General features: G+C 30.1%; 1 protein-coding gene and 2 non-coding genes across 3 annotated transcripts; all 3 read right to left on the reverse strand.

Annotated features, from left to right (window-relative positions):
• Nucleotides 1-16,333: 16,333 nt before the first annotated feature.
• Trnad-guc (transfer RNA aspartic acid (anticodon GUC)) lies at nt 16,334-16,405 on the reverse strand. Its single transcript has one exon. It is a non-coding gene; the product is annotated as a tRNA-Asp (tRNA).
• Nucleotides 16,406-16,414: 9 nt separating this feature from the next.
• On the reverse strand, nt 16,415-16,487 carry Trnaf-gaa (transfer RNA phenylalanine (anticodon GAA)). The gene has a single exon. It is a non-coding gene; the product is annotated as a tRNA-Phe (tRNA).
• Nucleotides 16,488-19,045: 2,558 nt separating this feature from the next.
• Nucleotides 19,046-94,846, reverse strand: LOC129972800 (nose resistant to fluoxetine protein 6-like). The gene is made up of 15 exons (XM_056087072.1): nt 93,940-94,846; nt 62,050-62,276; nt 59,653-59,767; nt 56,049-56,136; nt 55,520-55,611; nt 52,086-52,256; nt 48,228-48,321; nt 45,661-45,753; nt 38,185-38,350; nt 35,673-35,752; nt 33,297-33,419; nt 29,867-29,987; nt 27,942-28,128; nt 23,542-23,684; nt 19,046-21,487 (listed from the first exon to the last, which is right to left on the reverse strand). Exons 1-15 carry the CDS (start codon nt 94,823-94,825, stop codon nt 21,326-21,328), a joined length of 2,748 nt encoding a protein of 915 aa, XP_055943047.1. The 5' UTR covers nt 94,826-94,846; the 3' UTR covers nt 19,046-21,325.
• Between the last annotated feature and the right edge of the window lie 28,765 nt (nt 94,847-123,611).

A 123,611-nucleotide genomic window follows, 5' to 3' on the forward strand; every position in this document is an offset into this window, starting at 1 on the left:
ATAATTATAATTAGGGTTCAGAAAGCTCTGCTGTCCAATGTCACAAACTGCTAGGATATCTGAATTAAAAGAGAATAGTTACATAAGCTGATTTTAAGTTGAACACTAATAGCATAATTGCTTCCCATCGCTTTCAGAAATTGAATGCTTAGATATTTGGTTTAAAAGAAAATAACTTTATGCGCTGAGTTTCAGTTAAATGTTATCATATTTTGTTCATCAGAGATATCAAGAACTGAGATATCTAAATGAAAGGGATTTTTTCTAATTTTAAATGAAATTCATCAAAGAATATACTACAATCTGCTTGTATATTTATATATTCCGAATTCCATAAATATGTAAACGCAAGAAGCTGGTCTAGTGAAGCGCACAATATGGTCTTTCCAACAAAAACTTTAGATTCAACTCATATTTTGAATAGATTTCACAATTGGAAAGAAAAGTTTTTCCGATATGTGCAATTCAAAATGAACAAAATATGCAAAATAGGCAATACGAAACTTCATAGCGAGGTCACATCGATGAAACACGAGGCGAACGACAAAATCTGAGATAAATTTTTCCCAGAATAAATCGAAGAAATCTGAAACCGATAATAATCGAAGTCCATGAAAGCCGAAATACTACTGAATGTTGTTTTGTCTCAATTTAATAAGTAGCTTCAAATACTGCTTCTGCTTTTGATAATAAATATAAATTTTAACGTTAAAAATCATTTAAGATATTTTTACTTTCTCGTGTTCGTAGTTTGGAGAAAGTATAGTAATCGTCAAAAAATTAGAACTCGAGATTTTGACGAATCTTCACGTTTTAGACTTTCCTGAAAACGAAAAACACATCTTTAAAAAATATCCATCTGTCTGTTTTTACAGATATAACTCAAAAATGCCTTGATCTAAAAGAATGAATTTTAATATATTGTATTCATAATAAAATGTGTAGATTTTTGTCAAATTTTGAGTAAAATCCGTTCAGGGAAGCCTGTCGAATATAAGTTAGCAAGATAATTAGAACAATAAGAGAGCTGGGTAGACAAAACTCGATGCACAGAATTAACATTTGTAGTCTAGCCACCTTTAAAATCTTGAATTAAATCCATCAAAGGATATATCGTCCGTCGATCTGCTGTCTCAGAAATCTGGAATTACTTAAAAACGCAATGACTTAATTATATCAAATTTTGTACGGGATTTTGTGACTACAAGTATAGTTATACGTCAAATTTTTATTTCAGTTGGTTGGAAAAAACGTGTTTAAAACACAAATTGCGATTTTCGAATACAATTTACTGCATGCCAGGAATTAATCGCCAAATAACTCGCCAAGGAAGACACGATAGATTCAGTCAAAATGCTAAATTCATGTCAAAGGTTAATATTTCGTAACAATGGCATGGCAATGTTATGCAAATCATTCTCTGGGGCAACACATTTATTAGAGAATATATGAAAAAGTTTTGGGTAACTACATTCGGGTGTTTTTTTTTTTTTTAATGATTACAGTACTAGAAAATAAAAAAGGAAAGATTTTGGTATTTTCAAAGCGAAAGCGGCTCAAGAATTAATGATATTAATTCTTGAGAATTAATGTATTGTTAATGTAATGTTCCCCTACTTCCGTTACATTTTCCCTATTACTGTAACATTTTCACGTGTGTTGAAGTTCTTTGCCTACAAGATAGTAAATACATCAATGACTTTTTTGGGTTTTGTTTTTATTTATTTTTTATTCCAGAGAATTAAAAGAAATTTATTTATTTCTTATTCTAGAGAATTAAAAAAAATTATTTATTTCTTATTCTAGAGAATTAAAAGAAATTTATTTATTTCTTTTCTAGAGAATTAAAAGAAAATATTAATTATCCTTTTTCAAAGCTTGAGGTTTAATGTCTGAGTAGTCAATGGGTAAATTGCTATCAAGGGAAAAGAAAATTGAATTGCGTAAGTCGAAAATCGAATCGCACCACGAAAAGCGTCGCCAATTCACTAAACGTCTAGCGTGAACTCGGCCGTTTTTTCGTTTTCCTCAGCTAGTTGGGTTTGCGGGAAAAAAAGTTTCCTGAGTTTTTGACCTGAATGAACAAAAGTGGGACGTTTCTGGTAGAATAATGCAAAGAAAAGGAAGAAGAAAAGCTGTGGTATTTTCTCTAACCCCAGTCTGTAAAATGAGAACTCCTCAAAAAATGTATGGGTTCTCAAGACCCTCATTCTAATGATTTTATCTATTCCCCGTTTTATTGGAGGATCGTTTCAATAAAATGGGGTCTTTCCCTTTCCATGAGAGTTTTTAGGCCTTATAAGTTAAGCAATCTCGAATTTAAAAAAAGTGGACATTTTTTTAAAGGAAAATAAAAACAGAAGTTTATTGTGTTTAAAAGAAGTTTACCGTTTTATTAAATTAAAACAAGACCTTAAGTTGGCATTATATTCATTCAGACGACTTTTGAAAGAAAATAAGTTTCAAATGAGAGTTATGAGAAGAAGTACCACCTTCATTTTTCGGATTCATTCCCAAAATATGTATGAAATATATCCATCTGTTATAAAATAGCTTTTTGTGTAACATTGCATTTTATTCGCTTTGTGATTGGTAGATAGCAAGTCATCTGACCGATAACATTTGAAGATGATTTTGCCAGTATTGTTCGAAATATTTAATTAAAATTTCTTATTGCGTTGTAGTAAGTATTTATATTGTACTTGACGGCGAAATAGAGAAATAAATAAAATTTTAATTAACACCAAATTAATAACAAAATAATTTAAAACAACATTATTTTTTAATTCTACTTTCAGACATCCGTTTGTGGCAACACTAAATTAATGGCTTTCCTGCTTGTTTACCTTTTTAGAGAAACGAAGATTTTTCGTTTCTGGGCTAGAAATCGTCTGAACACCTAAGCATTTTTTTAAATAGTAATGAGGCATCCAGCGATATCGGATGAATAAAAAAGAAAGACCGAGCGAGAATCTGGCAATTTGAAAAGAAAAGCTGATAGTGCAGTTGCTACCTCGCAACGGATGAAGTGAAGAATTGTGTGCCCCCGAGTTTGTCGCCAATATGGCAACCCATCGGAACGTTTTGTTTACTACTTTTTGTAATGGTTGAGTTGTACATGAACTACAACTATATTATGAAAAATGTTAAATTAAAAATATTAAAAAAAATATCAATAAAGATTTTAATTTTGTTATTTATTATAATTAAAAGTTTATTAAATAAAGAAAGTTAAGCTTATAATTAAAAGTTATTTTCCTCTTACTTTTTTTTATGTGAATACGAACAGAAAATATTTATTCTTTTGCAATTTTTAATTGTCAGTATGGGCTTTAAAAAATCGTCTGAATTCTTAATTTAGGAAATCGTCTGCATTCTCACTTTAAAAGACAGCTGCAATGGAATTCTTCGCAGTTCTCTTAATTCTTTTGGTGTTCTAACGGTTGGTTCCCTTCATAATTTGTTATGTCGGCATTTGTGCAAGAATGGATGTCGGGTAAATGGGATGGAAGACAGTATTTCGAACCTGCAGAATGGATGAAGGGCGAGTGAAATATATATTTACGAGTTGATGAAGTTAGGAAAGGAAGCTTGTTTGAAATTTTGTATGGAAAATGGTTTGATATCGAACCGCAGAATGGATCAAGGGTGAGTGGAATACATTTTTTTACGAGTTGATGAAGTTGGGAAAAGGATGTTTGTTTGAAATGTTGTATGAAGAATGTTCCGATTGCTTCTTTCTTCGTTCTTTTTTTTCGTTTGGTTATGTACTGTTCCTGTTATCCACACAGTCCTTATGTTCAATGTGCTAGCGAAGCTACTAGGTTTCCTCTCCCGCTGCTAGCAAAGCCGTAGGATGTTGTTTTTTTTATGTTAAAAAATTCTGCACCGTAGGCACCAGAAAGTCTGAAAAAAAAAACCAATATTTATCAGTAAAAAGTCCTAATTATATGGCGGGAAATGGTAACCGTAACTGTTCCGCGGAAGTATTTATTTTGTCCGCCATCTTTATTGGCTACTTGGTATTGCTGGCGCAGCAAGGACCACACTAAAATTCTCTTTTACCCCTTTCAAGAAAAAATGAAAAAATGAATCAGTATTTAGATATTTGAAATATGAACAAAGAATGTTCTCATTGTGAGGCTTTGAGTTTTGGTTCGAAAAATGTATGTCGTTATACCTGGAAAGATTAAACTTCTAACATTAAACGAACGGCCACAGAAGTTTAAAAACTTGCTAATTGGAACTAACGAACATCGGGTACAATATCGGACAACATCAGAATTGGCGAACGAAAAGGACCAGAGGGCGAAGCCCTCTAGAATATATTGTTATAATTTCGTAAAATTCAATGATCTATGCATTCTTATGTTAAGGCCTTCTATTTGGTTTGTGATGAAATTTTAAAGATTCTCAAAGAAAATGTTTTAAGTAAAGATTTTAATTTATACTAGTCCTTTTTTCATGGCCAGCTGGTTCACTGGAAACCCTGATTATTTTAATTTTTCATTAAACTTCTTTTGATGTTCCTAATTCCTTCAAAATATTTTTAAACATCAAATTAGCATATATATTTAAGTCTGTTATTTTAATAGCTTTACGTCATCCATTCAAACGTAAATTCCGGGCGATTTATTTTCTAATTGCATGTTCTCTTTAACGGCACTGTAACTTCACGTTTTTTTCCTTACATAAATTGCGCAAATAACAAAGGGAATCTTTTTTCTTTGGCTTTCAGCAATGGAAGAAAATTCGAGATTAAATATTTGACAAAGCGACGAAACCGGTTTGAATTTCATCGTAACAACAAAATACGTTACAAAAATTTTGCAAAAAAAAAAAAAAAAAAAAGCACTATTTAAAAACTTCCAAAATTCAGAAAAAAAAAATACATTACGAATAAATAGGTATCCAATAAAATATAATTTTCTTGGTCTGATCTGAAAATCTGAGCTAATAATAATGACGAATATACGTATGTGTTAGCGATCTACAGGCCAAACTGTTTGCCAAATTTGGCACATACATACTTTGGGGGGAGGGTGTACATGTGCATCTCGAGACGATTAAAAAATATTTTAATTAGAATTTTAATTAAATAAACAAATTATCAAATTTCTGGCGATAGATTACATTGTTGCACAAAAATGCAAACGGTTTTCATTGTTTCATTAAATAATATTCAATCACTTGATTTTCTTACGTTGTTGAAAGTTAAAGATAAAGATTCTGTTTAATATCTGTGTAGTTTACAAAACGAATAAAAAAATTAAAGTTACAATATTGCGAAATTTTGAAAATAAACGAACAGCAAATTCACGTGTTTAATAGCTTTATAAATGTTATAGAACTCCATAATGGAACCGTTAGAAAGACTCATGCATACAATAAATAGAACTGAAATAAAATTTTCAAAATAGCACAACTTTAATGTCTGATATTTTGGTGGACAATGGACTTGAGGTTACATCCGAATGAATTATCTAGAATTAAATTTAATGAATATTTAATTCCAGATGGTCACCATAGGCGCTTAATAATAAATATAAGATATAAAATCTCATTTTCTAGACTTCTAACAGTGGAATAAAATAATAAGATTAAATATTTCATGAAACAATGAAAAAGGTTTCAGGACAGCAACGTAGCCTATTATTAAAATTACGCAAGAAAAATATTTCTAAAAAATTATCAAAACTCGGTTATTATTTAAATTTAATTATTTAAATTCTGTTTTTAAAAATTCAGTTCTTCGATTGTTTTTTAATGAGAAGTTATTTTTGTGCGATTGTATTTTGGAAATTACTGAAAAAAACATCAAGGAATAAGAGCTGTTATAAAACGATAAATAAGAATAGGTAGAGGCTAGTTTTAACATAACTCAATTGCTGTATACTAATTCGAAAGAAAATAATAATTACAGATTATAGGATAAAAGTACAACAGAAATTATTATGAATATCGAATAAGGAAAATTTAAGCAATTCAATCATCGTTGTATAAACAATTGATCACATTCAATCGCTCTTATAACGCGTATGAATTACGCATGCGAGTTTGAAGAGCAACAGAAAAAAAAAAAAGAAAGAAAGAAATTGTTCGGAAACGATTAATAAGATAAGAAGAGGATAAACATAATTCAATCGTCGTCGCATAATTATTCAATCATAACTGTGATGCATATTAATTGCGAATCTGGGGTTTGGCAGCGCAAGAAAAAAAAATTGGCATTCAGAAATTATCTGCTGAATGCCAATTTGTCACTATAATAGCAGTTCGTGCTGTTTAGGGTTAACTGATGTTAAACGTCTAGGAGCAAGGAATACCGTTTCATATTTTAGAATTTAATCTATACTTATAAAACGCTCTCTGCAGGAAGAGTAGAATTTTCTTTCTTTCTTTTTTTTTTGGGAGGGGGATGTGCGCGTTTTCTTATGCTTTAAACTGGTATTTGGCATACTTATATTTTGTACTTGGCCCTGATACTTATGACTCTTTGGGGTTTTTTTTCTACAGTGTTCCGAACAGAGATGCTTAAATTGACCACCCTGCATATAATATCTCATAATAATGTTTGAGCATTTTATATTGTATTTTATATTAATAGCAAATATATACTCATTATTAATTATAAATACATGTTTATGATTTACTATTGATTATAATGATTTGTAGTATTTAATTAAACTATTATTTTTGCTGGTGTTCTGTAGAAGTTTGGAAACGAGATATCAGCTTAAGTATTGACATCATCATTTGATCACAGATCAAAATATTGATGCCAGTTCCAAAAATGTCTATGCCTAAAAATGTTATTTGAAAATGAAAAATTAATCTAGTTAAATTAACTAATTTGAGCAAAACCAAACAAATATTTTTATGTATAAATTAAATTATCATCATAACTCTATCTTAATTCTTTTTACTGCTTATCGATAAAATAAAATTCGTTATAAAATTCCGAAAAGAATTGATATTGAAAAGAGTCAACTTTTTCTGTTCATTGAAAAATAAGACTTGTCGAACTTTTACAGAACGGAATGGAATAGCTTGCTTATGACAACTCGTTTCTCGAGCAAATGAACATTTTATTAGACAGAATTCGATGTTGTTAACTTTCTTGTTGTAAATATATCTTGCAAACAGATTCCTTTTTCTGTCTTCCGCTCGTTTTATAGTGTGTGTTGAGTGACAAGAAAACATAAACAAATAATTTTAGATACAGAATTTGACCTAACAGGTGAACTGAAGAATATAAAAAGAGTGCCAAATCACTATCTCTATCTCTACTACTAATAAAAAAGTGTGTGTGTGTGTGTGTGGGTTGGAGCTCTGAAAGTCAGACCATTTGATCTAAATTTGGTACCTATGAAAGTACTTCGACAGTTTGGATTGTATACATCGGATCAATTTCTTTTTAAAATTTTATTTGAACTTTAATTAATTAAAAATTAATTGGAATTTTGACGCTTTTCTGAGATGACACCTGGAAATATTATCACACACAAAACTAAAATTCATACTACATGAAAATTGCCTTATTAATAATACTAGCCGCCTTTGGCGACCAGCCGGTTCGCCAATCTTAATGTTCGTTAAAATTTTAATAATTAAATATTTTATGCAATTCCAACTTTAATATATTCTTCAGCAAAATATTTTAAAACTTCAAATTTTGATAGTCATATAAATCACTCATAATATTATAAAGGCCTTCAGTCATAACGTGATATGTATCTCTCTAATTTTCTGTTAGCTCCCGTAGAATTTATGCTTTAAATTAAAGTGTAAATGATGAATCTGCAATTAATATAATAATATTTTTTACTGAAACAAAGCATTTTTTTTAATAATATGATTACTGATAATAGAGTCACTGAGCGTTTAAACTTTATGGGCACTAAAGAATATCTTTCTTAATTTATGTAATATCTCAAGAATTTGTCAACAAAATTTTCTCAGATTCATCATGAACAGATCAATTCATTAACAATGTTTCATTTTAAATGCATCAAACACTAAGAAAATAAAATGAATCGTTTAAAATAATCGGTCTAAAACAGGTTTAAAAAAACTACTTAAAAAACGATGTACTTTAAACTATAAGCATATACAAAAAATATATATAACTAACATAAATACAATTTAATTACAAAAGCATGCAACTAACCTAAAAATAATTTAAATCATTGAAAACAGGTTTAAAAAAACGATGTACTTAAAACTATAAGCATATACAAAAAATATATAACTAACATAAATACAATTTACTTACAAAAGCATGCAACTAACCTAAAAATAATTTAAATCATTTCATGTTGTCATGACAACAATCAGAAGAATGCGCATGCGTGAATTTTCTTCGCCAGTTAGGTAACGCAAATGCGTGAATTTTTCTACGCCAGTTGGGGTAACGCTATGCAGATTAGACATTTTTAATTTCCTTTATTCTGTGTTATTTTAATTCAAAAGTACTTCAGAATGAATCTGAAACATGGATTAATTAACAATGTTTCATTTTAAATGCATAAAACATTAAGAAAATAAACAGAATCGTTTGAAATAATCCGCCGAAAAATCTTAACCCTAGCCTCATTACTGTTGGGAGAAAAAAAGAACTAAAGCCTAAATCATTTGGCGTTGGGGAAAATGGAAGATTATTTTGGCGGAAAAGTTGGCGGTGGGGAAAATGGAAGATTTTTTTGGCGGGAAAGTTAGTTTTTAACTAATAATTAAAATTCTAATTAAAATTTCAAAAAAAGGGACCCCAGGTGCACATTCCCGACCTCTAAGGTATACATGTACCAAATTTGGTAGCTGTATGTCAAACGGTCTGGCCTGTAGAGCGCCAACACACACACACACACACACACACACATTGAGCTTTATTATAAGTATAGATTAATCCAATTTCCGTACAAGGTTTTACTGAATGTTGGGAATTTTTTTTCAAAAAAATATTTTATTGCATAATTTTCAATAATAGATTTCATAGTAGCGATGAAATTCAAATAGTTTTCATTGTTTCGTAAAATATTTCATCGCAAAGATTTTCTATCGTTGTTTACAGATAAAGAACCAGCGGGAGTAGTCTCTCCAAAATGTTCGCGCATATACTATAATAAAGATGTTAACCCTAGAGAACGCACTGCATAGCATTGGCTTATAATAATTATGAAAAAATAACGTTTGGCTTGAATTTAGCATTTTTAATGAATCTGTCGTGTCATCCTTGGCGACTTATTTGGCGATTAGTCCCTGGCATGGGCTAAATAGCATCTGAAAATCTAATTTGTCTTTTAGATGCGTTTTCCCCAACCAACTGAAACAAAAATTTGGCATAAAATTAAGCTTGTTGTCACAAAACCACATACCAAATTTGATATCTTTTAAGTCATTTCTTCTTTGAGATACTACTTTTACATTTTTCTGAAAGTATAGATTAAAAGATGGTCAATCCTTTCTTGGATTTTGCTCAAAATTTGATAAGTGTTTTACTATAGATGTTATTATTGTGTAATAAATTTTATCTATTTGTTCTCTTCGTTTTGTAATTATCGTGTTGGCTTACATTCGAATAGTCGGACAGACGGATTTCCTTTGAACTGTTTTTGTTCAAAATTTGATAGAAATCTACAAATTTGGTACAAACACCGCATACCAAATTTCACCCGTCTAGATAAAGGCGTTTTTTAGCTATCTTTGGAGCAAACTGACAGACAGATGGACGTGTTCCAAAAAAATGTGTTTTTCGCATTCAGGGAGGCCTAAAACATGGATATTCATCGAAATTTCGAATTCGAATTTTTGGACGATTATTATACTTTCACTATATAAAAGTAAAACATACCCTGTACCAGTAAATACAACGTGTAATTAGAGGATTTATCCTCTATAGTTGTGTTTTTAATGGCATTATAGTAAAATGGCAATATATAGAACAGGTTTAATGATATTAGAATAACATGGCTTAAATGTCTGTCACAATGTAATGCTTAAAACCTCTTAATTGAAAGAACATTGAACATCAAGTAATGCAAAACTGATTTGATTGAAATTAAATAAAGCCATCACTCTAGGCGAACTAACTGGTCGTCGATGGCGGCTAATATATCCAGAAATGAAAAAACCCGAACTGAAGATTAAGGCATTCGTGAAGCATTCCTAGAGCAGTAAAATCTTTCGCAAGACATGTAAAGCACGCATGTGCCATTGCGTAAATCCAGCGTTTAAAACGGTGTCATTGCTTTTTACTACACGAAGTATAAAGAAAGTATTGTAGTCGTCAAAAAATTAGAATACAAGATTTTGACGAATCTCTGTGGTTCAGGCCTCCCTGAGTTTGAAAAAAAAAAAAAAAAAAAAAAAAAAGATTCTAAATTTTGTCACCGTGGCTATCTATTAACATGAAAACAAAGAAATTACAATAAGGTATTTACACCAAATTTATAGATTTCCAGCAAATTTTGAGCGTAATCTATTTTGAGGAAATCTATCTATATGGTTGATAGAATAAATGTTTGCCTGGTAACTATTAAACGAAAAGAACTAGATGGATAAAAGTTGGTACAAAGATTTTACATCTATAATGAAGACACCCTTCAAATTTTGAGCCTAATACAACAAGGGTATGATCATCTGTTAGTCCGTACTTTCAGAGGTATGTAAACACGATAACTCAAATATGCAATGACTTGTGGCGCTAGTGTCATAAGCCAGTTAACAGCCTCTGGGCAGAAGTGATCACTTTTGTTTAGTGGTTATGTTAAGCGGCTATGGTGCCTAACATCGCAGATTTGATCCTAGGCAATGCAATCCACCACAGACTTAAAATATCAAATTGCTGTGAGATTTTATGATTAGAAGTGTAATTTTGTTTCAATCGGTTGGGAGAAACGCGGATAAAACATAAATTCAATTTCCGGATATCTACTGCTAAATATTAGGGATAAATCAGCAAATAAAATCGTTAACGACCACAAAAATACTAAATTCACACCTAAGATCAATATTTCATAACTATTATTCGGCAATGCCATACGAGGCATTTACTCAAAGTTCACAATTTTGTGCGGGGAAGGGCGTGGATATAATACTTTTATTAGAGAATATGCGAGAAAGTTTCAGAGAAACCCGTTTCCCACTAGTTTTCTCTATTTCTTATCCTATTTTTTAAAGCCAGTATTGGCCTCAAATGGCGTCATGATCATATAAACAGTGTAAAGTTCCAAGAGAATCGAATAATCCACCATATTCAACCAATACTATCTTTTTTACCGGTGACATACAAGTTTTTATCTTATCTCCATCTTTTTTTTTTTTTTTTAGATAGTGTTCGAATGCAAACAGAGTAATTATTCAAAAATGAGTAAGTCACAATGCCAGTTGTTAGTTATTTGAGTATTCAGCCAATGCTACTCATCATTTGGGTGACATACAAAACATTGCGCTCAGATACACCCTGCAGGCAAGGCTCTTATCTTGTTTTGTCTTATTTTTCAGTCCGTTTTTCCCACAAACGGCGCCAGAATTACACAGGTATGATGAAAAAGAATTCCCTAAAGGCAATTGCATACTCGGAAAGTTGATAGTATTTCGTTTTTTTAGTTGAGATACAATATCGTTTTAGTTGTCGGCGTGTTTTTAAGGCGCGGTTTGTGTGCCAACATATAGAAGTCCGTTAAATTTAGAAGATAAAAAGCGGAGATAATGGTTAAAAGCGTCGTCTATTGAAGATATTGTTCTTTTGGTATTTGTAGTACTAAATTTTTCTTACCTAAGAAAAGAAAAAAAAAAAAAAAAAAAAAGGGGTACTTCTTGCAAAAAATGTGTCAAGATAAGTCATTTCGATAAAATGAAGGGTACATAGTTAATTTCGTTCTGTCTTAAGCTGAATAGTGAGAACACCCTATGGAATGAACAGCGCTCTACTCAAAAGATCTACTGTCTTTTGGGAACAAAAGTATCTTTCAATACTTTATCTGTCGATTTTCCTTTAGATCATTAGCCTGGAAGCAAGATAAACTAACGCTTTCCTTAAAAAAACGTTTTTACCTTTCAGTTAAGATAGAATTGAGAATAAATAATAAAGAAAAATCGGCCACTAGATTATTATAAATTTTTACATTTTAGACAACTCTGTGTCTAAAAATTCATTTAAGAATTATGTTGGTCTATTTTTCTTGGTGATCATCATCAATGATTTCTTGATCATTGGTGATTGATTGATTTATCAACAGGCAGTTTCTGCGAATATATCTCAAATAGAAATATGATAAAAATCATAGAACTTATCATTTTTTTTTCGTGTGTTTAAAAAAAGATTTTCTTGTGATTGAATTCAAAGCACTTTTCACATTTAATGAAGATTCATCTATTTGATTTCAGTAAATAATGGTTTTCCCCCCCTCCCTACACATTTTTATTTAACTTAAAATGTTTCATGTTTGCGATGATTGAATTTTGTAATCGATTTTTTCATTTATTTTCTCATGTGTGAGAGTTTTAAAATGCTGTGCACTTATGTGTTGTAGAAGAAAATAAAGTCATGATATTTTCAATTCTTAAATAACAAATTAGTGATTTAATTAAACTATGATTTCTCTAAGTAGTGACATCTGACTGTGAATTTTAGAAAAAAAAATGATTTCAAGATTCTAGACTGTTAAAGATAAAAAAAAAATTATAAGTCAATAATTAAATAGTAGAAAAAAATGAAAGTGAAAATTTTCTATTTATTACAACACTAATAACAACAAAGGCCTCTTTTGTGCTTGTATTCAAAGAACAATTCCTTTTTTTACCATTTTAATATAATGTTTGAGCTGAAATGTAGGCAATGCAGGGAGAATCAATTGATGTAATTAATTAATTAATGGAGGATTTTTCTACTTTTTTTTGTCCTTCCGCTAATGTGGTGTGGTGTGGAGAGGGGGGTGCCAGCTCAGGTATCGTCATCTGATGGCGGTTCAAAATTACGAAGTCCGTCCCAAAATAGCCCTAGTGTTGCTTTACAACGGGACATGAATATAACTAAACTAAACGTCTCCTTTTTTTCTCTCCTTTTTTTTTAAAAAAAAAAAAGAAGTAAGTTTAATTTCTTGCCAAGCCAAAATGAAATTTCTAATTTAAGTATTAAGGATAAAAGTTATAAAATGTAATTGTTCAATCTCCTTATGAGTCATAACAAAAATTTAAATGTTGAACGTGAAAAAAAAAAAAGTTTTTTTCCCCCGTTATTTTTAGTATTTTTAAGGGGGGAAAAAGAGGAAGAAAGAGTGAGTATCCTTCTAAAGTATGGAAATTTATTTTAGTGTTTTAATTTGATAGAATGTTAAAAAAATCTTAACATGTCAAAGTGCAAATTTATTTTATTAATAAATTAACGCAGAATCTGCAAGGTGCACACCGCAGAGGCAGGGCAATGCTTGAACGAGTTTGAAGAGGAATAAGAATATCATATTTGTCATATAATTGTTATATGAGGCATGCATACATTTTGTTGTTGTTTACAATTATAAAAGAACAGGTTGTTATATTATAGCATTATTCTTGCTAATACGATGGTGGTGACAGCTAGTACAAATTCATGTTAGGTACAATATTTAGCAATTTTTGTTCAGTGTGATTTGTTAATTTTTAGAGCTTAGTATATCAATAATTAAGCTGTTTAGTTTAAAGAATACTGCTTCATTATAAAGTGATTATAGAATCGAATAAATAAAGTATTCTTAATAATAAAATTAAATAAATACTTTATTAATCTAAACAAGCAGTTTTCCAATCAATAGAATGTTATACCAAATTTGAATTTATTACGTAAGTACAGTTATTTATAGCTTTGTTTCATGAAAATGATCGTCTTAATCACTAATAAGCATAATGGAAAGACATTTATTACGTTACTGCTTTGAAAAAACGCATTTTATAAAATATTTGATTGATTGAATTAAAACTCGAGATCAAGAGTGATAAAAAATATTCAATGATTATTTATAATTTGTCCAAATATTTGTTTTTATGAAAAACATATATTATTATATTAGATATTCTTTTTATTTATATTTACAGAAAAAAAGAACCTGCCACCCATTTGGAAGGCAATTTTGAATCAACAATTACAAAACCAAAGAAAAATACATCTTCATGAGATGTACCTATCGAAAATATAAGATGGATTTTCTTATTTTACATTGAATAAGCACTAAATGCACCGAATGATACTAGATTTGAACAACTTAACCAGCACATTAACTATTTTCAAGCCTGATATAATACATACGTTTAAGTACCAGGTCTATAGAAACTGTACTAAAACACTGTAAGAATTTGGAATATATGATAATTGATCATAATTCTGTTGATATATATGAGGTAAAATCAGCAGAGAAAATTTCATCAATATCTACGCTTTTGAAACAAAAAAAGAAAGTTTGTTATATATTAAATTTAATAACATAGTTAAATTTTAGCCCAAGGTTTAGAATTCCTTAAGAATTTTTTTAAACTATAGAAATTGGGAAAGGAGTTTCTCTAAGTTAAAAACAGTTAAGAATTATTTTACATTCGACTATTAAACAAAGTCATAATGATTGGCCATACTTGCGCTTGAGCATCAAATAAACTTAACTTGCTAATCAAATAAAATTTAAAAATAAATAAATAAAAGTTTCTGGAACTAAAAGTGAGAAAATTTTATTAATAATAAGTGATTTTAGAGTGGTTGATGTTATATTTTTTCGATTGTGCATTAATATATCTCTTTTACATAGCATTAAAAATATTGCGATTAAGAGTTAATGGTTTAATTTAGATATTTCTTCATCAATTTTCATTGTTTTGCATTTCTTAATTGTTAATTTTATGCTATATTACATATTTACTTTTAATTACATAAGTTACTTAGTATTTAAAACCGATTGATTTTTATTTAAAGTGAAAAAGTATATTTTTAAGAGATGGAAATTTATCTTTTTGTTCGGGCAACATAATAATTAATCTTCAACTGTTGCTTTAAAATTGTATAATAGATGGCGCCACAACAAAGCCGTCTGATTTTTTTCCCTGAAGGAAGTAGAGAATTCTATATTGATTAAGAAATTAATATAAGAAATTCTATATTGATTTGAATTTAATAAAATATTATGAATGTAATTAATAAATAATTAAGTTTTCTAGAAAGAAAGGATGTATTCTAAAGGTAAGCATATTTTCTTTATGATGAAAACCATCTCTTTCTGTTAAAAGTAACCTGGAATCTCTAGAACTCTCAGATGATAGCTTTAAATAATAATAATACATTTATTTGAGCAAAGACAGAAAAACTTTATCTACACGATTGATATTTATAATATCCACATTTGTTTCAGCGTGTCAAACGTGCAGAGAATTATTGTTTCCCAAATTTATAAGCTAAAAATGAATAATTAAAAAAAGGTATAGATGTTTAAAAAAAATTCCATATTAATACTTGATTAATACTCCATATTAATTCCATATTAATACATTAATACTTGAAGTATTCTAAAATTATTACATTGAGTAAGTAGAACAGCAAATTTTCAGAATAGGAAGATATAAAATTAGATAATAGTGTGAAAAAAATTACAGGATTAATTAAATGAAAATGGAAAATTATAGATAGAAAGTATTTTTATGATTAGTATTAATCTTTTTATTTTATGCTTGCATCTTTTTTATAGGTAAGCGAGAAAATTAAATATTCGCTTTGATTCTGTTTTTTTTTAAAGTTGCAATGTATAATAAATAAGTAACATATAAGAGAGAAAAACCTGTACATATAATATAAAATCTTTTAACACATATTTTAATATCATTGCAGCATTTTTTTCAAGGCATACAATTTTTTTCCCCTCTTCTAACATACTTTCTAGGTTTATTCCTTTGGTTTTTGACATTTATAATCATTATTTTTAGTTTTGTTTTTCTAATTGTCAATTTCTTGATGATTTAATTGTTTTAAATCTGTAATGCGATAACAAACACATAAAAATTTTTCTATGATTGTAATTGCTTTAGAATGGTGTTATTGGTGAATTTACAAAATTTTCTAATTCCAAAAGATATTTATAATTATTTCAATCCATATAAAAACATAAGGATATTTGTTTTTTAAATAATTTTTTTTTTCTGCAGACTTAAATACAAAAATAAATTCTGCAACTCTCTATACATCGTTGTATCTGAAAATTGCAAACAGAAAAAAAAAAAAAATATGAAACGGTTCAATTTACTCATACGAATTTTTATGATATGTGGAGACTGTTAAGAAATTTAAAAATTGTTAATTATAAATGAAAAGAAAAAAAAAATCCTCCCCGGCGGGGAATCGAACCCCGGTCTCCCGCGTGACAGGCGGGGATACTGACCACTATACTACCGAGGATAAGATACTTGCCGAAACCCGGGATCGAACCAGGGACCTTTAGATCTTCAGTCTAACGCTCTCCCAACTGAGCTATTTCGGCACGGAAAGAAATGGCTTATCAAACGTCTGGCTGCATGGGAGGCCCATAAGCAATTGAGAGCGGAGTTATGCGCATGCGCATGGGTTTGGCTGAGGACTTCGCTATCTTTGAAAAACCAGTAGTTTTATCGAATAAAATGCAACAACTAACTTTACTTTTTGTAATTTTTCGAGTAGTTTTAAATACACAAATCTAAGGCATCTTTTTTATGAAATTCGAAAATGCATTTAAACTGTTGATATTCGAGATTTGTAATGCTAACTTTGCTATTAGAAAAAAGGGCATTATCGTTTCAGGGTAAATAGCATTTTTTTTTTTTTTCCATTTTGAACGTTTAACTACAACCGAAAATAAAATTTAATTACATTTGAACTAATTGTTAATAAAGTATTATAATATAAATAAATTATAGATCATTGATGCCATTTCATTTTAATTTCTTACTTGTAGAATAATTGCTGAATTAAAAAAAATAATAATAAGTAATAGCAAAAGATCTAAAAGCGGTTATTTCAGTACTTTAATGATAGCTTTATTTAAATTTCATTTATAATCAAGTTTTTTCCGATCGATAATATACTTATTTTTAATCCAGTTATAATCGAATGTTTTGAATGCTTAAATTTAACAAAAAAAAAAAAAAAAAAAAAAAAAAATTCGGAAATTAACACTGGACAAACAAGATTTTTATCCAAATCAAATTCGGATATTTTAAATTTTAATTCGAATTTAATTCGAACAGAATGAAAAGCTTGTATAATAGTTGCTATAATTAATCAAATAAACAGATATAACAAAAGATCAAAAATATTTATTTGTGCGTTTTAATGATTAAAAAAAATAAACAAAGAAAGTTTTATTTAAATTTTCATCGGACAATTTTTTTCCTAGTGTGATGATATTCGAATTAACTTCTTGACATATAAATTTAATTAACTTATTAATTACATAATATGTGCTATTTAGGGCGATTATTTTTAAAAATTCTTATAATAATAAAATTGCATTTGAAATAATGATGCGCTTCTAAGTGACTTTTGCATTTCAAATTATTTAATATTTTTCACTTAATTTCAGATTTAAAATTAAACATTTAGTAATTCGATGTGCGAATCAGATTTGTCATTGTTATGACATATAACAGATGTTTCTGTTGCCATGACAACTGTTAGTCAGTGAAAATTGAATCTCAAATCATACATATTGTACATAATAAACATAAAAATTATAGAATAATTTTTTTTTTAAATTTTACTCCCTAATAATAATAACCGCATAATAAAAATTTTACTCATTATAATAATAAATAAAAAGAAAGTTTTAGTGTAGGTTCCGTATCAATTAATAAGGAACTAATTTTTTATTAATTGAAAACATTGTTTTTATTGTATTGAAAATTCTGTTTTATGGTTGGTTGTGCCATTATTATTGAATTAAAATGCAGTTATTTCAAATTATTTTTTTTATTTGTCCCAAAGTTGCAACTTGCAATGCTCAGTTAAATTTTATATCATTCTTTAAAACGTATTAACTTACTGATAAAATTAATTTTAGGATGATTTTAAAAGTCAATTTAATCAGCTGATAATCTCATTTTGATTCAAAGATGGTTCAAACAATAATAGAGATGTTATGTATAGTAATATTTTATGTGAAAATATTTTTTTTATTTTATAAATATTAGATATTAAAGTATTTTTGTCTGGAGAAATGATGAGTATATCAGGTAATTTAAAAAATAAAAATAAGACTTCGATAGCCTTAAATACTTTAGACGTTCTTCATTTTCATATACGATTTGATACAATTTGTTTATATAGATTTTTTTCATATGTATCTGATTGTAGAATGTTTCATACAATTAAGATATTAAATAAATTCGTACAACGATATATAAAGAATAATTTTATAGACTTATTCGCAATCAAAAAATATTTTTGATTAATTTTTTTTTTTCAAAATATTTCCGAATTTTTTTTTCTTTAGCATTTTGAAAAGTTTTTAAAAAATGACAAAATAAATAATGCAAATGAATATATGCTATATCATTTATTAAAGATTCTATCACATAATAAATAATTAATACAACACTCATTTATTTAGTAAGAACATAACAATTAAAAAACATATATGTACAGTCTAAATTATGAAAGGTCAATCAAAGAAGAAATTAACTTTCAACTTTTAATTCAGAATCAACTATATAAAAATTGCTTTGATGCTGGCAAAGTATAAATATATATAATTTTTTTATATACATTGATAATAAAATCATTTGAAATAAAATATTTTTAATCGTAATTTGAATAATAAGAACAGAGTATCGAAACCTCAAATTCATATTTAATTTTTAACCACATGTAATAAAATGTCGCAAAATATGAACTACCTATAAATATTCGATAATAATTGTATGTATATTGTACTACAAATATTATACAATTAGTAATACAGAATAAAGATTGCATATGAGTACTTTCCAATTAGTTCAATAAAAAAATTTTTTATTGAACTAAAATAAATTTTTTTTTTAAAAATATAAAAAAATGTATCTGAGGTATATCAATAAAAATATATAATAATAATATATAATAATATCTTCAATAAAAAAAATTTCTTACTTCATATATATATAAATATTTGCGATGTCACATACAGATGAAACTTGACATGTCACGAAATTTGAATATTTTACTTATAAAATGTTTAAAAATAATGCTGTTTTTCTTAAAAATATCACTACACAGAAGCATTATTTTGAACATTAGTTGAATTATTCATTTGAAAACTAACAATGAAGAATTTACGTTTCACCAAATCTATTATCAATAGACTGAGAAATCGATTTTTCATCACTCAATTCGTATAAAACTTCCAAGCATCGATAATGTGATTAACAACTTCAAGACCAATTTCTATCTAGGATATTGATGAGTTTTTTATTTTGTATAATTTGTGTGTATAAAACTTTCAATACAATGCTTTACCAATATGAAATTTTAAAAAAATTAACGCTCTGAGCATATTGATGAAGATTTAAAGTATTTTTAATATTATAAAACCATCATAATATTTTTCAACAATTATACTTGGGGTATTCATTTTTATATAAAAGACAAGTCACTTTTATGGAATAATAGCTCGAAAAGTTAGCTTTCTTTATATATTGGAAATTACTATTTCATTACTTTCTCGTAGACGAAGAATAGAGGAAGTATTGCAGTTGTTAAATTTCGAACTAGAGATTTTCATTAGTCTCCACGCTTCGGACTTCATTGCGTTCGAAAAACACGTTTATGGCATTATTCTGTCTGTATGTCTATCTGTACGTCAGTAAGTCTGTTCTGCTTGGAAACGTCATAACTAGAAAAATATTTGAACTAGACAGATGAAATTTGGTATTTGGAATTACGAAAAGTTTGTTGGCCCGATTATTGAAATACAACTGAACTTTATAATTACAAAACGCAAAGAGTTAAGTATTTAAAACTCTATTCAAAGATAATATACAAAAGTGATAAATATAGATACTTATCACATTTTGGACCAAATCCGTCAAACAATTGACCATCTGTCGGTCTGTAGCGTGCGTGCATATGCAATAATTCATAAACGAAATCAATCAAATGAATCAATGAAATTTGATATGTTATCTTGTGAGTACAACTGCAGTGTACTGCCAAATGTTCGTGTCAGTTGACAGGAAAAAATGTGCCCAAGATATATATTCTCGCTATAGATTCAGTAAAAATGCTAGATTCACTTCAAAGATCTATATTTCTTAACTATAGTTCACTAAAGCCATGTAAGATGTTCGTAACCTTACCCTAGCACTCCAATTTTATGCAAAGAAAGAGGGATAAGATTTTTATTGAAAACTATGCGAGAAAGTTTCAAGGATACCATTCCCGCTAATTTATTATTATTAATTATTCGGGAAAAGAGACTAACGAATGAAAAAGGATTTGCAATCAAAAGAAAACACTGAACAAATTTCATGTTGTAGAAAGAAAACTAGTTTGAGCTTGGCGTTCAAAATAGACGCCAAATGAATTTGGCGATTGTTTAAATAGTAGATTTATTTTACGGCGTTGTTGATAAACAAGGCAGAAAACTCGCCATGGAGATATATAAGTACATTAGTTGTAAATCAAAGGTTTTTGAAAGTAAGAGTTAAGAACATAGTGCGGTGTGTCGCCAAGTATGTTAAAATTGCACCAACAGTCCAAAAAAATCTCCAAAAATTCACCATTTTATAAATTTTTTAAATGTCTATCAAAATTACCATATTTGGCGAAAAATAGTAAAATAATTAAGTTTATCGATTTTATCTCATTCTGAAGTCGACTTTTTGTAGATTAGATTGGCTGTAGCAAATTGCTGCATTTTATTTCATCAAATCTGTGACATGTGTGACTACAAATATTTATTTATATATGTGTAATGTATAAGTATAAGTGATCATACTAAGTCATATGATCATATGAGTCATAATGATGTAGCAAATTCCTGCATTTCATTTTATCAAATCTGTGACATGTGTGACTACAAATATTTATATATGTGTAATGTATAAGTGATCATACTAAGTCATATGATCATATGAGTCATAATGATATAAGTCATATGATCAGCTTGTCATAATATTTTGATCTCAGTAATTCAAAAATTTAATTTCAGAAAAATATTTTTAAAAAAATAAAAATTATGAGCTTCTCTAGGACATTTACAGACATCAATATGTAGATCTAACGAATTTCCAGATTATGAACCATATATACAAATATATACACGTGGAAAATCTATAAGATTCCAGAATTGAACTTTTGGCAAGCAAATCATGTGGCATGCGCATCTTCTAATGGCTTCTTCACTTCGTTTGGTTTCGCCCTTTCTGGACACCATATTTGCTCCAGTTTCAGAAAAGGGGCTTCAAATGCAAGGTGAAACACCAGCGACAAAACCAAAGTGATAATCAAAATACCTGAAAATTCCGTAATCTGGAAGAAAAAGAAATAGAAATGAAATAAAATTGAATAATTTTTTTGAGTTTTCTATAAAATATACTATAGTTTTCATAAAATGTTAAAGTTAGAATGCTAAATAAAAGATGGGAAACTAAATAATTTGAAATTACATACTGAAAATTTATTTCAACTCCAATATGATTTGCAGGTCTGATAATGTGAAAAAAAAATCCCTATTTATCATAATGGCAATAATTAACTTTTTTCAAGATTAAAGAATGATTGAGGCATGTAAACTCAATGACATAAATATATCGAGTTTAGGATGTTATTTTGTGACAATAATTGTAATTCTTTTTGAAATTTTGGTCTCATTCGGTTGGGTAAAAAGAGTCTAAAAGACAAATTCGATTTTCGGATACCCATAACTTCATACCAGGGATGTATCGCCAGAAAACTCACTGATACTAAAATTCGAGGATCACACGATAGATTCAGTAAAAATGCTTAATTCAAGCCCAAGATTAATATTTCGCACTATTATTTAGTATTTCGTATTATTAATATTCATATAATAATATTTCGTATTATTAATATTTGTATAATAGTATTTCGTATTATTAATATTCGTATAATAGTATTTCGTATAATTAATATTTCCATGTAAGGCATTTTTTGGGACAAAAGTTTTATTAGTGTGCGTGCGAGAGAACTTTTTGGACGCCACTCCCATTGCTGAAATATATTTTTGGTAGTACACTATTTGATTCAGAGTATTGTCTTACGATGTCTTTTTTTTTTTTTTTTGTGTGTGTGTGTGTGTGTGTTGTAATAAAAAAGTTGAAGATTTTTGTAGATTTTTTTTGTCAATCTTTATATTGGATTCTATTATTATATACAAAGGCTTGGCTTATACTACCTGTAACTTAACTTATACATATAACTAATTGCTCAGTAAGTAATCTTACTACCTTCATCCCATTCGTTTTTATTCCACCTAAACAGTTGCACAAGAATCAAAAGTAAAGTAGACACTATTTTTGGAAAATAATCTGTTTACTTTAATTCTGCAGAGGGCACCTCAGACATGGGAATGAAGAGCTTCTTGTATATTGGTAGGGTTTCGCTTCTTACGCCATTACATTAATGCTGTGGGTTTGAGTTACCATCATTTCCATGACTGAACGTACCTTCTACGGAAAGCAACACAGAATGGCCAGTGTAGGCTATTAGGATTCAACCTTAGTTCCCATTTCCATGTTGTTGCGAAGGCGGTCAGTTAGATAATTCTAAATGTTTAAGCAATGGAGGGGTAACTGTGGTGTGGTAGCCTTGATTTCATATTGAGTTGATATCCGACGTTTACACTTTGTAGCGTTTATCTATCACGATTTACACGTCTCTTATTTATAGTTTAGCTTCTAGATTTTTGTCGCCTTCCGAAAGCTTAAGCTCCCATTGCATAAAAGGGACTACAGAGGAGTGAAAATACATGTTACTCCAGCAAACGGATGGTTATTTATTCAATGGACCTTTGCTCCACATGATAAATATTGCCATTTTATTAATAGATATCGTCTTTTACATGCTGCTCAAAAGATAATACCAATGATTCACCTCTGGGTCTATGGAGCATCATCATTGTAAAGATAATTTGGAGTTATGAAGGATGGTTTGTGTTATGTATCTGGCAACAGCCAGATTAGAGAACCTTCCAGGCTGTGTGACGTGCGCGTGTTTTTCTTACCTTTTGGAGTTCCGTAGTTCTTCGTGTTGTACTTGTTCGGTGTAGTTGTTGTTATGCTCGTTCGTGCCTGTGCATCTTAATACTAATAAATATTCTTTGCGTGTATGTAAAACGAATCGTATCGTCTCTCGGTCTACCTGGCATACATGACAGTTTGCAAGAGTTTCTTTTAGTTCTTTGCCGTAGAAATAATATGACAATAGAGTGGTGAGTTTCACAAAACATTTGTCACCAAGTAATTCCGCTTTGAAACGTATTTTTAACCGTATTTGATACATCTGTTAAAGGTCAATGAAAGGCGGATTTTTTTTTGAAATAATCAAAAAGAAATAACACTTACAAGGTCGTAATGATGGAAAGGGAGTAATGTCCTTCGCCAGCTGATGCGAATCCACAGGATGGGAAAATGGAGGAGGTAGATAAAGTAACAGAGACGGCTCAGAGGTGTGAAAAGTTGCCATGAGAGGAATTTATTTAAATTTCCTGGAAATAATTAAAAATATTGATTAAATATTCATCATTTCATCTAAAATATTGAAAAACAAGGTACTTGAGACCTTATCTTCATGACGAATTTTCTTGTAATGGTTAATTTTAATTATTAGCTAGAACTTCAGTGTTTTGAAATATTAAATAAAAAGGAAGATTCCCTACATATCAGTTAATGATAGCAAAATGGTGAAGGTTCTTTAACACTAAAAAAATCAACAGTAGATTTTAAGGTATCCGACTAGGTTAAAAACATGAATTTGGATGAAAGTTCTTCTTTTTCAGTTTCAAAAAATAGGTACGTTTCTGTTTCCATTGATATCTGTGTTTTGTCTCTATATCAATTAGAAGCCAAGTTACGGCAAACTATTGACATGTAAGTGATGCCTATTTATAAGCATTTAAAAACTTTAAATGCATTTTCTGAAGAACGAGATTTTTCATAAATCTCCTGTAAGAGTATAAAATAGAGAAATAAAATAATATCTCAAAAAATAATTAAGATATCATATTGAAATTTATAATTAGTGCTCATTATGTTATTCAAAATGTAATGAAGTATGCATTTGATGTTGAATGCTGTAGAAGTGGACTTACGATTGTTTCATGTAAATATTGTTGAAAAAAAATTCCGAAATTTCCTAAATTACACATACAAATATTATTTTTGAATATAATTCTTAGATAATAGTTACATTCTAAGATATGTTGCACATGTAATGTTACAAAGAAAAATGAAAAACTGTTACACATTTTTTCTCTAGACCAATCTTAGCTTTTGTAAATAAATGCTAGAACCTTCATCAAAATGTGCCTTTTCTTCAAAAGATATTAAATAATTTCACTTTCATTCATCATTTTATCCTTATATTAATAAAAAAACATCATATAAACATTAAAATATTTTTTTAAAAAAATCCCCTCCGAACCTAGTCGGATACCTTAAATGGTAGGCATAATTGGTTGACAAATTGTCGTGCAATGAAAAATAAATAAAAATAGGAAGAAAAATACACACACACACACAATTTTACTGCTTTAAGTTTTTCGATTGGACATATGAAAACAACCTATGTATTTGCATTTTGATATCAAGCACAATGAGGATTTGAGGGGGGGGGATGAAAAGTTGAAAAAGTTTTTCACGTTTAAATAAATGTATTGATCTAAGAGGAAATATTTAAATAAAAAAATTATAGCTATTAAAAAGATTTATAAAATGATCTTTAAGCTTATAATAACTTAAGTATATATTAGGTGCATATATATATGTAGATGTAATAATATTTTTTAATGTGAACAAAGTTTTAGAAGTTCACTTAAGCACGAGTATACGAAGGAATATTTCATATAAATTTTAAACCGATATCTGCATTATACTCCGAACTATTCAAAGTTATAAAACAAAGGGGAGGAGGGTACAAAATGCCTACCTGTTTGCATTTGTAAATCTAAAAAGAATTCTGTTCTAAAGCACTGTTCTAAAATTTTAGATGGCATTAGAATAATTTAATTCTCAGAAAAAAAGTTGGAAAAATTACATTAACAAAAACTTTGCACCTGCTTATCTCCCACTTAGTGTCAATTAGATCATTATATAGTAACATGGAACATTATATAGTAGTAGTGTTTGTGATTCAGTACATGATTTTTGAAATTTCAAAGTGAGTTGAAGCACAATAATTGGCACAAAAATTTTAACTTTCAATATTTACCAATTTTTTTCAGAAAAGTCACCATTGTAATACCATTTGATCTCAATAAATTTCAGATAGGTACTGAATTTACATGTCAAAGAACTATTTATTCGGTCAGAAGCATAAGAACAATATATATAATGTTGATCCGCTTTCGGAAAGCCTGGATCAAACGAATGGTTGTATGTGTTCAGAATGTGCAAGCAAGAAATGAGGTTCCTAACACCTCTGTTTCTGGAGCTCATGTTTCTCTAATCCGGCTTGGTATAGATGTAGATAGGAGTCATTTAAGCAGGAAAAAATATTATATGGACAGCAAAGATAAGAAAGAAATTTTTACAATATTCTGAGTATAAAAATATAGAAAAATGTTACATTGACAACTAGAAGCAAAAGGAGAGCAATACACTTAATGTCCGTCCAAATAAATGATCGCGCTTTCGGTGTTCTTAGATCTACAAATGATACCGTATTTTAGAGAGCGGGGAAGCTAAGAAAGAAGGAGCATTTTGACATCTAACATTTCAACACCACACCTCCATTTCGAGAGCTACTATTTTGTATACGGTTTGATACAAATGTAGGTAGATTTTTTTAAGCAAGGAAAAAAATATTATACGAACAATAATGATAAAAAAAATTGACAATATTTTGAATATATAATTATTGAAAGAATAAATATGGTAAAAAAAGAAAAAAGAAAGAAATGTTACTCTGGCAACTAGAAATAAAAAGAAAGCAATGTACTCAATGTCCGTCCAAATAAATAGTCATCATTCGGCTTGCTCGGACTAACGAATGATAGTGTGCGTTTAGATACTATGAAAGCAAGAAAGGAAGAAATTTCTTGGAATAATGTTGATTCCATTGTGAGGAGCAATTACTCTGGTGAGAATTTTGATGGCGTTGTTCATCTCTGTTACTCATCTAACCAGCCAGTTCGAGTGAGATAAATTCAATCAAACTATAGCTTGTAATCTCTCTATGTTTTATGAACCACAAGCGTATATGGTACAACAATGACTCCAGTCAGATGATGATTAAATACTTTTGTGGAGGAATCGGTACTATTTACTACTATTTAAAGAAATACATAGCAATCTCATAACTAAGAAAATATTTGAAAGTTGAAAATAATGACGTAAGTACAGTACTGATGGTACCAGGTAATCTTAAAACTCTGAAGGACATGATGTCAAAAATTGTTAATTTTTTACCTACTGTTTGAAAGTGTTCGGATTTCTGTTGTTGTGAAAAGAGAATTTGGAGAAATATTTAGAATTTTGTGGATATTTTCTTTTAGTGATGGCCTGTTCCTTGTTTAATAAAAAGATAAGGAGGAAGACAGTAATTGACCACTTTGTGGCCAATTACCTAGAAGAGAAATCAGTTTAACAAATCGGTCAATGTAAGGATGCACAATGCTAAAGATAGCAATCGGGCACAACAAATCCTGTCGATACTGCCCACGCCCAGTAATGACGGGGTGGTCGGCTGTACACAAGAAGAAGAAGTCAGATGATGATGATGTGACACTTTAATTATTATTCTTAGAAAACATCTAATCTCTTTAATTTCCTCTTGGTATCCTTCAAGGGTAAATATCTCACTTTTAAAAAGAATAAAGCTTTATTGTTAAAGTTCTGTTTGCCCATTTTTATTTTCTCGTGCGTGCAATATAAAGAAAGTATAATAATCGTCAAAAAATTCGAACTCCAGATTTCAACGAATCTCCACGTTTTAGATCTTCCTGATAAAAAAACACATTTTTTAAAAATGTCGGTCTGTCTGTGTCAAAGATAACTTAAAAGTGCTTTAGCTAGACGGTTCAAATTTGGTATACTGTCTTAAACCCACATTTGTAGGTTTCTATTAAATTTGGAGCAAGTTCCGTTCAGAAAAGTCTGTCTTTCCGGCTGTTCAATTATAAATTAACTCAATAACTGCACAAGAAGAGAGATGAACAGATAAAACTCGATACACAAATTTAGCATCTTTAGTGTGGACACGAATCCGATTTTCAGCGGTACCGAAGAAGGGGGTTGACTGTCTGTCTGTCTGTATCCTCAGAAGCATGTAAACGGGATAATTCAAAAGCATGACGATTTAAATATATCAAATTTGGTATGTGATTTTGTGAATACATTGGCTTCATTCAGTTTGGAAAAACGCATGTAAAGCACAAATTAGGTAGAGATTGATCGCCAAAATACTAGCCAAAGTTCTCATGTCAGTTATAGTAAAAATGCTAAATTGGCGTCGAAAATTAGTATTTCGCAAATATTATTGTAAGACAACGCCATGCAAGGCATTCTATAGGCTAATATATTCATTAGAGAGTATAGTTTTGGAAGAAACCCGTCCCACTGGTTATTCTCAGTCGTATTTTACATTTTTGTACTAGCAGAATCTTTACATTGCGATAACATACTATATCTATATCTCTATCTATGATTTCTTTAGTGAATTTCCCTAAGATTTGATATGTTTTCTCTAGAACATTCTATACGGAATAATACTCAAATGTAACATTTGTCATTCGTTATGATATTACCTCCTTGGCCAATGGCGCATATGAAAAGCACCCAGGCTACCCCAGCGGCCCATGCTGTTCTATGCAAAACGGCATACACAACGCCTTCTACAGGATCGGCGGCGTTGCCTCTGCTCCAGGAGTAGGTAGCAAATAGCACAGCTAAACAGCTCGTAGCAGACATGGCCCAGCCAACTGTCTGTGTCATCTGTTGGCATAAGAATGAATCGTTTCATTTAATACGCATGAAATGGATGTCTACATTATTCTAAATTAGTTTGATAACTTTATTTGATTTTCAATGATGCTAAAATTATCCGTAGCAAGAGGTATAGATTTATAAAACAGCAGTTTTTACAAAGGAAAAATGTAAATAAAATAAATATTTAAAAAAGTGGAAAAAGAAATGGTTTATAGTCATCAAAAATAAATATAAAAACGCATTACAATACGAGACTCAATTATAAATACACTTTTAAAAGTTCTGTTTTGAATCCTGTTAACTGAAAGTGTTTTGCTTTTCTAGCTTTTGGTGACAAGCTTGGCGAAATATTTAGGGATTTGGAGACACAATGAAATGTCTACTCTTTTCTAGAAAATTCGGGATTTTATGAATTGTGTAAATTAAAAGTGTTTTGGATTCCTAACGACTTTTTTACGGCAAATTTGAAGAAATATCTGGGGATTCGGCGACATTAAAAAATGTCTACTCTTTTCCAGAAAATTTGGCAGTTTAAGAATTGTGTAAATTAAAAGTGTTTTGGCTTCGTAACTACTTTTTTTACAGCAAACATGGAGAAATATCTGGGGATTTGGCGACGTTAACGAATTTCTACTCTTTTCCAGAAAATTCGAGAATCTTCTTAGAAAGTATAAGGCTTAATACAATCGCTGTTTAGTAAATTGATACTCATTGATTAAGCATGACATGTGATCACGCCGGAGACGAAATAAATGAGTTATTTTCTCCCAGTCTTAGTCTAAGTCGATTTGCAGTTTTGCTTTGAATTTTCCCGTATTTTTTGACTGAATTAGCTTGAACTATAGTATTTAATTGAAGACTGAATTATTTTTGTTGTTATCATCAGTAAATATTTGTGAAGAAGAACTAAAAATAAATTTCTGTTTGTGCAGTCTTAATTAAAATCCATTCAATCCACGAACCCATCCAAAACGTAATGATATGAATTACCTAACCGTTTTATGAGCAAACGACAATAAAAAAAATGAAGCTACTTTAAAAACAGGGGTAGATCTTTGTCTTGTTACATCTAATTTGGCAAATGTAGAACTCAACTAACAATAACATCTATTTTTATTTTTTCATATATGTAGTATAAAGAAACTATAGTAATTGTCAAAAAATTCGAACTTGAGATTTTGACGAACTTCCATGTTTCAGACCTCCCCTCATTGTAGTTTTGTGTCAAATTGTTGGTAAAATCGGTTGATCAAAATGTGTTAAAACACAAATTCTTTTTTGAATTTTGGATACCTATCATCGCATGCCAGGAATTAATCGCCAAATAGCTCGCCAAGGATGTTACGACAAATTCGGTAAAAATGCTGAATTCAAGCCAAAGGTGTGTTTCGTAACTATTGTACACCAATGCCATACAACGCTTTCTCTGGAATGACAAGTTTATTTGAGAATATGCGAGAAAATTTTGGGGATACCTCCCAGCTAGTATTAATCATAATTCAATTTGTCTGGAAATTATGATGTGGTTTCAAAAATTACACCAAAACTTCTTATGACAAAAATGACAGACATGTTTAAAGAGTACATACATTAAATCCTATTTAGTGATACATCGATAGGGCCAAATAAATATCAAAAATATTTAATCATTAACAATCCTTTTAAATTAAAAATCCATTCTTTTATAAGGATTCATTTATTTATGATGAAGTTACAGAAAAAAAAACCCAGAAAGGTACAGTACCTTTGTAAGTGTCCATTTATGGTGTTTCCATAACAAGTATCCCAAAAGCAAGCCAACACAATAAGCTCCAATGTGGGGATAGGGTCTAAAGTAAACTAGATTTGCAGTTTTCTTTGTCAATCTAAGAAAATACATATGTTAGTGAATGTATTAACTAACTTTTGGTTCAGAGATTTGATATTGTAGGTACGTATTGGAAGACTTTGAAATACTTTTCATAGATCAGTTGTTCTAAATATGGTTAAATGCGGATTTGAAGTATTCAGAATGTCTTGCAAATGTCTGTGAGTCTTTATAAAAAATAATATTATACAGTTAGAATAATACTACTTATGACAACGCTTAAGGTTTAAATCTACTTATACAAGAAATACTACTTTTCTGTGCTGATACTTCTTTATCAATGAGAAAACAAAAGAAACTTATGTAAAACGTAGCTTCTATGAATACATGTTTATAGATATCTATACACATGTAATGTAATTCAGACATGTATATTCATTTAAATCTTACACTTCATAATTTTTTAATTATTTATCCACAGTTGGGTATATATTTATCTTATAAATTTAAACGAGCAGTTCTTGTATATATGTAAATTTATTCATTTCGTGCATTTTTTAGAAACAGTTCCAACGATTTGGATCAAATTTTACATTTAGATAAAGTTTTGCTTTTGTACGTTTATCTATATAGGCATCTTTCTTGAATAAACATGATTTTACACACAAAAAAATTATGACTAACTATTAGTAAAAGTATATTGTAGCAGTTGCATTACTCTTATCTTCTCTTTTGGATACTAGATGGCGATGCCGGATTAGGCCATCCCATAGTGCATTGCGATTGTAATTAGAATGAGATGTGATGCTGAACTGCGAAGCCGCGCGCGTGAATGTCTTGTCTTTGTGTTTGTGCTTGTTTAGTGTGTGAATGTGATTATTAAAAGAAATGTTCCTAAAAACATTCGTCCTGTTGCTTCCTGCATGGATTTTAATAATCTACATTTACCACATTGACCACTATTGACATACACCACTATTTTTACCACATTGACGCCCAACGAAAAAGAATTTCTGATGAAACGAAAGTGATGTCGTCCCGACGATCACAAGAAAATTTTCTCGCCACCACATTGGCGCCCAACGGAAAAGAATTTGTGAGGAAACGAAAGTGACGTCGTCCCGACGATCACAAGAAAATTTTCTCGCCACCATATTGGCGCCCAACGGAAAAGAATTTGTGAGGAAACGAAAGTGACGTCGTCCCGACGATCACAAGAAAATTTTCTCGCCACCACATTGGCGCCCAACGGAAAAGAATTTGTGAGGAAACGAAAGTGATGTCGTCCCGACGATCAAAAGAAAATTTTCTCGCCACGACATTGGCGCCCAACGGAAAAGAATTTGTGAGGAAACGAAAGTGACGTCGTCCCGACGATCACAAGAAAATTTTCTCGCCACCACATTGGCGCCCAACGGAAAAGAATTTGTGAGGAAACGAAAGTGATGTCGTCCCGACGATCACAAGAAAATTTTCTCGCCACCACATTGGCGCCCAACGGAAAAGAATTTGTGAGGAAACGAAAGTGACGTCGTCCCGACGATCACAAGAAAATTTTCCTGCCACCACAATATTCAATTTCCATTTCGAACTTTGGGCAGTGTAGTATAGTGGTCAGAACAATACGATTGACGCGTGTGTTGTCGGTCCTCTGTTCGAGTCCCGCCTTTTGCTTTATGTTTATTCTTGTGTATTTATATTTCATATTCTATAGGTAAAAAAATATTAAAAAGAAATTTTTTTTCTATAGAATGTACTACAGAAAAAAACCCCCGATATGTAATCGGTTATTTTATATAGGTGTCTATCCCGAAAAAACGCGATTTTACACAAAAAAAATTTATAACTAACTATTAGAGCCTTTTTCTATCTGCTCTCATGCTGACAATGTCATATAACGCCATTTCGGATCCGATTTCACCATGGTAAAATTGAGTGCAAGTTCAAAAACATAAGTAATGATAGAGAAACTATAAAATCAATACTCTAATATAGCAGATTTTTTTTTTCAATTAACATGTTAAAAAAAGTACATTCACGATTTTTTTTATTTAAATGACCAGTTCATATGTAGGTAAGATTGAAAAATATTCATACGTAATCAGTATGTGATTCGAATCTAAATATTTTCCCTGACAAAAATACGATTGCATGGCTACGATACGAATACGATAGCTTGGTTTTCCAGATTCTAATAACATTTAAGAATGAATATGAAAAGAAGAAAAATAATTGAGAAAAATGTATTCCGATGAATTCTTAATTTAAATTAAGTAAGTATCAGTAATTGCTTGTTTAAAATATCTTTATTAAAAACTTATCTAACTAAGTAATTTTATTAACTGTTAAATGATTCAAAAAGAATTTTTTTTAAAAAATACAAATTTTGATGAACTACTTTCCTTTGCATTGTAATATCACATAAAGTTACAGCAATCTCATGGTTATAATGCTTCTATAAAGTCATACAGTTATTTTCTTTAATATAAAGCTATATCTTGATTTTCTATTAAATCTAAAGCAGTGTCTATTCTTTAGAATGCTCTTTAGATGGAAATGATTACGATTCCTTTAACTCTTTCTAGGGCCGTGGGAAGTATGCTTCCCACCAAATTTATCAATCTTTATATGAAATTATGTAGGTTGGCATAAGTTCTGACAAATTTTTTTAGAAAGACAAAAACTTAGATGCTTTAGCTCTTTATCTCGCACAAAATGATGTGTCTTAATTTGTTACTTAATTATTAATTAACCGAATTAATTAGTTAATCAAATTTAATTTATCTAATAAGCTAAATGAATCCCTTTCCTTATTCTAATTTCAAGCCTAAAAATATTTTAACATAATATGACTAGAAAAAAATGGCCCTTTAAAGGGTTAAAAGATTTTCTTATATATTCTAATATACACTTATATATTCTAATAATTTTCTAAAGTCTATTAAATTTCCCGCATAATGTTCATTAAATTTCTGTACATTTCAATGATGCTGTAACAAATCTATTTAAAAATTAACAAAAGGAACATTTCAAGAAAAATAGAATGTTAAATATCAAAACATTTCAGTTAATAAAACAACTAATACAGAGGCTTTCCAATTGATTAAACAATTAATATAGATATATTTGAAAAAAAATTAAAATATAAACTATAAAAACATTTCAATTAATAAAACAAGTAATATAGAAACATTTCAATTAATAAAACAAGTAATATAGAAACATTTCAATTTATAAAACAAATAATAAAGAAACATTTTTAAAAATTTAAATTCGATACAAAATCTTCACTTTTTTTAAAGATAAAATGCATTAAAAAAGTAATAATTTCTAAATAACTTTAGTTATGTAATTCATGTATACTTACTCTATATCTGGCGAGAAAAATATCACAGTTGGGGGTAAGTTATAGATGACAGTCAACAAACCGGTGACCAAACCACATATAGCAGTCACTAAGAATAGCAAGACAAACCCAGCAACTTGCCATCTATCAATACAGTAAGTAACATGTTTTAATTAATGTATACAGATAAAATAAAGAAATAAAATTAATATATTTGTTGCATTTTAAAACCAATTGTCATTTAAATGTCAGGAAAGTATGACTGCAAGTATTGTACTCCATGAAATAGGAGAGAAAAGGTTGAACAGCACAACGTAGCAGCTATAAAAATCCATTGTTCTCAAAGGAATAGCGATAGAAATATACTATGTTAAATCTGTAACTACTTCCCAGCACAGTTTGGTTCCCAGTAAAGAAAAGAGCATTACCGATATTTTAATGGATGCTAGGTCAATGATCCTCGACTTTGGTGACAAAAAAGACTTTTAGAAAATGAAAAAGTTCTGACATCCCTAATAAGAACCAAGAGTTGAAGCTTCTTCTAGAAAATTCCACATCCTCTTTGAATTCTTTATAATAGGAGTTGGTCATACTGGCATTATTTCTCTCTTTGCAGATCGCGAATTGAGCGCTCTAGCTATACTCTGGGGTGCTGTTGTTTCTTAACATTTGCTGTTTGCTTGTATGTGTTGATGATTTTTGAGGATTGTGTACACTTCGACTCCGTTTTGCTGTACATGTTCCGTGCTTCCTTGCGGAATAAAGTTCTGTCATTCCAAAGCGATCTTATTGGACTTCTCTCCGTACTTCAATCACCTCAAAAAGATATCAAATATGGGGAACTTTATTTGCACAAAATATCCAACAACAAAATTTTTACGATATCTTTACGATTTTGACCGACATTTAAAGTATCAGATAACATCGTAGAGATGTAGTATAATATCCTGTGCTAATAGAAACAAGAATATATGTATGATAGTTGTATAGTAGGTAGTTATACAGTATAGACAAGTATGATAGTTGTTCTCGATTCCCTGGTGGGTATAGAAATGGTGTGGATTCAGCAACCTCTATCGAATGATAAGATGTGCCTCATACGACATTTATTGTATGAGTAAAACTTAGCAATTTAAAAAATAATCATAAAAATATATCTATTTTTTATTTTTCTGCTTAAACTTTTCTTTCCCTTATTCCAATTTATTTTAAGAGGAAATTTTTAAAAAAATTTAAGAGAAATTCTATTTTTTAATTTTTTAACTTTATCATAAATTATAAAGCAGTGAAAAATAAACATGTATACGAGGGGGTATAAATAAAAAATGCACATAATTTTGTATACAATTATAAAAATATATAATTCATAACAATGTGAAATGGAAATTAAAATAATAACAGTTTATGACTTTTTAGCATAATTGTCATTCATATTGAAGCATTTGTCTCTGCGATGGGTCAATTTAAACACTTGGCTGGTTTGGCGACGTGACGATATATCTGGCGACTTTGAATCACGAAATTCTTTTCCAGAAAATTCGACATCGTATAAAAGATTTGCTGCAATCGCTATTCAATCTTTAGTCTTAAAATCTCATCAACTTCTAAATAAATTCCAAACTCGCCTTGCTCCAAGTTGTTAGAGTTTTGATTCCCTCCGGTGGAGAAAAGGGGAAATTCTGTTCCCCTAACCAGATGTATTCGAGACGCCGAAGCGGCCACATGTACATACTCTCTCTCCCGTCTTTTGTGTTGTGATGTGTTTGTGTGGTAGCTTAGAAATGTCCGTGTCCATATATGTGTGAAAATAAAACCTATGAAAGTTTCAACTTTTGCTTCGTCATTAATGGAATTGTCATGCACTGATTGAACAACTTGGTGACCCGGACGTGATATGTTGAAATTTGGAAATTGGAATTTTTTTGGAAAGCACTGACTGAACACAAGTCTTTGCCGATGTAGATAACGGCACATTGTGTCTTTGAAACTGTTAATCATTTGTCTACATCTGCGCTTCGATCAGTCATTTGCTGTTGTGCTTTCATTAAATAAATGTGAACTCATCGGATAGGGGCGAAAGTGTCAAGAATCTAAATCAATTTGTTACGACTGACTAAGACAAAATATAAGTATTTTGAATTTTTCCTGTGTTGTGTGAGTTGTAAACAATAGTAACCCATTGAAGAATGGATAGTTTTTGCTATTATCAATTGTAAAGAATTACAAATTGATTATAGCAAAAACACTGTATTTTTAGTCATGTGAAGAATCTACCTTTTAGCAGAAATGGGTTTATGTGAGAGAAATAAAAAGATATGAAATGAAAGACTGAATTACTTTTCATGGATTAGAAATAATTAAATACACACATTCAGATGGAATGTTTTCATTACATACCTATAAAGCACACACAAAGCCAACAATGCCAAACAGTAAAAGTGCACATCTGAAGCAACATACCAGGTATGAAGGAGACACTATAAAAAAGAAGAAGAAAATAGCAAATATATCATATAGCCGAATAATTCAGTAAATTTGGAGGTCTACAGCTTTCGACATTTCCCACTACATGAAAAAGAATAAAATATACAAAGTTATTTAAAAATAAGGAGCAGATTTAAAATATTTATTTCTGTTGAATGGCAATAAGTAGGAAAACAAATGATACATCACTGGATAGAAGAAAGTTCAAAACCTTAGTTTATGTATTCAGATAATCCCATTAAAAGTAGCGCTATTATTTGTTTATGAAAAAATGACACACTTCAAGAACTTTCGTTTTGTATAATGCAGTATGCAAAGAGTGGATATATTGTTGCAGTTGAATGTGTATTTCGTTGTCAGTTCAACAAAGACCTCTTTCGTCATCTGCATATTTACAGTTGGTACCAGAAATTTGTAGAAGATGAATGCATATACAAAGACAAAACCCAGGTCATATTGCGTATAATCTGATAGGTCAGATATGCATATAATCTCAAATGTAAAGCTGTTCTAAATAACATAAAAACTAAAGCTGATTAAGTTATGAAGCTGTGAGTGCCATTATTTTAGACTAGTCATTGATCGACATGAGGATGTGACGTTCATTGACCGACAAATTTTTCACCAATGTAGTCATTGAAATTATGTAAAATAATATAAAATGGTGATATTGAATTTTTCATAACTCAGACAGCAATATAGGAAAAATATTTCATTTACAATGGGATTGTTTCAAAAATATTTTAATAAATATGACAAATCAGACCGAGTGACAATATAAAAATTTAGAATTCCTGAATATTTCAGAAGTTAAACAACATAAGATATCGTTTTTTGAAACATTTAGAGCATTTTTCCAGCTGTAAGTATATGTATATATCTAAATGTTTAGACATTGGTCATTCCTCACGATTAGAGTGGATTCATCATGGTTAGAGTGGATTTTTGTAGCAAATAATGGGCAATAACGCTTTATAATGAATATTGAGACTCATCTATACTTATAATAAAGCTCAATGTGTGTGTGTGTGTGTGTGTTGGCGCTCTACAGGCCAGGTCATTTGACATACAGCTATCAAATTTGGTACATGTATACCTTAGAGGTCGGGAAATTCTACGAGGGGTAACCGAAAATTAGAGAAATACATATCACGTTATGACTGAAGGCCTTTATAATATTATGAGTGAATTATATGACTATCAAAATTTGAAGCTTTAAAATATTTTGCTGAAGAATCTATTAAAATTGGAATTGCGTAAAATATTTAATGGTACGACCGGAGTTTTACCCCCTGCTTGCCGCAATTTTTAAAAATCGCCAACAACGGCCTTGCGAAATGTTCAAAAGCAAAGGAGCAGATGTTCAATTATAGTGCATAATAAAGATTGCCAGCTTTGGCACGTTATCGCAACTTGGCGAAGAAGGGGGTTAAACTCCGGTTCAACCTATTTAATTATTAAAATTTAAACGAACATTAAGATTGGCGAACCGGCTGGTCGCCAAAGGCGGCTAGTTATTAATAAAGCTAGATTGATTGAACGAATGACAACATTTCATTGTAACCTATTTCGGTAAGTTGAAACTTTATCCTCAACTATTTGAATTGTAAATGACAAGTTCCGAAGACATGCTATAATTTAAGTCAATTTCTTGTAAAAAAAAACCCTACTATTTGTTTCAGTATAAATACAAGAGTCATAACTAGCAAAAGGTCAGTATGGCCACCAGCATAAGCGCCAGCAACAAAACAAATATTGTTACGAAGCTGTAATGTTCCGACGCAATCAGTTTCCTAGTGAAGAAAACAGTTTTAAAAATAATTTAATGGATGCTAAATGGATACCAGATTAATGACAACCAGTTGATGACTTTGCCGAAAAATATGAGTTTTAGAATATACAAGAATTATGGCGGTATCTCTATTGTAAACCATGTTTCGAAGTTCTAGATTTTCCACTGTCCGGTCGGAAAGCCTATAAAAAGCGGGAGGCTAAACAGAGTCAAGTGAATTGTCTCTGGAATATTTGCAGAGCCAGCTTTCTAGATGCAATCTGAGCGCTCTTAGTGTACATGTATTTAGTTAATTTACTACTAATCGTTGTATATTTCTGCTGTGTTTTGCTATCTGTTTTCCGTGTATTCTTGTAAAAAAAAAAGTGTCGTTATCTGCCATCGAACTTACAGGAGTTCTAATTATATACCACCAGATGGATTTCCGTAACAATATGTACGGATCACAATAATAAAGATCTAAATAAAATGTTTTAAAAATACGACAGTACACATCAGTTTTAAATATTCGTTTAAATGTTTTATGTAAAAATTAAACTATCAACAATAATGTAATGTATTATTATAACGATACAAGTGCAACGCAGTTTCAAAACTTTTGCATTAAATTTTTAATGAACTGAAATCCCTTACCATTGTATTGAAATCGACCCAGGTGTTAATAGGGAGAAACACTTGCCACCACCTCTGCTCACAATTATGAACCTTCTTCCCAGCCATGTCGGCCCACAAGGGTCCTGAACCGATGAGTGGCAAGACGAGCGTAAATCCTACAGTGGCTGCAAGAGGAGGAATCAATCTGAAAGATAGAAAGCAGATTTATATTAACTGAAAGCTGAATTCAAATTAAGAATCATTAAATGCTTCTATTTAGTGAGCAATAGACTATGAAAATCTTTAAAAAAATTATTTTAATTCATTTTTTGATTCAAAATTTTGAGACTGATCAAGGAATTGAGTGCTGGCTATTATCTGTAAAAAGCAATTTTGATATTTACTGTTTGGTTTGATTTAATACTATTTGAATAGACAATAGAGTATTTTAAGTATTGCTATCATTATCTAGACTTCTCATTAGTAATTATACTTTAAATGTACCTCAAATTGCATTAAACAAATATCATTAATAAGCGGAGACATTTCTACTATAAAAGTGCTTGTAATTTTAATTATCTAAAAGAATCTTCTCGGTTTAGTGCTATTGAACAAATCAAATAAATCATCACCATTATAATGTATGCCATATTCTCGAAATAATTCAAATTAATCCATTGATGATTTGTTTCTTGCTCAAATTGCTGCTCATAATTTAAAGACCTACCTATTCCAGTAACTACTTCATCACTAATCTTGTAATCTTGTATGATACATTTTTTTATTATTATTAATACTTCATTTTCTTCGCTGCGATTAATGCTAGACTGCTCAGCAATCGCAATGATTGGCTAAATAGGAGGTGTTGGTGGAATTGAAAACTAGTGGGAATTGTCCCAGCAAAACTTTCTTGCATACTCTCTAATAAGTTTGTCATGACAGAGAGTGCCTTACATGGCATTGGCATTCAACAGTTACGGAATATTGACTTTTGGCGTGAATTTAGCATTTTTACTGAATTCATCCTTGGCGAGTTATTTGGCGATAAATTTCTGGCATGCGTTAATAATATCCAAAAATCAAATTTGTGTTTTAGACAGGTTTTTCTCAATCGATTGAAACAAACATTTGACACAACGCTGCACTTGAAGTCACAAAATCTCTTACCAAATTTGATATATTTAAGTCATTGCGTTTTTGAATTATCGCGTTTACATGCTTCTGAAAGTATAGACTAACAGACAGACAACCTGTAGTTGGAATTAACTCAGAATATGATAGGTGTCTACACTATAGATGTTACATCTGTGTACCAAATTTTATCTCTTCGGTTTGTAATCATCATATCAACTTGTATTCGAACAGCCAACAAGATGGACTTCCTCTGAACAGATTTCAATAAAAAAATAATAGAAATCTGCAAATTTGATGGAAAGATCGTATACCAAATTTCAACCATCAAGCTCAAAGTATTCTTGAACTATCATTATCACAGACAGGCGAACATTTTCCAAATATGTGTTTTTCGAATTCAGGGAGATCTAAAACGTGGAGATTCATCAAAATCCCGAGTTCGAAATTTTTGTCGATTACTATACTTTCTTTATACTACGTATAAGGGAAAGTAAAAACAAATGTTATGTATATTACGTATACGTCACGGATGTTGAAAAGAGAGAATCCTTTTCACACTTCTTAATTATGTTGTTTAATAGAATTTCTTGAAGAAATGAACCCGTTCATTGAACTGGAACGCAAAAAGCTAAGCCTAGCAGTGAAGTCCGGCATGTAGAGTGCAAAAAAAAAAAAAAAAAAAAAAAAAAAAAAACTCCTTTCACACTCCAAGCATATTTGTCTTCCAGTTAGCGATGAAGAGGATTTCACTGATCATTCACTGGAAACAATTATTTAAAGAAAGTAGCAGCAGATAACGTATCCATCTGTGTTTAATCTTCTTTAGTTCTTTGACAGCTAAGCCGAGCAGATGATCTTCCAAATTAAATACTTTCTAGTTACTCTAATTGGTCTTGTTAATCTGTATCTCCTGTCTTGGACGGAAGGACAATGAAGGTCTTTCTTCTGATCTTAGAACAATGAACTCTCTAAACAGTACGCATTCTCATATTTGCTGACTCAAACACATTATTTTTAATACGTATTTATCGTACAGTTCTAACCTCATTGTCATTTAATGCAGAATGTGATATGGTCAATATTCCATAAATATAAAAGAATGAGAATACTTGGCGAGAAAATCTCGCCGCCAAGATCAATGAAGATCTTTCTTCTGATCTTAGAACAATGAACTCTCTAAACAGTGCGCATTCTCATATTTGCTGACTCAAACACATTATTTTTAATACGTATTTATCGTACAGTTCTAACTTCATTGACATTTAATGCAGAATGTGATATGGTCAATATTCCATAAATATAAAAGAATGAGAATACTTGGCGAGAAAATCTCGCCGCCAAGATCAATGAAGATCTTTCTTCTGATCTTAGAACAATGAACTCTCTAAACAGTACGCATTCTCATATTTGCTGACTCAAACACAGTATTTTTAATACGTATTTATCGTACAGTTCTAACTTCATTGACATTTAGTACAGAATGTAATATAGTCAATATTCCATAAACATAAAAAAATGAGAATGCTTGGCGAGAAAATCTCGCCGCCAAGATCGTTAAAGAGCAGATTCCATTCAAAATTTGTCGTGTATATGAATCTAGTACACACTGAATTTATTGTTGAACGTTAAATACCTATCTGCTTGTGGGGCGGGATGATTGGCCAGGGAAATGCAAGAGTCGGTGGTCGGGCCCCAAATAATTATTATATTGTTTCAAACGAAACATAAACATATATATATAATAGCATAGCACTCCGAAACATAATAATCTGTACCATGACTTCTTAAATTCCAAAAAGCTTCCTTGGTACCAATTAAATCATAAATTTTTTGTCTTGATCCTCAAAACAAGGAAATGTATAGAAGAATTACTTAATATTGAATAAAAAATTAAATATAACATAATAATTTTTAAATTTTTGAATTTGATTTTCCCCTTAACAAACTCTCATCAAGAACTCTGCTTCCCATCCTAGTATATGAAATAGCCTAAAAGACATCTGACATGTTCTCTTAACATGAAAGTGCTGAATAGACCACTCTTTTCTCAAAAGAATGTCTGTCCATCCAAGCACACGGGGAAATAATAGGTTACTTACAATTCTTTAAGGGGACCGTGGGCTCTATTAGGTTTTATTGCGAATTATTCACTTAGAATTATGAAATTTTTTATGAACATATATGAAACTAAAAATGCGTCAAATTTCTTTTAAAAAGCTTTTTAAAAAGAAATATTATTTTTAAAAATTAAAAGATATATAATTTCTTAAAATTTCAAAATAGTTCAAGTGAATCAATTTTTAATTTTTTTCTATTATTTTTTCCTTATTATCCAATATGAATTCATTTGGAATAAAACTGCGCATGATTTTGTAATTTCAGTTAAGTTTAGAAATATTTTGATGTACACTTGCTCAATTTTTATAAGAGTTGTATGTGTTTTTAAAATTAAATTTAACTTTTAACTACTAAAAAAAACTCGAAATATAAAATGCATTCCCTGTTTTCTTTTGATGTTTAACTGAAATCTTTAGTATAAATTCTATTCTATTTCTTCTAAAGTTAAGACACCTGGAACATTTCAAAGATATTTAAATTTAATTATAATATCATTTTGAGGAAAGTAATTAAAAGTGGCTTTTTTTCTCTCTAGGGTTTTAAAATATTCATTTTATTAAACAATACATATAACAATATTTTAGTTGAATTTAAAGATATATTTTGGTGAGGAAACAATAAAAATAAAATTTCTTGTTTCTGTCCATTTTTGCATTTTTATGTCCCCTTAAAAGAAATATATGAATAAAATTCAAGTGAAAGTATATGAAGAATCATATGTCTAAAGAATCTTTATGGTTTTTTCTTTTTGAATTCTATTTTGAATTGTATAGAACTGCATTCTATAGAACAATTGTTTTTAAGCTATCAGATGTAACCCAGATCTATTAGTGTCAGTCTGGGGACTATTGGTTCATGATATATCCGAAGGATCGGTCAAATGTATTAGACTTGGTATGCTTTAAATCTGAAGTAGAAGAAGCATCTTCCCTTCGTATAGTATTTAATAAAACTTTAGAAATGGATTCACAGCATACTTAGTGAACATAGTTAAGCTTTTTTTGAATTTGTAATTGCTTTTCTGAGTTATTTGTTCAAAATTTTGAGGTTTATTGTTGTTGTTTCTAATGGCACTTGCCATAGACAAGCTCGCTGACAAAGTCAGCGATTTTAAGTCGAGCGTGAGTCTCTTGTTTTTTAATAGCGCCAACTAGGGCCAAGAGTACGTCTTAGCTACTCACTCACGCATCACATTCGCTTGCATTGCCCCTTTTTACAGGGGGACACATTCAACATCTCACAGATAGAACAGATAAAGAACAACCATGCTCGAACCGGGACTCGAACCCAGGAAGCCCAGATCACACGCTACCCCTATGTCAGGACGCCGGCTTGAGGTTTATAAAGAATGAAGATTCAAAACAACTAACACGTTTTAATAGTACATAACACATTATAAAAATAATATAAACAAACATTATTAGAATTTTACTAATTGTTTATTATTTTTGGATCTTTAACACGAAATAATCTAACTTCCTTAATTTCCAAAATATTTAAAGAAGTTGCGTTATTCCGTTTAAGAGTTCCAAAAGTAATAAGCATTTAGATAAATTCTAGCAATGTTTGTTTATATGAAATTGTAAATTTCCTAAATGTGTAATACCAACTCTCTGGAAAGTTTCAATTTTCTCACAGAAGTCACAGATATTCAATAGTTTTCTTAATTTTATTTACATTTTTATTTCGATTTCGTACGCCACTTTTTGTAGCTTATTAGTTGACATATTTTCGAAACATTTTACATGGATTCAAGATTCATTTAATAAACCGCTCTCAGTACATCTACGGATGCAAAAGAAGATGATCTGATTGAATTAATTTGCGATAATTAATCGAACAAAATTTAGTAGCGTGGAAGTAACTGTCCTCTGATTATAGCTAAAAGAAGCATATTCACTCGTAAGTGCTTAGGCTCAAATATGTTTTTTATTTTATTTGCGAATCCTCATCTGAACGAATCTGCGTTTTCAGCAGCTGCTGTTACGAAATCAAAATATCACTCTAAAATTGATATGGATAAATATATGAGGTAGGATATGTCCAATTTAATATCATGAATCGAGAAAAATTTAGAGATCAATAGGCTAATTTATTCCCCAAATTATTATATTTACAGTAATATTAATCAATAAATTTTTCTAAAAACAACAGAGTGTTCTATTTTTTTTACCTAAATTATATAAAAACTATTTAATAATTCGTAAACTATTATTGATTGGAGTTTTATAAATGTCGCCATGGAAAATGTTTTCAATTACGAAAACCGTTGAGAATCAAAAAATTTGAGAATTACTGACTTATGGTAAATTGGTGATAAATTAACAAATTAATATAATAATTGAAATTTTTTGAATTCATTATGTACCATACTGAGATCAGTAGCTATATCTTCTTTATACTTACTAAAATAACTAAACGGATCAAATTATGCGCGATAGATTATCTGCACATTCTTTGGCCGATAGTTGTAGCTGCGATTCTTGATCATAGATGGCGCTACATGTTATGATTTATACCAAATTTATTGTACTTTACTACGGAGAGTAGATATTTATTTATCGTTCACTATTGTAGTAATGTCTTAAGTCAAATTTCAGCATCATTTTATTGATGCAAAATATTTGGATAGGTTAACTATATTTACCTTTACTAAATGCTGTGGCGTCGCACCCGAAGACTAAGGAAAGGTATTAATGCCCCTGGCGTCTTATGGGATGCCAACGGAATATAACATTTGTGTGTTTTTATAACTTTTTGAAATGAAATATCATGTAATGGTTAAAAGATAATATGATGACCAAGGCGCTATGTATATTTACGAAACCACTGATAATGACTGAAAGACAAAAATTTATACCACAGGTGCTTGTTACTCTCGTTACACCACTGACGAAACGCCAGATGCCACAATTGGTTCCAGCTGCTACATCAAAATGTCACGATGTTTCACTGTATGTAATTTTTGACACATGATATTTTGATACGATAATGATGATAAATTTAATTATCCCATTCTGGAGGCAAAAATGACAAAAATGGTTTAGTTTTGGATTTTATTTCTCTTTAAAACACTATAATTAGCTTTCGAAAAGTTATTTTTCACCTAAAAGAAATAAAGGAATGGTGAAAGTAAATGACGTCAGGGGTATAAAAAAGAATTTACTGCTTCATATTTATTGACTTGAAGCTTAATAAAAGCAAAATTATTCATCGAGTGCTCTTCTAATTTTAACGAATCAGCTGGTCTCCGAATTCGACTCGTAAAAAAAATTGCTGTATTTAATTTACAGATCTTTTCCCCTTTTTTTAACCCTTTAATGGGCCATTTTTTTTTCTAGTCATATTATGTTAAAATATTTTTAGGCTTGAAATTAGAATAAGAAAAGGGATTCATTTAGCTTATTAGATAAATTTAATTTGATTAATTAATTTGGTTAATTAATAATTATCTCACACAAAATGATGTGTATTGATTTGTTACTTAATTATTAATTAATTAATTAATTTGGTTAATTAATAAATAAGTAACAAATCAAGACGCATCATTTTGTGTGAGATAAAGAACTGAAGCATATAAGTTTCTGTCTTTCTAAAAAAATTCGTCAGAACTTACGCCGACCTACTTAATTTCATACAAATATCGATAAATTTGGTGGGAAGCATACTTCCCACGGCCCTAGAAAGGGTTAAATTAAAAAATAATCAATCTCATTTAATTTTAATCCAATAACTGTAGTGTCCGAATGTTGCCCGTGCATCGAATCATCGTAGTTTTATACTTTTAATATGAAATTAAGTCATTTTTATCCGTTATAATTCAATATACAAACCCCAGACAATTTATAAGCAAATGAAATATTATAAGGTCTCTTCAATAAAGCAATTCATTTCTTAAACAGAAAATATTATCCGTTTAGAGAGTAGAGAAAAAAAAAAAGCACAATTTAAAGCTTCGCTGTAGAGATTTTTATCAAGATTTTTGTTGGCGTTTTGTTTAATTTCATTTCTAGACTTTACATTTTCCACTATTTTAGACATTTGTAACAACATATTAATACAAGTCAGTGCAGCATGCTGCGTGATATAAAATTTACTGGCAAAAAATGAAAAGAATCACACAAAGCTATAAATATTATAGTAAACAAATAATTACAAATCTCAATAACGCACACGAAACAAACATTTGACATATGTGACGTTTTTTGGAGTTTGCAATGTCTTATCATTGCATGAACAATATACCAAAATATGTCATCTTACCTCCAAATTCTATGAAGAAGACGAGAGATGAAACTGATTTTTCCTCCAGTACTTTCTATGATTTTGAGGGTAGAGGTCGCCACCAGCAATCCTCTGCAATAAAGAGCATGGTCAGAAATCAGATTCTCTAGATTCCCAAAGAATGAATTTATGATAAAACGGCAAACATCTAGACTGAGATCATAAAAACATTTGCAAATGAAGCATCTTTGTTTGGAACGTTATTAATGGCTTTAAAAAATAACAAAAGATTTTTATTTTTAAAATTTTTATTAATATTTTCTTGTAAGAAACAATTTATGTTTTGAATAGTAAATATAAGTATAAAAGGTGTTTATGAAATTTGTACATTCAAAGGAAAGAACGACGATCCTTTCTTTTCATATAATTTTTCCATATTTATTAATTGGTAAACATAACATTAACACTCAAATAAAAAATTGAAGGAAAATATATAAGTTATTAGCATAAAACTCCTATTTAAAACACTATAATGTAATAAAGAAAATATAAAAATGATTTTGACAAGTATATAGTACTAGCCACTTTTGGCGATTAATTGATTCACCGAATTTCAATTGAATCGTTTGCCTACAACTTCTACTTGATGGTTTCTTTAGTAAAGTATTTTTTAACTGCAAAATTTGATAGCCATGTGATTTGCCTTTTTCAGGAATTTTACCATATTTTGATCATTTCTTCTCAATATGTGACAATTTTCGATGAAATTTTTAAACTAAATTGAAGCAGGAGGTAACAAATCGATAACTGATCCAGCAACATGCTTGTTGAATAGTTGCCTTTATATAAGAATAGAAAGCCTGAATATAGGAACATAAAGAAGAATCACTCACTACTAAAGTTTTGAATATTCTGCAAATATACATTTTATGATTTACTATTATGGCACAAGAGGATTCAATAAAAAAAAATTTATGATTTAATAAAAAAAAATCAGCGCACTTCAATAAGTAAAAAGATGTCAAGCTAAAAGAATGATAATATTAAAATGTTTAAAATAAGCGAGTTTAAAAATATTCATAGTTTCTTATTCTTGCAGTTAAACATCATTAATAATTGTCACTATTTTCAAATTTTTTATTAAAAGCAAATCTCATACTAAAACATATTTAATACGATAAACTAAGCAAAATCTTCATTCTTTGAGCATTACCGATGGGAAAAAATATCCAGGATGAAATATCAGTATCAACAGCGAAAACGATTGGAGTTCCACTTTAATAATGAAATATATTATTATAAAATACACTTAAAATATTTTTGAAAATAGTTAATAAAGAAATTGAAAAAAAATATGGAAAAAAATTGAAATTGTTGAAGGGATCATTTTTGAATTTTAAAATAATATAAAAATTATTTTTATACTTTAATATTTCGGAGGTTATCGCAGGAAAACACCAAAATGATTTTTAATTTTTAATTGATTAAAATATAAATTAAAAATTCTAACAAATTGGTCTTAGATGCACATTTCCACCATCTAAAGTATATATATGTGTCAAGTTTGGTATGTCTAGGTCAAACACTGTGACCTTCAGAGAACCAGTATAATCAGGCAGATACACACATTCTTTTATTAGCAGAATATTATTACTAGAGATAATAGCCATCTTGCATGGATTCTGTAATTCTGTTTCAAAACTATGCGTGATTATTTTTCATCTACGAGGATTGAAAAGAGGAGTCCCAAATTAATAACAACAATTTTTAATGGTTGTTTGGCACACGAACCGATCGCTCTTCTTCCTAATAAATCTCTAAGTCTATGATTCAGGTTATTTGTTACACATCGAATAATTCTTTAAAATTATTAGCCAAGACTGTGTCAAAATGTTTTAATGGTGTGATGAAACATTTGAAGATGAGAAAATGTTGACATGACAAAACTTGAATAAATATTATTAGAATCAAATCCGATAATAATTTAATTACAAAATAAACAAATCTACATAGTTCGTCCAAACATTTGAATAAATATCTTACGTTGTGTTATGATATCATATCTTTTTTATCTTCATGCCAAACGATTTTTTTCTAAATTGTTCCTAAATAGTACAAATCGTTTAAATTTTTAAAAAATATCCGGAAAATGTCTCCGTGCATTTAATATCCATCATATGAGCATGAGAACAATGGTCTTTCTGGTAACCAACAAAATATTTGTTCCAAAATTCAAAACGGCAGTTTCATTTCAAAACTTTCATTTTAAAACCGAATTATTAAGTAAAATGAAATAAATTTCATGCAATATTGGTAAAAGCAGATTTTCAATTAAGATAAATTAAAGTTCTTATTTTTCTGTTTGTAAACTATTGTTGAATTTGAACGAATTTAAGCATTAAAAAAACTTCGTCTGAGACAATTCATGTGTTCTGCAAAAGAATATCGCGTTGGATATTTACATAAGTTTAACTAAATGTTAAAAAAACAATATTGCTTCAAATAGTATAAAATATATACTGTGCTTGTGTTACATGCAACATATAATTTTCTTCCTGGATTATCTCGAAAGAGAGTGAAATTATTTAAAAATATCTTCTACTTACCCAAGCAAGAAGAAAGTATCGACGGAAACCCACGAGTTTGTAATGATTTGGAAGAAGATATCATCCATATATGTTTTAGCATGACTCAATCGAGCTGAAAATAAATAATAATTTCCTTTAACATCTGCTACTATTACGCAACGCATGACATTATCAGTTCCTTTTATATAAATAAAACTATCAGATTTAACATTTCCGGATTAATTTAAGCAATTGATTTCTATTTTAATTGTTGCTTTAAGTTTCTAATTGGCCGAAAATTTTATTCTAAGATAATTAAGATCTGGAATGTTAGATTTATATTAATCAGTAGAAATGTGTTTAAATGAAAATTTGAGAAATATTTTTGCAGTCTCTTGAAAATATATTAATAAAAATAGCTGCATTTGTTAATCTAGTTCGCAGTTAATTTGATTTTGTTGAGCTTTAATTAAAACTCTCGTGCATTATTTGATGTTCACGATTTCATTAATAAAGAGCTTTTAAACATGAAGCTTAAAACCATTTTATTTCATAATATTACTCCCGTTCTTTTTACTGTGTACATGAACTTTCCTTAAAACTTAAACTGTCAAGATATTTTTAATTCCACGTCTTTTTACTTAATAACATTTTATTTAGTGATTCCTACTGAAAATCATGCAGATAAAAAAGAAATCTTTCTTCCTTAACTTTTAAAACAGAATGAAAACCAAGCGATTCAATATTTGACTAAACAATGGAAATAACTTGGATTTTGTAGCAATAATGAAATCTATTATAGACATAGATTAGACAGGAAAAATATTTTTAAAAGAACTGTCAAAATAGAAAAATAAATACATGGCAGTTAAGTTGGTATCGTTAAAATGACTATTAAAAAGAGCAAAATGGAATTGTAAATGTAAGTTTTTTATTATGATCTTTTCTAGAGTTATCATGAAAAATAGCAACATATCGCTTCATTTTTCATTGATTAAAATTCTAATTAAAATTAAAAAAAGGACTTTGTCTGAAGCGCATATTCTATAAAAAGAAAACTCGAATTTTAAACAAATGAATAAAGGTATCAAAATAATTTTTTGAAGAGTACTTGCAATCTAATTATTGATAAAAAGATTAAAAAAAAATTTTTTTTTAATCGCTGTTTGAGTCAGTTTTTTTATATTTTCATCATCCATTATGCCCTTAATTTATGCCATTAAACTGCGGATAAATTTAATTGATTCTAAATAAGATAAGGCATTTAATTGAATAAGAGCATGAAAGTTTTGATGCGAAATCTTTGAATTTTTATAAGAGATTTTTAGTTTTAATTTTTTAAAATGTGAAACAAAGATTTGTAGTGTGAAATCTTTGCTGGAGATAAAATATGACTAATTCTATTTAACATTAAACGGACGTCTGTAAGGGACGGATTCACTTGCCATGCTAATCTACTAAACGGAGAAAAAAATTCCCATTGGAATTTTCCGCAGAAGGGGGGAAAAACCAACTGCGCAGTGAGATACTGGATTCTTTTGGAGTTCGGATTGATATGTGTAATATACATATACTGAGTGCTGACGACTCAAGTTAATTGGACGGATTAGTTATATTAACGCACCACTTTACAGAAACACTAGGACTATTTTGGGATGAGCCTCGTAATTCTGAAGATCAGATGATTTCGGTCAAAAGACGAGAACAACACTTCAGCTGGATCCCCCTCTATAAGCTATCACATCACACCAGCGAGAGGACGTTTGGCCTCGATAACGTGAACGTGAACCTCGGATATAACGTGAACCAAACACGCTTTCACGACGGTTCTTCGATGAAATCGGGTCTTGAGCATGAAACCTTTCGGTTCCGAAACCGAGACCTTCCCACCAGGCCACCACGGAATCAATAGGACCGAAAAAGCTATGTAGCGTTTCATTACACTAGTTAAATAGCCTGAATGTGACTGAAATGTTAAAAAAATATTTGAAAAAATTGTCCAAAATTTAATTTAATACGCTCATAATATTTGAATTATGAGTGACGGAACTAAGAGTATAAATGCTCTTTGAGATTATTTTTTTTATTTAAATCGTGGTGTTCTATTTCCACAGATTCTTCTAATAATTTCATGATCGTTGCATCTATAAAGGCAAAAATGATCCACTATTTATTGTACGCCCCATAATTGTTTGTTTTATCAAGTTTAGGGTAGAAAACTTATTAACTTGATGCCAAAAAATATAAGAGCTATTGTTAAAAATATAATAGCCATGACACGTATAATGAAAAATATGATGCTTCTACAAGAATGGAAGCGTGTTCTCGTTGACTAACCATGATTTGAAATTCTTTCATTAGCCATGAAGATTTAAAAAATTTTCTTGCAAGCATTTTTATATTCTAGTATCAGAAGTATACAAAAAAGTATTTATAATCCTCAAAAAATTTGAACTCGAGATTTTGGCGAATCTCCAAGTTTTAGGTCTCCTTAAATTCAAAAAAAAAAAATATATATATATATATTTTTGACATAAAGTTTGTCTGTCTGTGAAAAATATAACTCAGAAATGTTTTCAGCTAAATGGATGATATTTGGTATACGGTCTTTACATTAAATTTGCAGATACTACTTCATGGCAAAAATCACAAAAAAACACGCCTGTTTGGCTGTTCAAATATGTTAGTACCATAAATACAAAACGGGAGAAGTAGAAGCATATGACTCGGTACACAGATTTAACATCTATAAAGTAGTCACCTATTAAATTTGAGCCTGATCCAGCTAGGAGTTGACCGTCTGTCGGTCTGTACTTTCAGAAACATGTAAACGCGATAATTCCAAAAAACGCAATGACTTAAATATATCAAATTTGGTATGGGATTTTCTGATTACACTTGCAGTTCTGTGTCAAATTTTGGTTTCATTCGGCTGTGGTAAAATGCTTCTGATGCACAAATACACCTTTATTAGTGAGCACGGAAGAGAGTTTCAAAGAGACCATTCCACTGGTTTCCCCTTGTGATTGCAACCACTTGTAATATTTCCACTGGTTTCCCCTTGTGATTGCAATCACTTGTGATATTTCCACTGGTTTCCCCTTGTGATTGCAATCACTTGTGATATTTCCACTGGTTTCCCCTTGTGATTGCAATCACTTGTGATATTTCCATTGGTTTCCCCTTGTGATTGCAATCACTTGTGATATTTCCACTGGTTTCCCCTTGTGATTGCAATCACTTGTGATATTTCCACTGGTTTCCCCTTATGATTGCAATCACTTGTGATATTTCCACTGGTTTCCCCTTGTGATTGCAATCACTTGTGATATTTCCACTGGTTTCCCCTTGTGATTGCAATCACTTGTGATATTTCCACTGGTTTCCCCTTGTGATTGCAATCACTTGTGATATTTCCACTGGTTTCCCCTTGTGATTGCAATCACTTGTGATATTTCCATTGGTTTCCCCTTGTGATTGCAATCACTTGTGATATTTCCACTGGTTTCCCCTTGTGATTGCAATCACTTGTGATATTTCCACTGGTTTCCCCTTATGATTGCAATCACTTGTGATATTTCCACTGGTTTCCCCTTGTGATTGCAATCACTTGTAATATTCTTTGCACTCTGAATTTGAGTAGTTCAGAGTATGCACTCTGAACTTGAACTAACTATAGGCATGAATTGTAAACTACCGTATAAACATTTTTTTCGACGGAAATGATTTACCAATCAAGTAAAAAACAAACAAACAAAAAAGCGGATTTTTTTGTTGTTTATTTAACTGACTTTTTTTGAGATTCTCTTCAGTAAGGAGAAGCAAACCATATGTAAAGCAGGGAATGATCGGTCGTAGAAGGATTAGATAATCTAATAAACTTAATGCAATCTTTACCAAGTCCTTGTCGATGGCCAAATCCGTAAGTATGGGCCAAAATGATCCAGAGCAGACTCAGGCATCTCACTCCATTCACCGCACCCAGGGTAGAATTCCTCCTTGAGGACTTCATCAGTTGCTTCAGGTTCGTGGTCAAAGAAAAGGCCAGCAAACTCTGAGGAACCCGCCCTATATGGAAACAGATAACAAGAATTATAAAGGTCAATCTAAAATTACCCGTTTCATTCTAAATTTTAGCCCATAGATTCTACGAGCACCATGAATCAGGTTTGAAATGCAATCCTTAAACGTTGATAAATCTATCCCAAATACGAGGCAAGTACTTCTACATTTAAACAATTCTTAACTTTTAGCATAATAATTTCGTTATTAATTAAAGAACAAATCATAAATTACTTAGCTGCTTAATTTCAACTGGATTAGCTGTATTTCTAATAATTACATGTCCGATTCATGCATCGAATTTTAATTTTTTTCAATTAAAATTCAATTAGAAAAGCGCCATGCAAATCTAAAACTGAAATAAATGTTTCTTTTATAAAACTCATTTAATCCTGAGAGTGAAAAAAGAAATTTCGTAGCTGTCATACATGAAAACATTTATAACTATGTCTTGATCCCATGATCCTTATCTTATTTTGTTTCCATTTGGGTTCATACAACCATATCATTATTCCATTTGCTATAAATAGATGAATTTAAATCTGTCTACCTTTCTGCATTTATCTTTTTTTCATTTATACTTAAAATTGGCACTTCAGTTTACCACGAAGTTAATAATTTTATTTATTTATCTGTTGGAGGAGGTTTGAAGTCAAGAAGGCCACTTTGAGGTTAATATAATTGATTCCCTTTTGCCTCTATTTCATTGTGTAAAATGTAGGTTAAGACTGAAATAGAAAGATTTTACATAGTATAATAATTATTTACAAAAAGTAATTTTTTTTTTGTATATTATTAGGATTTAGTTCTTTTTTTTTTTAAAATTTTCTTTCTTACATAATATTTCCTTCTCTTATCTTAATAATACATTATTACGAATATTTGTGCATTTTATTACTTTTTTTTTATGAATTTGGGATTTTTGGTATTATGTTATACTAATAGTTTATTGAACTCATAATATTAATTAACATCTTAACATTATCCTATCTAATTAAATTTCTCATTCATTGCTTTTTGAATAAGAATCACATCTCCAGAGCGTATATTAATATTATAAATTAAAAAAAAATACTCAAACAAGAATGTGTATTGCACCATATATATGATATTAATTAAGTAGTTTATTTAAAGCTTTCAACTTTCAAAATGTTGTCAGGACATACGAGGTTTATTTTTTAAAGTCCATTTTGACACAAAAACAAATCAACTAAATAATAATAAATTAAATAAAACATTTTTTTTCTGCATGCGATTCTATATTTTTATACACAATTCCCTCTTTGGTTAAAGATTTTTATAGCGAACAAAGTTTTTTTTATACCTTCCTCAATCTATTACCTGTGATTATAGTCAGTTATTCATATTCTTATTATTTATTTTTCAGTATTTAAAGCTCTTCTATGAAGAAAAGTCTCCAGATGAGGGAAGAGATGATAACTGCTAGGTGCAAGGTCTGGGCAGTCTGACGAAGGATCGATTATCTCCTATCCGAAACAATTAATCACATTTTGTGTTTGAGCTAAAGACCTTTCATCCCTGAAACGTGATCTGACAAAGACGTTTTCTTGAAATGCGTTAAGCAATTTCATCACTTTACTATCAGTCATTGAATAGTTTCTGAAAATTCCGTATATTTGGTGGTAAAATCAATAATTTTTTTTCCTGAGCTTATTTCCTTGTCGGTGGAACACTGGATTTTCTTCAATATTCTAGCCTCTCACTACAAAACCTATAGAAAGCATCAGATTCTACACAAAGAATACTGGGAACCTGCACATGCTCTCTATCTCATACAAATGCGAAATTTAACTGGTATGCATAAACGGACTTTATTTTTTAAAATTTACTCTCGTATTTATCCAATGAATCCTTAATATTTATTTTTCCACACTATACAGCATTTTAATTATAGAGAAAGTGTATTCCAGATAGGCCATATATCATGCCTTATCTTATTTTTAACTACCAGATATTTTATTCTATTACTTTCTTGAAAAGTGCGAATAATATGATTTTAAATCGGAAAATAACTTAAAATACGAAAACTGAAGCAAACTTTAAAATAAAACGTCCTAAAATTAACGAAAGATTTGAATTTGCCACCATTTGTGCAGTAAAGTGTTGGTAACTCTATCAAAAAAGCCGTCTGATAGCTGATAGTTTAAAGTTAGTAAAAATGGAGTGTTACACGATGGAACAAATAGAACAATCTGATTTCATTGTAGAACAATATTTCAAAAATAATAAAAGTTTAGCGGCTACAATTCGAAAATTTGAGAATTCGGCCTTTAGATCGTGTGATTTAACACCATTGGATTTCTTTTTATGGGGTTATTTGAAAATAAAGGTCTACGCCAACAAACACACAAGCACGCGTGCATTGAAGGAGGAAATTCTGCATCATCGAAATTCAGCCACATTTATTCAAAATGATCATGGAAAATTTCGACAAAATTTCGTTGTGCCAGCAAAACCGTGAAGATCATTTTCCCTATGTGTTATTCCATATATAAACCTATCTTATCCACTTTAAGATTCAATAAAAATAAAACAATTTAAAGAAAAAACTGTGTTTTTTTATTTAATTCAATTGTTGCATTAACGCGTTGTTCTATCGTGTAACGCTCCCTTTTTACTAACCCTAAACTGTCAGCTATCAAATGTTTTTTTTAAAAGGATTGCAAACACTTTACTGCTCGAATGGTGGCAAATTCAAATCTTGCGTTAATTTTGGGACATCCATTATAACAAAGGAACATCTATTTCTTTACTGAGAATTTTAAAAAATGATGCTTAAATACTTGTTTAGCTTGTTTTTCATATCACCCAGGAAGAGTTTAACAAAAAGAAAGAGTTTTATTTTCCAAGCAGTTTATTAAAAATATTTATTCAGTTTGCTTTCATATTTCTTAGAAAAGGTTTGATAAAATAAAGAGTTTATATAGATGCTTCTTATGGCACTCAGACAAGCCCGCTGTTACGAAGACAGCGATTTAAGCCGATATAGGGTGTGTCTCTCATTTTAGTAAAGTACGACTTTGTCACTCACGCATCATTCATTCGCTTGCACAACCCCGTTTTACATGAGGGCACATTCACACATAGACTAGAGAAAGAACAACCATGCCCGAACCGGGACTCGAAATCTGCACGCCCAAATAACGGGGAAGACGTGCTACCCCTATGCCAGGATGCCAGCTAAAAAGCTTACTTTTGTTGTTGTTGTTTTAAAATCTTTGAAAAGTTTTCTAATGCAATAGTCTTACCCATGTCTTGGTTTCTTGCTGCATTTCTTGACATATAAGAATCCACGGCGGTGCCAGCGCAGATCAGAATCGCAATCACTACTGCAATCGATCTATCAGAAAAAAAAAATGAGAAAGATGTATCAGAAAGTTGACGTATTTTGGAACATCTTTCAACGATAACGGAGTAATTTAATAAAAAAAAACAGTATTAAAACTTTTTTGTTGTTGTTTTTGTGATTGTTTTACAATGAAATATTACAGTGTAATATTAAATTTACTAAAATAAAATTTTATCCAACTGAGTCTCATATAATAAAAAAACCATTTTAATAATAAATGCAACACCCTCCCCCCAATTATTTAATTCAAAAATGAATTTATTAGAAATGGTCAGTTGTCATCTTTAACTCACTCTGGTCTCCTCAAGTAGAAATTACAGACAAAAATCTCGAAAAAGTTTCGGACTTAAATGCAAAAACAGCACGATACAAGGCATGCTTCTTTAGAATTTGGAGTAAATGAGTGAAAAATTAAATTTGATACTTACATTACAATAAATTGAGGTATTGTCAAATGAAATGGTTGCTTCGTTTCGCAATTTCTCACGGAGACTTGAACAGGAACTTTCTTGAGTACTGAAAAATCGAAAATAAATGAATACATCGACATAAAGGTGGTTTTATACTCGGACAGTAATAAGACGGCCAGTAAGATAACGCATGCGCAGAAAGGGACTGATTTCTGTTTGCCACAATTTTATAAGTTAAATTCAGTCATTCCATTCTTGGCTATAAATTGCCGTTTTGGCGACCCTGAATTTTTTTCGCTGTGTATTGTATTAAAATGATGAATATTTACACACAAAAAAAATATGGTAAAATAAAATAAAGGTCCACATACCTAAATTTGGAAATCTATGAAAAAAAATAGTAGATAAAATGGAAAAACACCTACACACAACCTTGCATCAGAAAGAACAAAAAATCTATTATAAATAATCAATTTTTAAGAAAAAAAAATGCAATACAGCAGCATGTTGTTGTCCCCTCGGGACAAGGACTTGTCATCGACCGAACAGCATTTTTCTGCTTTTCTATGCATGTGTTGCCTAATGGCTGTATATTTAATTTTTACACTATCATTTTCATATCTCCTACCATTTTTTTTTCCAATTCCTACTATTAGCTCACTCTCTCTATATATATCTTGTTCAAATTTTCAATCGTAAAATACTTTTCAAATACTTTTTTATTTATCCACTCAAGTTCAAATACATTTTTTTAAGCTTGCAGCGGATGACACTTGATGTTAATACAGTTTTTTCAAGTATTAATAAATTAATTAAATTTGTCCAGTAATTTCTATTTGGTCGCCAAATGGTCGCCAAGCTTTATTTTGCCACTTAATATTGCAATTCTGTCATATGCAATACAAATTAGCATTAGTAAATGATTTGGATTTTTTCTTATTCATGTACTAATTTCATCAAGTCATGAATTAATTCGAAGATTTCCACTGTTTAAAAGTTAGCTAATCGCACAAGCAATTTTAAATAAAACTAGTTTTATTTTAATATTTTTAGTCTTTAATTCATATATTCATTAGCATAAATATTAAAGAATTTTGGAATATATTTTTCTCAAATTTCCTACTAATGATGCTAATAGTATGGGATGAAAATATAATTAATTTAACCTGTTAATTGGTAATTAAGTTATGAAAATATTTAAAAAAATTACTTTCGAGCCTCCATGTGGGCAAATTCTAAATAGTTTATCAGGAAACGAAAAAAAAAACCCAGTCACAAAATTCCATCTTTACAAACAAGTAACAACAAGTAACATTAAATAGAAGTTTTTAAAAATTGTATCAGTTTATCCATTTCAATTCATCACAATAATGATAAGAAAAAAATAATAATAAATAAAATAATAATAATAATAAATAAATAAAAAAATAAAGAAACTAATATTTTCTCTTTTATGTTTTGTATAATTTTAAAGAAATATTTATTATATTTTCCAATTAAGAATTTTCTGCTTTATTCATAATCGTAGATATTTTTCAAACGTTTTTTAAAAAGTTTATACTTTTTTTTTTCTATATTTGGAAAATTTAATTTGCGTGTAAGCGAGTAACCTTTTCCTTATCATTTATACCGGAAGTCTAATGATCAGTATTTTCAGAAACAAGTAAATGCGATCATTCGAAAACTCAGTCAGCTAAATATATTAAATTATGTATGGGATTTTGTGGCTACAAGTGCAGTTTTGCATCAAATTTTTGTTTCAATTGGTTGGGGGAAAAAGTGTCTAATGCACAAATTCGATTTTTGTATGTTATTAATCGCATGCCAAGTATAAATAGCTAAAAATACTCGTCACGGATCGAATGACAGATACAGTAAACATGCTAAATTCATGCTAAAGGTAAATATTTTGTAACTATTGTACGCCAATGCCATGTAAGGCGTTCTCTGGCATGACAAGTTAATTAGAATATGCGAGAAAGTTTTGGGAAGACCACTCCTGTTGGTTCATTAATAGATGGAGTTAAACTCTCTGAAGTTATGTGAAAATATACCAGGAAATCAATACAAAAGCACTTCTGTTGATTATGCCATTCTTTCTTTCTTCGAAATAATTCTAATTCTTGTCGCAGTTAAGTAAAAAAAAAAAAAAAAAAGACTTTGGACCATTATTAATTAATAAGTTTAATAGAAGTAATATGAAAAGTGAAATATGTATTAGCATAATTGCCATTTTCTACACTGTTATACAGAAATTACATCAACAAAGTGACATTTAACTGAAAATTTCAAGGATCAATATAATTAAGTTAATTTTTTTGGACATTTTCTGACTTTTAAAAGTCTTAAGGAATCAATGGTATTTTTTTGTGTTGTTAAAGGATTTACTTTTGGTTTCATTTTTTCAAAGTCAGAAAGCATTCCTTTCAGTCAATTCTGAATAAATAAACAAACAAAAAAAAAATAATGGTAAAAGTAAATTTTAGTGTGCTCCTTGCTGCGCCAACAATGCCAAGTCGCCAATAAAGATGGCGGACAAAATAAACAAATACTTACAGTTACGATTATCATTTCCGGCCTATAATTAGGACTTTTTACTGATAAGTATTGTTTTTTTATTTCGAGAATGCCCGGTGCCTTCTACAGACGTCTTCGGCAGAATTTTTTAACTTAAAAAAACATCCTACGGCTTCGCTAGCAGCGGGAGAGGGAACCTAGTGTGTGGATAACAGGAACAATACATAACCAAAAGAAAAGGAAGAATGGAGAAAGAAGCAATTGGAACATTTTCCATACAAAATTTCAAACAAACATCCTTTTCCCAACCTCATCAACTCTTAAAAAATATATTCCACTCACCCTTCATCCATTCTTCGGTATATATATATATATTTCACTCGCCCTTCATCCATTCTGCAGGTCCGAAATACTGTCTTCCATCCCATTCACCCGATATCCATTCTTGCACAATTGCCGATATAACAAATTATGAAGGGAACCAACCGTTGGAACACCAAAGGAATTACGAGAACTGCGAAAAATTTCATGCAGTCTTTATGCGTTGCATCTGTCTTTTAAAGTGAGAATGCAGACGATTTCGTAAGTTAAGAATTCAGACGATTTTTTAAAGCGCATACTGACAATTAAAAATTGCAAAAGAATGAATATTTTCTGTTCGTATTCACATTAAAAAAAAGAATGAAAGAAGAAAATAATTTTTAATTTTAAGCTTAACTTTCTTTATTTAATAAACTTTTAATTATAATGAAAAACAAAATTAAAATCTTTAATTGATATTTTTTTAATATTTTTAATTTAACATTCTTCATAATATCGTTGTAGTTCATGTACAACTCACCCATTGCAAAAATTAGTAAACAAAACAGCATTGGGTTGCTAGAAGAGCGTACCGATGGGTTGCCATATTGGCGACTAACTCGGGGGCACACTACTCTTCACTTTATCCATGGAGGTATTTATTTAGATTGGCTTTTGAGCAACGCTACTCAGTAGTTAAACTCATCAAACGAAATTACTTCCGTTAGTTTGGTAATAATAATAACAATAATTTATTATGCAAAATTTAAAGCATATCCATAAATAAGATGAATGACATCCTTACGTGCAGCTGCCAGAGCTTGTAAATCATCCGCAACGCATGGCGACGGAACGCATATACCGATGCGCATCATCATCAGATGAAAGAGTGCTGATCCGTGGGATATGTCAGTCAGCACCTAAGAAAAGTTAAGAAATATGTCAATCTACATCTGGAAAAAAGTTTTTTTTAAAAAATCTATCAGTCATTGTCGTGGGAAAAATCCAGAAACATGTCAATAAGAAATTGAGCGGAAATACGAAGAGAAATATTTTATTGAAATTTCTATAAATGATTGAATTGTTGTAAAAGAATCATAGAAATTTGATGCCACTTTCAAACTGCTAAATGGCTCCAGTTTAATGCAAATAATATAAATGAAATAAATAAATTTGATATCAATAAAGTTTTACGGCAAAATTTGTGCCCGAATTAATTAATGCTAAAACGATGCTATCAGAATGTCGAGTTTTTTGATGTGCTGACAGAATTTTTATGGTGTGTATTTGAAACCCATTGTGCCAAAACTTTGAATGGTATGATGGTTGAGTGTAATATTATAAGTGAACTAATCCATCTTCGGACTTTTAACTTAAAGCATACCATGGCTGAAGAAATACATAGGGTTTCTCTTTTCGGTATATTTTAAATTAACCTAATTTTAAAATTATTTGACTGATGTGAGCTCTAAGTGCAAGTTAAAGCTAATGTTGGAAAATTTTAGAAAGAAAATGTTGATTGATTAATTAAGAGACAATACTTACTTATTCTGGGATTGAATTGAAAATTATGAATGACCAAATCATAAATTGTGCTTTTTAATCGAATTTGCTGCTGAAGATTTTCCTAAAATCTTAAAAGAACTTCCTTTGAATCAGTAAATTTAAATAGTTCTCCAGGAAGAAAATCCAACATCCCATACATTAGAATTCTGATTTTTTTTCAGGTGATTCAAGATAGCTACGGAAACTCGGTCGCATAGTGGTAGCGCTTTAAGCCCCCGAAAGCACAGGTCCAAGGTTCGATCCTGGGACTGGGTAAGGCCGACTCAGCCTTTTATCTCTACCGTGGGTCGATAAACTGAGGTCCAAGCGTGCTTGCAATGGTGGTTCCACGTTAGGTTGACTACCTAACCGGGAAATATGCCTTGCACCCCAGGGCGCTCGGACAAGAAAGCAGATATGGGCACTGTAGGCCTTGGCACACATGGGCTATCGTGCCATTGAATGCAGTTTAGTTTAAGATAGCTTCGACTTTAAAAATGCGTCACACTTCTTTATTATCAAGATTCTTTTACTCGTGGACTTGGATAAAAAGGCCAGAGAAGAGGGATTAAAATCACCATATTTAATGAAAAGCACCCTCAAAATTCATAAAAATAATTTGAGCTGCTTCATCAGATATATGTGGATATTTTTTAAACCTATGGCTCGTAATGATGTCCCCCATTTGTGCTGCTAATTTAGTTCTGCCTATCCATCAGTAGTTCAATATGTATTTACTTTAGAAACATAAGAATGGAAAGCAAAAATTCTTTTTAAAAAATTGAGATGATTTTCAATCCCAAAAAGTTGATTTTAGAATTTAACTTTATAAAATATGGGGCATATTAATAAGTATAGAAATTTCTGATATTCAGAAATTAAAAAACCTGAAAGCTCATAAATTAACTTACTAAATCTAGATAATAGAGACCTCTATGATAGAAAGATATAGTACTTTTTCTCAAAACATATTTTCCTCTTTCTCCTTCTTCTTTTTTTTAAAAATTTGGCGCGCTTTTTCATCTCTATCATATTAAATCTATAAAAATTACAAACTTTATGCATCTATTTAACTATTTTTATTTATTTCTGCGAAAATGTATAATTTTAAACGACTACTTATAATGAAAAATATCGTATATGTTTCAGATTTTTAAAATTAAATTTATAATTTTTTTTCTTAATTTCTTTTAAGTCCAAAAGCTTCTCTGTAATTATTGAATGAATGCTAACACGTCACACTAATTTGGTAACTAAGTAACTTTATTCAAAATTCCCTTTTCTGGGGATGCCGATTAGCGGTACGAATGTGAAGATAATAGCATCACGATACATTTTCTATTAACAATTAGAAAGTAAATGCTTTAAGATACAAATATTTTTCTGTCTTTATAATGAAAACATACTATTCTTCCGATATAAACAAAATTTTATGTTAGATATGAAATTGACTTGCGAAAAGAAATTACATCTTATTTATAAATGAAAATTTAAATATTTCCCTTGCTGGTAACGACTTATTTCTTTGAGTTTCAGGTAATTAAGGATTTAAAATTGAAATTCAGTCTTAAAATATTGGATATCCTATTTTAATTATAGCAACACATACACAATAAAACATCAAATAATATTACAAAAATAGCACCAAATGATTTACCGAATCTGTAGATATGTTTCCGAAATTCAGTAGTTTTGTATTCATGGTAGCGCTACTGCGCACGCTCGGAAGCACTGGCGCCACTTCTAAAGTACAGTATTGTCCTTGAATATTCATATGCTTGCCTCTTGTGGGTTGGACAATATCCAAGCATTGGTCATAATCTCCAAGATCTGTAAGAGTTCCTTCGAATGTGCCGGAAGGTAACCGGCCACTAGAGTCAACCACTGAAAAAAAAATTCAATAAATAGAAGGATTAAAGGAAATATGAAGTGGCATTGTTGTCATTTTTCTCCCGATATTGGAAATAATAATCGCCTGTTTCTTTCTCTGTAACTTTTTTTCGTTGTATCCTGTTTCCCCTTACAAAAAAAATTATTTCAAAGATTTAAACAATTATTAAAAACTTCTTAGTCACGAGATTTTTTTTATAATTTTGTTTTGATTTATTTTTATTCTATTGTAGCGGTTACACAACTCTACTACCTTCTCTTTTGATACAACAGATGGCGTTACTTTACTAACATCAAGGTATATTTCCCATGATCCTTCTTGGGGATCATTATTAGATTGTATTCTAGGTGAGTATTTGATAATTTTCGTGTTCTTGTTTGTTTTGTCTTGTGACATGTGGAATTTCGAAAATAATTAAATAAGTGCTCCTGAAACTCTATTATTTTCGTGTACCTCATGTTGAAGTTATAAAGAATCTCGTCCCTCTACGCTATGTATTTAGTGATTAACTATTTTAAAATAGAAATATCACTGCATCTACCTTTGCCTTGATTTGTAACTTTGTGAAAATGCCGTGGTAGACATTAAATTATAAGTGCTTACACATTTCAGCTCGTATAAATTTGTAGGTATTTCTACTACTAATGAAGAACAATGTAGATATGTCTGCGTGTGAGGGAGTGTTGGTACTCGACAGGACAGAGCTGCCAAATTTGGCGCAAAAATACTTTAAAGGGAGGAAAGGTGCAACTAGGGATGATTATGTAGATATTTTAATTAGAATTTTGATTAATAAGAAATTAAACCAGATATTTGTGCTTTTTGGCGATAATTTTTGAAAATACTATTGGGTAAAACTGATTTCTACACTGCTTAAAAAAATTTTAAATGTGTCTTTCTATTGATATTGATTTAGTGACCCTATTATTTTATTCTACTTTTATAAAAAAATTTGCATAATTTGGGACGACAGTTTTCATAATTTCACTGAAATTCATAACATTTTTCATTGTTTCATCTAATAAGATTTTTCTTCCGTTGTGGAAAACTAAGAAAGGAAAAATTTTGTCTAATATCATGTAGCTTGTCAAAAAGTGAAGTTATACTATATATAGACAATTAAAAGAACGGTGAATCGGACAAATTTGTTTTTGATAATATCATGGGCATTGACTGCATTAGAATGGTTCATATTTCATGTATATTTTAGCGAAACAAGTCCAAGGCTATAAAAATAGCACGGTTTTAATGTCTTACAGTTTGATGCAATTTTGAGAGAAAGTACGTTTATTTTTTAAATAATAAACATTAAGTTATACATAAAAAAATTTAATCATTTTTTCACCTCTTCTTAAACAACTCTTTAATTTATGGGCACCGATCTATTCGAATATCCTGAATTGCGATTGCAATTTTGTTTATAAATTCAACAAAATTTCTTTGTCGATTTTTATCGGCAGTTACAAAGAAAATAGAGCGACCTTCCGTAAACATCTCTTGATCTTTTTATTGACATTCCTGAATTTCTCTGACCTTCAAATCTGATTAACTTCACTGTTTTTATGTCATCAAATATTATTCATTTGATACTTATCTAATGCCTTGATATAAAAAAACTAATCCTATTGTTGTGTTGACTTACCGCTTACATCAAAGATTATGCATTTAAAAGCCATAAATCTTATCAAAAAGCAATAAGGTAAAGATTAATGTCATGTATTGATAAGTAAAACCAAGAATAATTCTTGTTTATAAAACCCAGATTAATTTCCAAAAATGCGGTTTTAATATTTTATTGAGTTTTGCGTTTATTGATGGGATTAGTTGTGGTTATGTTTATGAAAATGTATTTTCTGTGAAAAGTAATCGAAAATTTGAACTAAACTGAGTATTTTCCTATTTTTTTAATTATATAATGTCGTTCTTTCATAATTTTAATGATCTAATTTTGTAACCATTTTTCCCTAGTATATTATAGAGTTAAAATTTTATATGCTTATGTGTTTTCGATGTCAATACATTATTTAAAATAAAATTTCGAGTTTTATTTTAATTAAATAAAATTTTGATTCCCTTTCAGGGAATCCATCTAATTGTTAATTCTAGAAACAATGATTCTCAAGATTGGAAATTGCAAAACAATTAAAATAAAAATATCTGCTTTTTAAACTAATAAAAGTATGTTTTTAGTTAAATTTAATTTTGAATGAATATTAATTAATCTATGCTTTTATAGCATCACAATGCACATCAAATTTCATTCAATATATTTCTAAAATTTTATCATACGACAAGGATTTGTTACATTTTTTAAGCGAAATATTTTTTTAGAATACTGAAATGAACATTTTCAGAGATTTTGAAAAGCTATCCTTATTAATAGTTATATTTTATGACAAAAATATACACTTCTTAACACAATAGACTACAGCAAAACCGTGAAATCGAGACCGTATCGAGCGGTTAGGAAATTATATTTGTAAAGAGATAAATAAATAGATGTTAGTTAAATTTTCATGCTCTTATGTACTAATTTACACTCGGTCTTTTTTTAAAATTCTAATTTAGACAACCAGAAGAAAATGGATATATTTGATATATTTTCAATGAATGACGTTACAACGAGCGCATAAATAAATGGAATAACAAAGATGTAGGTTATACAAATTTTGATTAAGAAGTAGCATGCAACAAAGTGCCTTAACAATGAGAACTACAGATCCGAAATGCTGCACCAAGGAACACTGGCTCGTTGAATTCAATTAGTTTCAATTAGTTGAAGTTTAATTATATTAAAGTTCTGCTTTTCAGCCGAACACCCAGGATTGTTTTAGGATGGACTTCAGAGTTCTCAGCTGTGTAGCGAGGACGACAAATGAGCTGGCACCTCTCTCTCCAAACTTCTCCCACACCAGCATAAGGCCATTTAGCCCGGATAAATTTGATATGCACCGTATCCACTTCAATGGAATCCGGTCTCAAACCTGGAACCTGCATATCCCTAAACCTAGAATTTACCACCGCGGCCACCTGAATTTTTGAAAACATAACTCTATACATGCTCAGTTTGTTTTATTGCCCTACAGATATCGTTGTTTCCATGTCATAGATGGAAGGAACTTCATAAAGCACATGAGACAATGAATATATGAATCAATGTTTTTGCATATATTCATTGTCGTCTCGAGAAGCATATAAAGTTTCAATCGTCCAAACCAATGGAAATCTGATGATGCTTGGAATTTATGGGGTACCTGGCATCAATGTCCATCTCATTTGGCCACGCCTTTTAATTGCCATGTGCGCTGTATGTGGTAGTGGAGCAGTTTGATATCCGTTACCTGTAATTCTGACTTCATCATTCGTAAGATTCCCTGCATTGTTCTTCAGGAATGACATTTCCACATTCGAAAGGTCGTTGTTGGAGGTTAAATCGTGTTTCGGGGCTAAGTGATGGCATGTCCTACCCCCACATATCCACAAATCTCCCAATTTCCCCTCTACTTCCTTATTCGAAATGGACGGGTCCTTCCCCAGGCCCCTCGAATTTTAACCTCTTGGTAGCATCTCCCACCACCTGGTGTGCTTGAATGTTCTAGAAAGTATGTGATTCCGAAAGAACGTCGCCATCACTTGGTTGCGTAACAACTTTTTTTTTTTTCTTTTGGTATCTCAAATTTTTTGATTCTAATAAATCCAGAATTTTTCCACTCTGGGCGTTGACTCACAAGTTGGTGTAATAAGATTAAAGATTGGACTTCTATGGTTAGCTTATCCATGTCAACAAGTAATAAATATTAAGCATAGATGAAATGGTAAAATATCGACGCTTTTACCTATAAAATTCATTTCTCTAATGTTTATTATTAACGAGCTACAATGGACTGTGCATTAATTTTTGACTTGTTAATTTATTTTCATTGACCATGGAGGGCAACGCGTGGATAAATAAGTGCATTAAAGTAAAATTGAAATAATAATGGGATCGCGAATTCTCTAAACTCGGGGATCCAGAATTTTAGATCTTAAAAGAATTATATCTCAAATTGAAGTAAAGAGATAAGGGATTGGTTTTCTATGGTAGCATACGGAGAACAACAGGCAATAAATATTAGGCGTAAGTGAAGTCTTAAAGGATCAATGCTTTTACCCCCAAAATGTTATTTATTTAATGCTTATCATTAGCTTAACATATACGGATTATGCATTATTTTTTTACTATTCTATGGATATTGATTGACCTTGGATGAGATCGTGTAGATAAATAAGTACACCAATTAAAACTGAAAAAAATTATTTGATCACGGAATCTTTCGATTCAAGATCCAGAATTTCTCCACTCTAAACCTGTCTAGAACATTAGATCAATGTACACAGAAAAAAAAAACAGTTGGCTCTTGCATTACATGATTAATACGCTGGCACGAGCACGCAGCTCAAAACACGGCGTCATCTCCACAGTAGATTTACCAGTAACAAAAGAAAATGAAAACTAAGCATAGGCAAAAAATCAATAAATTTATCTACAAAATTTCATCTCTGAAGTGCATATTATTAGTGAATTACTGTAGATTCTGCTTTACTTTTTTTTTATCTGATAGATGTACCTTTTTCGATCATGAATAATTACATATCAATAAATAAATACATTAAGTGGAACGGTAATAATACAAGCAAGTAAATAAGATGTTATATAAAATATTCTAATTCGGTATTGATATTGAGATGAATCACATATCTAAAATCAATAATTCAGGATTTAGACTCGATGAATATAAATTTGAAATATGGAGCTTCTTATAAGACAATTTAAGTAGTATATTTATTAAAAACGACATTTGCCCATTTGAACAACTTTTGACCCCTTGCCCCAAGAAAGCGGGTTCTCACAATTATAATTTGCATACCTTATGCATACATTCAGCGCTGAGTATAAATTGAAATCAGATTTTATCTGATCATAAGTTAAGAAATGTTAATTTCATGTGTCATCACATTTTGCTTGGAGTTGAACAATAAATTTTAGAAAGTTTTTATCAGGGGGAGACGGTACAACGTTAAAAACATCTTTCCAAATATAATGTTTCTCGTTTACATGTGTAAATAATTTTCAAAGAGAAACTATTTCAGTCGTCAAAGGATACTAACTCGAAATCTCAGACATTTTTAGACTTTGCCTCATGAGAAAAGCATACTTAGAATACGGTCTCTAAACACAGCAACACAAAAATGTAAAAATCTAAAAAGAGTGAAAATCAGTGGAGTTTTTAAAACCAAAATGACAGATTTTTGAAATTTGCTAAATTTTGTGGTGTCTGCCTTCGAGAAGTCTGTTTTTTCTCTATTGCATATTTATGTGAATATGATAATTCAAAAACATAACTTATATAAAGATGAAACTTGTCATGTACTTTAAATATTTGAAATTGCCATACATCCATCTGTCTGTCTGTCTGTATATACTTCATGTGATAACTGAAACTTATATGTATGTGTGCGTGGTGGTGGTGGTGGGTAATTTTCTCAAAACTTTCATGCATATTTCCTGATAAAGATGCTATTTTCTTTCATTTCCAAATAAAAATGTTTGACCTTGAGTAAGGCGGTGAACACTGCGAGTGTTCAGATTTTTATTTCCGGAATCACACTCAGGAGCGTAATTTCTTTCATAGTATAATGGAAAGAAGAAAAAAAAGCAGTATGATCTTTGGATAACTTTTTTTTCCAATCAATTGAAACCAAAAGTTGACATATAGATGCAATTTTATTGTCGAGATGACACACTAAATTTAATTTATCTATGACAGTGCGATTTGAGTTCAGCATTTACATGCATGCAGATGTACAGACTATTAAAGTATTGACATATTTTCCTCAAAAACTGATACGGATTTGCACTTTAGATGCTGAAACCGTTGTAATGATTCAGTTTCTTCCCTGCTTGACCATGGTGACGTTTCTTTTCCCACGCTCCATAGTTAACATCCAGACAGCAGTATCAGCAATGGCGACGCCCTACCGCAGTGTAAGTGCTTCCAGAAGTGCCAGGTGGTCAATCCCTTTAAAGTAAGGACATCTGCGCAATTAGTGCGAGTCCAGATAAGGGACCCCACCTGCATTGTATTTGAAACAGATGTAAACCTGCATTCTTTACATTGTGGGGGGTGGCTCCCCAACGGATTCCCACGGCAACGGCAACGTCGTGATGTTTCGGAGTTCCGCGATGTGACAAAGTGGTCACGAGCACCTCCACATCATAATTTGGAATAGATACTTTAATTTGTTAGTTTAGGGAAAGTTAAATTAAATTGAACTAGTTTAGACGAGCGCAGTAAAGCTCTAACGTCATGAAATTTGGTAATTAATTTTATTTATACATATTTTTACAATATTTGATCTAATTTGTTTAATTAAAATAATAAAAAGATTATTTATGGGGTAAATAGATAATTTTAATGGATTTACGTTGCACGTGCCTTTTTCTATGGGGACTAATTTTAACTGGGCTGAATAAAATTACAGAAAATTTTCACGCGTGTAGCACATCGTAGCTATCTAGGGCCTAAACAGTAATAATTTTGAGAATTTTAAGCCACCAGATTGGCAACAGAGGGATTCTCACGGTCGACATTAGACCAGTGAAGTTGTTGCTGAACGATTATTGGATAACCGGGAAAATGGTCTGATGTGAATGAGGGTGGGAACAGGACAAAAGTGCGAGGAGATTGGAAGAGGGGGAAGAATTATGGAGAAGGAGGCAGAGAGCGGAGTGTCCGACGAGAATTCCACCCGAGAAGATTCAGTGGATCCCTGGAGCTACGGCCTGTTTGCGAGAACGCTAAAGAGTCGGCTAGCTGTTTCCTTGGGAAGGTTTCTCCGAAAGTATTCGAGGATCTATCCTTGTTGTGTCGAATAAAAATCATTTAACCTAGAACTCATTTAACCTAGATGATGAACTGTAATTTGATGTAAATAAAGCTGTAAATAAAGAATTTGATCATAACGCTACCTTTTATTGGATCGAGACTTTACACCGTGTTCTAAGTGTTGCTCATGTTACTACTTACGTTTTATAATTATTCTTTTCATTTACTCTTAGACTGCTCCTTTGAATAGCAAAATTGTCAAAATTCGATAGAAATCTACGCATTTGGTTTAAAAATCACATTCCAAAATTCATTCATCTAGCTCAAAACATTTTTTGAATTAGCATGTTCATAGAATTGGTAAAAAATCGATATCAAAATCTTATCTTTATAAGTAAGAAAGAAAAAAGAAATTAATATTGAAAGAGTATTTAAAAAAAGAGTAAATTCATCGTCAAATATTTAGCAGGGTAATTTTATAAAAATGAAAAACAGATGAACACATATTTCAAATGAGCAATAAAAATGAAAATGTCAATATTTATATTTTAATTTTCATGATCGCAATTAAAATATTTAAAAATAATCGTTTGATTCTTATTTTTGTGATGTTACAATAACGCATTAATAATAATTCCGAAATACAACCATTTAAAAATTTAAACCACTTCGCAATACGCATATAGAGTCGAATTTAGTAATTCCTGTTTATAATTTCTCACATACGTGATATACAGAAAGTATAGAAATCGTCAAAAAATTTCAACTCCATATTTTGTCGATTCTTCACGTTTTAGATAGCCCTGAGTTTAAAAAAAAAGAAAGAATGTCCGTACGTCTGTGACAAAGATAACTCATAAACGGTTTGAGCTAGACGGTTGAAATTTAGTATATGGACTTTACGCAAAATTTGCAGATTTCTATGAAATTTTGAATAAAATCTGTTCAAAGAAAGTCCATCTATCCAGGTGTTCGAATATAAGTTAGTACGGAAATTACAAAACGAAGCGAGTTAGATAAATTAAATTCGATGCACAGATTTAAAATCTATAATGTAGACGTCTTTCAAATTTTGAGACAAATCCAACTGCGGGTTGACTGTCTGTCGGTCTGTATTTTCAGAAACACATAAACGCGATAATTTAAAAACGCAATGATTTAAATACATCAAATTAAATATGGGATTTTGTGACTACAATTGGAGTTTTGTATCAAATTTTTGTTCCAATAAGTTGAGAAAAACCTGTCTAAAACACAAATTTCGATTTTTGAATACTAATTAATACAGCGATTAATCGCAAAGCAATTCGCCAAGGATGATACGATAGATTCATTAAAAATGCGAAATTCAAGCCCAAAGTTAATATTTTTTAACTATTGTACGGCAGTGCCATGTAAAGCTTTCTGTGGCATGACAAATTTATTAGAGAATATACAAGTAAGTTTAGTTATAATGGTTTTATTTAATAAAATAATAAATTCAAGATAAAATGATCTATGCCATTATTATGTATTTGTAACTGAAACTTTGTATTTGCTAATACTCAACTTAAATACACTAGCTCCATATATTTATTACATAATTATTTCTCCTTAAACTTAAAATAACGGTAACTGAAATTAAAAACTTTAACTGGAAATCGCGAAATAATCGTGACAACTCAAAAGCTCTCAGAGAAAGCGATTTCATGCACCAGTTACTAAAAATTCAAAAACCACGGAGTTGGAACTGAAAAAAAAAACCCGAATATTTTTTTAAACTTTCATTGCAACAACAATACGAGCCAGAGCCTTCTCATAGAAATAAATAGGCCATCAGGCATGACGATCAACACCAAGAAGTGAAAATACTGGTTTCGAACGTGTCTTTCGTCTGATCTTGAAAACGCATGTAGTTCAGGATTCTGTTGTTACCATCCAAATCACCTGTTCTTGGAAAGGCGGAAGTTCAGAACGATGACACCTGCTTTTATCAATTGCGCCCAGTTACGCAATATCGGTTGCCAAACACAATTGTATTTACTTCGGGTTCATTGTAACCAAAGAGACCAAATCTCTTGGATTGGACTATTTATGCCAAACACAATTTTATTTACTTCGGGTTCGTTGTAACCAAAGAGACCAAATCTCTTGGATTGGACTATTTATGCCAAACACAATTTTATTTACTCCGGGTTCATTGTAACCAAAGAGACCAAATCTCTTGGATTGGACTATTTTTTCTGATCTAAAAATATATCAATCCTGTACCTATCTTCAGTTTGAATTAAATGTCTTGAATTTTACTTATATATGAGTTGAGGACCATAGAATAATGTTTAATTGGATTTAATTTTTGAAAATGGTAGCTAAAATAATTAATTTTAAATAAAAATTAGGTAAAATCGAATTTTTCATTGTAGTTTTTGCTACATACCTAATATGATTAGACATCGCAAATTATTTGAGAGAGTCTTATTTCCATTTCTTTCATTGTCTTCGAAAATAACATTATTGGCTATTGTTAACGTAAGGGTGTTGCCGAATTCGACCGACAAATTCAGAGGTGATAGTAAGCATCAAGAGAATAAAAAAAATCACCATACAACATAGGGTTCCAAATGACGTTTAGTAGGTAAAAATCACAAAAATATAAGGAATACAAGAATTGTTGGAAACTATAAAAAATTAACAAATCATGCTTCAACTATGAATTTTTTTTTAAGTGAAAGCAGATTCTTAAAAGTTTATTTTCATGAAAGTAGCAAACCGATTTGATGATTCAGAGTGTCGTAAATTACTGAAAACGAAAAAGTAGTTTAGAACCCTTATCTGCAAAAATATTAAAACTTGAAGAAAAATAGAAATTTGAAAATGTAAGTAATTTTGTACTCTTTAATTTTATCTAAGCATGTAGTGTGAAAACAGAGAAGTTTTTAAGATATATATAAAAAAAAAAAATGTGCACCAGCAAACATCGCTGCGACATCGGTAACGATGTTTGCATATTTTGTTGCCAAATTCGAAAGATAAATCCAGAGAGGTTATAGTAGGCATTAAGGAGATGAAAAGTTGCCAGAAAACATAGGGTCGCAGGTGACGTTTATTGGGTGAAAATCTTAAAACAGACGTCAAGAAATCAATAAGTTGGTAAAGAGAATTGTCACTAGAGAGTCTCGAAGTTAAAAAAAAAAAAAAAAAACTCTTACCACTTAAGAGCAGTTTGTTATGCAAAATCTGATCTGTCCCTGTTATTGTCATAGGATACAAAACAATAAAATAATTAATTTTAAGAAAATGTAGCATTAATTTGTTTACAAATTTTATAAAAAACTAAAATGATTAGATGTCCCATATTAGCTGGATGAGTTCTGGATTTCAGTTAAATAGCTTAGTTTGTATATACTTTAAAGTAATTGTCAGTAAATATTTAATACTAAAATCCATTAACTAAACATAATTTTAAATTGTTATTCAGAATTTTTCTTTCAAATTATTACTCTGTATAGAATATAATCACCCTTATAAGACCAATGTTGATGAATTAATCGAAAGTAAGAAAATAGTTGAAGTAAATGTATTATTTATCACTTTTTTTGATTTTTAATTTTTATTTATTAATAATTAAGGGTTTTATTTTTCTATTTTTAAATTTATTCCCATGTTTTATTAATTTCATTATTATTATCATGAGAGAACATGATGTTGTTTTGGTTTGCCGTTTTTAAAGCCTCAAAATGCATGCACAGAAAATAGGTGATTTATCGTTTTTAAGGCATCAAATTTTTCCTTTTAGAAAATGTTAAAGAAGGTTGTCACATTTGGCGACTTATCGCCAACAAAAAGTTACAATTTCATGCGAATGTCTGTCATGTACCCAATTCTCTTGTTTGGGCAGCACGTCAAAATTGTATCAATCTCCAAAAACTCGCCTAAATATTGCCATCCTGGATGGATACCATAAATAATAACAAAAGGCTTTTAGAGGTTGCAATAAAAAATTGTTATAATTATATTTGGTGAGAAATCGCTCCAAATATTTCCAACTTTGGCGACTGTACATTAATCTTAAGCCTAGTTGTAATCGTTATGACTTCCCTACGGAAATCGATGTTCATATCTTCCAACAAACAGTCTCTGTATTACCTTAAAACTCAAAAAGAAATCATCTTTTTAATGATATCAATTTCATATCTGTATAGTTTTTATTTAATTTTAATAATATTTTAATTCATTTTGATACATTATCTGAAATAATCTTTTGAAATGCATAGAGTCATCTATCAAAATATTCAATTACGTATTTTTTACCAATCATCAACTCAGTTGCAAGAGTTTCACACTGCCTTTTGTTTCCTAATCTATACACTTTTTAATCTGTAGTAAATTAATTCGATTAATTATGTGTTTCAATCTTTATTTATTTAATGAAATTGGAGAAAATTATGCCAATATTCTTAATTTTTAGCCTATTCTTCAATATACTCGTTTGATTGTTAGAGTTCTGGTTATCTTGCTAGAAGAATTATATATCAAGATACTATGGTTCCTTATTACATAAATGTTCTATCATGTTACTTCAGCTGATGCAACAGAATTATTTGGTTTTTATCGGACAACTTTTAACGCGAAGTTCGTTTAACCGCAAATGGGACATTAAAAGAATAATACCAGGAAATGTAATTTAATAAAACGCTTTCGTTTGTAATAAAAACACATTCCAATTATTTCCTTGCGAGTTTCATTAAACAATATAATGAATGTTTTGCTCAACATTTTTCAATTCCAATACTAGAAAACAAAAATCATGGAATGAAAAAGCAACATTTACAACAAAAGTTTTAGAATGTAAAACAGTTCAGTAATTTAATATGCTCTGTTTGATAAACATGATTCGAGTTTGCTACAAAATTTATTTAACAATAAATGGAGTAGCAGAAGGGGAACAATGCGAGGAAGTACAAATTGATGAAACATATCATGACATAGTTTAACATGGTCTCATTAGGGTTAGCGAATTATTGTTTTGAGATAATTAAACAACAAAAGCAACTCAGCTTATTAGGATGATTTAAAGTTTTCTAGCAATAAAGAAAATTCAAAATTTCTAAACATCATCAGTACGAGATTTACGATTATTTTGTTTCATTAGTTATGATTTCGTCGATAATGTAGCCGACCTTTGCAAAGTGGATTGGAATGCATTTGTTTTAACGTGAATACGGTACGTCATTGCTATGGAACTGTCATTCTTTTTAAATAGTTCTTGCTTTGCTTTGTCTTGATCGTTTGCGATTGAGAAATAAACGAAAAGAAAGGTATTCTTCATTACATAAGTTACACCTATTTAAAATAATTGAGATTCTCTAATGAAGATGCAAGACCACAAGGAAACAAATTAAATCTAAAACTCTCTTTCAAATCACTGTTCTTTCTTTGTAATGAGTATTCCTACAGTACTGTGCAAATTAATTGAGACAAACAGATTTTTTTAAGAAAATAGTTCCTTTCTCAAAGATTTTCTGCCTCAAACTGTTTTCAACTGCATTTTCTTAGAATGTGTGACTGCCCTTGAATAGTCTAAACCGGTTTGACCACGTGATCATGACATGTCGAAAAATTTTCCCTTCAGTTGCTGTAAAAAGTGGTTGCTTGTGTGAATTGTCTCCTTCTGACGTGTATTTAAAAAAAATGGATATCACTCCCAGGAAAAGGACTAAAAGTATTACCCTTAATCAGCATACTTCTATGGCTGTGAGGGATATTGCTGCAGTAATTGGAGTTGGAAAATCCAGTGTTTCTAGGATTATTAATCAGCAAAAGAATTTTGGGGGCAGTGTCTCCAAAATGAAAGAGTAAATGTGGACGCAAACGCAAGACCACACTTCGAACAGACAAATTTCTTGTACGAAATAGTACAATGCATCCTTACAAAACAAGTAGAGATCTTCAGAGAGAATTATTAGCTACTGGTATGAGCATGGATTCATCGAAAGTTCAAAGAAAGCTTAGTGAAGCTGGGAGATTTGCAAGAAAACCAATAGAAAAACAGTTATTAACACCTGCAATGAAGAAAAAACATTTGTATTGAATCAGGAAATATCAATCCTGGACTGCACAAGATTGGAAGAAGGTTGTATTCAGGAGCAAAACGCATTTTCTTATACAAGGGTTTCGACCAAGATTTGTCAGGCGAATTGGTGGAGAACCCATCAGGGAACAACATCTTATTCACACAGTAAAGCACCCTCAGAAACAGTTGTTTTACGGTTATTTTACTTCTGAAAGACCTGGAAGCTTAGTACTAGTTGAAGGGATGATGAACTCTAAACAATACATTTCTATAATAGAAAGTAAAATTGTGCCTATGATGCAAACATTCGCTGGTATCTTTCAACAGGATCTTGCTCCATGCCATCCTTCTAAGCTTAACGAATTTTTTTCAAAAACGGAAAATAATGGTTTTTTATTGGCCTGGTAATTCTCCTGATGTAAATCCCACCGAAAATTTGTAGAGCATTGTAAAGAGACGTCTGAGTAAAATGAACTGCTCAACAAAGAAAACAATGATTGAGAATGCTATAAAAGTTTGGTTTCGTGATGACGAGATCAAAAATGTATGTTCTAATTTAGTGGAATCCATGCCAAACCGTGTACAGGATCTCATTCAAGCTAGAGGAGGACATATTTTGTATTAGACTGCTATACTGTGCATGTAAGTTAACCTATACTAATTAAACAACATTTGTGAAAATTTTTGTGTTTGTCCCAATTAATTTGCAAAGTACTGTACTTTCCTATGTAAAAAGAAAAAACTTTATGATTGTCAAAAGGTTCAGTCTCAAAATTTTGATAAATCTTCACGATTCTGACTTCTATGAGTTTGAAAAACATAATTTTGAAATTATATCTATTTGTCTCTCGGTCTGTCTGTTAATAATTTCCATTTCTATTAAGGACAAGTAGCTGAATCCAAAAGAATATTTCTAACTTTTTTACTTACTATAGTCAAAAAATTCGAATTCGAGATTTTGACGAATCTCCACTTTTTAGATCTCCCTGAGTTCGAGAAACACATTTTTGGAAAATGTCCCTCTGTCTGTCTGTGACAAAGATACCTTAAAAACGCTTTGACTTGATGAAATTTGATATATGGTCTTAACAACAAATATATAGATTTCTATCAAATTTTGAGTAAAATCTATTCAGAGGAAGTCAGTCTGTACGGCTGTTTGAATATAAATTAACACTATAACTACAAAATGAAAACAGCTAAATAGATAATATTCGGTACACATATGTAATCTCTCACCTATTCCCCAGCTTAGCATTTGATTCTTTGAGTATTCTTGTCATTTTTCTACAATATTTATATTTGAAGATGCGTATGGATCCTGATTACATAACTGATCTATCATGGTACAACAGAGTTATTTAGTTTTTTTTACCAGACAACTTTTAACACGAAGTTCGTTTATCCGCAAATGGAGCACGCACTAAAAGAATAATACCAGGAAATGCGATTTAATAAAACGCTTTGGTTTGTAATAAAACACATTCCAATTATATCCTTGCGAATTTCGTTAAACAATCTGATGAATGTCTTGCTCAACATTTTCTGATTCGAATGCTAGGACACAAAAGTCTTAGAATATAAAAACAACATTTACAACAAAGGTCTTAGAATGTAAAACAGTTAAATAGCTATAATACGCCTTGTTTAAAAAGATCGAATCGAGTTTACTACAAAATTTATTTAACAATAAATGGTGTAGCAGAAAGGAAACAATGCGAGGAAGTGCAAGTTGATGAAACATATCATGGCATAGTTTAACATGATCTCATTAAGGTTAGCGAATTACTGACTTTAGTTGATACATCAAATTAGTGCAATGCAACTCGTTAAAATGATCTAAAGCTTTCCAAGCAATAACAAAATTCAAAATTTCTAAACATCATCAGTACACGATTTACGATTATTTTGTTTCATTAGTTATGATTTCGTCGATAATGTAGCCGACATTTGGAAAATGCAATGGCATCCATTTATTTTCAAGTGGATACGGCATTTTATTGCTAGGAAATTGTCATGTTTTGCTTTGCTTCGTCTTAATCTATTCTTATTATTTTACGATTGTGAAATAAACGGAAAGAAATGTTTTCTTCATTATTTAACTTACTCCAATTTAAAATAATTGACATTCTCTAATGAAGATGAAATGACCACAAAGAAACAAATTAAATGTAAAATTCTGTTTCAAATTGTCGTCCTTTGTTCATAACGAGTTTTCCTACTTTCTTATGAAGAAAGATAGAATTTTGTAATCGTCAAAAGGTTCAGTCTGGAAATGAATCTCGACGATTCAGGCTTCTCTATGAGTTTGAAAAATCCAATTTTGAAATTATGTCTATTTGTTTCTGTGTCTGTCCGTTAATAGTTTCCGGTTCTATTAAGGACAAGGAAATGAATCCAAAAATCCAAAAGAATATTTCGAACTTTTTTCTTCACAAATTAAGCAACAAACATTATAAAAATATTACATTTCATTTAGCAGTCACTAAATCTTAACAGGAAAAAAAAATTACATATTTAAAAATGTAACGGAAATATCCTTTATTTGCTCAAAAAATTCTATGTATATGTGTGTGTGTGTGTGTGTGCTAAATAATATAATTTTTTAAAGAGTAATCAATTCTATATAATTATTGATTTATAATTTATTTCGTATACTTTATATATATATATATATATAAATTTTTATTTCTATATTTTATATACTTTTTTTAAATATATATACTTGAAAATATATTTTTAATTTAATTTGCTATAAATACTCAAAATTGTTGTTGAAAATTTATAGATAAGAGTACTTGTTATTTATAAGGGCACTTGCTATGGACAAGCTCGCTGTCGAAGTCAGCGACTTTAAGCCAAGGGTGCGTCTCTCGTTTTAGTAGCGTCAGCTAGTGCCGTGAGTGCGTCTTAGCTACTCACGCGTCACATTCGCTTGCACAACCCCCTTTTACAGGTGGGCACATTCACACATCTCACAGAAAGAACATATGAAGAACAATCATGCTCAAACCAGGACTCGAACCCAGGACCCCCAGGTCACGAGGAAGACGCGCTACCCCTATGCCAGGACGCAGGCAGTTGCTAGTTATAAGTATAACGAGCCAAACTACTATTAAAAAAGATGTATTTGACCTTTTTAATCTTTTTATTAAACAAGAAATCAGAAGAGGAAGCGATAAGTCACAGGAAGTTATTAAAATAAGAAAATGAAAATGAAAGAATTTCGAATAGAATAAGCAATATCCCAAAAATTCAAACAGTTACGTAAATCTTATAACTTTAAATGAACAATTCTTGTATGTAGATAAATTTATTTATTTCGTTTTTCTCGAAAAGAGCTCTAACGATTTGGTTCAAATTTTATATTTAGATAAGGTTTTGCTTTTTAAGTTTATCTATATAAATGTTTTTCCTGAAAAAACGCGATTCTACAGAATTTTCTTTTATAACTAACTGTTAGAATAAGTCAATTCAACGTCTTCTACGAAGATTGGGCAGTGCAGTATAGTGGCCCGAACAACATAAACAACGTGCCGGCGTCCTGGCGTAGAGGTATTTTTTTTTTATATAGCGCGTATTCCCCGTGATTTGGGCTTCCTGGGTTCGAGTTACGGTTTGGGCATGGTTGTTCCTACGTTTTTCTATCTGTGAATGTACCCTCCTGTAAAAAGTGGTTGTGCAAGCGAATGAGTGATGCGTGAGTAGCAAAGTCGTACTCTTGGCACTAGTTGACGCTACTATAAAAACAAGGGATGCTCCCCCACTGGTTTAAAATCGCTGTCTTCATAACAGCGGGCTTGCCCATAGCAAGTGCCTTAAGAAACAGCAACATGAATAACGTATGTGTCGCAGGTTCGAATCGCGCATTTCGCTTCTTTTCATTACTTTTTTTTTTTTACTTATTTATATTTAAGATTTTTGTTTTTTAATCTTATTTATATAGATTTTTTTCCTGCAAAAATGCTATTTTACGTAAGAAAAGCATTTTTTTATAACTAACTATAAGAACCTTTTTCTGTCTGCTTCTGTTGCATACAGCAATATCTAAGACCCGATTTCACCATGGTAAAACTGAGTGCAAGTTCAAAAACATAAGTAATGGTAGATAAACTGTAAAAGGAATACTGTAATACAGCAGGTTGTTTCGATTAATATGTTAAACTAGATGCATTCATGATTTTTTTATTTAAATGACCAGTTCATATGTAGGTAATATTAAAAAAAATCATATGTAATCAGTATGTGATTCGTATCTAAATATTAACTATCTAATAAATATAAAACACAAGTTTTCAAAAAAAGGGGGAAAAAACTGTCGAGCGAAGCATAATTTTCGATATTTAAATTTGAAATATTATTCTGCGACCAAAATTGCATTTTTATATAAACTTTTAAAACATTAGATCTACAGGATATGCCTCACAAAATATGTGTTCCAATTCTAATCCCTATAAAATTACACGACATTCCCTATTCACAAATTTCTCCTTATTATGATTCTCCTCCTACTTATTATCTCCTCATGAGTTGAGCACTCCCCCTGGTTTAAATGTACATAGCATTAGTCATAAAATGTAAAACATGTCAGGATGAAATTTTCAAGCTTTGATAACGAAGTTACGTAGACATCAGAAAAGTGACAACAATTCATATTGATGAATGAATGAATTGTTGGGAAAATGGCTTGATGAATAATGGGTGTTTAGCTATTTCGTAAGAACTGATTAAAAGTATTTACTTAGTTGCGCAACAACTGGTGATGCTCCGCGCAATGACTAATTCTTTCTTTACAAAAGAATCTTTAAACATTTCTGCAACGCCTGTGAAGTAATTTATTATGACCGAGTTAGAAAAGATGATAATGAGGTGAATGTACCAATATTTGACATCCTAAAGACGAACCACTTTATTTAATGTTACGCAATGCACTTCGAATAAAAATACTTTTCCATTATCCAAAAATACAGAAAATGATTTTGTATTTACAAAACGGAAGGAATATTATTTGTCGATTCTATTTACCAGTATCTAGTTCTTAAAAAAAATTAAGAATTAAAAATTTTTACAATGCATTTTTTATCGTTTACTTGCTGTCCCTTTTCCCTCCTTCATTTTCTTTAAGCTAAAAATTCTATTTAAAATGACAAATAATTAAAAGATATCTCATTAAATTTTGTGCTAAAAAAGTCCAAAATAATATACAGTGGATTCCTCTTGAAGTGCTTACTTTGGCTCCGAGTCAAAATGAATACTACATCCGAATGATATCATTTGCACAATTCATTTATTTTAATTTGAAATAGAAAAATAGATGCAATGTATAAGATATAAAAATATTCAAATATATTTAATTTTTTGTAATTTTCTTTAAAAAGTTGTCGAGGCTATTGATTTATAAAGCATTCACTGGAAAACACTTCATCAAAATATTCAGCAAATGTTGGACAAACTCTTCATCAAAATGTTCAGTAAATGTTGGACAAATTTTGGATAAATCTTTCATCAAAATATTCAGCAAACGTTGGATAAATCGTTCAGTAAATTGTTCAGCAAATAGTTAGATAAACCTTTCAGAATAACGTTTAGCAAATGTCGAATAAACCTTTCGGAATTATGTTCAGCAAAAGATTCAGCACATTATTGAACGGACCTTCATAAGGTTCGAAGGGCTTTCAAAGTTAGGTGGGCTGATAGTAGCTTCTCTTTGGGTCCCTACTCATCATCATTCTTGTCGCTCCTGTATACTATCAACTCTTCGATTCATCTGTTCATGGAAAATTGCTTCTTCTGTAGCTATTCTGACTGTTTTCCATTTTATATCAACGTGCATCCAGGCTTCGAAATCGTCATCGGAAAGCACTGCTGACTTTTCAATGAATCAAAATAATCAAAAACTTGATTGGTTCTAATAAAACTTGCATGGGAACCACTTAAACATTGATATCGGTCACTGCCAGCGAATTACTGATCAATACAGCCGTCGGAATTTTCTCTCTATATTTTTTAATCAGTAAAACCGCGATTGATTGTTGCTCTCATGAGTCCTATTAGTTGCGATTATTCTAACATGGTAATGGTTAGAGTTTGATTTCTCACTTTGCTTTACAGAATTGGCCATTACATTTTTTCCGCAACGGTTTTTAATACATTGCATGTTAAGTCAGCCATCTGAGACTCCGACCGCCACGAAGGCACACAGATTTAAACCATAAAAACTGAATGACCGAACCGCCGCAACAGCAACATTGGCGGGAACTGTGGTTGAGTCCTAAGGGCCGTCACCGGCCACGGTACAACTCTCCCCGAAGGAAGTACGCCCCGTCATCGAAGAGAGGAGTCAGATCCCCCACCTATTAGTGTACCCTCTAGGGTGGCGAGATCCAACCACCATGCCGGAAGCATCTCATCCTCATTTCGAGATGCCCCCGGGGTTACATTGCATGTTAAAAAAAAAAGGTACCTCAAAAATACTGAAATGCTTAGTAAAAATGAAAGCGAAAAATTTTCTTTGAAGACAATACTATTAAAAATAAGGCATTTTTTAAAAAAATTTAACAAGAGGAAGAGGGTGGAAAATTTAATTAAAAATAATTGGTTCGAATTTCATAAAACAAATGAATGCATTTTAACAAACTGTATTTAAAATTGATGTCAACAAATTTGTTAAAAGCAAAGAACAAGTTGAATAGGAACTAAACTGATTTCATATAAAAGCCATTTTTTTAAAAAAAATTATTAAAATAGTGTAATGAAGTTTTTAAACACTCTTAATCATTTCCGGATTAAATATTTTGAGACTTCTAGACAATGCACGTTATGTGGCCTCTTTCTCAGTAAGATGGCCAATTTAGTTTCATGTTTTAGCACATTTTCAACATATTAATGATTTTAAAATAATATTTTATTATATTAATGTTGTGAACACGTCACTGCCTGTTTAAATTTATTAATTATCATTCCAGAATACCCGCATTCCTATTTGTACATAATATTATGGAAGTAGGCGTTCGAATTTGTAAATGTTCTAATAACTAAATGAACCTAATGTGACATATAGAATCTGACTAATTATATTTGTTAATGTATTAATATTATCCTAATAATTTATTATTCTTAAAATTTGTATTCTTTTACTAATTAATTTATTTGGCAAGTAGGGAAAATAAAGTTTTAAAATCAAACCTGTTTGCAAACTCCTCTCAATTTAGAGATCCTAGGTAGCTGCCTAGTTCGAAATATGCCATTATCTGAAGTTATTTTGGAAAAAGCTATAATTTCAATTATTATTTAATTAATAGAAAAACGAAATAAAGTTTTAAAAAAAACTTTCTTAACGGGCGTCTACTACTCAAGAAATAATTCCCCGCCAAATATAGTTTATCCTAAACGTTTATTTATCTTACAGCATTCGATAACGCTAAATTTCTCTTTCTGGGTTTAACGATCGGCCTTATAGAAGGCATCATTTTGTACTCTGTTTGATTTTTCGCGTGACATTGAAATTATAGAGACCAAAAAACCTTTACCATTTTAAAAACTCATTTAACTATGAAAACACATTATTGTTAGTCTCTAACATTACTTGGAATCGATTTTTTTTAAAAAAAAAAAAACTCTTTGATCTTGTCAATATTGCAATATACTAGAAAGGTATATATGATCTTAGCACACCATTGACATTAATCATATGGAGTACATCATGAATGAGATAAAGGAATCGGAATTCAATGATTATGGGGACTGTTCTTTATTTTTAATGTAAACCAGCATTATTCAGAAACTGGTCGATCAAATTCTGTTGTAGTAACAAATAATCTCGATAAGAGATTTTCTTGAAACAAAATACAAAAATTATCCAATTCCCTCACGAAAATTATCCAGGAAGGAAGTTTACTTCTAAAATTTCTAACTTAAATGACTCAAGGTCGCTTTGACCAAAATTTATCCACTTATTATTAATTTTGTTTAGATATATTAAAGTTCCGTTTTAAAGCAAAACTAGGACTATTTTGGGACTGACATCGTAATTTTGAACTGTAGTCAGATGACGAGGACGACACCTGAGCTGGCACCTCCCTCTCCAAGCAATTTCTATTTATTTTTTTTATATTAATGCTGATTTATTATATTTTCCCTTCGCGGATCAGTTGAAGTTGATGTTAATATTTTCTTTAGACTGTTTTTTTTATTTTGTTTTTGGCACTGCATCCCTCCTCCATTAATGTATTACTGTTTGTTTCGGTTGTTTTTAATCATTTGAGTGTTCTTGGAATTTTTTCAATTCTTAGAATTTCGAGTCTCTATTATTAATGTTCCCATACATTTTCTTCTAGATTGTGATATAAATTATAACTTTTTATAATTTTTTAATCGCTTTGCCGATGTAAGAGATTTTCTACAACAACTCTTGTTAATGAATATGTGATAGTAAGATCTGAGATGTTATTTGTTAACAGAATGACAGTCCGTCTAATGGGCACATCTTTTAGTCATAAATAAAAATCAATAAATAAAATTATAGAAAATGATTAACAATAAATATAAAATCGATAAAATTACAACTTTTTTGAATTTTGAGAAAGAAATTTTGTGAAAATAATTTTTGTGCAATATTTCCAAAAGTGGAACAGCAACAACAACAAAATTTCGCTTTTTTTACTTGAAAATTCTAAGTATACTTATAAAACACTTGACCTCAGATGCACACTCTCATTATCTAACTTTTTTTAGTTCTTCGTCCAGCAATCATCTCAGCAGGGGTCCAACAGAAAAATATATGAACACATATTTCTCAAACGTAGAATTTCTCAAACGATTAATCCAACAAAAGAAAACTAAAAGACATTTGTATGAACTGACCTTAATGCTGCAATTATTCAAGATTTCTCACTGAAAATGAAATCGACTTGTACCTTCCGGTCATTCAACTTCCACAGCCTTTATTTGAGGTTACGGAATTACTTCATCCCCATTTACAGTAATTATCAGTAAAACATAACCTCTTGAATGAATAAACAAAAAGGATCGCCAAGAACACATGAACTCAGAATTTCAATTAAAAAAATTCAGTTTATTTTCTTTGCATTTCAGCAATGAAAGTGAATGGTGTAAACGAGTTTAGTGGTTAATGACCTATTCTGTCATGCAAATTCAACACGTGTGACATAGGTCAGAAGCTATTGTCCGGTTAATGGACCATCAGGTCCATGCTGGTGGAGGCAAGGGGGTGATGCTATCTGCCCCTTTTAAAGTCCAATAAAGCACGGCTATGAAGAACGGTTAATCAGTCTCGTATGTAGCAAATAAAATCATCAAATAATGTCAACGATCTTCATTATTTTATCTCCTTACTCATTGTTAACAGCCATTAAAAATAATTTGATTGAATATGGATTGACGTTAGTTTGAAGTCATTACCAATTCAGGACATCAAGATATAGCAAATAATTTTCATGTTGAAAAAAAGAATGAAATCGACAAGTGTATTTTCACTCCTTCATAATCAAGAACTGTCTCTGAAGAAGTAATTGGGATAGGATTGTGAGGTTTAGTGGCGCAAAAGCCAAACCTGACCATACTGCGCCAGAATGAGTAATTGGAATAACCTATCTTTTCTGAACATTCCGATATGTTTTAAAAGTTTAATGGAATGCGCGCTAGTAATTTTTTTAGAATAATTATTCTCTTGAACATTAAAATCTAATAACCAATTACTTTGAAATACGGTTGTTTGTAAAAGAGGTCGCTTGGCTTAGCATATGAAAGGGCATAAATAAGAAATTACACGCCCATTTTAGTCAGTATAATGAGATAATCAAATGAAAATGTGAAGATTTTGTTAAACTAGATTTGTTTAAATATTTTACCAATTACGTCAAGTGTAATCAGAAGAGTCACGTTTTTGTCCTCTTTAAATCTGTGACAAAATCTTTCAGAATGGAGAGTTATCCTGGTTTTCAGTAAAATGAGCCTAATTACTCACATTCTTACTCATAAGAGGTTATTTCATACATTCTCCATTTGACAACTAGTTTGTCCACTGAAAGCATTGTTTATGATTGATATTAGCTAAATATCCCACTGTTTAATCTCTTCAAAATGCTTAGGGTAAGATATCTGAGATTTCAAATTATGACAGGAATTTAGGCGTAATATTTTAAGAATTTTGTTTATATTCTATACATTGCCCTTGTGAATCTTCCTATTTATACCACTTAATTCTAACGGTTGCGTGTAAAGCATGCTTAGTATCTAATGCTGTTATTACACGATACTTTGACCAGACATTGAATCAAACGTCTGAGTCAAATGATTCATCAATTACAGAGCAAAGTATTTCATCAACTTGATGTGGTGGATGTTTGAGTTTTTATAATACTTCATGCGGTAAATGTTTGAATATATATATATATATATATATATATATTTGCTTGTTGTCGTGAATGTTTGAGTATTTCTACTACTTGATCTAGTGAATGCTTGAGTATTTATATTATTTGTTTGTTTGTTTCTTATGGCACTTGCCACTGACAAGCCCGCTGTTACGAAGACAGCGATTTAAGCCTGAGGGGGAACGTCTCTTATTTTTTATAGCAGCGCCAACTAGGGCCAAGAGTACGACTTTGCCACTCACGCATCATTCATTCGCTTGCACAACCCCTTTTTACAGGAGGGCGCATTCACACATCTCACAGATAGAACAACAGAAGAACAACCATGCCCAAACCGGGACTCGAACCCGGGACGTCCAGATCACGGGGAAGACGCGCTACCCCTATGCCAGGACGCCGGCATTTATATTATTTGATGTGGGGAATTAAATTTGAGCCACCGTTTGACAGTTTCAGTAAGCAAGTCTATGACGGAAGAAATTGAAATTGTAGTTGTTGTATAGTGGTGGTATTTTTTCTTCCAATATCTTAATTAAAAAATGGGACATAGAAATTATTAAGGCAGTGCTACAAGATGATCTATAGGTTACTTCAAATGATGGATGCTTGATGATTTGTAGCATCGTATGTTGGAATCTCGAACTAAAATCTTCCAAAGTCAAAAGTCGAACATTTGCTTGGAAAATACTCAGGTAGCTATCGATCTTTTAAGACATATTGATAAAAATTAAAATGAAGAAAGAAATGATAATAATAACTTTCTAGTGCATTTATTGCAATTCTTAATTTACTTTGATTACATACTTAATTTTATAATGCTTTTTTTATATATATACACCAAAAAAATGGCATCATGCATTTCTTGATAAAATACACGAACACGAAACGAAATACACGTTTGATAATTTCTAAAAAAAAAAAAAAAAATGTTTTTTTTTATAGTCAAATAATGTTGAAGCTGCTTTCTTAGATTCTTACCTTGAATCATTTATTTGCGATAGAGTGGTGTTATATAAGTTAAAATAACCTAAAATACAAAATATGCAATAAAGGATTTTTTACAATACAGATAATGTTTAATTTTTGGCTTCCAAACGTATACACTTGTAAAATATTCATAAAAGGGTATTTATCGGTTGTGTAAAAGCATAAAACATATCTTTAAATTAATTAAAGCATATACGAAATAATTTAATTAAAAGCAGTTTTGAGAACAAGGTCTTATTTTTATATTCAACAGCAGAATTATTTCAATATTTTAATTGCTTCCAGTTTTTTTTTTTTTTTTTTTTTTTAATTTTGCAATCAATATTTCTCAAACTTACTAGTAGGTGGCGCCTCTGGTTCAGAATCAACATTTAATTTAATTAATGATTAATTGGTTATAGTTATAAAAATTTCAAAATAGCATTTCATTCCGACGATAAATAATTCGCAAAATTTCAAAACTCCAACTCAATAGAATGCGAGTAAAAAATTAAATATGAAATTTCTTGATAAATATAAAATATGTTATATATATACTGTTCATTCTCGAATTTGGAAACCCTCCGCGTTCTTGCGCATGCTTCAGAAGTCGTTTATTTTTTTAAAAAAAGTGGTGATATGAAAGTTGAAATGAGGAGATATATTCTTTTACTAATAGGGTGAACAGGAATTATTTCCGAAATTAGGAGGCTTAATAACCGTCAAAAAGTGCTAGAAGTGCTTGTCTAAGGATTCTGAAACAAGCAGAATGATATATCTGTGTGTTGAAAAAAATCGATCGCACTTACTAGCCGTAATATTTGACATACAGAGCGCCGCGGTGGCCTGGGGGTAAGGTCTCGGCTTCTGAACCGGAAGGTTTCAGGTTCGTGACCCGATTCCACCGAAAAACTGTCGTGTAAGGAGGTCTGTTCCACGTTAAATCCGTCATGACCAAACGTCCTCCCGTTGGTGTGGTGGGGTGTGGAGAGAGGGGTGCCAGCTCAGGTGTCGTCCTCGTCATCTGTCAAGATTACGAGGTCCGTCCCAAAATAGTCCTAGTGTTGCTTTAAAAAACGGGACGTTTATATAACTAAACTTGGCGTACAATAGTCGTAATAGTGGCTCAATACACGTCAGAAGTCAAATTTTATGTAGAAACATTTTAATTTAATATTTTGTGTTATTTTGACTGATTTATGACACGTCTTTGCCCCTAATATCATTTCTAATGATTGTGGCAAAAAATTACCGCCAAAAATAAAACCTTCAGAGTTCTATCTGGCAGCTTTGTGCTGGTATGGTTGTTTACAAAAGAATTTGTTGCTTGTGTGCTTTTGTTTATTGCTAGTACTGCTCTTGTACGCACTTGGCTGTATTTGCTATTTGTGTCTTTGTGTTGAATAAACATCCTTACTGAGCCTGAGACATACACTCATTACATCGAACCTGTAGATTGTCATAGATTTTATGGATTTTCCATAACAATATGGAGATTCATCGAAATTCTCAAGTTGAGTTTCTTTACGTTATCGTTATTACGTACGTATTCACAGATCAGACTAGATGGGTAAAATTTAGTTCATAGTTTCAGCTTTCAAAGCGCAATCAATATCAAATTTTGAACTAAATTTGTCAAAAATTTGACCACCTGTCGACTTGTGTATTCACATGTAAAAAACATAATGACAGTGATTCACACAAATGAAATTTGATATGTGATCTTATTACTTAAGATCTGTGTCAAATTTATTTTCAATATGTCGAAACAAAAGGGCTTCCAAAATGCATACCCTGCTTTCTTCACTCTACTACGAAGCAAGGTATTCAAGTCCTTTACTACAAGAAGAATTAACTGTCCATAGAAGGTGCAAACAATATGAAAAAAACATGTCTATAAGAAACATGTAAATTTATTACACGATAAAATTAATATGGATTTAGATTAATACCCACATAGCACTTTTTGTTTCTAATGTAGCCAACATAATAAATATGCGGAAGTAAACTCACAATTGTTGGATGTTTATTTCCTGAAAACACGATATATTTACGATTTTTCTAACCTTAGCCGCAATTTTGTCCTTCTAGAAAAAGCGTGGGCAGTTTCGAACTGATGAATTATTTCTGAAAACAATGATATGAAAGTTGGCCCGCAAGAAATATTAAGAACAACTGTATACAATTTTATATAAAAATAAAAAAAAATCAGCTCTAAGTTGGTGTTAAACGGTATTATAATAACTGGATAATGCTTATAAATTATTATGCTATCTGTAGAATGTATGATGGGATAAACATGATTTAAAGTTGCTTAAAACGTTTTACGGGGGCGGTTCGTTGGACCTAGTGTTACCAAATTTAATATTTAGTTACCAGATATGTTACGTACTTGTGTAATATTTATTTACTAAGAAATTTTTTAAAATTTAATAACATTTTTAAATAAAAATTTATTGCATTCTTAATATTTTCCCTCAATAATTTCAAGATACATTATATTACAAAAACTATTTTCACATCATTTTAAAATTTAAAAAATTAACAATCTAACTTGCGCGAAAATTTTTCCTTTGATTTTAAGAATTTTTAAAAAATATTAATAGGTATAATTAATTAATAAATTAAGTATATGTTACATCTAAATTTTTGTTTTAGTCTTTACTTTATATACTAACTGGTTACAATGAGTTAAAAATATTTGTTCTGTAATTTTTTATCACGTTTAATTGCTATAAAAAAGAATAAATATTTAAAAAATATTAAATGTTATAAAAAAGAGACAAGAAAAATAATAATTTTTTAAAGAATATCATAAAAAGGAATTTTTAAAAATAGACGAAGGAAAATTGATAAATTAAAAAATATATATATCATGAAGAAAATTTTTTTGTTATTTTTTTTAAAGCATAAGAGTAAAAATAATTAATTTTTTAAAAAAGAATATTATATAAAATAATTTTTTATATTTTTTTAAAAGACGAACGAGATAAAATAACAATTTTTTGAAAATATTATAAAAAAATTCTTTATGACTAAAGCTTTTTATTTTCATATTTCGTACAAAAAGTAAAGAAAAAAACACATTTTCCTCATAAATTCCATATACAAGAGAATGAAAAAAACAATAACAATAAACTTGAAGTGTCGACTTAAGATTTCAATTTCTCTGCCAGTAAAGATATAATTCAACAGATTTTTTTTTTATTTTTCTTCTTAAGAATAAAATTTTTAAAAATGCAAAAAAGAAAATCATTCTTTTTTGAAATTTGTTTTATATCAAGTATACTTTCGAATTTGTGATTTTTTTTTTTACTTTATGGAACTTTGCGGACACCTTGTAGTTGCATCAGCTTCAGATTTTTTATGGCTTGATGAAAATAAAAGAAATTTAATCCTTTACAAACAAATCAATAAATATGCATATTCAGATCTTTTGAATCATTTACCATTACACGCCGAATTGAATTAAATTGAAAGTGAGAAAATACACAAAGAAAAAAAAGTGAATTGCAGCTGTTCTTTTCAACAGCGCTGTTTTGACCTATTCAAACTATGTCACAAACGAGATCCTTCAACAAACATCAACACCTATGATGAGGGAGCATATTTATTACGATGGATACACCTTCATTAGACAATAATTACGCTCATCATTTGTTTTCTTAATTATTTTAATCCTTTTTGGCACCGTTTTCCTTTACAACCTTTTCACCAAACTGTAGATACAAAACCATAACACGGTTAATGAACAAAAGAAGAGGTGTTTTGTTTTTCTTTCATTTGTGTGGGACAAGGAGTGGTTGCATTTTCCTGCACACCAGTTGTTTTGGTGAATTATTTTTTGTTTTTATTTTGTCTTTGTGGGATGGCATCAAGAGGTGATGCTTAACGGAAGTTGTGTTCTTTTTCGTGACACGGTTAACTGGACTTCCGAAAATCGTTACAGGGCAATCGGAAGTAAGGTGGTTTCAGTTTCCTTGTTTCGCCGGTTAATTGAGTATTTATTTATTTAGGTGTTTATTTTTTTTAAGTTGAAACTTTCTTTCGGTTTTGCATCATCACGCAACGAGTGAATGATTATAAAGCAGTTGGCTTGGAATTAATAAGAAGAATTACTTAAAGCACAGATGTGTTTTAAATGCATTTGTTATGTTTATTGAGAATTTAATATCTAAACAGCCACTACAAACAAATTTATTATTCTCAGGCCAGACAAAAGTAAATTTTTTTGCGATATATGAAATCCGATAACACATAGCATTACGAATAATGAAATAAAACATATATATATATATATATACAGTGTCTCACAAAAATGATGGGACACTTGTTCTTTACAAAAGGAAACTGTAATAAAACAAATAAATAAACATGTACAAAAATTTTTTGGGTGTGTTTCATATTTAAAGTTAGTAACAATTATTACATAACATACATTTTGTCAAAATATTAAAATATTAATTTAATAAAAATACAATTGTTTAGAACGGAGCAAAAAATAGCTCACATAAGTGATGGGACACTTAATTTTCCATCAAATATTTATCCAAAAATTTTACTTTTTAAAAGGTTTTAATATTTTGTTGGATTTCCTTTTAAGTTTAAAACATGATTTAATCTTCTTGGGACGGATTCGACTAATTTTTTTGTGATTTCTGGAGTGATTTTACCCCATTCTTCTTCAAGCGCCGATTTTAATTGTTGTTTTGAAGAAATGGTGTGTTTGCGAATTCTTGATTCCAATTCTTGCCAAATATTCTCTATGGGACTTAAGTCTGGAGATTGTGGGGGTGTTTTTATTATTTCAGGACAGTTATACAGCATCCAGAGTCTAACTTTCAAAGCAGTGTGCTTGGGGCCATTGTCCTGGTAGAATTTGAAATCGTATGAAGGTTCAATTTTCGTGCTGAAGATTTCAAATTTTGATTTAAAATGTCAATATACTTGTACTGATCCATTAAACTGTCAATAAAAACAAGATTACCAACTCCAGCGGACGACATACACCCCCATACCATAACTCCTCCTCCACCATGTTTTACTGTTGGCACCAAGTTATGTTTGCAAAATTCTTCCCTGGGTTTTCTCCACACCAAGATTCTACCTGTCAAAACCAAATATATTAAATTTATTCTCATCAGCAAATATAGCTTTATTCCAGTAATCAGAATTCTTATTTATATTGGATTTTGCGAAAGCTAGTCTGAGTTTTCTATTCTTTTCATTTACGAAGAATTTTTTCCTGGCTACTCTACCGTGATATTCAGCAGATCGAATTACCCTTCTAATAGTCTCTGGATTAACAATTATTCCATATAACGCTTGTAAATCAGCAGCAACTTTAGGAGCACTCTTTCATGGATTTTTTTTAATGTTTTGAACGATAATTCGCTTTATTCCATTGGATAGCTTTGATGGTCGGCCAGGTCTTCTTTTATCCTGAATAATATAATTCTTTTTATATCGTTTAATGATATTGAAAACTGTTGAATGACTCAAGTTAACTGTTTCAGCAGTTTTTCTAATAGATTTTCCACGTTCAATATGCAAATTAATAACTAATTTTCGAATTTCAGGCGAAGTTTCTTTTCGTTTAGCATTCATGGCTGCACAGAGCTAAAAAACACAAAAATTCCAAAACAAACTGGAGAGAAATACTGCAGACGATTTTATAAATTATTGTCAATTGCTTTTGAGTAAAAATAAAACCACCAAAAATATTTTTATTGCTTATTTCAGACGAATTTTGTTGCATATCTAATGGTGTCCCATCACTTATGTGAGCTATTTTTTGCTCCGTTCTAAACAATTGTATTTTTATTGAATTAATATTTTAATATTTTGAGAAAATGTATGTTATGTAATAATTGTTACTAAATTTAAGTATGAAACACACCCACAAAACATTTGTACATGTTTTTTTAATTTATTTTATTACAGTTTCCTTTTGTAAAGCACAAGTGTCCCATCACTTTTGTGAGACACTGTATATATATATATATATATAAAGACTTACAGAAATCGCTCTTATTACAAACTGTCGCATGGCAATAGTCAAATGTAAACATATCATTAAACTAACATTTCAGACTGATTCATTCAACACTTTTACAGCTGAACTTAATCAAGTGCTTTTCTAATTAATGAAGCACAAAATATTATTATAAATGCTCTGGATAGTGTTTTTCAAAAACTATTATACCAGAGGAAGCAAAATGATTTAAACAAAATTTAGTCGCGCTCGAAAATAGACTTAACTATTGCTAAGTGGGTAGTTGTTATGAAATAGTTATAGAAATTGATGCATATATTCCAATATTGCCTCACAAGGATAGTTTCTGCTTTATCTTAACCAAAAAAAAATGTCTTTTTAATGATATCAATTTAATTCCCTGCAAAATATCTTCTTTATTTTTAATAATTTTTTAAATGCAATAAACAATACATACAACAATTTTTTTAAAATTCTGCACGCGCTGTAATTTGTTTTGATCGATTCAGTTAAATTTATATTTTTCGATCTCATCCAATAACAAGATGAGATTTTTTAAAAGGTATGCATTCCACATTAATAATTAACAGCTTAAAAAGTCAGCTAACAAATAAGTTATCTTAGCTAATTCGAAAATGATGTGGATCACAGTTAAAATTATATTTAATACAAAAATTCGAAAGGAAAACTGGATCTGACAATGACTACAAAAGAAAACAGTTTTTAAAATAAAAGTGGCAGTAAAGAATCTTTTAAAAATATTTTTAATAATTAATACGTAATTAATAAACACATAAGAAATAGTTTGGAGATATAAAATAATATTAATTATAATTAATAAGTTTTTTTAATAATCTTAAAAATAATAATTTCATTTAAGAAATAAATAAAAAACAAAATTAATATAGTCTTAAGGATAGCAATGTATAATAAAACTACCAAAATAAACGGATCATTTCCCATTTAAATTGTTAGTTTTATAAGTGAGAAATTATTTGTTATTTATTTGATTAAAACATAGGACAGTAGTAAGTCCTGGAGTAAATTGATAGTCTTAAAAATATTCACTTATTATCACTAAGGATGTAAAGTCCAAGACCATTTAATTCACAGATGTCAAAATTTTTATAATTTCTGGTTCCGACTTTAAATTAACCAAAATAAATTCGAATTAAAATCCATCATTTAATGATATGCTAAAATTGTATTTTGAGAGATCAGAGTATAATTCGTTTAACCACAAATTCAAATTAAAAACATTAATATTAATAAAAATTTCCTTCTAAGTATTAAACTTTTTCTAAACAGATTATTCTTCAACAAAGGAGTTTAGATGTTTATCAAACTTCGGTATTTAGACTAAAATTGAAAATATTTACTTACTTTTGACAGCCCAGCTTTTGAAATTCCTTAAACCCGATACCATTTGGAGTAAAGCTGCATTGCACTGCGAAGAGATGTTCAGTTGACTATGAATTCTTAAAAACTTCGGCAATGCTTTTTTCATCACCGAATCTGTATAAATTCTGAAGGTCTTTTCCAAATCCAACCATTGGTCTTCAATGCTTTCAATTTTTGAAGAATTTTTCTCTGGAATTGCATTTTTCGATGGCAGGGCTCGAATCACATTTTTTCTAACACTTTCACTGGCAAAATCAACTTTTCTCGTAATTTTTGTTGGTTTTGTTGCTCTATTTATCACAGATGTAACTGTAGAATCATTTACGTTCTTGACTTCAGTTATAGTTGTCAGTTTTGGCACAGAATTATCGTTTGCAACTTCAGTAAAAGAGCTTTCGTCAATTTTAACTGTCGAAATTCCATCTTTGTTAAATTTTTCGTTATCGTTTGGTTTTTGTAAAACTTCTGGTTTTACTGTTTTGAAATCTTGATGGAAATTTTTTTCGGTGGTAAGTTTTGCAGTTTCAACTGGCATCTCATTATTTATAGTAGTTACATTCGTACCGTTGCCATTTATGGCTGTTGCAACTTCTTTGATTTTTGCAGTAGTCTTTTCATTGCTTACAGTTTCAGTAGCGGTATTTACTGACGAAGATATACTAAAAATGTGAGCATGAGAATTTTCAGTAAACTGTCTGGCATTATTTAATTCAAATTTTTCGACCTCAGGAAAATTTTCTTCCGAATTCTCTCCAATAATACCAAAACTTAACGGCTTTAGAACGCGCGCTGCTTGAGTAAGTTCCAGAGAAAACAAAAAGATTACAATTAGACAGGTTTGTCGAACCATGTTGCCAGATGGGCGCATTACATTCTATCTGAAAGCGAGTTTAAGAATCAGAAACTGGGGCGATAATCGTCTGACCGAGAAATTTTTAAAGTCGGGTTTACCGCGTCTTCTGAAAGTTAATTCTTCCGCCAAGTTTCCGCCAAACTTCTCTAGCTTGACAGGTGAGGTGACATTTCCGTGTAGTGACATTCTCACACATCTTTAGGGTTAATTCCAAAAAATTTTTAGCGTGAAAATTCGACGGTCGAATAGTAAAAAGAAAAATATGAAATGTACGCAGGTCTGTTACGTCTGTCTGTTCTGTTTCTGAATATGAAATTAAGTTTTGCAGGTGAAAGAGGAGTAAAAGGAATGCAAGATTTATTTAAATAAATGCATATATACGAATAAAAGGTTATTGTTGTAAATCGTTGTAAAAATAATTATATTTGTTTATTAAAAAATTCTTATAGTTTCTTATAGAATACAGCATTTTTCGAATTTTTTTGTTTATAAAAATTGCTCTTTTTTAAAAAAATCAAAATTTTCCCATACCTTTTATTTATAAAAAAAAATTAGCATTTAATTATTTGTCCCGCGACCATAACCAAGTTTTCTTTGTGCTTCAGCGTTTCTGAAAATTAGAAAAAAAGCAACATTTGTAAGTGGTACTAATGTCTTGTGTGAGCGACGAAAAATGTTAAGCATCATTAATTGTGCCAACGCACTTGTAAAATGAACGCATTTTTTTTAATTGTTATATTTTGTGGCAAAAATTCATTTTTATGTAAAATATTATAGTAAAAAAAAAACCTTCCTACAATCGTATCCTATTTTTTTACCACAATTTATCTTTTGATTAAAATAAGAATATCATATTCACCAAATCTTATAGTTTTTCGAAAAATTAGATTCTATCAAACGATTGATGAAAATTCTCTAATGCTAATTTTTTAGAAGTTAATTTTTATGTAAACTATTAAGGTACAAAAAAAAATGTTTTTATAGTCTTATCATATTTTTTTTACCACAATTAATTTTTTTGGTTAAAATAAGGATAACATATTCACCAAATCTTATAGGCTTTCGAAAAATTAGATTCTATTAAACGATTTTTGGAAATTCTATATTCCAAATTTTTCAGAAGTTATTGATAGTCTTTAAAATATGTTAATGCTAAGAACAGCACTGGTAACTAGAAGGCCAATAAAAAAAACGATTTAAAAATGTGGATATTATTTTTATTCAATTGGAACGACTACACTAAATATAAAACAATTTTTCTATAAACGGGAAAATATTTTAATTAATAAAAAATATTTATTTAATAAATGAAACCCTTATTAAAATTACTAATATTTAGAGCAAAATTGGGAAGATATCTATTCATTAGTTTGGATTTCTTTAGCTTACAATTTATTATTATTATTTTTTTTTTTTTGATTTTTCACTTTTATATACAGGGCGACCATAAAATAACTTTCCCTATTTGGTGACATCTGCAGCATAAACGAATGAACAAAATTAAACCGCATTTCATATACAGACTGTGGAAGGCTTGGAAAGATAAAATCCGCAGAAAAAAAATTAATATTAAAAGTTGTCGATAGGGGAAATACAGGCGCTATAGGAGTATAGTTATGAATGAATTCATGAAACCAACAGAAAATAATCTTTTATTTATTAACATTAGGGTCTCCTGGAATTCCATGTAAAAGTTTTAATATGCTGACTCTCCCTGTATACAACATATTGCATACGGTGTACGAAATTCTCTACTACTGCTTGTAAACTATCAGTTTAGATATTCATAACAGTCCGTCTTATGTTCTATCTCAAGACATGCAGGTCTAGAACACGCTACCATCGTACACTAAGGATTTCAAGTACCACCAACAGCCAAAAGGCACGTAAAGTGATGTTCGAGGAACGAGCCGGCCATTCCGTCTGAAAATATTGACTGAGAATTCTCTGAGTACCAAAATGCTGTTGTAAAAGCCAAGCCACTGTACTGAACGATGAATATATGGCCGAGCTCCATCTTGCAGAAAAATTATTGAGTCCAAGCATTGTCTTTGCTGCAATTGCGGAATAACTAAAATTTGCAACAGTCTGATCTAACAGTTTTGCAATCTGATTGAGAAATTGGCCGTGAAACTGCAGCACATGGTCACCTTTGGGGTATACAGTGGCGTTTCTTGGATCACTGTCGGACGTTTGCGTGCCCAAATACGGTGGTTCTTGGTATTGACAGACCTATTAATGAGCCTCATCTCCCTACAATATTTTCCAAGGCCAGTCAATGTCCATCTCCTTTCGGACAAGTAACATTAAAGCGGAAGTGAGGTGTTTTCCATGATCTGTGATTTGTAATGCTTCACACGACTGATTTTATACGGATAGAAAAACAGCATTTTACATAAGATTTTACATGCAATAGCATAAGGCATATCAGTTGCAGAGCGCTTGGATTACTACTAGTCTTTGTGTTCTCGTATACGGCTATAGCAATATTTGTTACTGCATCGTCTAATACTGCTTTTCGTCCTTTACCGGCTCTAAGTCCTAGCGAACCAATTTCTTTTAATTTTTTTAATCATTGCTCTCAGTTCTACAGCAGACATTGTGCCTTTACACAGATTATGAAGGATTCTAAATTGCTTAAGAGCACTCACGGCATTATAATGTCCAGTGAAAAACAGTTTTAGCTGTAAAACATGCTGAGATAAGGCAGGGCCCATATTAAGAACACATCAATAGTCAAGAACGATCTGCTAACAGGTCGTCTGCTCTTCCCTTTTTACAAGGAATTCATAGCGCTATTGATTTTACATAATTAGCAACGCACTAGGGATTTTACATAGTCCATCTCGATATGCAAATTTACTCGTTCGTTGATGATAGCAGCGCCAATATTTCTCCTATTGGCCACTTTTTGTACTGCTTTTTTTTCTGCAGAATTCATCTTCCCATGTCTTTCGCAGTCTATGAAATGTGGTTTAATTCCATTCGTTCTTTTTAGCCGTAGATGCCGCCAAACAGGGAAGGTCATTTTATGACCACCCTATATATAAATAATAGATGAAGTATTAAATAAATTAAAATAATCATTGAAAATCTAAAACATTGATTTATTTTAACACTAAATGTACAGGTATTTGATATTATAGTGTTTTCTTCTGTATTTGGAAACAATAATTTGTTCTCTTTCATAAAGCGTAGCAAAAACTTATATTATAAAATGAAATATTTTATTTAAATTAATATATTTTGTAACCTGTAATTCCAGAGTTATTTGTGACAAAAACTACTTTTTGAAAGTATGTAATTACAGTGCAATTATTAATTCAAACAACGAATTTTGGAATAATAATGATTAATAACAAAGCCATAGACACCAGTTCCAATTCTTCAATCAAGCCTCTAGTTCATCGTTAGATTCATCTAATCTATGGCTAACTGTTGATAAGCATAACCAATAACAATACCATCCAATTTGATTCATCAGGGTTACAACCTAAACTAGCGTCTATCTATTTCGGCTTCTATTAGTCAATGAATCCTCCGAACTCCGAGGTATAAACGTGAGATTAAAGCCTCCAATGTATGAGGATAGGCAGATTTCCCAGTGGACTTTCTTGGCTATTGGTTAGGCTAAAGAATATCATTTGGCCTGGTTTATCTAATTTCCACTTCTCTCAAAAACCAGAAGGGAATATTCAGTCAATATTCAGTAATCAATAATTATTAAAGGATATATTAGTCAAATAATCTGTTTTGAATAATAATGATTAAGAGCAAAACCAGATACTCCAGTTACAATTCTTTAATCATGCCTCTAGGTCAATGATTGATTCATCTAATCTTTGAAAATGTATATACATAGAGAGAATAAGATTTTCCAGTTCGATTGATTACATTCTGGACCATTGATTTAAATTTGCCTCCATTGATTCTTACTAAATAAATATAGATTCTAGATCCTTATTTTATATTCTTTAATTTAGATACATAATATAAGGGCACGAATTAAAACCTGACAATAATAACAAAAAAGGATTGTAATAAAAACATGCGCTCATTATCAAAATTTTTCATATTTTAGAAATAATAAGTTTTATTTTAATTTAACTGATAAGCTCTTGTGAGATACATTTTTCCATATTGCATTAAAACAATTATTGAAAGTCATTCTGACATTTATGTGCAGTGTTCTAACTAATGAAATAAAAAAGTTTTAATAAATTGATAAACAAAAATTACTATGAATTATTTATGGTATAACTCCATATAAAAAATCCGTCCAAAACATTTTCCATAGATTTATTTACAATTCTCTGGTCTATCTATTGGCGATATATTGCCAAATGTGGCAACCCATCCACTGACGGAAATAAAAATCCGAAACACGTGCTCTCTGGAGCCGGGTTCACAAAAGCGCCCAAACACGTGTTTCTCAACCTAATGAAGCGAGGAAGTGAATTTGTGGTCAGCAGCGAATAAAAGAAGAAAAAAAAAAAATCCAATATTCTAAGAGATGGCGAAATAAACAGAGGGGGATGGAAAGCAAATGAAATCAAAGAATTGTCCCGCTTTTCGATGAGAGTCTAGGTCACGATGATGAAGTGAATCCTAAAAGGAAGTGCTATTAGGAAGGCCACATTCATTGGAAATGTCTCGAGGGGCTTCGATCTGTTTTTTGTGACGCAATACTTATCATTTGAGAGACAGATTTCGGTTTCTTTTCAAGCAACTTTAGGTTTCTCGAAATGATATATGACCTGATTGAACTGCTTTCTTATTACTTCCACTTTCTTCTATGAGAATTATACAAGAAAAAGTTGGACTTGCTGAAAAATTCGATGTCGAAATTTTGATGAATCTCCATGTTTCAGACAACATGGATTCCAAAGAAATAAAGGGGGTCCGTGGTGGCAAGGTCCCAGCATCGGAACCGGAGAGTCTAAGGTTCGAAACCCGATTCCATCGAAGAACCATCGTGCAAGGGAGTCTGGTACACATTAAATCCGTCAAGGCTAAACATACTCTCGCTTGTGTGATATGGAAGTTTGGAGAGGGGCTTCCAGCTCAGGTGTCGTCCTCGTCATTTGACCGTGTTCAAAATGACGAGGTCCGTCATAAAATAACCTTAGTGTTGCTTAAAATGGGACGTTAATATAACTAAACTAAAAGAACTAAATCCAAACAAATAAACAAACAGGACAATCTTGGAATTATGTTCATCTGACTATAATAACTCATAAATGCTGATCAGTGATTAAGATATGGAGCTGAAATTTAATGTATATATTTCAATCTTCCTTAAACTGAACATCAAATTTTGAATGAACTTTCTTTACTTGAAGTATAACTATCAGTCCATTCGTTTCCATGTAAATATGTTCGAGCTACATAAATAAAATTCGGCATATAATCTATGACATAATTCGGCATAATAGTAGTATTTGTAAGGGATGTATGTGACAGATATCGTAACTGTAGGTCAACGATAACTGGCTTGTTGAGCGTTAACATACAAATACACACATTCATTTTTATTATTAATACAGATAGTGAAAGAAAAAAGTTGAAAAAAGGCTGTCAAAATATGTTGATTATTTGCGGTTCTATTCATATCTACGCAAGTGAATACTGTTATACTACTAAACATGTAAACCCGTATCAAATTATGAACGAAATCCGTTAATGCGCTGAAGAAGTTTTGTGTATATTATTGAGAACCCAAAGGTAGATTTGCAATTGCTTTTGGAATAAACAAACACCTGTTCTGTTGAAATATGTGCCATCCTTATCGAGTTAAGTTCCATCACATCATAACGCTTAAAAATTTATTTGTCCATTCCATCCATCATCTAAATTTCGTGGCAATGTAATTAATTTTTTTTTTCGTCTTGTGTACTACACAGATATTCAACAGACTTTTAATTCTTTAGCTTTCTTTTGATTCTTTTTTTTATTCTTTAGCTTTAGATAGAAGAAAATCACGCAATTAAATATTTGATGAAACAATGAAAACGGTTCGAATTTTAAAGAATTACTTTAATTTATTGCTCAAAATAGAACAAAAAAGTATTTTTTCGAAAATTTGCAAAATTTAAGAACATTTTGCGAGATTATTAAATTCCTATCATTAAAGAGAAAAAAAATTCATTTTAAGATGCAAAAAGATTTTTGTGTGTGTGCGCGCTATAATATTTTAAAGAATTATAGGATCAAAGAAAATTTCATTTAATTTTTATTAAGTAAAATTTTAATTTAAATTTCAGAAACAATCCTCCCCCTACCCAGAGATGCACATTTCCATCCTTTAAATTATATCTGTGCAAAACTTTGTACAGATAGGCTTATCCGTCTTAGAGCTGCTTAAACACAGGGATACACATTCTCCTTTATTATTAAGTAGTCGCCTTTGGCGACCATTGACTATATTTAATTTCAATTAAATCGTTTAGATATAATTTCGTGTCCATGATTCCATAAAATTGTCAGACATTAAAGATGAGTTAGTTTAATTGTTCCTTACATAAAAGAATTTTTCTTGTGGAAACCAATCTCATGACAAAATAGCGCTATCAAAAACGTAAATGTTCGGTTCATATATCTCAATTTTGAAACATTGTAAATTCACTTTTTTATTCATCCAGTAAGCTGTTAAGATAACGATAAAATTCTTTCTTATTTAGCTTTAACAAGTGAAGAAAATCACGTGATAAAATACTCATCAAAATCTTAAGGATAAATCTTTTAGAGATTAGAATATTTCCTCTTTGTATTTTTCGTTCTCACGCGAAATAACTAAAATAGAAAACCCTTCAAGTAAATTTCATAAAACATGAATTCGTTAAAAGCGAATGTTTTAATTCACGAGGAATAATCAGCGAGAGTGATCCCTCAAAGTTTTCTGCAATATTCTCTATTGAACTTGTCATGCTTACAAGGCATTGGCGCTAAATAGTTACGAAATATGAACCTTTAGAGTGAATTTAGCATTTCTGTTTAATGTGTCGCAGAGTCCTTGGCGAGTTATTTGGCGATTAATCCCTGGCATGACGTGACTTTAATAGTAGCCGAAAAATCAAATTCATGTTTTAGAAGCTTTTGTTCTAACCGATTGAGAAAATCTTTCAGACAAAGCTACATTTGTAACCACAAAATAACATAAGAAATTTAATATATTTAAGCCACTGAGATTTTGAGTTATCACTTTTAGATGTTTTTGAGGGTACAGACAGATGGACAGCCAACCCCTTCTTGGATTTAGCTCAAACTTTGATTGGTATCTACAGTAGAGATTTAAAATCTATCTACCGAATTTTATTGATCCAGCTCTCTTTGTTTTGTAGTTATTGTATTAACTTATATTCGAACAGCCGGACAGACAGACTTCTTCTGAATGGATTTTGCTCAATATTGGATAGAATTCTACAAATTAGGTCTAATACCATACACCAAATTTCATCCATCCAGCTGAAAGCGTTTTTGAGTTATCTTTATCACAGACAGACAGACGGACGTTTTCCAAAAAAATGTTTTTCGAAGTCAAGGATATCTAAAACGTGGAAATTCGACGAAAATCGAAAATTTGAATTTGTTGAGTATTACTGTACTTTCTCTGCACTAAGTACACGAGAGAGTAAAAATAAATGTTTTGTTAAAGTAATAACACTTCCTATTTTATCTTGAATGTATGTATTGATCGCCATATTCGTAGATAAATTATATGAATTTTATCAAACCATGTATTTTAATTCATTAAGGGTTTTAAAATTTAAATTAAAAGAGTGACAGAATGTGGATTCTTTTTTCGTAAAAATACCTAACTTTTACTTTCTTCTATACAAAGTTGCATATATTATAGTTATTCCTTCTATACGGAAGAGAAAGTACTTATAAATATCAAAAAGTTCGACGTTCAGATTTCCACTTTTTAGATCACTCTGAATCCGAAAATCTCATTTTCGGCGCATGGAATTTGCGCATTGTTTTTATAATACCAGAATGATATAAAATTCCATATCAAGGATTTCTAAAACCAGATTGGAAGCTGTTCTATATATTCAAGACTCTATTTAGTTGAAACGGCAGCATACTTGGTGAAAGAAATGTAATCCTTATATCAGAATTTGGGACACTATAGCCAAAATAGCAGAGATTCAAATTAGATTTCATTCCTTGTATTACGAAGAATAATACAAAATGAGCCATGTGTTTTCAAACCAGAAACCTGGCAGAAAAGAGCACACCTATTCGTTATTTTAAAATTTTATGATGTTGAGGACGCCTGTGCAATCTGTTCCTTGCACCATTTGCATTTCATTTCTTTATGAAACAGCATTCCTGTTTAACTCTTGAAGTTGTGTATATAGAGCTAATCATGAAGTCAGAAAATTAGTAAAAATCAGTAATGTAACGTTCTTTCTTACCGGAAGAAATTCCGTTTTAATACTATGAAAATGCATCATCTTTTATTTTAGGAGTCTCAGGATTCAACTTCAAATTTTTTGATTTTTTGAAAAAAAAAAAAAAAAAGGGTATGTTAAGAGTCTCATTTTTTAGAACATTTTAATACTAAAATTTTAACGATATTATCAAAACTTCCAGAGATATTGAGAAAAAAAACTAAAAACAACACTGATGAAATATAAGCGGAAACTTCCTTGCCAAAATGCCATAAAACCGTAATATTTTTTTATGCACTTAAGAACAAAAAACTTACAAATTCTGAAAAAAAAAAATGAAACAATTTAAGCTAATTAAAGGCAGTGTCTATGCTTCTGTGAAGTTTTAATTTGCATTACTTTGTACAAACTTTTTTTTTTTACTTTAAAGTCATTTTTCTCAAAATAAAAATTTTTTTAAAAAAAATTGAAGTTTGTGCGCAAGATTTCCCCCAAATTCTAAATCTTATTAATCTAAAGTTTCATGAATATGGCTCAAAATATGTTCTTTTACGACTCGTACATCAGTTTTTCGACAAATTATTCACAGAAAAAATTTTGCATGAATTTAAATTAGATTTTTTTCTTAAAATTCCAATTTTTTTAAATAATTGTTTTTAAAAAATATTTTTTAACGTTTTATAAAAAGTATGTATAATTATCAAAACTAAGCATTTTTCTGTAAATAAATATTAATTTTGTAAATGCTGACCGATTTTTAAATTCAAAATTCTGCGCGAAGTAAAATGTTGATTTTTAAGATTTTGAAAAAAAAATATCTTCTATTTCTCTATAACTTTTTAATTTTTGCTTGAAATTATGTGAAAACATGCGAAATATTGTAATTGTATATGGATATTCTATGGTTAAACTTTAAAATTTCCCAGCTGATTCATTTGTAAATTAGATGAGTTGGAAAAAGGAATGTTTTTTGATTCCGTGGGTAATTATTAAGAATCCTGAGACCACTTAAATCTCTGCTCCTGAAGTATTAGAGAACCGTTTACCATTTGTATATTGCTTACAAATTTCTTCAGGGTGATTCAAAATTCCACAAAAAAAATAGTAAGCTATTCATTATTAATATAGTTACAGTTAGTAGGTATGCCTTAACGCTTAGCATTGGAAACAGCAAACAGAATTTATCACTTTCATGACATTCGTTGACGAACAAATTTCTTCATAAGTAAGTCCTATACTCTTTTAGCAATTTAAATAAATATAAAAGATCAGGACCTATTTAAACTTTATACTCAGTTATCGAGAAACAAGAAATTTAGTAATATTTTCGTCAATTAAATTAAAATTTAAAAAACAAGCGAACTTATGAACTGATTTAATTTTTCGAACATTGTTGCAGTTCGGTTAACAAGAACAGGTAAAATGTATTATCATTGTTTAAAAAAATTATGCTCTTTTGCAACTCTTTACATTTTTCTATATCAAAAGGATATTTTTTTTATTCTATAAATTTTCCTTAATGTTCCATCACAATTCAAAATGCTTAAAAAAATTTTTTTTTAATTTCTTTTGAGTTTAATTATTCTACAAGATAAGTATGTGGAAGACCACACTGAAATTAAATATACTTCCGGAAAGGAAATAAGTAGCACATCATAAACCTTTCACAAAACCTACACATCTTACTTAAACATTATAAACGAACAATTCCGACTGAACGCCAAACGATTTTTTTTCTTGCTGGAAAAAGAAAAAACAAAATATCAGCTGTTAATTTAATTGCCCAAGCAGAACGTTTGTAGCAAAGATTTAGTTTCGCTTCGACTAATGTAGCTGGTATCTTAGTTACAGCCACAGATAATATCTTGAAGATTTGCGGAAGTAAAATGTCCAAATTGGGCTGGGTAAGTTTTTTTGTATGCGTATCACTACAACGGTCGCGGAAAAAAAAACTTTTCAGATCAATTAGGTGTTTGTTAGACTGAAAAATCGTTGATCTTAATAGCTTTTAAAAAGTTGAAATGGACAAAATGATATACAGTTTGAAATGAAGTTGTTCGTAATGTATTTATGTAATTGCTTTGTAATCGAGATAATTAAATGTCTGAAATTACATAATAATGAACGTACAGTATGTTTTATATAATAATAATATCTTGCAAAATTATCCAAATAAATGTATATTTATATCATTTATTATTTTTTGTTTATTTTTATGCTTCGTTGATTTTGAACTTATTACTTTTAACATATTTTTCTGTACTGACTATGGAATCAAATTCGATTTTAAAAAATTAGAAATTTGAAATCGAATCATTTATCATTTTCTTTTTTTTTTTGGCCATTATTATGCGTAAATTAAACTATACCTGGCAATGTTAGCACATGTAGATAGTTAAAAGAACCCATAGGTTGTTACCTGAAAGAATCAATTTCCCAAATAATGTAATTGGTGTTAAATTTTCGTTTGTACTTTTTCTTATACGTAATATAAAGAAAATATAGCAATCGTCAAAAAATTCGAATTCCAGATTTTGATGAATATCCACGTTTTAGACCTCACTGAGTTCGAAAAACATATTTTTAGAAAATGCTTATCTGTCTGTGACAAAGATAACTCAAAACCATTTTGAACTAGGCAGTTGAAATTTGGTATACGGTCTTTGCACCAAATTTGTAGATTTCTATCAATTTTGAGCAAAATCCGTTCAGAGGAAATTTGTCTGCCCATTGTTCAAATACAAGTTAGCTTGTTATCTACAGAAGGAAACGAGCTATATAGATAAAATTCAGAACACACATTTACCATCTATAGTGTAGACACCTACCAAATTTTGGGCAAAATCTTGCAAGGGATTGATCGTATATCTGTCCGTACTTTCAGAAATAAATAAAGACGATATCTCAAAACTGCAATGAGGCAAATATATTAAATTTGGTATGGGATTTTGTGATTACAAGTGTAACTTTTTAATAAATTTTTGTTCCATTCGATTGGGAAAAACACATCCAAAATACAGATTCGACTTTTGGAAGCTATTAACTAGCATGCCAGGAATTAATCGCCAAATAACTCGCCAAGGATGACATGATAAATTCAGTAAAATTACTAAATTTGCGCTATAGATTGATATTTCGTAACTATTGTGCGCCAGTGCCATGCAAGACGTTCTCTGGTATAACACCTTTATTAGAAAGTACGAGAGAAAGTTTCAGGGAGACCATTGATATTGGTTAATTAAAGAATTTGCCAGTTAATCTCTTTTATTTTTTTTAACATTAGATATTTAAATGCATCTATAGTCTTAATTCAAATATTTTGATTATTTCTGTATATTTTTTTTAGCATTCACCACAAAAGAAAATCAATTATAGAGCTCTTTTTCCATTCTATAAGTTTGTTAGCCGGGAGTATTTGTTGAACTCAAATTTCTTAATAATCTTATATTCATGTTGTATCAAAAAATTATTCTTAAATTTCCTTTCAAAATAATTTAAACAAGTTATTTTAGCAGTCGTAACATTTCTTCAATGTATGCATGAAATTTCCTAATGGAGCCAATCTGCCAAGGAATATCGAAATATTAAATAGTTTCTTCATTTCTTAATTCTTAACAATGGAAAGAAAATACGCAATTAAGTATTTGAGAATGATGGAAATAATTCATAATATCACTATAACAATAAAATAACGGAAATAAATAATGTATAGAAATAAATTTTATAAAAAATCATCGAAATTAAAGAATAATTGGGTGTGAACTGAATTAGTGTAATTGAAAAGATAGTTTTTGAATTTTTAAGATGCTGTATAAATCATTTTTGTGTAGTAATGTTTCCTTAACATGTGAAAAACGTTGACATTTCGTTTAATTTTTGATTATGTAATTTTTTTATTTAAAATTTAAGACCTCTTTTCAAACATTCTGAGTTGCACTTTCAAAATAAGTTTGTGTTAAATTTGGTAACTAAATACTATAATCTATAAAAACTAACACATACACACACACATTTAATTTTATTGTTGGTAAAGATTTTCCAGTATATCAGATTTCGAAATATATGATCTTAAAAATGTAATTAAATTACAAACGTGATAATATCATATATTATTTATATAAATTACAAACGTGAAATCTGGATCCATTCTTCTCATGTAAAAACTCGTTTCATAGCTTTCCTTCCTGAAGTCCACATCTAGACATCTCTGTTTAATAAATTAGATAAATTTAATGAATTAAAAAATGTTCAAGTTTATAGTGTATTTTAATACATTACTGATTAAAATAAAAGTCATTATCTTAATGATAAAGGCGGATGTGGTTGTGGTTGTATACGTTTGTCTAGAGCTGCAAAATTTAGCCTAGGTATAATTTGTAGAATAGGAGCTTGTAACATGGAAAAGTTGTTTAAAAAAATTAATTAATTAAAAATTAAGCCAGATTTTGATGTTTTTCTGCAATAATACCCGAAAACATTGCCTCACATTTCTAATTTTTATGTTATTTTAATGTTTAATTTTATGGACACGGTTAGTTTGAAGATTTCAGTGCATAAAAACACGCGATAATTTCTTGTGCGCGAAAACAGAATAGAATCATCATTTCCGTATGATTGGCTGGTTTCAAATTGCTTTTAACCCTTCGACTTCAATTTTAGTGGCTCCCAAAATTGTTTGTACACTTTTAATATACGGAGAAATGTTTGTACGCGGAGAAAACGCGTTGTAGCACAGAATTGAATTCGAATATGAAGTTCGTGATTTTTTTCACATAATTTCTACTTGATGGTTTTATTTCTTCATATTTCTGGAGAAAAAAAATCATTTGATTTGAACTTTTTTTTAATAAAAATTAAAGTGTTAGAAGTCAAAGATAAAATGATTCGCCAAAGTGTTTGTTTGCCGAAAGAATTTTGAATAAATAAATTCACAATAAAATTATCGTCTGTTACTTTTTTATTTTCTTGCTCGTTTAATTCTCGGTATTCCATTTTTTTCAATTCCTACTATTAGCTCACACTCCCTCTATATATATCTTGTTCAAATTTTCACTCGTTAATAAAATACTTTTCATTCATCCACTCAAGTTCAAATACATTTTTTAAAACTTGTAATGGATGACACTTGATGTTAAACATTTTTTTCAAATATTAATTAATTAATTAAATTTGTCCAGTAATTTCTATTTGTTCTCCCGTCACCATGTCACCAAATAGTCGCCAAGTCTGTCACCAAGCTCTATTTTTCCACTTAATATTGTAATTCTGTCATATGTGTATTGATCTCACTCTACATTACAATATGCGATAAAACGCTTTTAAGAAGAAAATCAAATCGAAAATGAGGTAAGAAAAGGTCGTACAAGAATGTTACCTCAACGTAATAAGAGATTTATAGTTAAAAAAATTTTGAAAAATATGCGTTTGAGTGCTGTAAAAATCTCTGTAGAGTTTACCAAAATGTTTTATATTTCAATTACATCTGAAGTCATTCGAAGAGTATTCAGATCAGCTGGATTATACGAACATTCAGCCCGCAGAAAAGTTTTTGCTGATGTAAAAAAACAGAAACTTTAAGCTTTTCTTCACCAAATCAATGATAAATAAATTCTAAACGTATTGGAATCTTATTTGCTGAAGAAAGCAAATTTGACATTTTTGGTACTGATGGGAGTATAATTAATTTTATAGGGAAGAAAAAACGATTAATTTAATTTAAAGAACTTAGTTGGATTAATAAAACATCGCTATGGTGGTATTCTTTAGTGGGATTGCATGTCATTATCGGGGCTAGGAAATTTCGTATTTATTGACGGCATAACGAATCAGACTCTTAAATTAAAAGTTTTATCGGCAAATTTAAAACTATCAGCCCAAATTTTGGATATTGGAAACAGATTTGTTTTTAATTAAGATAACAGTCCTAAACACACTGTTCCCATCTTTCGCCTCTGGCGTCTCTATAATTGCCCACAAAATCTGAAAACACCACCTCAGTCACTAGAATTAAATCTAATAGAATATTTGGAGATAACTGGAAATTCGAGTACGGAAAGACAACATTAATACGAAAATCGAGCTAAAAATAGTAATTAATGGAATAATGGAGGAACATTGAAGTACATTGTTGTACAAGTTGAGGAACATTGATGTAAGGTATGTCCGGATATTTAGAAGATGTTGTGAATGCTGCAGTGTGTCTTACTAGGTGCTAATTGAGCGAAATATCATAATATTTATTAATATTTCTTTAAAAAGTATGAAGACTTTTGAGAAATAATTTTTTTTGTCTAATAAAATTCTGAAAATAAAAGTTTTTTTTTATGTTATTAAAATATTTAACGAAATTTGTTTCAGAAACAGTTACAGATATTAAAAAATGCTCATTCTGAAATATTAGCTAAAACACTTTGTCTTAAAACTCGTAAGTACACGTACACTTTTGGGAGCCACCATACGAACCCGAAAATGTTTGTCAGGGTTTTGTCGAACGATGCGATTTGGGACGAGTCTGGACTTTTAGGATAAAAAAAAAATCATCATTTAACTACTTTGCAATTCTTTTCTTCAATTTTGGGAATTTTTAAATATCGTTCTGGAAAACTTTTGTACAAGATTTAAAACGATGAATTGAATCTAATTTCAAGAATTTCATAATTCAACCATTTTCCACAATGTTTTCTTATTATCATGACCAATCCACATGAAAAATCTGTAAATGAAATCACATTACTGCACGTTTAAGTTTTTAGTTGATTTAGTTTTTTACTCTCTCGTATCCGAAATATAAGGGAAGTACTATATTCCTCAACAAATTCAAATTCGAGATTTTGACAAAATTGTACATTTCAAGACATGAGTTCAGAAAATAAATTTTTGGCATTTTATCTGTCTGTGAACTCGAAACCGCTTTGAGCTAAATTGATGATTTTTAATATATGGAATTACGATCAAATTTGCATATATCTGTAGTGAATAGCTTATAAGCCAGTTAACAGCTGCGCTGCCCGAGCAATTGCTTTTATATCGTGGTCATGTTACTTGGCTGCGAACCACAAGGTCCCAGATTCTATCCTCACTCATAACAATGAGCTGCATTGGTGACCCGGATGTGATTCTTCAAATTTCGTACAAAAGATGTTATGACGCCATCTACCCGCAGCCAAAGTCGCCCGACTCACTTGACTCAGCAACCCAAAGTCGTCAGACTCACTTGACGCAGCAACAGCATCACGAATCACTCACCCACACACGCTCGCCCTAACGCTTGGCGCTACTCAAATGGGTACAGGCGCATTAGAATCAACAGCTAATACATCATGACTCAACAGCCATATCGTTCGTCTCACCTCCGACTCACTGGAGGAAGAGTCTGTAGAGAATAGCTTATAAGCCAGTTAACAGCTACGCTACCAGAGCAGTTGCTTTTGTATCGTGGTCATGTTACTCGGCTGCGAACCACAAGATCCCAGATTCTGTCCTCACTCATAACAATCCACTTCATATCTCTTAAATTTTGAATTAAATCCATTCACAGCAAGTCTGTCTGTATAGCTTTTCGCATAAAAGTGAACTCAATAACTACAAAACGCAAAGAGAAAATTAGATAAAATTTAATACAAAGGTTTCGCATCTAATATATACATATCATATTTAAAATAACATACCCCAGATGTTTGAAGACCTGTTGTTCTGTATTTTTGCATGCGTAAAAACGCGCTGACTTAAATCAATGAAACTGGGCATGCTATCTTGTACTAATCTGTAGTTTTATGTCAAATTTTGATGTCAGTCATCGGTGAAAAAGTACCCAAAATACATATTTTCCCGAAAGATTCAGTCAAATGCTAGATTCACGCCAAATATCTATATTTCGAAATTATAATTCACCATTTCCATGCAAGATACTCATATTTTTCCCAAGTTTCAGAATTTAATGTGAAAGAAAGATAAGACCTCTGTTGGAGAGTATGCGGGAAAGTTTTAAGAAGACCACTCCCGCTGGTTGATGTAATAAAACTTGTCTGCAATGGAAAATTCATTGCATTATTGTAAACAAAACAAATGCAAGAATGTTAAAATAACGCGATTTTAATGTCTTGCATTTTGATGCTTAAAAATTCATTATAGAGAATTGATATGAGCGAAGGATAGAACCTGGGACCTTGTGGCTCGCAGTCCAGTAACACAACCATTATGCAAAAGCAATTGCTCGTGCAGCGTGGTTGTTAACTGGCTTATATGCTATTCACCACAAAGGAAATCCTGAAGCTATTCATTAGAAATTCAATCGAAATCAAACCTAAATAAAATCTCCGGAACCAAGAAAGCCAATTTTTAAATACAGCAAACGTCTAATAATCGTTAAGATCAAAATTAGTATGTCTGTGTGTGTTGAGCTCTACAAGACAGGCTTTTTAACATAGAATGACCGAAATTAGTACATGTGTCGCTTGGAGGATAAAAATATGCACTTCGGAGCAATTTTTTTAAAAAAAATTTGTTTCATTGAAAATGAGTCAACATTTTGATGTTTTTCCTATAACTTTAAAAAATATTACAAAGAAAAATGATTTTTAAGTCATCTTAAAGCTCAAAAATTTTCTTTTCTATGATAACAATTTTCATCTGAATAAATATTTTTATTTTTAATTAATTTTTAGAAATATATTAACTGCTTTATAGCAATATATATTTGAAGCTAAACTCAAATTGTTTTCATTGTTGTTATTAATATTTCATCCAGGCATTTTTTCATTGATACGAAGATTCAGCTTATTTTCCAGTGTTGAATATGTTTCAGTACTAAGCATGCTTTTAATAAAAGTTTTGAAATTTTGTTATTTTTACAATGAATATTTCACTTCATAAGCAAGCTGTGATTAATATTTATTAAAATGCGCCCAATTTTTAAACACCGCGTCTTTTCTTTGTGATATAAATGGATATATTAAGATGTAGACAAAAAAAAAAAAAAAAAAGGAAAATGCAAAATGCAATGAATAGAGTAGGATAACATTTTTTAAATAGCATGAGTTTTATATCTATCATAATTTAAAGTTTAAAAATATTTTATTAAAGAAACCAATAGAACTAAGTTAATCCATCAGAACTGAGTTACCCAAAATATCTAAATAAATTTTTTGGCGATTATTAATCCTGGCGAGCCAACTGATTGCCAGAGATGGCTAATATTAAATGAAGTAGATATAGAATTTGAGTAAATAAGATTCTAATAATGTCAAATAAAAATAAGGTTTTTAAAAAATGAGTTTTATTTACTGTGCCAGATAGTAATTTTTTATTTTAATGATTTCTACTTTTTAATCTTAAGATATTTTGTTTTCCTATCACAGCACCAGGTGGCACCACGGGAGAGAGATCAAAATTTATTTACTTAATGTTTAACGAAATAGTGAATGGAAATATTGGCACGGTGTATTATAATTAAAAAAATACATAAGTGTAAAACATTTAAGAATTCTTAACACTAAGCATGAACGCATGAGCAAAACATGGATTTCATAATTCCAATTTTTACAAACATGAAAAAAAAATCATGTTAAATAAAAGCGTATAAAATTATGAAAATTAATCATCTGTAAGAATAATTGAATCTCATCGGCCTAATTCGTTCAAACTGCACCAAGATGAAACAGAAAATAAACAGTTCTTCTTATTGGAAATATGCCTTGCATGTGTTCATTGCCAAATTAAGCTCTAACCAATATTTCACAATGTTCAGCTCCAGTTCTTTTGCTTTAATGTCTTCTGACGATGAATTAGATTGCAAAAGCAATAAACCGAGCGTGTCGAACTGATATAAGCAGAATGTACAGAAAAGATATGCCATTACTTTCGAAACCTTTATAATCGGGTAAGATGTTACAACAGAAACTAAGTAAAAATAACAAGTGATTTTTGAACTGTTAGTGTGTCATTTTGCAACAATAAATATTTTTTTTTTTAATTTTAATTTGTGCTGAATTTTTTTCTATTAGTAAATAAATGAAATAAACTCTTTGATTTTGTCACAAAGATAATAAAATTCCAATAAACAGTTATTCGTTTTTCTCTTTAAAATTCCACATTAAAGAAAGAAAAGAATTTTTAAGTAAAATAGGATTTTTTTTATCATAAGCTGATATGCTTATGTGTGATTTGTAACATGCATGATAGAGGGGGAAAAAGATCATTCGGAATATCGTATTACAGTGCTGCCATCTAGAGTTTGATTTGAAATTAATTTCAATTTCTAATATTCACCAAATTTTTAGGTAGAAAAATCACAATACATTAAGAAGAAAAAAAATTTAAAAAATGGTAAGGAGGTACACATCTTTGAGAAGAAATAATTGAAAATAATATTTAAAATTTCGTTTGTTGGAATTATTTTTTAAAACATTTTTTTTTTACAAAATTCTAATGTGTACTAATTGCAAAAAGACAAAAAATTTCACTTTACAACTAAAAATACCTAGTAACTATTATGATAAGTAACAATGCTAGTATCATTTTTTTTAAATAATTGATTAATTCATTGTGTACATCATTATTATTTATTTATTTAATTATGGTTTTCCTTTGAATCTTTTTTTCCTTTCTTGACTCACATAAGCAGTCAAAAAAATTAATTAAAAAAATGTAATCAAATGTTTATTATCACAAAGTCCTCCAAGTCTAGACAATACCCCTGTGGGTACTGTTTCAGAGATTATCGTTCTCTGTTTCAGGTCTAAATTACGATCTGTGAATGAGTGAATGAAATGTATGAATGAAGTCCGCCCCGTAAAAGAGGGTCGTGATGCGTTAGTAGCTAAGTCGTACTCTTGGCCCTAGATGGCGCTACTGAAACAAGAGAAAATCTCGGCGTAAAATAACTGACTTTGCTTGCGGGCATGTCTATGATAAGTGCCAGAAGAAACGACGACGAAATTTTAAATTTCGATTTAAGTTGCCTTCGGTAAATTAACATGTTTTTAAAATTAAGTATTATTTTGTTGTGCTTTCATCTAGTGCATTTGATATAAACAATCGTTTTATTTTTAAGCAATTGATTATTTTTAGACCCATCAAGATGTAATTACCATAGATGTTGGTGGACTATTTCTTTTGAAAATATCCATTGTCCAGGGTTGCAAAATTAAATCACAGTGTATTAAGTGCATCAATCGGATGGTCCATTCAAACCTAGAATTTTGTTTCACTAAATCTAAATATTTAAACTATAAAACAATTCCGTTATTAATATGAGTTTTGTTCAGATGATGAGGATGGCATCTGAGTCGTGGTCGCATTCTCTAGCTTTTCTCTCATTACCATCAGGACAACATTAGGACATAATCATGCGATCCTGATACTTCATTAGCTCTTATTTATTTTTTATAACATCACTATACCAGTGCGTTACTTTCACACATTTGAACTCTCTCTCCTCCCAAACGATTTAGTCTTTGTTGAGCTGTTGAAAGTAAATGTTCTTCGAAGTGTGCGCATAAAATGGTGAATAAATTTACTGATGCTTTATGGTATTTTTTTATACATGATACTTTTTTGTAGGCAATTTTTGATGTAAAAGTATAACATCTCGATTTCTTTCTTTTTCATTATCGCTTTTGCTAAGTGATACAAGAATCTTGTTTGATTTAGGGATTTTCATAAACGATTATTACATGATATATGGTATAAATATTGCATGCTTTATATAGATGTAGAGATTTAATTATTGACCATTACCATTCCACTGTGATACTGAAAGCACCCAGATTTCAATTTAGTTCTATTGTATTGTAATAGATGGCACCATGGGTCCTACTAATCCAAAGTGCTAAGTCACATGACCATAATCCATTTGTTCTTTTTCCATCCATACCAGCTGAAGTACACAGCTAATGGCAGTTTATGTAAAGCCAAGTTTACTCATTTGCAAGGTTTGGAGGTAGCCCATCTCGGGCGGGTACTCCATCAATCGTTGTCATCTTTTCATGACCATAAGTTAGAGTAAAAAGCGAGCTATTACATTACTCAAAACACATTCGCTCCGGTAACGAAAAGTGTTTAATAATCTTACGCTACGGTTGCAGTCAATTTTGCTATGTGCAGAGATCTTGTTAGGCTTAGCCCTTTAGTGCCATCTAAGTATTTCAACTTTTAGCTTTAATGTAATTAACCTTTCCTGTCTTAATTGTTAATGTCCTGTCAATTTTGTTTACTCTAAATAAATTACCTGTTTTTTCTTTAAATCTTACTTCTTTTCTTAATCAGTACCCTAGACATTGATCCCAATGGGATTGAATGGGCATTTTGTTCCATCCAGTTCTACACAGATAGATTGTAAAATAGAAAAAAAAAATAGATGTAAGGGTACACAGAGCCGAATTAATAAATGGATAAAGTAGACAACTGTCTTGGGGGGGGGCAATTGTCTATTTTGCTTATTCTGAGAGGACTCAACCCTGAGGGGCCCCAAAACCGAGAGAGAGAGAAATTTAAGCTGCCAAAGTCTCAGAAATCAAATATGTTCAAATAAAATTAAGTCTAATTTAAATTTTGAAATATTATTAGCAACACTCCTTAATAAATATCATACGATTTATATTTCTAACAAGATGCTTTGCTACATAATTTAAAAACAATCCAATCCTACAATTAAAAAGAGTTTCGACTGTGTAAAAAATGTTTTTTCATTTCTTTCGCTGTTTTTTTTAAACCGGTCTTAAATTTGAATGTAGATAAAAAAATTTTTATAGATGTGACACTGAAACAGTTTTCTTCAATTGAAATTAAGTGTATTGCTTATTTCAGGATATAAAAATGTTCGACTTTAAACTGCAATAAAGAGAGTTGAATTAAAAACAATTTTAAAAATATCTGCTTTTTGAAGTTGAAGTTCCAAAGACTTGTTTGTCGAACGACCCCTAGAGGCTTAGTCCGACCTTTCTTCTTATGTACAGCCGACCACCCAACCACCACTGAACGACAAGATTTATTGTGCAAGATTTGCAGTATTTGGTTTAGTCTGGCCCTATAGGAAGCCAGATATCCATAGTGATTATGAAAATGAAAATGAGAAATAAAATTATAAAAAAAACAGATTTCTTAAAAATTTATTTAGAATTTATTATAAATATTCATTTTGAAAACCGATAAACTGTTCAAATTATGCAAACGAAAGGTCTTATTAGTTTCAAAATGACAATTAAATAGTAGTTAAAAAGCGAGCTCATATTCCTGCGATGAGCTGTCTCTAGCTTTATCAATTTACTACTACGTCTATGATATTAAACAAGGTTTTAACAGAAACAATGATATACTATAATTTTGATCGCTTTGTCCGTGATATTTTAATTTTTCTTTTAACCTCTTAACCGTCAAGACCATGCGTCATACGTGTATTAAATACTCGTTTTTTAAATTTATATGTTAAAATTAAATTCATACTATAATTCAGTTTAAAAAATACACAAAATCCCCAAACACCTCAAAATGTTTTGAGTTCTTGACTTGAGTTTTAATCAATATGGCATTACATTTTCGAAAAAGTAAACAAATAAAAAGTAAAATGAGGAGGATAAAAAACTAAAAACAGACAATATATTTATTACTGAAATCTGAAAGCAATAATATTTAATGATACCTTTTCATATTGTTGTAGTTTCGTATTGATTGAGAAAAAGTGGTATTGATAACAAAAATGAATGATATAAATGCTAAAACGATAAATAATTTATGTAATGATAAAAATAGGATATAAAGTACGTTATTCATTTCAGTGCTATAAGTACATGTTTCGAAAAGTTATTAAATCATTGTATAAAAATTAGTAGAATAGCAAAAAAAAAAAAAAAAAAAAAAACTTTGATATTTTCATTGATTTTTAATATTGTAATGAGCTTATTTTACACTCAGCGGACTTTTATCTGCAATATTTTTTTCTTCAAATAATTAAAAACTCCCCGACAGTTTAATTACCTCAAAAATTTTCCTTAAAATTCACAATGCAATGTAAATAATTCATATAATGATAAAAATAGGATATAAAGTATATTGTGCTATAAGTATTTATTTTAGTGCTATAAGTATTTATTTCAAGAAAAGATATTAAATCATAGTATAAAAATTAGTATCGTATCAAAAAAATTTCTGATACTTGCATAGCTTTTTAATAACATGATCGGCTTGTTTTACTCTCAGCAAATTTCTATATGTAATAATTTTTAAATAATTAAAAATTCCGCTGACAATTGAATTACCTTGTAACATTTTGCCAACAATTTACAGTCCATAATTTCTGAAAAATGTGTGACTGCTCTACCATTTAAATTAGAAAATTGACCGACATTTAATTTGAGACGTTGTGATGAAATACAGAATATCATCTCTCTAAATGCTGTGGCATAATGTCGTATTGATAACGTTTAGTGCCTGCCATACGCATGAAGGATGTTTATCCTGTCAAAAGATGTGAAAGCTAAGTGCATCACAATGAAACGTGAAGTGGCTGTCAAGGATAAGCATTTAATTTTGGCAAGATACCAAAAATATCAGCACATAATAAACGCGTAACAAATAAAATGATCTTCGAATTCTTAAATGTTTTTTCGGCATTTTCTCGGGTATTTTTTTACTTTCGCGAGTACGAAGTATGCAAAGAGAAAGTATAGTAATCATATAAAAAATTGAACTCGAGATATTGAAGTCTTCATGTCTCACATTTTCTCTGAGTCAGAAAAACGAAGTTTGAAATTATATATATCTAATTGTGAACACAATAATTCAAAAACGCTTTGAACTAGACAAATGAAATTTGGCATATAGACTTACCCTCAAATTTGTAGGTTTCTGTCAAATTTTGAACAAAATCCATTCAGAGAAAGTCTGTCTATTCAGCTATTCGAATATAAGTTAACACAATAACTATAAAACGAAGGGAGCGAGATGGATAAAATTTGGTGCACAGAGGAAATATTTAAAGTATAGACATGTAGCAAATTTGGAATGAAATCCGTTAAGTGTTTAACCTTTCATTGATTCATACTTTTAAAAGCATGTAAATTCGATTACTTAAAAACACAATGAATTAAATGTATAAAGTTTGATATGAGAATTTGTGACTGCAATTGAAATTTTGTATCAAATTTTGGGTTTAATCGGCATGCATCCCATTAAAATGCCTCCAAAGTACATATTTGGTTTTCTAGTAGTTGCATATTTACCTCATCCCAGTGATTAATATCCTATCCCTATTTTATTTATTCATTTGAAAATGTGTACCAAATGCGTCATTTGGCTACCAACCTGATTAGCAGTGCTCGCCATTTAGCAGTCCTACAGCCAAAATTAGAACTGTGTATCAAATTTTGAACAAAGCCGTCATTAGAAAGAAGTATTCATACCAAATTCATATTTAATACTAGCCGCCTTTGGCGCCTAGCTGGTTCGCCAATCTTAATGTTCGTTTAAATTTTAATAATTAATTATTTTACGCAATTCCTACTTTAATAGATTCTTCATCAAAATATTTTAAAACTTCACATTTTCATAGTCATATAATTCACTCATAATATTATAAAGGCCTTCAGTCATAACGTAATATGCATCTCTCTAATTTTCTGTTAGCTCCCGTAGAATTTATGCTTTAAATTAAAGTGGAAAGAATTAATCTGCAATTAATATAATAATATTTTTTACTGAAATAAAGCCTTTTTTTATAATATGATTACTGATAACAGAGTCACTGAGCGTTTAAACTTTATGGGCACTAAAGAATATCTTTCTTAAGTTATGTAATATCTCAAGAATTTGTCAACAAAATTTTCTCAGATTCATCATGAACAGATCGATTAATTAACAATGTTTCATTTTAAATCCATCAAACACTAAGAAAATAAAATGAATTGTTTAAAATAATCGGTCGGAAACAGGTTTAAATAAACTACTTAAAACACGATGTACTTAAAACTATAAGCATATACAAAAAATATATAACTAACATAAATACAATTTACTTACAAAAGCATGGAACTAACCCAAAAATAATTTAAATCATCCATTGATAACGTTGTCATGGCAACAATCAGAACAGAATGCGCATGCGTGAATTTTCTTCGCCGGTTACGTAACGCAAATACGTGATTTTTTCTACGCCAGTTGGGGGAACGCTATGCAGATTAGAAATTTTTAATTTCCTTTATTCTGTTTTATTTTAATTCAAAAGTACTTCAGAGTGAATCTGAAAGATCGATTAATTAACGATGTTTAATTTTAAATGCATAAATCATTAAAAAAATAAACAGAATCGTTTGAAATAATCGGCCGAAAAATGTTAACCCTAGCCTCATTACTGTTGGGGAAAAAAACTGAAGCCTTACTCATTTGGCGTTGGGGAAAATGAAAAGATTTTTTGGCGGGAAAGTTAGTTTTTAATTATTAATTAAAATTCTAATTAAAAATTCAAAAAAAGGGACTCCAGGTGCACATTCCCGACTTCTAAGGTATACATGTAACAAATTTGGTAGCTGTAGGTCAAATGGTCTTTTCTGTAGAGCGCCAACACACACACACACATACACACATTGAGCTTTATATATACGTATAGATTGATTGATGTTTCTTTATGTTAAAAAATACATACCAAAATAAAAAATGAAATTTTGCTTGCATCATTATTAGGAATTTTTATGAACAATCTCTCTTATTATTCCAAGCATACAAAGATTTGATTTTTTATTCCTTTAAATCATGATTAAATGATTGAAGTGCTTTAAATAACCATCTATTCAACTGAATATGAAAAATTCTTCTTATGACATTTCATTTACAGTTTATTTAACCTATGACTTTTGATTTATTAGTACTTATGAACGAAAGTAATGTTCTCTTTTTCATGATTATAAGCGTCCAAATTGTTCTGAATGAACAAATCGTTTCCGGTTGATAAAATCTTTCAACATCATTAATTTCCTTTTCAAGTGCTCTAATCTTATCGTTCGTTAAGAATGGTGTCATACTTCTCGAGCCTTATCGATCACTTCCTTATTATTTTTATTTTATAGAATATACAAAGAAAGCGAAATTCCGTTTTTTGTTTTCATGATGCCAAACAATTTTAATAAGTTTTGAATTGTTTTGAATTAGATTTTCTGTTGAAAATGTTTTGAAGTTGATTAGTTTAATGAACTTCGTTTTTAAATATTCATTTATTTTTTCTGAGTATAGATATCGTTTGGTGATACATAAGGTTAATGAATTTCATTTTCAAATATTCATTTAACTTTTCTCAGTATAGATATCGTTTGGCGATACAGTTCTTTTAATTCGCTCCTTTATTTGTGTTTCTTATCTTTTTTTATTAAACATCATTAATAATGCTGGTAACCTTTTATAATGTCAGAAAAAATATCGATGCATTTGATAAATGAAACAATGGCGGAGCATGCTTTATACTCAAGATTAGCGATCACAATTATGAAAATTCAATACTTCCGTTTTCTTGAAGGAATAAGTTTATATCTGCTGTGATACTTAACACAAAATATGATATATTTGATCAATTTTTTCTTTCTTTCTTCTTCGCAAATAGCACCTTTAAAAAAAGGTAAATTATATCTAAATTTTTATTATTGATTATTTATATTCAATTAAATATATAATTAACATTCTACAATTACATTACAGAATGTTAATTATATCATCGTTTATATTTTTATTATTAATTAATTATCGGATCGTTTATATTTTGTTACTGTTTTAAACTTTATTTTAATAATTCAACAATAGATTAATGAAATTATTAAAAAAAATTATATGAAGTAATAGTAATTTAATAGCGAAATTTTAATTAAAAGACATCAATTTCTTAAAATCAATTTTAATTAAAATCTGAATTTCAAAATGTCCTGAAATTTTTTTTTAAAATCTTTCTTTCTAGTTACTAAAAGAAACTGTAATATAGTTTGAATATAAAGTTTATATATATTTCTTGAAAAGAAAGTCGCTTTATAATTGTACATTACACAAGTTTATAGGCTAAAATTAAACATCAGATAAAATTTTTAATTAGTTAAATTAAATAATGGCTAAATATATTCCATAATAAAAAGAAATTGTTTTCTAAGTGACGATAAAATTGATTAGTCTTTCTAAAATTTTATAAAGAAAACAATTTACTAACACAGTTTTGAAAAGAAAAATAATGCCAAAAATATCAAAAACAGAAAAAAGGAATTTCGAGACATTTTATTAAATGTTTAGTAAATTTCCCTCCATAAATTTTCAGCTAAGTTTCATTTTCTAAGCCAAACGATTTCATTTATTGCATCATGTGTTATTAAAATTGCAGTAACAAGAGTAAGAAGAATATGCTCTTTCATTTTCTTCCTCTAATTTTGTGGTAACAGCACCAAACAATGACTGCGTTTTTAAGAAAAACAAACCATTCATTGTTTTTCGCCATTTTGGAATTCCTAATATTTATAAATAAAATGAAGAAGGCAATGACTAAATTTGAAAGAAATAGGAAATTTCATATTCGTGGGATTATTCAAAATACTGTAAATGTGTTTCAGTTACTTTTAAATATGTTTCAAACTATAATTAAATATGTTATTTTTATTGTTAGCAGAATATTTGGGAAATCTTTCGATAAAAAATTTATACAGCTAGCTATATCAATGATTTTATGAAATGAATTAAGCATTCTTTTGGTTTCTAATTTTATTGTTATTCAATGAAACGTTAAATAAATATGTGCTTGTCCCATTTAATTAAATTCTAACAATTTTAAACTTTATATTTACTCATAACAATATATTTGTGCAAGACAGAATTTTTTGTAATCGTAGCATTTTGATATTTACATTAATTTCTAATTGATCTCCTGCTCCCGTTTTGTTTTGAAAATACAAACTGCAATAAAAAATTAGTCCTATCTAGATATTGAATTTTTTTTTATTTCATATGATAAATAACTGTTAAAATGCACGGGAAAATAAAAGTGAAAATGCGTAGCTTGAAAATCCAACATTTCACATCATGAAAGTCATTTCAAAACTTATATTTTTCGTAAAATTTCAAGAAATATATTTTTGCCTATGATAATACCTTCAATTCTTTTTTTTTTATAAAATACGAGAAATACTAATTTTTTTAATTAATTTAAACTTTTAATTTAAGTTAAAACTTTTAGCTTCAGTAAAAGTATTTTTTAAGAATCCTTCAAATCAATTGAGTTGTCTATAAGAAAAGAAAGAAAAAAAGAAAAAATAGTTTTTTTTCCCCCATATTTTTTTATGCTTTCCAATTTGCTAGAACTTTCTGATGCTGGTGAGTCAGTGAGCTTAGAAGACAGCTACTTTTACTTAGATAAAAACAAATTTATACCATTTCTTTTAAAGTAGAAGAATCCGATAACTAGCGAAGGAAGCTTGCATCTTCTCTTATCAGGACAAATGTTCTCACGCATTAAGAAAACGTTCCTTCACATAAAAAATAATTTTTTTTTTAGATTTACTTGACGTTTTAAGCTAAACAATCATTTTTTTTCACTTTTTTTGTTTACGATGATCTAGAAAAGTATTGCAATCATAAAAAAAAAGTCGATATCAATATTTCATTCATTCTTGACGTCTTATGCGTATTCTGAAGAAAACTAAAAAGAAATCATGTCTGTGAGTGTGTGTATGAGAACGATAAAAAAAATTGCAGATAGCTAAATAGATGAAATTACACATATGGCTCTAAGAACAAAATGGCGTATCTCTACTAAATTTCACACAATTTCTATGTTTCGATAAGGATACTTTTCTTAAATATATAATCGATTTCTTTCTTCAGTATTTGATAGTTATTGGTCGTGATAGATATTCATTTCGATATTATATAATGTAGGAATGGATTGAATGCTAACAGTTTCCACAAACCATCATATATTTATTTATATAAATTTAAATAGAGTTCTAAAATTAAAAAAATTACCAAACTTTCTTGCCCTCTTTACTCTTTATTATAATATCCCTCTTTTTTAGGTAGATTCCTATAGGAAGACTACCTATTGCAATGTTTTTCATGATAAGACTTTGGAAAAATTTCTTCATTTCTTCACCGATCTTAGTCATTAGAATCGAAAACCACTTTGTTCTATCTATTTATCTATCTATCTCTCTAAATATATAACCTTTAACAACTTCATAATAATTTTTTTTTCCTTTTTTTTTAAATTAAAAATCTTTGCCTGTTTTTAACCTCTAATTAAAAGCAACACATCCAAATATATCCAAATTGTTTTTCGATAAAACGAATTACTTTTTATATGCAACGTTATCAAATTGTTGGCCATTCAACTATATAGGGCTACTGTGAATAAATATAAACAAATTTTAATATTTTCCCAAAATTTAAGTGTAATT

The sequence above is a fragment of the Argiope bruennichi genome, chromosome 6 (genome assembly GCF_947563725.1).
Source record: "Argiope bruennichi chromosome 6, qqArgBrue1.1, whole genome shotgun sequence".
Classification (NCBI taxonomy): Eukaryota; Metazoa; Arthropoda; class Arachnida; order Araneae; family Araneidae; genus Argiope; species Argiope bruennichi.

What these genes read in the sequence shown, in the direction of transcription:
- LOC129972800 (XM_056087072.1), bottom strand. Translation starts at nt 94,825, where the DNA reads ATGCGCCCATCTGGCAACATGGTTCGACAAACCTGTCTAATTGTAATC. An exon ending in GATACTTTCTTCTTGCTTGG is followed by an intron (nt 45,754 to 48,227) that starts GTAAGTAGAAGA and finishes TCTTTATTGCAG; the next exon opens with AGGATTGCTGGTGGCGACCT. An exon ending in GCTTTGTGTGTGCTTTATAG is followed by an intron (nt 33,420 to 35,672) that starts GTATGTAATGAA and finishes CTGTATTGATAG; the next exon opens with ATGGCAAGTTGCTGGGTTTG.